This window comes from Pan troglodytes, chromosome 17 (assembly GCF_028858775.2).
Source record: "Pan troglodytes isolate AG18354 chromosome 17, NHGRI_mPanTro3-v2.0_pri, whole genome shotgun sequence".
Lineage (NCBI taxonomy): Eukaryota > Metazoa > Chordata > Mammalia > Primates > Hominidae > Pan > Pan troglodytes.
In genome coordinates this window covers 21,467,745-21,598,863 of record NC_072415.2, presented here as the reverse complement: position 1 = coordinate 21,598,863, position 131,119 = coordinate 21,467,745, and the positions used below count along the sequence as shown (strand labels likewise).

Below are 131,119 nucleotides of genomic sequence, written 5' to 3'. Positions count from 1 at the left end.
AAATAGCATTCAAACATAAATTTAATTTTCTCAGCAAGGCAATTTTTAATTTATAGAAGGGTATGACTCACGAATGGAGTAATGGTGAGGGCACACCTGAACAAGCGAGGGGAAGGGGTTCTTATTCCTGACGCAGGTGGTGCCTACTGCTGTGTCATTCCCCTATTGGCTAGGGTTGGACCGCAAAGTCTAAGCTAATTCCGATTGGCTATTTTAAAGGGAGCAGAGTGGCAGGGTGAGTAATTTGGCAGGAAGGACAGTTAGGAACAGGTAACTAAAGGTGACTTAAGTCAGAGCAGGTGACCAGGGGTGACTCAGGTCAAAGCAGGTGACTGGGATGAGTCAGGATGACGCAGGTGACCAGGGGAACAGATGTGAACTACTGATTAAAACTGATGGAAAAGGCTGTTAACTGAAACTACAAGGAAGTTAAACTCTAAAATAGAGGATAAAGAACTGAATATACTGACATACTGATTCTTTGAAGAGAAATCTAGAATTCACTGTATCCAACAGCTGTGGGACAAAAGCACCAGGTAACTTATAAAGGAAAACCTATCAGATTAACAGCAGATTTCTCAGCAGAAACCCTGCAAGATAGAAGGGATTGGGACTCTATCTTCAGACTCCTCAAACAAAACAATTATCAGCCAAGAATTTTTTATTCAGTGAAACTAAGCATCATATATGAAGGAAAGATACAGTCTTGGCCAGGTGTGGTGGCTCAAGCCTGTAATCCCAGTACTTTGGGAGGCCAAGGCAGGCAGATCACGAGGTCAGGAGTTTGAGACCAGCCTGGCCAACATAGTGAAACCCCGTCTCTACTAAAAATACAAAAAAATTAGCTGGGCGTGGTGGCAGGTGCCTGTAATTCCAGCTACTTGGGAGGCTGAGGCAGGAGAATCGCTTGAACCCAGGAGGTGGAGGTTGCAGTGAGCCAAGATCGCGCCACTGCACTCCAGCCTGGGAGACACTGTGAAACTCTGTCTCAAAAAAAAAACAAAAAAACAAAAACACAAAACAGTATTTTTCAGACAAACAAATGCTGAGAGAATTTGCCACTACCAAGCCACCACTACGAGAACAGCTAAAAGGAATTCTAAATCTTGAAACAAATCCTGGAAATACATCAAAACAGAACCTCTTTAAAGCGTAAATTTCACAGGACCTATAAAACAAAAATACAAGTTAAAAAGCAAAAACAAAAAACAAAAAAAAAACAAAGTACACGGGCAACAAATAGTACGATGAATGGAATGGTACCTCACATCTCAATACTAACATTGAATGTGAATGTTCTAAATGCCCCACTTAAAAAATACAGAATTGCAGAATGGATAAGAATTCACCAACCAACTATCTGCTGCCTTCAGGAGATTCACCTAACACATAAGGACTCACATAAACTTAAAGTAAAGGGGTGGAAAAATGCATTTAATGCAAATGGACACCAGAGGTGAGCAGAGGTAGCTGTTCTTATATCAGACAAAACAAACTTTAAAGCAACAGCAGTTAAAAAAGACAAAGAGGAACATTAAGTAATGGTAAAATACCTTGTCCAACAAGAAAATATTACAATCCTAAACATATATGCACCTGACACTGGAGCTCCCAAATTTATAAAACAGTTACTAACAGACCTAAGAAATGAGATAGACACCAACACAATAATAGTAGGGAACCTGGATACTCCACTGACAGCACTAGACAGGTCACCAAAACAGAAAGTCAACAAAGAAACAATGTACTTTATACCTTGGAACAAATGGACTTAACAGATTTATACAGAACATTCCATCCAGCAACCACAGAATATACATTCTATTCAACAGTGCATGGAACTTTCTCCAAGATAGACCATATTATATGGCACAAAACGAGCCTCAGTAAATTTAAGAAAATTGAAATTATGTCAAGCACTCTGTCAGACCACAGTGTAATAAAGCTTGTAATCAACTCCAAAAGGAACCTTCAAAACCATGCAAATACATGGAAATTAAATAACCTGCTCCTGAATTATCACTGGGTTAAAAACGAAATGAAGATGGAAATTTAAAAATTATTCAAATTGAAAGATAATAGTGACACAACCTATCAAAACCTCTGGGATACAGCAAAGGCAGTGCTAAGAGGAAAGTTCATAGCCCTAAACACCTACATCAAAAAGACTGAAAGAGCACAAACTGACACTCTAAGGTCACACCTCAAAGAACTAGAGGAACAAGAACAAACCAAGCCCAAACCCAGCAGAAGAAAGGAAATAACCAAAATCAGAGCAGAACTAAATGAAATTGAAACAAAAAAAATACAAAAGATAAATGAAACGAAAAGCTGGTTCTTTGAAAAGATAAATAAAATTGATAGACCATTAGCAAGATTAACCAAGAAAAGAAGAGAGAAAATCCAAATAACCCCACCAAGAAACGAAACGAGAGATATTACAACTGACACCACAGAAATACAAAAGATCATTCAAGGCTACTATGAACACCTTTAAGCACATAAACTAGAAGACCTAAAAGAATTGGATAAATTCCTGGAAAAATACAACCCTCCTAGCTTAAATCAGAAAGAATCAGATACCCTGAACAGATCAATAACAAGCAGCAAGATTGAAATGGTAATTTAAAAATTACCGACAAAAGAAAAGCCCAGGACCAGACGGATTCACAACAGAATTCTACCAGACATTCAAAGATGAATTGGTACCAATCCTTTTGACACTATTCCACAAGATAGAGAAAGAGGGAACACTCCTTAATTCATTCTATGAAGCCAGAATCACCCTAATACCACAACCAGGAAAGGACATAACCAAAAAAGAAAACTACAGACCGATATCCTTGATGAACATAGATGCTAAATCCTTTACAAAATACTAGCTAACTGAATCCAACAACATATCAAAAAGATAATCCACCATGATCAAGTGGGTTTCATACGAGGGATGCAGGGATGGTTTTAACATATGCAAGTCGATAAATGTGATACACCACATAAACAGAATTAAAAACAAAAATCACATGATCATCTCAATAGACGCAGAAAAAGCATTAGACAAAATCCAGCATCACTTTATGATTAAAACTCTCAGCAAAATTGGCATACAAGGGACATACCTCAATGTAATTTAAGCCATTTATGACAAACCCACAGCCATCATAATACTGAATGGGGAAAAGTTGAAAGCATTCCCTCCGAGAGCTGGAACAAGACAGGGATGCCCACTCTCACCACTCGTCTTCAACATAGTACTGGAAGTCTAGCCAGAGCAATCAAACAAAAGAAAGAAATAAAGGGCATCCAAATCGGTAATACTGGCTGGAGCACAGTGGTGCGATCTCGGCTCACTGCAACCTCCGCCTCCCGATTCAAGCAGTTCTCCTGCCTCAGCTTCTCAAGTAGTTGGGACTACAGGCATGCGCCACCAGATCCACCTAATTTTTGTATTTTTAGTAGAGAGGGGGTTTCACCATGCTGGCCAGGCTGGTCTCGAACTCCTGACCTCAGGTGACCTACCCACCTCAGCCTCCCTAAGTGCTGGAATTACAGGTGTGAGCCACCGCGCCCAGCCAGATTGGAGACTATTATTCTAAGTGAAGTAACTCAGGAACGGAAAACCAAACATCGTATGTTCTCACTGATATGTGGGAGCTAAGCTGTGAGGACACAAAAACATAAGAATGATACAACGGACTTTGGGGACTTGGAGGGAAGTGTGGGAGGGGGCGAGAGATAAAAGACTACAAATAGGGTGCCGTGTATACTGCTTCGGTGATGGGTGAACCAAAATCTCACTAATCGCCACTAAAGAACTTACTAATGTAACCAAACACCACATGTACCCCAATAACTTATGGAAAAATAAAAAATAAAAAATTGTATGGCTAATAATACAATAATGAAGATTAATGGAATTATTAAAAATAAGGCAGTAAATGAGGAAAAAGGAATAAAGAACAGAGGGAGCACTTAGAAAAGAAATAACAAGATTGTGAATTTAAACGTAACCTTATTGATGATCACATTAAATGTAAATTTATATTTAAAGGCAAAGATTGAGTGTATTAAAAAGCAAGCCCTAACTATAGGGTATTTATAAGAAACCCACTTTAAATGAAAATGCAAAGAGAAGTTAAAAGGATAAAAACAAGGAGATACCTTGCATGCCTATTAGAATGGCCAAAACCCGAAATGCTGACAGTATCAAATGCTGGTGATGACGTGGAGCAACAGAAATTCTCATTCATTGCTGATGTGAATGCAATATGGAACAGCCACTTTGAAAGATACTTTGGCAGTTTCTTACAAAACTAAACATACTCTTATAATATGATCCAGCCACCATACTCCTTGGTATTCGCCCAAATGAATTAAAACTTATGTCCACACAAAAAGCTGCACGTGGATATTTATAACAGCTTTACTCATGGTTGACAAAACTTGGAAGCAACCAAGATGCTTTTCAGTAAGTAAATGGATAAATAAACTGTGGTATACCTAAACAATGGAATATTATTCAACACCAAAAAGAAATTAGTTATCGGCCAGACATGGTAGCTCACACCTGTAATCCCAGCACTTTGGCAGGCCAAGGTGGGCAGATCATAAGGTCAGGAGTTCGAGACCAGCCTGGCCAATATGGTGAAACCTCATCTCTACTAAAAATACAAAAAAATTAGCCAGGCGTGGTGGTGCACACCTGTAATCCCAGCTACTAGGGAGTCTGAGGCAGGAGAAGTGCTTGAAACCGGGAGGCAGAGATTGCAGTGAGCTGAGATCACGCCACTGCACTCCAGCCTGGGCAACAGAGCAAGACTCTGTCTCAAAAAAAAAAAAATTAAATTAGTTATCAAGTCATGAAAAAACTTGGAGATACCTTAAATGCCTATTACTACACGAAAGAAGCCAAACTGAAAAGGCTTCATACTCTGTGATTTCATCTCTGATATTCTGGAAAAGGCAAAACTACTATAGTAAAAGGATCAGTGGTTGCCAGTGGTTAGAGGAAGGAGAGGGATGAGCAGGCATAGGCAGAGCACAAGGGATTTTTAGGGTATAAAATTCTTGTGTATGATACTATAATGATGGACACATGTCATTACTTATTTGTCAAAACCCATAGAATGTACAATATGAAGAGTAAACCCTAATGTAAACTGTGGAATTTGGGTGATAGTGATGTGTGGATGTTGGTTCATTGACAATAACAAATATACTGGTTCAGAATGCTGATAGTTGGGAAGGCTGTGGGGGTGTGTTGGGAAGAGTATATAGTAAGTCTCTGTACTTTCTACTCAATTTTGCTGTAACGTAGAACTGCTCCAAAGAGTCTATTTTTTTTTTCTTTTTTTTTGAGACAGAGCCTTGCTCTATCTCCCAGGCTGGAGTGCAGTGTTGCGATCTTGGCTCACTCCAAGCTCCGCCTCCCGGGTTCATGCCATTCTCCTGCCTCAGCCTTCTGAGTAGCTGGGACTACAGGTGCCCGCCACCACACCCGGCTAATTTTTTTTTTTTTAGTGGAGACGAGGTTTCACTGGGTTAGCCAGGATGGTCTCGATCTCCTGACCTCGTGACTGCCCGTCTCAGCCTCCCAAAGTGCTGGGATTACAGGCATGAGCCACTGCGCCCAAAAAGTCTACATTTTAAAAAGTAAAAGGATGGAAAAATGCATAACATGCTAATATTAATTAACTGAAAGATGCAAATGGCTTTATTCATATCACGAATGTAGATTTCACAGCAAGAAATATTGCCAGTCACTAAAAGGGTAACTTCATAATGACAAAAGAGTCAATTCATTAAGAGGATATAACAATAGTAAATTTTTATGTACCTAATAACAAAGTTTCAAATTATATGAAGCAAAATTGAGCAAACTGAAGGGAGAAATGAATCATTCACAATTGTAGTTCAAGATTTCAACAATTCTATCTCAATTTTTTTTTTTTTTTTTTTTTTTTGAGACGGAGGCTCACTCTGTTGCCCAGGCTGGAGTGCAGTGGTGTGATCTCAGTTCACTGCAACCTCCACCTCCCAGGTTCAAGAGATTCTCATGCCTCAGCCTCCCAAGTAGCTGGGATTACAAACACGTGCCACCATGCCCAGCTAATTGTATTTTTAGTAGAGATAGGGTTTCACCATATTGGCCAGGCTGGTCTTGATCTCCTGGCCTCAAGTTATCTGCCCGCCTTGGCATCCCAAAATGCTGGGATTACAGGTGTGAGCTACCGTGCCTGGCCTCAAAATTGTATGGACTAAATAGAAAGAAAATCAGTAAGGATATAGAACATATGGACAAAGTCAACCCAATTTTCCCAAATTAACATTTATAGAACATGCCCAATAATAGCAAAATATACATGCTTTTCAAGTGCACATAGAATATCTATCAAAATGGACTATATTTGAGGCCATAGGATGTGTTCTTTTTTTTTTTTTTGAGACGGAGTCTTGCTCTGTCGCCCAGGCTGGAGTGCAGTGGTGCAATCTCGGCTCATTGCAAGCTCCACCTCCCAGGTTCACGCCATTCTCCTGCCTCAACCTCCCGAGTAGCTGGGACTACAGGCGCCCGCCACCACGCCCGGCTAATTTTTTGTATTTTTAGTAGAGATGGGGTTTCACTGTGTTAGCCAGGATGGTTTCAATCTCCTGACCTCGTGATCTGCCCGCCTCGGCCTCCCAAAGTGCTGGGATTACAGGCGTGAGCCACCGCGCCCGACCAGGATGTGTTAATGAGAGGATTATACAATGTTTATTCTCTAACCACAATATAATTAAATTAGAAATTAATAACTTTAGAAAGAAATCCACAAAATTCCTAATACTTAGAAATTAAACATCACACTTCTAAATAATCACTGTATCAATGAAGACATTACACAGGGAAATTATAAAGTATTTTGAACAGGCTAAAAATGAAAACATGACATATTAAAACTTATGAGGCAGCTAAGATAGTTTCTTCAAGGAAAATATTAGAAAAGAAAGTACTCAAATCAATTATCTAGGTTCCCATGTTAAGAAACTAGAAAAATAAGAGCTAATTAGACACAAGTAAGCAAAACAAAGGTAATAAAGGTAAGAGCTGAAATCAATAAGGTAGAAAACTGGAAAACAATACAGAAAATCCATGAAACCAAAACCTGGGTCTTTCAAAATGATTAATAAAATTAATAAGCCTCCAGCCAGTGATCAGGTGGAAAAAAAGAGAGAAGATAAAAATGATCAATATTATATGCAGAAGAGTAGACATCACTGCAAATCCTATGGTCATTGAAAGGCTCATAATATTATAAAGAATTTTATAAATTCTGTAATAAATTCTGTAATTTGAGTGAAATGGAGAAATTCTTTGAAAGACACAATCTACCAAATCTTAAGAAGAAATAGATAACCTGAATAGTCCTGTATCTATTTTAAAAAGTGAATTTGCATTTAAAATCCTTTGCACAAAGGAATCTCCAGTCCCAAGTAGTGAATTCTACCAAACATTTTAGGAATAAACAATATCAACTCTATGCTAATTAGAAAATAGAAGAAAAATTCAGAGGAAAAAAAGAAAAGAAATGCTTTCCAGCTCATGTTAACAGGCTAGAAACCCTATACCAAAAACCAGAAAAAAAAAACAAAAAAAACAAAAAAACTAGAAAACATTTCTTGGCTGGGCGCCATGGCTCATGCCTGTAATCCCAGCACTTTGGGAGGCTGAGATGGGTGGATCACAAGCTCAGGAGATTGAGACCATCCTGGGCAACATGGTGAAACCCCGTCTCTACTAAAAATACAAAAATTAGCTGGGTATGGTGGTACATGATTGTAGTCCCGGCTACTTGGGAGGCTGAGGCAGGAGAATTGCTTGAACCTGGAGGCGGAGGTTGCGGTGAGCCGAGATCACACCACTGCACTCCAGCCTGGGCAACAGAGAAAGACTCCGTCTCAAAAAAAAAAAAAAGAAAAGAAAAGAAAACATTTATTATGAACATAGTCACAAAAATTCTTAACAAAAATTTTGCAAACCAAATCCAGTAACATATTAGAATTATAATACATCAATGCAAGGTGGGGTTTGTCCCAGGAATGCAAGATTGGTTTAACATTCGAAAATCAATGTAATTCACCATATTAAAAGACTCAAAAAGTAAAACAATGCAAATGCCACAAGAGGTGAAGGAAAGTGCCTGACAAAATTAAAAAATCACTCATGATAAAAATCACTCAGCAAACTAGAAATACAAGGTAACTTCCTCAACTTGCTAAAGGGCATCTAAAAATGACCTAGAGCTTACATTGTACTTATTAATGAAACACTAATATCTGATGAAACAGTTATTAACACTAATGAAACAGATGAAACACTAATGAAAGAAAGAGTATTCTTTCTCTCTAATATCAGAAACAAGGCAAGCATGTCTGCTCTCACAAGTTGTATTCAGCATTGAACTGGAGGTCCTAATTTGTTCCATAAGGCAATAAGAAGAAAAAGCAAGCATCAGGCCTAAAAGAAGAATAAAATTATCTTTATTCAAAGATGACAGGTCTCTTATATAGAAAATCCCAAGAAATTGGCTGGGCGCAGTGGCTGACACCTGTAATCTGAGCACGTTGGGAGGCCAAAGTGATTCAGCTGAGGTCAGCCTGGTCAACATGGCGAAACCTCATTTCTACTAAAAAAAAATACAAAAATTAGCTGGGGGTGGTGGCATGCACCTGTAGTCCTGGCTACTCGGGAGGCTGATGCAGGAGAATTGCTTGAACCTGGGAGGTGGAAGTTGCAGTGAGCCAAGATCATGCCACTGCACTCAAGCCTGGGTAACAGAGTGAGACTCCATCTCAAAAAAAAAAATCCTAAGAAATCCACCAAAAAAGCTACCAGAACTAATAACTGAGTTTAGCAGAGTTACAGGATACAAAAACCAATATACAAAAATGTCAATATACAAAAATCAATTGTATTTCTATATGATAGGAACTCTTGGAAATTACAAATGAAAACAGCATCAACAATATGAAATAGGAAGTGTCTATTCATGTCCTTTGCCCACTTTTCAATGGTTTTTTTTTTCTTGTAAATTTGCTTAAGTTGTTTGTAGATGCTGGATATTAGACCTTTGTCAGATGGATAGATTGCAAAAATTTTCTCCCATTCTGTAGGTTGTCTGTTCACTCTGATGATAGTTTCTTCTGCTGTACAGAAGCTCTTTAGTTTAATTAGATCCCATTTGTGAATTTTTGCTTTTGTTACAATTGTTTTTGGCAATTTCATCATAAAATCTTTGCCCATGCCTATGTGCTGAATGGTATTGTCTAGATTTTCTTCTAGGGATTTTATAGTTTATAGGTTTTATATTTGAGTCTTTAATCCATCTTGAGTTAATTTTTGTATAAGGTGTAAGGAAGGGGTCCAGTTTCAGTTTTTTGCGTATGGCTAGCCAGTTCTCCCAGCACAATTTATTAAATAGGGAATCCTTTCCCCATTGCTTGTTTTTGTCAGGTTTGTCGAAGATCAGATAATTGTAGATGGCAGTTTTATTTCTGAGTTCTCTATTCTGTTCCATCGGCCAACAAACATGAAAAAAACTCAACATCACTGATCATCAGAGAAATGCAAATCAAAGCCACAATGAGATACCATCTTATGCCAGTCAGAACAGTGATTATTAAAAAGTCAAGAAACAACTGATGCTGGTGAGGTTGCGGAGAAATAGGAATGCTTTTACACTGTTGGTGGGACTGTAAATTAGTTCAACCATTGTAGGATACAGTGTGGTGATTCCTCAGAGATTTATAACTGGAAGTACCATTTGGCCCAGCAATCCCATTACTGGGTATGTATACCCAAAGGAATATAAATCATTCTATTATAAAGATACAAGCACATGTATGTTCATTGCAGCACTGTTCACAATAGCAAAGACATGGAATCAACCCAAATGCCCATCGATGATAGACTGGATAAAGAAAATGTGGTACATATACATCATGGAATACTATGCAGCCATAAAAAGGAACGAGATAATGTCCTTTGCAGGGATGTGGATGAAGCTGGAAGCCATTATCCTCAGCAAACTGTGCAGGAACAGAAAACCAAACACTGCATGTTCTCACTTATAAGTGGGAGCTGAACAATGAGAACACATGGACACAGTGAGGGAAACAAAACACACTGGGGCTTGTTGGGGGAGGGCGGAGATGTGGAGAGCATCAGGAAAAACAGCTAATGCATACTGGGTAAAATACGTAGGTGATGGGTTTATCAGTGCAGCAAACCACCATGGCACATGTTTACCTATGTAACAAACCTGCACATCCTGCACATGTACCCTGGAACTTAAAATAAAATAATAAAAAAGAATATGAAATAAAGATGAACTCAAGAAAACTGTGCAAGTTCTATATCCTGAAACATAAAAAATAGTGCTGAGAGAAATTTGGAAATAAATGGAAAGATACACTATACTCGCCTGTAATTCCAGCACTTTGGGAGACTGAGGTGGGCAGATCACAAGGTCAGGAGTTCAAGACCAGCCTGGCCAAGATGGTGAAACTCCATCTCTACTAAAAATGCAAAACATTAGCCAGGTGTGGCAGTGCACGCCTGTAGTCCTAGCTACCTGGGAAGCCAAGGCAGGAGAATCACTTGAACCTGGTAGGTGGAGGTTGCAGTGAGCTGAGATCACGCCACTGCACTCCAGCCTGGGTGACACAGCGAGACTCTGTTTTAAAAAAAAAAAAAAAAGATATACCGTACTCATGGATTGAAAGACTCAATATTGTTAATGTGTCAATCATAAGTTGTCTGACTGTACAATTCCAATCAATATAGAAAGTTGTCTGTATACAAATCAAATCAATATCCCAGCAGGGTTTTTTTTTTGTAGAATTTGACAAGATGATTCTAAACTTTATATGAAAATGCAAATAATCTAGAATACCCTAAAATTTTTGCAAAAGGGTAAAGTTGGAGTATTTACATTACCTAATTTTGAGACTTCCTATAAAAGCAACAGTAATCAAGAGTATGGTAGTGGCATAAATATAGACACATATATTAGGGGAACTGACTAGAAATGCAGAAATGGACCCACATATATAGAGGCAATTGATTTTCAACAAAAGTGCCAATGAAATTCAATGGGGGGAGGGATAGTGCTTTCAGTAAATGGTCCTGGAACAAGTGAACAGCCATATGCAAAAATATAAACCTTTACCCTTACTTTACACCACATATAAGACATAACCTAAAATGGATCAAGATATCAGTTGTAAGGGTTGAAAGAATAATGCTTCTAAAAGAAAACAGGAAACAGCTGAGAATGGTGGCTCATGCCTGTAATCCCAGCATTTTGGGAGGCCAAGGTGGGTGGATCGCTTGAGCTCAGGAGTTCGAGACCAGCCAGGCCAATGTTGTGAAATCCTGTCCCTACTAAAAATATAAAAATTAGCCAGGCACGGTGGCATACACCTATAATCTCAGCTATTTGGGAGGCTGAGGCACAAGAATCGCTTGAACCTGGGAGGTGGAGGTTGCAGTGAGCTGAGATTGTGGCCACAACACTCCAGCCTGAAACACAGAATGAGATAAAAGAAAGAAAGAAAGAGAGAGAGAGAGAGGGAGGGAGGGGGGAAGGAGGGAGGGAGGTGAGGGAAAAGAAAAGAAAAGAGGAGAAAATTTTGTTTTGTTTTGATTTTTTTTGAGATGGAGTTTCACTCTTGTTGCCCAGACTGGAGTGCAATGGCGCAATCTCGGCTCGCTGCAACCTCTGCCCCCCAGGTTCAAGTGATTCTCCTGCCTCAGCCTCCCGAGTAGCTGGGATTATAGGCTTGCACCACCAAGCCTGGCTAATTTTGTGTTTTTAGTAGAGACGAGGTTTCTCTATGTTGGTCAGGCTGGTCTCGAACTCCTGACCTCAGGTGATCCACCCACTTCAGCCTCCCAAAGTGCTGGGATTACAGGCATGAGCCACTGTGCCTGCTGGAAACAGGAGAAAATCTTAGTGACATTAAGTTAGACAAAGTTTCCTTAAGTAGGATAGAAAAAGCACAAACTGTAAAAGAAAAATTAACAGATTGGGCTTCATTAAAATTAAAAACTTATGTTCTTCAAAGACACTGTTAAGAAAATAAAAAATATAAGCCACATACTGGGAGAAAATATTTATAAAACATGTATCTGATAAAATACTTGATTCCAGAATACATAAATTCTTATAACTACAAAAACCAATAAATGGGCCAAAATTTGAACATACTTTACCTAAAAAGATGTATACATGGCAAACAAGCACATAAAAAGATGCTCAACATCATTGGTCATTAGGGAAATGCAAATTAAAATCATAATGACATACCACTATACACCCACTAGAATGGTTAAAATTAAGAAGACTGAAAATACCAACCATCAGTGAGAGTGTGGAGCAACTGGAACGCTCATACATTGCTGATAAAATGTAAAATGGTGCAGTCACTTTGGAAATTCATTGACAGTTTCTTACAATATTAAACATATACTTACCATATGACCCAGCATTTCTACTCCAGGAAATTTACCCAGAAGAAAGGAAAACTTATGTTAACATAAGGACTTGCATATTGTTTATAGCAACTTTATTTATAATAGTTAAAAATTGGAATGAACCCAAACATCCATCAACTGATGAACAGATAAATAAACTGTATTCATACAATACCACTTAGCAATGAAAATGAATGAATTACTGATACATGCAACAACATGGATAAATCTCAAAGTCAGTATAATTAGTGAAAGAAGTCAGACTCAAAAGACCACATAATAGAAAATTCCACTCATCTAATTTCCTAGAACAGGCAATATTACAGTGACAGAAAGCAGATAATTAGTTGACAGGAAACAGATTGGGAGGAGGAACATAAGGCAACTCTGGAGGGATGGAAATATCATGATTGTGTTTGTGGTTACACCACTGCATACATTTTTCAAAATTCTTCCAATTTTACACCCACCAAATTAATGTATTTCCTGTGGACTTCACTAACATGTATAAAACATAACAATGGTTTTTATTTTTGACAACCACCTTCTTCTTTTGATGTAATTGCTGATATTTGTCAATATTTTTTAGTTTATAATTCATATGGATAGAAAAAAGAATTTGCAGTAACATCTTATATGTCTTTATTAGTCATGGCCTCCCTCCTAGCTCTGTCATTATTATTGGAATGGGAAATAGTCCTTTGAGCAGGCTGGCTGTGGGTGAGGGCACCTGGGGATAATGGTTAAACAACTGCCTACATAGCCTTACCATCATCACTGAGGAGTAGTGTTGAATCCCATAGTTTTTCGCTAAGGGGACCAGGTCATTCTAGAGTTCAAGATGATTTATGTTTAAATCATCTGATTTTGTACATTAACAGCATGGAAGGCTGAGGATGGGGAAAGGAACAGTTTGTCCTAGAGAAAGCATCCAAAACCTCTAATTATCTGAAATAAGTTAGCAAGCATAGCACCAGTAAAGTTTAATGAGTAAAAATTTGGTGAGCAAAAATACTCTCTCCACATAGAGGCACATGTCAAGATCAAAGACAACAATGCCTAATCCAGAGGGGGTTAACAAATAGAAACTGGGAAACAGGTTAAGAATAATAGCCTAGGTGTCTTCTTGTGATTTTGTTGGTGGTGGTGGTTGGGATTGGAGGCTGACTGAAGCACAGGATCCCTGTCAGGGGTCAGGAAGAACTAAGGAGGAGGGGATCCAATTTTAGAAGCCTTTGACAACAAAGCAGAAAAGAGCTGAAGGTTCTTGAACAAACTACCATGGCTTGGATCTGCTAGTAGGTAGGTTCCATGAGAACAGAAGTTTTGGTTTAATGCTAAATCTTCTTTGCCTAGAACAATGCCTGCACACACATGGAAGGTACTCATTTTATTTTTTGTGAATGTTAATGAATGATACAGCAATGCAGCAATGTCAGATATCTGGAATACTTTATTTTGAATAGATTTTCCTTTTCCTTCTTTTTGTATTTTTTCTTTTTAAAGGAAAAGAAGACTATTACAGTACTTACAAAGAAATTGTTAAAAGTCAAGAGTGTTTAAACATGTCTTTATTACCTACTAAAAAATATTTAAGTTTAAGAGCAGTGAACAAATAAATTGGTAATTGAATTTGTGGATCAGAGAAGAATCTTGGTGAAGGGCTTTATTCATCTTTCCCAGTCACTTGTCAGATGGTGACTGCTCAAGGATCCCATCCCTGGTTTGTTTGTCGTCAAGTCCCCACCACTGAGTACAGTTGCTGGCACATCATAGGTGCTCAATGATGAGGTTTTTTGAATTGTTTGTTTTTTTTAAGAGATGAGGTCTTGCACTGTCACCCAGGCTGGAGTGCAGTGGTACAATCACAGCTCGCTGTAGCCTCAAACTCCTGGTCTCAAGCGATATTCCCACCTCAGCCTCCGGGTAACTGGGACTCCAGGCTTGCACCACCAGGTCCAGCTAATCACAAGTTATTGAGTGGTCTTCCAGATGGATTCCAGTGTAGAGATTAACTACTCTCAATGTTACCTCGCCAGGTGCAAAGCCTATGTAATAATATTTGATTTTAATTATAAATACACATACCTGACACATAAACTGTCCACCCTGAAACATAAAGAAACTTATTGTTAGATTATAGTTGAATCCAGCAAAGCATCCAAAAATAATTAGTGGCCAGTGTTGCTGGAACTCTAGTCCTGCAAGTGCTCCACAGATGATCTATAATAAAAGGTTCATTAGTAAATTAAGAGCTCTGAAAAGTTCTATTAAAAAGAAACCTATTCAATCCCTCTTTTTTCTAACTTTTTTCAAGCAACATCTAATCAGGTCTCTTGAAACTATGTTCTACAAAATAGTTTTTGAGACACACTGATTCATTATTGCCATCTTATCTGGCAGACCAGACCCAGAGCAGGCAACTGCAAAGGCAAGTTTTAAGTTATCCCTGAGCTGAGTTAATGAAAACAAAAACAAATAAAAAGGAACCATTACAAGAATTTCGGGTTTTGTGGGATGTGATAGATTGTATTTTCTAAAGTTGGCCATGACAATAAATTCCATTCCACATACTCTTCTTACAATGACACTCCTTTCATCTGGGTGAGGTTGGGACAACAGAAATGGTACTATATGACTTCCAATGTTAGGTCATAAAAGGTAACACAGCTCAGGCTGGGCACAGTGGTTCACACCTGTAATCCCAGCACTTTGGGAGGCCGAAGGGGGCAGATCGCCTGAGGTCAGGGGTTCAAGACCAGCTGGGCAACATGGTGAAACCTCATCTCTGCTAAAAATACAAAAATTAGCCGGGCGTGGTGGTGCATTCCTGTAATCCCAGGTACTCAGGGGGCTGAGACAGGAGAATGGCTTGAACCCAGGAAGCAGAGGTTGCAGTGAGCCAAGATCGTGCCACTGCACTCCAGCCTGGGCGATAGAGTGAGACTCCATCTTAAAAAAAAAAAAAAAAAAAAAAAAAAAGCTCCTAACTGGTTCTTCTGGGACATCCATGAGTCCTGAGCTGCCATATAAGCAGAAAAACCGCCCTGAAGCCACCATATTGGGAGGAAGCCCAAAGAGATGATTCAAGCCACCACCTGAGAGGACCCAAGACTACATGAAGCAAGAAGAATGCCCAGCCTATCCCCAGCTGCTGCAACTGCACACTTGCCCTCCCCCTTCCAGCTCCAGCCTCTGTCCACCAGCACCTGCATGAGAGATGCTGAGAAGAAACCCACCCAGCCAAGCCCTTCCTGAATTCCTGGCCCACAAAACCCATGAGAGAATGAAAATGATTGTTGTTGTTGTTGTAGCCCACTGAGTTTTGGGGTAATTTGTTATGTAGCAATAGTAACTGGAATATGAGACATATGCACAAGGAAATATTCTGAGATGATTTTGAAAGGTAAAGAAAGAGGACTGCATGCCACCTGGGCAGACAGTATTTATATCTAACTTAAGTTGAAATGCTACGAATTTCTGTATCACCAGTTCTATTACCAATGTTTTCTTTTTATGAGCTTAAATTATTTTCCAAGCCTGAGCAGTGTTAATGTATCTATTTGTAGAGATATTAATTAAAATACTTGAGCACCTATTTTGTGCCAGGCACCAGGCTCTATTATCCACGAATTGTCAGGTTCCCAGTATGGGGTATAACATCACCACGTTTTTATTCTGGTCTATACAGTGACTCAGGCTTAGAGATATAAAGAAAACAAGGCCACTACAGGTTTGGGAGCATTAACTATCATTCCGTCTCAGCCCGAAGCACTGATTATAACACGGTATCCTCAATTTGTAGTAAAAAATGGCAACTATCAGTCTGCCTCTGATTTAGATTTAAAAACAAAGTTAGAGCCAGCTGGCCTCTTGGTTCCCATAGCACTGTGTTCACATCTTTGTTGGAAAACTTGGTCACATTCTTTCATTTGTTATTTGTTTATGGCTATTTCTTTACAGCTCTCTCTCTCTTCTTGGTCTTGCTCCTCTTTGTATCTGTGCAATTAATAATTCAAACTTAAAGCCGTTGGAACTTTAGATTATTCTGAGCCTTGAGAGGAATGTGGCCATGTGGCCTGAGTCATGTGGCATGCAGCTGCAACTTCCGCCCTTTTTTCCTGTAAATAATTATGAAGACCAAATGGCGCCAGAGATAAGACCCCCCCTCAGACCATAATCCCTCCTCATGAAATAATAAAGTAATCTTCCTTGGAGTGTAGCAATCTGTAATCAATCAAATAGCTATGATGTATGCACTAGCCTCGTATGGAAAATGTCATAATCCAGCTGAAACTTCTTTGTCTCTGCCTACATAAGTGAAACTTTAACTTCTCCACTTTGGAATGCTGATCCCATTCATTTGGAGTCTGTTTCCCTGGGTGGCTGTTCTCAAGCTTTGTGCTCAAATAAACTATATACTTACTAATGTTTTCTAAATCTCATTATTTAAGTTTGACATATCTTTAGTGCCTAGCCCTGTGCTGGACACGTGACTGTTGCTCCATGAATGTGTCAACACTCGGGGCCTGACCCCCACTGCTGTCTTAGAGTTTTGACTACAAAATACCCCCCACATCCCTGGGCAACCCCCAGCTTCCCTGGCTTCCCCTTCCTCAGCTGCCCCATGAGGAGGTAGGACTGTGTGACCCTACAGGCTCTTACGGTTCTCACATGGTTGGGAACTCTCTGTGAAAGGTCCTGCTGCTATGTTGTTGTTTAGATGATAGTGGGAGTCCCAGCAAGGCTCCGCTGCTGCTTCTGACCCTGCCTTGCCCAACCTGCAGGTCAGCCTGATGTTTGTGCTGTACTTGGAATCTCATCAAAGCCATTCCTTCTCTTCCCTGTTAAATGAATTTCAGTTGAAACTATTGTTAGTTGGCAAACGCCAGCATTTGGATTGGAGCCAGACAATCGTGCCCACTTTTCTTGGTGATAAAATGTCCAACATCACATTGCTGTAATCAGGGACATGACATGTGTGCACTTACCAAGCAAAATACTCAGAAGGGCTCATCATACAGTAACTGCAGATCCTAGAGTCTGCTCCATGCATGGAGAATGAGGGCCACCACATAACACCTGTGACAAAAGCAAAAGGTGAATCCAAGCAGCTGTCTCCATTGCTTTGCACCAGCTTATATTCATTCCATTGCCTTTTTCATTTTTTCCCCCATGTAGACCTGGGCTTCAAAAAAAATAATTAACTTGCAATGAGCTGAGAAACTGACCTTTAGAAAGGGGACAACTCAAGTGCACAGAATTGAGTAAATTGAGCCACATTGTTTTGGTGCCTCATAGAAAAGCTAAATGTCTCTGTATTGTACCCTATCTCTATTCAGGAATGCTTTCCTATTTTAAGCATGGTGCTAAGGATAGTAGATCGTACACCATGTAGGGGACCAAGAGTTGGTTTTCCTCCTACTTCTCTGACCACTTCCAAATCTTTACACGTGAGACTTCCTCAAGGCTTAGTTGTCTTGTCTTCTCTCTTTATATAACTCTTTCACTTGGGGAGCTCACCTATTTCCAGGGCTTTCAGTGTCACTGATATTGTAGGCATCCCTAAATTTAAGTCACCAGCCCAAATCTCTCTGAGTGTCAAACCCCATAAGTGGCAACCTAATCGACACTTCCATGTGGACGCCTAATGAACATCTCAAACTTGCCATGACCCAGTCTCTTGATTTCCTCTCTGAAACCTGCTTTTTTCCCCTTCTTCCCCAATTCACTCAATGGCACCACCAACTATCAACCCAGAAACCTAGAAGTCATCCTCAATCCTTCCTCTTTCTCTCCTTTACACCCTCCTGGTTCTGGTCTGTTACCTAGTCTCACTTCCACTCCAAAATATACATCATATCTGTCCATCTTCACAGCCATAACTCCAGCTGAAACCAGCCTTGTCTCAACAGCCTCACTGGTCTCCTTGCTCCACCCTCACCTACTTCAAATCTAGTTTCCACATCATAGCCAGGGTCAATCTTTTAAGAACATAAATGTACACATGCCACTTCCTGCTTTAAAACCTTCGGCAGCTTCACGTTGCACTTAGAATCCTTCCCAGGGCTTCCAGAGTCTGCACGATCTGGTGCCTCCTGTCTATCTTTTTAACCTCATTTCTTCTTTCTCATCTTAGAGACTTAATCCATGCTGTTCCCTCTGCCTGGAACTCTCCCTGGCTCTTGCTTCCATGTCGTCTCCACACAGATAGCTTCCCTATCACTCTATCTAAGTGAGGCTCTCCCTGTTATTCTCTCTCTTGGCATGCTGTTGACTTCCTTCAAAGAGCTCATCCTATTTTGTAATTATAGGCTTAGTTGTCTATCTGTTTATTACCTGTCTCCCTCCTCCCCCAATACACACTGAAATGTAAGCTCCAAAGTTCGGGTAGCATCTTCTTTATCATCATGACCAATATCATCATTACCATGGCAGCAGCTGACATTTCTTGAGAGCCTACTCTGTGCCAGACACTTGACATTATCTTATTTAATCCTCAAAACAATCATAACAAGTAGATACTATTATTATCTCCATTTTACAAATGAGGACACTGAGGCATGGAGATGCTTAGGTTACTTGTCCAGAATTACACGCTAGCAATAGATAGTGCCTGACACATAGTGCTTGGCATATAATAGATCTTCAACTTATTAATCAAATATATACTTTTGTTGAATCATTCAATGCACTTTTTCATGGGAACCCATGGGATAAATTTCTCTCAAACACCAGTATTAAGAAAAGTAATACTTCTAGTTTTATCCTACAAATACTGTGCATATTATAATATGTTGTGCTTTCTATCTTTGCCTTTACTGCTAGGATACTTAGAACCAATATGTTACACTCATCTGGATGAGTCACTCTGTGCCTCAATCTTATTAAGATCTTATTAAGAGAATCTTAACCTTATGCTCCCTTCTTGCTTGGCCTTTTCTATATTGTATGTGTTTTTGTAAGCCTCTCCAATCATTCATGGAATAAGGCAGGATACAAACATCCACCCACAAGGATGGCTACAATACAAAAAAACAGAAAAATAAGAATTGTTGGCAAGGATGCAGAGAGGAGCCTACATACGATGCCAGTGGGAATGGGAAAATGGTGCAGCTGCTGTGGAAAGCACTTTGGCAGTTCCTCAAAAAGCTGAACGTAGAATTACCATGTGACTCAGGAATCCTACTCCTAGGTATATACCCAAAGAAACTAAAAATAGGTGTTCAAGAAATGCAAAACAAAACCACAATGAGATATTGCCTCACTCCTGTTAGTGTGGAATTTGAGGTTACAGTGAGCCATGATCATGCCTGTGAATAGCCACTACACTCCAGCCTGGGCGGGACCCTCTCTCTAAAAAAATAAAAATAAAAATAAAAATAAAAATGAGGCTTGGTGCAGTGGTTCATGCTGCAATCCCAGTACTTTGGAAGGCCTAGATGGGAGGATTGCATGAGCCCAGGAGTTTTAGACCAGCCCAGGAAACATTTCGAGACCCTGTCTCTACAAAAAATTTTCAAAAATTAGCTGCGCATGGTGGCATGCACCTGTAGTCCCAGCTACTCAGGAGGCTGAGGCAGGCGAATCACTTGAACCTAGGAATTCAAGGCCACTGTGAGCTATGACTGTGTCACTGCACTCCAGTCCGGATGACAGAGTGAGACCCTGTCTCAATTAAAAAAAAAAGAAAGAAAGAAAAGAAAAGAAAGAAAGAAAATGTGACATATATACACCATGGAATACTATTCAGACATAAAAAAGAATTAAATCCTGTCATTTGCAACAACTTGGAGGAACCTGGACGACATTATGTTAAGTGAAATAAACCAGGTCCAGAAGACAAATCCCATATGATCTTTTCATATGTGGAATCTAAAAAGTTTGTTTCATAAAGTAGAGACTAGAGTTGTCGGGGGCAGTGGCTCATGCCTATAAATCCCAGCACTTTGGGAGGCTGAGGCAGGCAGATTACCTGAGGTCTGGAATTCCAGACCAGCCTGGCCAACACGGTGAAACCCCATCTCTACTAAAAATACAAAAATTAGCCAGGCCTGGTGGCATGTGCCTGTAGTCCCAGCTACTCGGAAGGCTGAGGCAGGAGAATCACTTGAACCTGGGAGGCAGAGATTGCAGTGAGCCCAGATCATGCCACTGCACTCCAGCCTGGGTGACAGACCAAGACTCTGTCTCAAAAAAAAAATAATAATAGTAAAAAGTAGAGAACTAGAATTGTGGTCAAAAATGTTGGTCAAAGGATATATAATTACAGTTAGGTAGGAGGAATAAGGGCAAGAAATCCAGTGTGACTATAGTTAATGATAATACATTGTATTCTTGAAAAATGCAAAGATGGTGGATGTTAAGTATTCTCACCACAAAAATGATAGCTGTGTGAGGTAGTTAATGCATTCACTAATTAGCTATATTTAACTACTCCACAATGTATATATACTTCAAAACATCTTGTTGTACATGATAAATACATACACTTAGATCTGTTAAAAAAAAAAAAACCAAATAGGTGTTCAAACAAAAACTTGTAAATGAGCATTCACAGCACACTACTATTCACAATTGCCAAAAGGCAGAAACAACTCAAATCTCCATGAACTGATGAGTGGATAAACAAAATGTAGTATATATAAACATTGGAATATTATTCAGCTATTAAAAGGCATGAAATTTTGATAAATGCTACAACATGGAGGAATCTTGAAAACATTGTGCTAAGTGAAGAAGCCAGACACAAAAAGCCACATATTATATGATTCCATTTACATGAAATGTCCAGAATAGGCAAATCCCTAGAGACAGAGAGCAGATTAGTGGTTGCCAAGGGATGGGGGAGGAGGAATGAATGGGGAGTGCTGTTCAACGGGTACTGAGTTTCCTTTTGGGGTGATAAACACGTCCTGGAATATGATAGTGATGATGGTTGCTTAACATTGTGGCTGTATTAAATTGAACCACTAAATTGCTACTGAGTTGTATACTTTTAAATGGTTAGAATGGTAAATTTTACGATATGTAAACTTTATCATGCACACACAATGAGCATTAAGTCTATTGGGCACTTGGATGATCCCACTTGTGCACAGTAATGTGGCTCTGCCATCATGGACTGTGGTTGCCCTGGTGGCCTGCTGCAGGGAACTCAGGTCTCCTCCTAGCCAAACATCCTTCCATCATTACCCCTCCTTCACCTCCACTCCAATGTTTCCTTCCCCTCTGCCCCTTCCAGTTCAACCTTCCCTTCAGATCAAGCATAAGTCTCGAGGAAGCCTTCCTAATTATTCCAGCTTCACTGATTTCTGTTTTTCCTGATCTTTTAAAGTACCTATTAAGCTCTTGACTCTGCCTATGTAGTCTTCTCTTTTCATGAATTCTTTTACCTCCACCTCTTGACTACTGCTGTCATCTTGGCTAATACAGGGAAGACCACAAGTCCTAGTCTCTGTGGATCCTCTAAGTACCTCAGCAACCCCTGCGCACAGTGACATGACACATGAATGACACAATTCCTGCTCTGAGGAAGCATCTCAAATTAGCTGAAAAAACAAAACATATATACAATAGTAGTGAAAGGCCAGTGCAAATACATGCTTAGGAGCTCAGAGGCTGTTGGAGACTTCAGCTGGGAGGGCCCTTCATTTAATTGATTGATTCAATAACCATGGATTGAGCACTTGCTATGTGCCAGGCACTGTGTCGGCTCATGGAAGATGATATTTGATCTTTGAATTGGGTTTAAAGAGTGAGTAGAATTTGTGTTGCCAGAAAAAAGTAAGAATCTTGTCCCAAGCAAAAAGAAAAATGTGAAGAAATGTAAGAGTGGGAAAGTGTGAAGTGTGAAAATAGACCAGCTTGGCCAATGGAGTGGAATTGTGTAACATCCAAAAGAATGATGCAGAACTACCTAGACTGGTATGGAAAGATGTCTTACATATCTACAGGCATACCTTGTTTTACTGAGCTTTGCTTTATTGTACTTTGCAGATATTATGTTTGTTATAAATTGAAGGTTTGTGGTAACCCTGTGTCAAGAAGTCCATCAGTGCCATTTTTCCAACAGCATGTGCTCACTTTGTGTCTCTAGGTCATATTTTGGTAATTCCTGCAATATTTCAAATTTTTCAGTATTATTTATCTGTAAAGATGACCTATGATCAGTGATCTTTGATGCTGTAATTGTTTTGGGGTGCCACGAACACACCCATATAAGATGGTGAACTTGATTAATGAATATTGTGTGTTTGAGTGCTTCACTGACTGGCATTCCCCATCTCTCTCCCTCTCCTCAGGGCTTGCTATTTCCTGAGACACAACAATATTGAAATTAGGTCTGTTAATAACCCTACAAAGGCCTATAAGTGTTAAAGTAAAAGGAAGAATTGCAAGTATCTCACTTTAAATCAAAAGCTAGAAATGATTAAGCTTAGTGAGAAATATTGTAAGCTGAGATAGTCTGAAAACTTGGCCTCTTGCAACAAACAGCCCAGTTGTGAGTGCAAAGGAAAAGTTCTTGAAGAACATTAAAAGTGCTACTCCCATAAAGACACAAACAATAAGAAAGCAAAGTAGCCTTATTGATAATATCGAAAAAGTTTGAGTGGTCTGGATAGAAGATTAAACCAGCCACAGCATTCCCTTAAGTCAAAGCCTAATCCAGAGCAAAGCCCTAACTCTCTTTAATTCTATGAAGGCTGAGAGAGGTGAGGAAGCTACAGAAGAAAAGTTTGATGCTGGCAGAGTTTGCTTCATTAGGTTTAAGGAAAGAAGCTGTCTCCATAACATAAAAGCGCAAGGTGAAACAGCAAGTGCTGATGCAGAAGCTACAGCAAGTGCTAACGCAGAAGCTGCAGCAAGTTATTCAGAAGACCTAGCTAAGATCATTGATGAAGGCTGCTACTCTAAACAACAGATTTTCAATGTAGACAAAACAGTCTTCTATTGGAAAAAGATGCCATCTAGGAGTAGCTAGGAATAGAAGTCAATGCCTGGCTTCAAATGTCAAAGGACAGGCTGACTCTCTTATTAGGGGATTGCAGCTGGTGACTTTAAGTTGAAGCCAATGCTCACTGACCATTCCAGAAATTCTAGGGTCCTTAAGAATTATGCTAAATTTAGGCTAGGCATAGTGGCTCACACCTGTAATCCTAACATTTTGGGAGGCCAAAGTAGGAGGATCACCTGAGGCCAGGAGTTCAAGACCAGTCTGAGCAATATAGCAGGACCATATCTCTGCAAAAAATTTAAAAATTAACCAGGCATGGTGGCATGTTCCTGTAGTCCAAGCTACTCAGGAGGTTGAGGAGGGAGGATTGCCTGAGACCAGGAATTGGAGGCTGCAGTGAACCAAGATTGTGTACCACTGCGCTCTAGCCTGGGTGACAGAGAGAGAACCTATCTCTAAAAAAATTAAAATAATAATAATAAAATAATTAGACTAAATCTAGTCTGCTGTGCTCTAACAATGGAACAACAACAAAGCCTGGATGACAGCACACATTTGCTTATAGCATAGTTTACTGAATATTTTAAGCCCATTGTTGAGACCTACTGGTAAAAAAAAAGAGTACTTTCAAAATATTACTGATTATTGACAATGCACCCAGTCATCCAAGAGTTCTGGTGGAGATGTACAAGGAAATTAATGTTTTCATGCTTGCTAATATGCTATTTATTCTGAAGCCCATGGATCAAGGAGTCATTTTAACTTTCAAGTCATTATTTCAGAAACACATTTAGTAAGGCTATCACTGTCATGCATAGTGATTCCTCTGATGGGTCTGGACAAAGTAAAATGAAAACCTAGAAAGGATTCACCATTCCAGATGCCATTAAAAACATTCGTGACTCATGGGAGGAGGTTAAAATATCAACATTTACAGGAGTTTGGAAGAAGTTGAGTACAACACTCATGGATGACTGTGAGAGGCTCAAGACTTCAGTACAGATGTGGTAGAAATAGCAAAAGGACAAGAATGATAAGTGAAACCTGAAAAAATGGAGCCTGCAATCTCATGATCAAATTTAAATGGATAACAAGTTGCTTCTTATGGATGAGCAAAGAAAGCAGTTTCTTGAAATGGTATCTACTCCTGGTGAAGATACTTAGAACATTATTGAAATGACAACAAATGATTTAGAATACCAGATAAACTTAGTTAATAAAACAGCAGCAGGGTTTGAGAGGATTGGCTCTCAACGTTTTGGAAGAAGTTCTTTTTGAGTAAAATGCTATAGGATAGCATTGCATGCTACAGAGAAATCTTTCACGAAAGGAAGAGTTGTTCAATATAGTAAACTCCATTGTTGTTTTATTTTAAGAAATTGCCACGGTCACCCCAACCTTCAGCAACCACCACCTGGATCAGTCAGCAGCCGTCAAGATCCAAGCAAGAGCCTTCACCAGCAAAAAAATTACAATCCTCTGAAGGTTCAGATGATCTTTAGCAATTTTTTTAGCAATAAAGTATATTTTAACTAAGGTATGTACATTTTTAACATAATGCTATTGTACACTTAATACATTCTTGTGTAAACATAACTTTTATATGCACTGGGACACAGAAAAATTCATGTGACTCACTTTATTGCAATATTTGCTTTATTGCAGTGGTCTGGAACTGAACCCACAATATCTCCAAGGTATGGAGTGGAAAAAACAAATTTCAGTGCAGTGTGCTTAAGATAATTTCTTTTTGCAAATACATCTTAAGATATGTAACTAAAAAAAGAAAGCAGGGATATACCTGAAACTCTTGCTAGGAGTAATATCTAGGGGATGTGATGGCATGGGGTTCTCATTATGAAGTTCCATGGTTTTTGGATTTTCCCCAGCCAAGCATATATTGCTTCTGTAATGGCGGGGGTGGGGGGGTGGGGGGTGGAGGGGAGCTAAAATGAAAATTACTAAATATTTTAAATATATAAGCTATAGAGTTTGGGCCAAATTTGGTAGGCAACAATGAGCCAGATATAAATATTGGATTTTGTAAAGACTTAGAGGTTTTTAAGAACATTTATAAATATCTCAATAGCTCTTGATAACTGTTTGCAAATACCTTTTGCTGAAAGAGCAGTATGGAGGGGCCTGCATGCTTCCTTTCCCAGGATCTACCTGAGAATCCTACAGCCCCCAAGCCCCTGCACCTTACCTTTGCCTGGTGGATTAACAACTCCTTAATTGTAGAGGGAAGTACAGGGATTTCACAATTCAAAACAAAACAAACCAAAACCTCTGTGATAATTCCTGTATTTCTTCTTGTTTAAAACAGGAAGAGTGAGAGGTCTTTGGAAGTAATTCCTTTTCTTTCCTCATTCTTTTGACCCCTTTGCAGTAATTCCCCTAACAAGGCAGGGAGGGAGGAGGGAGGAGAGCAGAGGAGAGGAGGAGGCTTCTCCTCATATAGCCTTCCACCCCCAGCACATCTTCCCTCCCGCAAGAGCAGGCTCACGGGCTGAGAAAGTGTAGCTCACTTTATTCCAAATCTGTAAAACCAAATCAACTAACTCAGTTGACTCACTCAAGTGGAAAGAGATAAGAATGGGCATATGGATTCTAAACCAGAATCCCAGCCTACCACAGTCAGCTGATCATTCAGGGGAGACAGTGATTTTCCTGCCTCTGCTGGGCTGCAGAGCCTCATGCTGGAAAGCCTCCCTTCCTAGACTCCTCACCCTGACTCATGCAGGTTAGGGCTGGGGCCTGCCCTCCCGCCATATAGAACCAGCAATGTGGAGCTTAGAAGTGGGGAATACAGACCAATGGCAGCACTTAACCTGTCCTTCAACCTCTTTTCATTCCTTGTTCTCTGGGGTGGATTAGCTGGGGCAAAGGAAGGCCTAGAATTGAAAGGGTATAATCCACCAGCCCTGAGAAGTGAGTTCTAGATCAGAAGTTCACAAACTACAATTGTCCTTGTTATAACCCCATGGCAGGCAGAATAATGCATCCCACCAACCCCTAAAGACTTCTGTATCCTAACCTGTGAATATGTTGTCTTATATGGCAAAAGGGCCTTTGGAAATGTGTTTAAGCCAAGCATCTTGAGATAGGGAGATTATCCTGGATTATCCAGGTGGGCTGGACATAATCCCAAGGCATTGTAAAGAGGGGTGGGAAGGTCAGAGTCATAGAGGGAGTGTGACTGTGTTCGAAGAGTTGAGACAAAGAGTGAGAAAAAGAGGAGGGAGGTATTGATTTGAAGATGCTAAAGCTGCTGGACTTGAAATGGAAGGAGGACCACAAACCAAAGACTCCAGGTGGCCTCTAGAAGCTAGAAAGGCAAGACAATGGGTTATCTCCTAGAGCTTACAGAAGGAACATAGCCCTGCTGACACCCTGATTTTAGAATTCCTGGCCTCCAGAACTGTAAAGTAATAAATTTATTTCATTTATTTATTTATTTATTTATTTATTTATTGAGACAGGGTCTCACTCCCATGCTCAAGTTGGAGTGCAATGGTGTGATCACAGCCCACTGCAGCCTCAACCTCCCAGGATCAGGTGATCCTCCCACCTCAGCCTCCCAAGTAGCTGGGACCACTGGTATATGCCACCACACCTGGCTAATTTTTACTTTTTTTTAAGTAGAGTTGGAGTTGTGCCATGTTGCCCTGGCTAGTTTTGAACTCCTGGGCTCAAGGCATCCTCCCAACTTGGCTTCCCAAAGTGCTGGGATTACAGGTGTGAGCCACTTGGCCCTGTCAAATTTGTGTTGTTTTAAGCCACTAAACATGAGGTAATTTGGTAGAGCAGCTGTGGCTGGCTGAGAGACTCCACCCACTGACACATCTGTATCCAATTGAGGATTGGTAGTGAATCCTTTGACCTTTTCATTGAACCCTACTAAGAAGCTCTATCACATTGTTGTCAGACTCTCTCACTTGCAATGATCAGAAAGTCTTCTGGTGAAATAAAATAGCCACTGCAGTGACCCCCGTGGCTCCCAGATTCCCAAATGGCCAACCATTTGAGATCCGGAACCACTTGATATTCACCTGAGGGCTCAACTACCATTTGACCTTCCAGGTCCTGTCAAAGAGGATCTTTAATTTAAATGAAAAATAACTGTGTTACTTTTCTTATTATCAAATTAATACAAGCAAAGACATCAGAAAATGCAGACAAGAAAAAGAAAAAAACATCATTAACAACAGACAACACTCCATCTCACTGAGATAACCACTAATACCATCATTATCTTTCCAGCACTTTAAAAATAACTCTAGTCCAGGCACCATGGCTTGCACCTGTAATCCCAGCACTTTGGGAGGCCGAGGTGGGCAGATCACCAGGTCAGGAGTTCAAGGCCAGCCTGGCCGACATAGTGAAACCCCATCTCTACTAAAAATACAAAAAATTAGCCGGGCGTGGTGGTGTGCACCTGTAATCTCAGCTACTCGGGAGGCTGAGGCAGGAGAATCTCATGAACTCGGGAGGCGGAGGTTGTAGTGAGCCGAGATGGCAGCGTTGCACTCCCGCCCAGGTGACAGTACAAGACTCTGTCTCAAAAACAAACAAACAACAACAAAATTAATTATTCAAAAACTATGCAGTACTTTAAAATTTTTTATGTATCATGAATATCTCTAGTCGCAATATTCATCTGCAACACTAATTGTCATAGTGTGATCTGGGGCTGCTAGGGAGGGATCCCAAGACATTTTCAGGAGGTTGTGAGCTCAAAATTATTTTAATTTTAATTCTAAGGCATTATTTGACTTTTCACCCTCATTCTCTCACAAGCAGAAACTACATAATACATGATACTGCAACAGTTTGAATACAGAAGCAGATATAAAAACAGTGGCTTTCTATTAAGTTTGATATTAAAGGCAATAGCAAAAATCTAAAACCACGCTGTTCTTCCTACTGTTTTAAAATATATACTTATTTTTCATTAAATATTTGTTATCATATAATGGGTTTGTTATTCTTAAATGAAATAATGAATATGTAAAAAATTGTTTTAATTTTGAAAGTATTAACAGATGTAGCACACATACACAAAACCTCTTTGGCATGCTCCATAATTTTCAGGAGTGTAAAGGGATTCCGAGACCAAAAAGTTTGAGAACCTCTGATCTGCGGTATCACTTTTTAATGGCTGAATTAGTGCATTGATCGGAAGTTTCCTAATTCACTTAACTAGTATATAATGCCAAGAATAAGATTCTTATACTTAAATTTGGGTATACCCTTAATTATTTCTCTAGGATAATTTTCAAGGATGATTTTTAAAACCTGTATTTATTGTACAAAAGTGGGCTAACATCAGTAATGCAATCCACCCCCAGCCAATCAGCTGTTTTCATTCTGTTTCCTTCCAATCAACAAAGGTGGGTGGTAGGCATTTACGATTTACCAGCATAAGGGTTTGACACTAGGTCATCATTTCCAAGGGAAGGTGCCCCGCGGATGGTCTGGTCTAGCGGGCTCTAACTTAATCACCCTGGAATCTTCTTTAAAAAGCAAATTCTGGCCGGGCACTATGGTTCACACCTGTCGTCCCAACGATTTAGGAGACCGCGGTGGGAGGATCGCTTGAGCCCCGAAATTTGAAACCAGCTTGGGCAACATAGCAAGACCTCCATATCTACAAAAAAATAAAATATTAGCCGGGTGTGGTGGTGCGCGCCCGTAGCCCCAGCTACTCGGGAGGCTGAGGCGGGAGGATTGCTTGAGCCTAGGAGGTGGAGGCTGCAGCGAGCCTGATGTTGTCACTGCACTCCAGCCTGGTGACAGAGTGAGACCTTGTCTCAAAAGAAAAAAAAAAAAAAAGCAACCCAGAGTTGTGGGAAAGAACTGAGTGTCATTCTCAATGTTTTTAACCTACGTGCTAACCGCGCACCTTCTACCTAGGCTGCGCGACCTCCGCGCCCGGATCCACGGCGCCCCCTCTTCTCGACTCCCGATGCAGAGCTCCGATGCAGAGCTCAGCGCCAGCCACTCACAAGGAGCCTGGCAAGTTTTATCGAATTGGTGAACGAAGTTCGAAAGCTCTACCCTCGGAGATCCTTATTCAGTAGGTCTGAGGTAGACCTAGGAAACGCGCATTTTATATAAATCCTACCTCTGACGGCAAACGACAAGGGGTTCACGTGCCAGCTCTCCTCGGCGACGCGCTAGGCTACTCAGCGCCCCGAGCCTCGGCCTCGCATCGCTAGAACCCGGCCATGGCCGCTTCCTTACAGGGCAGCTGTGAGGAGTCCTGAGGAATTTTAGTACACGGCATATCCTCAGCGTAGTGGCTAGCACATCACAAGGCTTTAATCTTAACACTGTTGATCTTAACACTGCAACTGAGGGGGCCCGGAGAATGGGCCTGACAGGAAGGTCTGTCGGAACCTGAGGGACTGGGGATCCCGGTGCGGAGAAGCGCGAAGGGAAATCGCGCTGAGCAGCTGGGGTGGGTGCGCCTGGGGGCGTGGCCTGTGGGCCGGCGGGCGGGCGGGAGCCTGCGGTGGAGGCGTGGCACGAGGGAGGGGCGAAACCGGGTGGCGCGGAGGGGGCGTGGCGTTGGGATGGGCGGGGGAGTGGGCGGGGCCGAGATGGGGGCGTGCGCGCTGACAGGAGCGCCGGGGGAGTGAGAGACGCCTCCTGGCGGGAGCTGGCGGCTGTGGACCCCAGCGGGGGCGGAGGGGAAGAGGGGAGCAGGGGCGGGGAGCAAGGAGCCGGGAGGAGGGCGGCGGGCGGGCCTGTCTCTTTAAGGTGCCCGAGGCTCGCGGGCGCTGCGCTGAGGGTACTGCGGGAGGCGCGGCCTGGCCTCGCACTCAAAGCCGCCGCAGCGCGCCCCGGGCTCGGCCGACCCGGCGGGGATCTAGGGGTGGGCGACTTCGCGGGACCGTGGCGCATGGTGAGTGGGAGCGGCTGGGGGGTTGTGCAGCCTCTTGGCCGGGAAGGGGCCGGGCGCCGAGCTCGGCCCTCTAGAGGCCCGGGCCGCGGCGAGCTTCGCGGGGGCCGGGAGAAGCCTGGGCCCGGCTGCGCGGAGGACAAAGTGGGGGTGCTGGGCGCGGGCGCACAGGCCGGATGCCGGGAGCCAGCAGCATCTCTGCGCCCCTTTGGTCCAGACCATCTCTAGGCCGGCCCGCGTCCTCCGCAGCCCGCGTCGGCCGAGCCGGGGTGGGGGTGGTTCCGGGTGCCAGGTCCCCCGCGCCGCTACCGGCCTCTGCCTCGCGGGGCGTCCGGCGCCTTCGGGGCCCTGGCACCGCTCTACAGAGGCTCGGCTCTGCCCTGGTCGCTGTCAGTGCCATCTCCCTTAACGAGAAATTGGGCGTGATGTGTGCGAAACAATTTTGATGCATGATGGTTTCTAACTCCTTAGGAAAAGATAAGTCCTTTAATTCTATTACCTGATTTCGACATGGTCGTAGTTACTTGAATACTTTTTCCAGTGAAATTTGGGGAGTAAGATGAATTTGTGGAACATTTCATAAGACAACCGTAAAAGATGGGAAAGGGGGGAAATCCCAGTTTTCATGGTTGTAGGATGAAAACTAGTTCCACGACAATTAGTCTCCAAATAACCTTATTTGGCCTCCGCAAATATGTACTGGTTGCTCCAGAAATCATCCTACTTGGTATGCGGCGTTAGATACATTAGAAAATTAGTTACTAACGGTCTTTAGGGAATGCTTTGTGAGCCTCAGTAACGATCACCAGGGTTTTCTCTTTCAAAATTGACTCATACCAGGTCCAAAGCCCTTTATTCTTTTCACCCTTTTATTATTTTTCCTTTAATGTACTTTGTAACACTTAGAATAAAAGTTTAGAGTAATCATAAATGCCCCCATAAACTCACTATTTATCCCTCTTACGTCAGTAGTCATTTATTTTAATTTATTATGTTTGATAGGGAGGTGTTTTAACCTGAAGAAATGATATCTTCCCGTATTTAAAGTTTAATAACTGTATACTGTTTGGCCCCTGTCAGACTGTGTTTGTGCTAGTCTTTTTTCCTTCTTCTTTTTGAACTGTAGTATCTTCTTAATAACTTTGAAGAATGTATGGTACTAATAGAATTAAAAGAATATCTTGGCCGGGCGCGGTAGCTCACCCCTGTAATCCCACACTTTGGGAGGCCGAGGCGGGTGGATCACCTGAGGTCAGGAGATCGAGACCAGCCTGGCCAATATGGTGAAACCCCGTCTCTACTAAAAATACAAAAATTAGCGGGACATGGTGATAGGCGCCTGTGATCCCAGCTACTCGGGAGGCTGAGACAGGAGAATCGCATGAACCCGGGAGGCGGAGGTTGCAGTGAGCCGAGATTGCGCCACTGCACTCCAGCCTGGGCGACAGAGCGAGACAACGTCTAAAAGAAAAAAAAAAAAAGAATATCTTCACATTCTAATAATTACCTAGAGTTTTTAATGCAATTAGTAATTTACACAGTCTTTTGTTATTTGCTCAATTATTTAAGAAGTGACTCTGTGGACTCTACTTCTTGCTTTGAGCTGCTTTATTCTGTCTAAATAAGCCTGAATAATTTCCATTTAAAATTTTGTTTTGATTCTAAGAATTAAAATTAAATATCTTAAAATTATAATACAATATTAATAATTTTATATGGGCTTAAAGTTGAATAATGGACCTAAAACTAAAGTTGAATAGTAGCAGTGCAGTATTGAAACTAGTTATTTGCCTGATATACTCTCAAGTTACTGAGGGTTTAGATATACTCACTCTACTTTCACAGTCACCATTTCTGGATAGTCTGAGGAACTGTAGTGTTCTAGGTCCTTGAAGATGGCTATGAAGCCATTATTATACAAAATTATTGTTTATTTTTGAATGTTTATATAATCTTTCATTGAGAATGATCTTTAAATGATCACTCAAAAGTTTTTTGAAGGCCAGGCATGGTGGTATTGTCTGTAGTCCCAGATAACTGGGAGGCTGAGGTGGGAGGATCACTTGAACGCAGGAATTGAAGGCTGCAGTGAGCTATGATCACACCACTGCACTTCAGCCTGGGCAACAGAGCAAGACTCTAAAAAAGAAAGAAAAAGTATATTGACACAAACAATGAGTCTTAGTTTATGTTTTGTTTCTCATTTTTATATTTGTTTTTACCCTAGCACTTGCCTTTGAATTAAAGTTGTGTTTGTTTGTTTAGCTTCCTGGGAGTTACTGATCAACTTCTTTGAAGAAACATGAAGTTACACTATGTTGCTGTGCTTACTCTAGCCATCCTGATGTTCCTGACATGGCTTCCAGCATCACTGAGCTGTAACAAAGCACTCTGTGCTAGTGATGTGAGCAAATGCCTCATTCAGGTAGGACTAAGAGTACTTTTATTAATATCGAAATATATTGTAGAGCAGAAACATTATGTTTATATACAGATATAGAGTGCATATATCATATAGAGTAAGACCTGAGTATTGGGTCAGGGCCTGAGGTACTGAATCATGACACACAGGTCTGGATTTTTACCCTCATAGCAATCAATATATATAGGCAAGGTTAGATTCAAGAAGTTCAATACTGAGTATAATATCCTGTTGTATAAACATGTCATTACAAGGTGATGAGCACTCTATTCAGATGATTTAATCTGTGTAATCTAATTAACATAGCAAAGAGGTTCAATGAATGTATTTAGAAAAAAAATTAGCTGGTCAAATAGTAGATAAATTGTTACCCTAAGTATGATGTATTAGTTGTCCATTGCTATGTAACAAATTACCCCAAAACATAGCAACTTAGTGCAATAAACATGTATTATTTCATGCAGTTTCTGAGGGCCTGGAATCTGGGAGCAGTTTAGCCAGGTGGCTGTGGCTTAGGGTCTCCCACAATGTTGCAGGCAAGTTGTTGGCTGGGATTGGACAATCTGCTTTCAAGATACTTCGAAGTTATATCTCTTCCAATCATCAAGGCAGGCCTCTTAATGTAGCCACCGCTCTCATTTTTCTGGGGAGAAAAGTAAGAGAAAGTAATGTGGCTAAGTTAACAGGCTGGTATTGAACTCCTGATTAGCTTCCTTTCTAGTTGCAGGCTGTGCACTCAGAAATTCAGTAACCACACACATTAGCATTCTATGTAAAGTATGAGTCAGCTAACATGACTGTAACCCTCACTTGAGAGTAATTGTGTATATGTGCTAAAGTGACAATTGTTTTTATACATCAGAAGCATTTTGTGCTTATTTCTGACATTTTGGTCCTTTTCGCTAATAGTTGGAATTCTACTTGCCCCCATTTCGTACTCTGATAACCCTAACTTTGCATTTCAAACCAAAACATTTAACTAGAGAAGTGTGTTTGTTGTTCAGTTTTTAACTTTTTCGCTGTGGACATTTTCAGGTATAAAAGGAGAGGAATATAATGAACCATCCATGAGTAGTTACTGCAGTCACTACCTCATGGCTACTCTTATTTTATCTATACCCTCCTACATTATTCACTCGCAGCTCTGTTTTAATTTCAAGCAAATCCCTTGATACTGTTTTGTTGATAATTCTAATATGTATCTCTAAAAGAGAACTCTTTACCAACATAGCTATTAGACCAATTTTACAGTTTAAAAATTAACACTAATTCTTTAATCACCTAATTTTGTATGTAGAAATCTTAATAAGGCACACGTGCTTAGGCTTTTGTTGGCTGGAAACTTTGTGTCTGCAAATGAAGCCCAGTTTTGTGCTATGGTCAGATGAGGAGTCTGTGGTACCTCCCAGATTGTTTCAATGTAGCTTCATTATTCATTATTCAAAATAAAGTCTCATAACATTTGCTGTATTCATGTTTAGATGGAAATTCTCTTAAATTCCGAATTATATTCTTGACTCTTCAACTCTATAACTTGCATTAGTTCAAGTAATTAAAAATTGTACTTTGGCCACACACAGTGGCTCATGCCTCATAATCCCAGCACTTTGAGAGATTGAGGCAGGAGGATCACTTGAGCCCAGGAGTTTCAGACCAGCCTGGGAATCACAGTGAGACCCTGTCTCTACAACAAATAGTTTTTTTAAATTAGCTGGGCATGATCATGTACACCTATAGTCTCAGCTACTTGGGAGGCTGAGGCAGGAGGATCATTTGAGCCCAGGAGGTTGAGGCTGCAGTGAGCTATGATTGTGCCACTGCACTGAAGCCTGGGTGACAGAGCAAGACCCTGTCTCAAAAAAAAAAAAAAAAAAATTGTACTTTATTTAAAATACCTTGCTTTTAAAGGGAGTATTTAAAAGAGAAAGCTTTTGGCTAATATGGGTAGATACTTGTAAAGGTTTTTTTGTTTGTTTGACTCTTTAAAAATTTTTTGGCTCTATTACAGCTTACTACAGCCTTGACTTCCCAGGCTCCAGTGATCCTCCCATCTCAGCCTCTGGTGTAGCTGGGACTACAGACACGTGGCACCATGCCTGGCTAATTTACTTTGTATTTTTGGTAGAGACGGGGTTTTGCCATGTTGCCAAGGCTGGTCTCAAACTTCTGAGCTCAAGCGATCTGCCAAGGCTGGTCTCAACCTTCTGAGCTCAAGTGATCTGCCACCTCGGCCTCCCAAGTGCTGGGATTACAGGTGTGAGTCACCGTGCCTGGCCATTAAAAAAATTTTAAAAATTACAATTACAAAAATTAGCTGAGCATGGAGGTGCATGCTTGTAATCCCAGCTACTTGGGAGGCTGAGGCAGGAGAATCACTTGAACCCAGGAGGCGGAGGTGGCAGTGAGCTGAGATCGTGTCACTGCACTCCCACCTGGGTGACAGAGCAAGACTCTGTCTCAAAAAAAAAATTGTAAAAAAAAAAAAATACTTCAAAATGTAAAGAGTACTATATCAGTGTAAAAAAACTGGAAAAGCAAATTGAGCTTCACCTAACTCAAATGGTGATTCTAGTAAACAAAATCAGCTAGGACGTATTTTCAGTCACAAATTCATGGATGCTGACATTTCTGATATTCCTGTTGTTGCTTCAGAGCCAGGAAACATCAAACTTTTTTCTGGAGTAGTGGACACAACTATCCTGGTGGATGGTAGACTACTTGGGTTTAGAAAAGATCTAGGGCTCGGCCGGGCGCGGTGGCTCAAGCCTGTAATCCCAGCACTTCGGAAGACCGAGGCGGGCGGATCACAAGGTCAGGAGATCAAGACCATCCTGGCTAACATGGTGAAACCCTGTCTCTACTAAAAATACGAAAAATTAGCCGGGCATGGTGATGGGCGCCTGTAGTCCCAGCTACTCGGGAGGCTGAGGCAGGAGAATGGCGTGAACCCAGGAGGCGGAGCTTGCAGTGAGCCGAGATCATGCCACTGCACTCCAGCCTGGGCGACAGAGCAAGACTCCATTTCAAAAAAAAAAAAGAAAAGAAAAGATCTAGGGCTCAGGAAGGACTGTGTGGTAGATAGAGCTCCCTCTCCCCTCTCCCCTCCCCCCTTTCCCCTCTCCCCTCTCCCCTCTTTCCACGGTCTCCCTCTGATGCCGAGCCGAAGCTGGACTGTACTGCTGCCATCTCAGCTCACTGCAACCTCCCTGCCCGATTCTCCTGCCTCAGCCTGCCGAGTGCCTGCGATTGCAGGCGTGCGCCGCCACGCCTGACTGGTTTTCGTATTTTTTTGGTGGAGACGGGGTTTCGATGTGTCGGCTGGGCTGGTCTCCAGCTCCTAACCGCGAGTGATCCGCCAGCCTCGGCCTCCGGAGGTGCCGGGATTGCAGACGGAGTCTCGTTAACTCAGTGCTCAATGGCGCCCAGGCTGGAGTGCAGTGGCGTGATCTCGGCTCGCTACAACCACCTCCCAGCCGCCTGCCTTGGCCTCCCTAAGTGCCGAGATTGCAGCCTCTGCCTGGCAGCCACCCCGTCTGGGAAGTGAGGAGCGTCTCCGCCTGACTGCCCATCGTCTGGGATGTGAGGAGCCCCTCTGCCTGGCTGCCCAGTCTGGAAAGTGAGGAGCGTCTCTGCCCGGCCGCCATCCCATCTAGGAAGTGAGGAGCGCCTCTTCCCGGCCGCCATCACATCTGGGAAGTGAGGAGCGTCTCTGCCCGGCCGCCCATCGTCTGAGATGTGGGGAGCACCTCTGCCCTGCCGCCCCGTCCGGGATGTGAGGAGTGTCTCTGCCCGGCCGCCCTGTCTGAGAAGTGAGGAGACCCTCTGCCTGGCAACCGCCCCATCTGAGAAGTGAGGAGCCCCTCCGCCCGACAGCCACCCCGTCTGAGAAGTGAGGAGTGTCCTCCCTCCTCGTCTGGAAGGGAGGTGGGGGGGTCAGCCCCCCGCCCGGCCAGCCGCCCCGTCCGGGAGGCGAGGGGTGCCTCTGCCCGGCCGCCCCTACCGGGAAGTGAGGAGCCCCTCTGCCCGGCCAGCCGCCCCATCCGGGAGGGAGGTGGGGGGGTCAGCCCCCCGCCCGGCCAGCCGCCCCGTCCGGGAGGGAGGTGGGGGGATCAGCCCCCCGCCTGGCCAGCCGCCCCATCCGGGAGGGAGGTGGGGGGATCAGCCCCCCGCCTGGCCAGCCGCCCCGTCCCGGAGGGAGGTGGGGGGATCAGCCCCCTGCCCGGCCAGCCGCCCTGTCCAGGAGGTGGGGGGGGGCGCCTCTGCCCGGCCGCCCCTACTGGGAAGTGAGGAGCCCCTCTGCCCGGCCAGCTGCTCTGTCTGGGAGGGAGGTGGGGGGGTCAGCCCCCGGCCCGGCCAGCTGCCCCGTCCGGGAGGGAGGTGGGGGGGTTAGCCCCCCGCCTGGCCAGCCGCCCCATCCGGGAGGTGAGGGGCGCCTCTGCCCGGCCGCCCCTTCTGGGAAGTGAGGAGCCCCTCTGCCCGGCCAGCCGCCCCGTCCGGGAGGGAGGTGGGGGGGTCAGCCCCCCGCCCGGCCAGCCGCCCCGTCCGGGAGGGAGGTGGGGGGTCAGCCCCCCGCCCGGCCAGCCGCCCCGTCCGGGAGGGAGGTGGGGGGTCAGCCCCCCGCCCGGCCAGCCGCCCCGTCCGGGAGGGAGGTGGGGGGGTCAGCCCCCCGCCCGGCCAGCCGCCCCGTCCTGGAGGGAGGTGGGGGGGTCAGCCCCCTGCCCGGCCAGCCGCCCTGTCCGGGAGGTGAGGGGCGCCTCTGCCCGGCCGCCCCTACCGGGAAGTGAGGAGCCCCTCTGCCCGGCCAGCCGCCCCCTCCGGGAGGGAGGTGGGGGGGTCAGCCCCCCGCCAGGCCAGCCGCCCCGTCGGGGAAGTGAGGGGCACCTCTGCCCGGCCGCCCCTACTGGGAAGTGAGGAGCCCCTCTGCCCGGCCAGCCGCCCTGTCCGGGAGGGAGGTGGGGGGTCAGCCCCCCGCCCGGCCAGCCGCCCCGTCTGGGAGGGAGGTGGGGGGTCAGCCCCCCGCCCGGCCAGCCGCCCCGTCCGGGAGGGAGGTGGGGGGTCAGCCCCCCGCCCGGCCAGCCGCCCCGTCCGGGAGGGAGGTGGGGGGGTCAGCCCCCCGCCCGGCCAGCCGCCCCGTCCTGGAGGGAGGTGGGGGGGTCAGCCCCCTGCCCGGCCAGCCGCCCTGTCCGGGAGGTGAGGGGCGCCTCTGCCCGGCCGCCCCTACCGGGAAGTGAGGAGCCCCTCTGCCCGGCCAGCCGCCCCCTCCGGGAGGGAGGTGGGGGGGTCAGCCCCCCGCCAGGCCAGCCGCCCCGTCGGGGAAGTGAGGGGCACCTCTGCCCGGCCGCCCCTACTGGGAAGTGAGGAGCCCCTCTGCCCGGCCAGCCGCCCTGTCCGGGAGGGAGGTGGGGGGTCAGCCCCCCGCCCGGCCAGCCGCCCCGTCCGGGAGGGAGGTAGGGGGGGTCAGCCCCCCGCCCGGCCAGCCGCCCCATCCGGGAGGTGAGGGGCGCTTCTGCCCGGCCGCCCCTACTGGGAAGTGAGGAGCTCCTCTGCCCGGCCACCACCCCATCTGGGAGGTGTACTCAACAGCTCATTGAGAACGGGCCATGAAGACAATGGCGGTTTTGTGGAATAGAAAGGGGGGAAAGGTGGGGAAAAGATTGAGAAATCGGATGGTTGCTGTGTCTGTGTAGAAAGAGGTAGACATGGGAGACTTTTCATTTTGTTCTGTACTAAGAAAAATTCTTCTGCCTTGGGATCCTGTTGATCTGTGACCTTACCCCCAACCCTGTGCTCTCTGAAACATGTGCTGTATCCACTCAGGGTTGAATGGATTAAGGGCGGTGCAAGATGTGCTTTGTTAAACAGATGCTTGAAGGCGGCATGCTCGTTAAGAGTCATCACCACTCCTTAATCTCAAGTACCCAGGGACACAAACACTGCGGAAGGCCGCAGGGTCCTCTGCCTAGGAAAACCAGAGAACTTTGTTCACTTGTTTATCTGCTGACCTTCCCTCCACTATTGTCCTGTGACCCTGCCAAATCCCCCTCTGCGAGAAACACCCAAGAATGATCAATAAAAAAGAAAAAAAAAAAGACTAAATAAAAAAAAAAAAAAAGCAAAAAAAAAAAAAAGATCTAGGGCTCAAATATTGAGGATTTTCTTGTTTGTTTATTCACAAACATTTATTGAGTGTTGAAATGAAATGTGATTAGTTCCACTCTTCACCTAGTTTTGTGGACTCCCAAACTCTAGCAGATTATTTCACATTCTGATCTTTAGTTTCCACGTGTTCCTCTTACTATGGCTGTGTGGCAAACCACCCCAAAAACCAGTGGCTGGAAACAGCATTTATTTTGCTCACGAATTTGCATTCTGAGCAGGGCTCTGCGGAAGAGTTCATCTCTGTTCCATGTGGCATTAGCAAGGTGGCTTGAAGGTGGTGGGGGTGGAATTATCTGAAACAGCACTATAGATAGAGCTTTCTGCGATGATGGAAAAGATCTACATCTACCCTGTGCAATACAGTAGAGTCTAGCCATACGTGGCTACCAAGTACTTGAAATGTGACTAGTATGGCTGAAAATCTGATTTTAAATTTAATTCAATTTCAATTTCATTAGCTGCATAGCTGCATATGACTAGTGGCCACTGTATTGGACATTGAAAATCTGAAGGCTCACTGATAAAGTCTAATACCTGGGCTGGGAAGATTCTTCAGGTATACGTCTCTTCCTGACTTCTCCTCCCCTTCCTCCCTTCTCTATCCCCATCTCCCTCCCTCTCTCCCTTTCACTCTCTCTGTGTATATATGTGTGTGTCTCTGTGGTCCTGCTATATGATCTCTCCTGTGGGTCCACCTGGATTTAAGTGGAGAGAACATAGGCCCCACCTCTGTTGGAGGAGTGACAGTGTCATGTTGTAAGCTGAACATGTGGATGGGATATAATGGTGTGGCCATCTGTGGAAAATACACTCTGCCACATATAAACTGTAAAGTGAATTGGCTGGCTAGGTGAGCTCAAAATTTTCTTCTAGTTCTAGGCAGTTTTAAAGAAAGAAACCAACTAGTATGTGTCAAATGTTCTCTTTTTTTCATCAGAGTAATAAATTACTAAATTATTAGAAGGCTGCATAGTGAAAAAATGAATCTCTTGATCTAATTCTCCCTTCTCATTCTATTACCCTGGGAAAACCACTTTTAATCTAACTCTTATATTTATACTTCTGTTAGTAATTTTTAGCCATATGCCTAAATAATATGCCTGTACTACTATTTCTTGATTTATCAGTTTTAGATGTTATATATCTAAAATTGCCTTTCTGCTATAACAGATAAGGTCATAGCTCATCATGTCATCCTTCCCACTCCTGCCCTGCCACACTTGTATCACAGTTTTGAGTTTATCTCTTGGTTATTTTTTCAATTTCTTCAATATATTTAAGGTTTTCTATTCTGTTCTATCAACTGGAGACACCATCTCTTTATTCCTGATGTAAGTGGAGAATATTAATAGTCCTTTCCTTTTAAAGTTTATTTTATTTTATTATTTTTTTTTTAGCAATGAGACAGACTATAAGTGAGTTTTAAGAACAGTGCATTTCTTGAGGGAATTGAAGAGAGGGTTTGTTTGGGTTCCAGTCTTGGGAGATCATGTGAAGCTACCATGTTTAACATCATAGAAAGCAAAGAAATCAGTTTTTTCCCTTGCATTTATGAGTACTGCCCTCGAAATTTTCTACTTTTGGCATTCTGATGGGCTACTTTTGGAATTCTGATGGGCTGCATCAAAATCTGTGGGGAACGGAGTGTTACCTGTACTTTTACTTTTATATTGTCAAGGTTGATAACATCTACATTCTGAGAGGCTGCATAGTATAATGGTTAAGAGTATGAACTCTGGAACCAGGCTATCTGAATTTGGATCCAGTTCTGCCACTTACTGGTTGTATGACCTTGGGCAAGTTAGTTAATCTCTCAATGCCTCAATTTCCTCATCTGTAAAGTAGGGATAATAACCATACTGTGCGAGTATTGTGAGGATTAGGTGTAAAGTATTTAGAGCAATGCCTGGCACGTGAGTGCACTATAGGTAATTACTAACCTTATTTCTCTGTTTTGTAACTCTATTTGAATCTTCTAATGCTTTATTTACAGGTATATTCTAAAACTGGCAATAAACCATGTTTATATTGTAATGATTATATAAATATTGTTGACTGTTGACTGTATAGTCACATAGGTACTATGATTACATTTCCCTTCTTGAATGATTTTGTTTTTCTTGAGTTTCTAATTATCTTTCTTTACCTTGTATCATCAATCATTAGCACCTTATATTGTTTTAAGTACTTAATGTATTTTTCCTCCCAAATGGAGCCTTCAGTCTTGATGTTTCCAGACTTAACTGATTGCAATCTAGGTCTGATGCAAGCTGTCTTATGGTGACTTTCCATCATTACTTTCCCAAGTTGGTTCCACTGTTTCTTGGATTTCGTATCTTGTCGTTTTTAACAGTAACCCTTATTTTGTCCCAACATGCCCTCAAGTAACTTCCTAAGAAAGCCTGTGTGGAAAGTAAGTTTTCTGGGTCCTGCATGTCTTGAAGATGTATTTATTCTCACCTTTCACCTGACTGATGGTTTGCCTGAATACAGAATTCTATGTTAAATTCTTTTCCCTCAGAACTTTGGAGACATTTCTCTATTATCTAATAGCATTCCATATTGCCAATAAGAAGTCTGATGCCAGTCTGTTTCTTATTCTCTATAGGTAACTTTGTTATTCTCTCTAGAAACTTTTAGTATCATCTCATTAGCCTTCCTATTATGGAATTTAAACTGTTGAGTCTAGTGTTGGTCTTTTCATTCATTCTGTTTGGTATCTTGTGAGTCTTTTAGGGATCAGTTTTGAGCCAAAGACTAGGAAATGCCCTGTTTTGTTTTTTGTTATATATATATATCTTGTCCTAACATACATACATATATAATATATACGTTTTATATAACTATATTTTTGTATAATATATAATTATGTATAGTGTCCTCTTTTCTTTCTGGAACTCTTATTAGTATAAATCTAAGATGGATTCTCTGTTAGATCTTTTTTTAAAAAACAGTTTTATTGAGATATATGATTCATATATTATAAAATTTACCCATTTAAGGGTACAATTGAGTGGTTTTAGCATATCGACAGACTTGTGCAACCATCACCACAATCTAATTTCAGAACATTTTCATTACTTTAGAAGGAAACTCCATACCCTTTAGAAGTCATTTCCTATTCTCTCTCCCCACAAACCCTAGGCAGTTTACTTTCTCTCTACATGCTTGTTCTGGATGTTTAATATGAATGGAATCATACCTTGTCTTTTGTGTCTGACTTCTTTCATTGAGCATAATGTTTTCATGGTTCCTGTGTGTTGTAACATATTCAGTATTTCATTCCTTGGTCAAATAATATTCTGCTGAATGGGCATACCACATTTTATTTATCCATTTATTGGTTGGTGGATATTTGAGTTACTTATATTTTTGGCTATGGTAGATAATACTGCTATGAATATTCAAGTTTTAGTGTGTGGATGTATCTTTGTTTGTTTTTTAAGAGATAAACTGTGTTACACAGTTTGTTTACTGCCTGTGCACACAGGCAGTGGTGCAATCATTGTTCACTGTAACCTTGAACTCCTGGGCTCAAACGATCCTCTCACCTTGGCCTCCCAAGTAGCTAGGGCTACAGGTGTGTGCCACCATACCTGGCTAATTAAAAAAATTTTTTGTGTGTGGAGACAGGATCTTATTATGTTGCCCAGGTTGGTCTTGAACTCTTGTCCTCAAGCGATCCTCCTGCCTTGGCCCCACAAAGTTCTGGGGTTACAGGTGTGAGCTGCTACAGACAACCCTGGATGTATCTCTTAATTTTTCTTTTGTATATACCTAGGAGTAGAATTGCTGGGCCATATGGCAACTCTGTTTAACATTTTGAGGAACTGCTGAAGTGTTTATTCTAAAGTGGCTGCACTATTTTACATTCCTACCAGTTGTGTATGAGAGTTCTAATTACCCTATAGCCTCACCAACACTTATCTTTCCTTTTTATTGTAGCACCTTTTGGAGTGGTTATGATTTGCATTTCCCTAATAGCTAATGATGTTGAGCATCTTTTTATGTGCTTAGTGAATGCGTGTGTGTGTGTGTGTGTGTGTGTGTGTGTGTATGTATTTTTTTTTTTTTTTTTTTTTTTTGAGACAGGATCTTGCTCTGTCACCCAGGCTGGAGTGCAGTGGTGCAATCACGGCTAACAGCAACCTCAACCTCCTGGACTCAAGCAATCCTCCCACCTCAGTCTCCCAAGTAGCTGGGACTATAGGCATGCACCACCATGTCTGGTTAGCTTATTGTATATCTTTGGGGAAATACCTATTGAAAACCAGTGCTCTTTTGTGTGTGTGTGTGTTTGTTTTAGACGAGAGTCTCGCTCTGTTGCCCAGACTGGAATGCAGTTGCTCTATCATAGCTCACTGCAGCCTTGAACTCCTGGGCCAACACTATCCTCCTGCCTCAGCCTCCTGAGTAGCTAGGACTACAGGTATGTGCCACCACACTCAGCTAATTTTTAAAATTTTTAAATTCTTTATAGGGATGGGGGGGTCTCACTGTATTGCCCAGGCTGGTCTTGAACTCCTGGTCTCAAGTGATCGTCTTGCCTTGGCCTCTCAAAGCGCTGGAATTACAGGTGTGAGCGACCACGCCCAACCCAGAACCTATGCTCATTTTAAAATTGGCTTGTCTTTTTATTGTTGAGTTGTAAGAATTCTTTATATATTCTGGGCTCAAGACCCTTGTCAGATACATTATTTGCAAATATTTTCTCTCATTCTGTGGGTTGTCTTTTCAACTACTATGTATCATTTGTATCACAAAAGTTTTACATTTTAATGACATCCAATGTTTCTATTTTTTTCTTTTGTTACTTGTGCTTTTGGTGTTGTATCTAAGAAACCATTACCTAAGCCAAAGTCATAAAGATTTACTTGTATGTTTTCCTCTAAGAATTTTAGAGTTTTAGGCCAGGTGTGGTGGCATGTACCTGTAATCCCAGCACTTTGGGAGATGGAGGTGGGAAGATCGCTTTAGCCCAGGAGTTCAAGCCTGCAGTGAAGTAGCGATCCAACTTTATTATTTTGTATATGGATATCCACTTGTCCCAGCAACATTTCTCCCCCACTGAATTATATTGCCACCCTTGTTCAAAACCATTTCACCATAAATGGTTTATTTATGGACTGTCAGTTCTATTCTATTGGTTTATATCTCTATTTTATGCTAGTACCACATTGTCTTGATTATGTAGTTTTGTAGTATGTTTTGAAATCAGGAAGTCTGAGTTCTCCAACTTTGTACTTTTTCAAGATTGCTTAGGCTGTTCTGGGTCCCTTGCATTTTCATATGAATTTTAGAATCAACTTGTCAATTTCTGTAATAAAGCCAGCTGGGATCTTAAAAAAATATATAATAGACTTTATTTTTTGGAAAAGTTTTAGGTTTACAGAAAAATTGAGCAGAGAGTATAAAGGGTTCCCATATACCCATTCCCCCCACATATCCACAGTTTCTTCTATTATTAACATCTTGCATCAGTGTGGTATACTTGTTACTATTGATGAACCAATATTGATATGCTATTATTAACTAAAATCTATGCTTTGCATTAGCATTAACTCTTTGTGTTTTACATTTTTATGGGTTTTGACAAATGCATAATGTCTTGTATCTACCATTACAGTATCATTCAGAATAGTTTCATTGCTCTAAAAATCCCCATAGCCAACCTCTTCATCCCTCCCTACCTCCCCCGAGTCCCCTAGTAACCACTGATGTTTTTTACTGTCTCTATAGTTTTGCCTTTTCCACAATATCATATAGTTGGAATCATACAGAATGTAGCCTTTTAAAAGGGGCTTCTTTGACTTAGCAGTATACATTTAAGTTTCCTTTATGTCTTTTCATGGCTTGATAATGCATTTATTTTTATCACTTATTATTACCTAATAATATCCCATTGTATGAATGTACTTACTGATTAATATTGCACTCACTGATTAGTATGGATGTACTAGAGTTTGTTTATCCATTCACTTATTGAAGGACATCTTGATTGCTTCTAAGATTTAGTAGCTATGAATAAAGCTTAGCCAGGCATGGTGGCTCAGGCCTATAATCCCAGTGCTTTAGGAGGCCATGGCAGGAGGGTCCCTTGAGGCTGAGAATTCAAGATCGTAGTGAGACCCCCATCTCTACCAAAAGAAAAAAAAGTCTGGAGTGGTAGTGTGCACCTGTAGTCCTAGCTACCTGGGAGGCCACAGTAGGAGGATGGCTGAGCCGATGAGTTCAAGGCTACAGTAGGTTATAATCACACAACTGCACTCCAGCCTGGATAACCTAGCGAGACCCTGTCCCTATAAAATAACATAAAGCTGCTATAACCATCCATGTGCAGGTTTTGTGTGGGCATAAGTTTTCACTTCATTTGGCTAAATACTAAGGAGTGTAATTGCTGCGTTGTAGGGTAGGACTATGTTTAGTTTTGTAAGAAATTGCCAAACTGTCTTTCAAAGTGGCTGTACCATTTTGCATTCCTACCAGCAATGAATGAGAGTTGCTATTGCTCCACATCCTCACCAGGATTTGGTGTTTTAAGTGTTTTGGATTTTCACCATCTAAATAGGTATATAGTGGTATCACATTGTTTTAATTTGCAATTCTCTAATGACATATGATGGAGAGCGTCTTATACTTATTTGCCATTTGTATACCTTTTTTGGTGAGGTGTCTGTTAAGAATCTCTGGCCCATTTTTTAATTGGGTTGTTTACTTTTTTTATTGTTGAGGTCTCTGTATGTATGTTTTGTATAGCAGTCCTTTATCAGAAAAGTCTTTTGCAGATATTTTCTCCTAGTCTATGGCTTGTCATCTGATTCTTTGGAGAGTATTTTTTGCAGAGCAGAAGTTTAAAATTTCAATAAAGTCCAGCTTATCATTTATTTCTTTCATGAATTGTAGCTTTGGTATTGCCAGCTAAGATTTAATAGGGATTGCATTGAATCTGTAGATCAATTTGGGGAGTACTGTGTTGCCATCTTAGCAGTATTATGTCTTTGTTTCATGAACATGTGTGCCTTTCCTTTTATTTGGATTTTCTTTCATTTCTTTCAACAATATTTTGTAGTTTTCTGTGTATTACATTTCTTTTGTTAAATTTATTTATAAGTATTTTATTCTTTTTGATGCTATTGTTAGTGGAATTGTTCTCTTAATTTCATTTTTGGATTGTTCATTGCTTCTGTATAGCATATTAGCTCTTTTCTATCCTATCATACCTTCTTACTCTATATTCTGGGAAATTTCCTGACCTTACCTTTGGACTCTTTCTATTGAATTTTTTAATTTTAGCAATAACTTTTACATTTCAAGCGCTCTTATTTATTGCTTGTTAATTTTTCCTATTAATATTATTTACTTGTTTTTGGATGCATTATTTTCCTCAGTGTCTTCGAGGATACTTATTGGAATTTTTTTTGCTGGTGGAGGAGGTGTGTGTCCCCTTCCCCCGACTCTGTTACCTGGATTATCTCTTTCGAGATCTTTTTTTCTTTTATGTCTTTTTTATGTGTCAGGATTTCTTCAAATGTATACATTCTTTGGTTGTCCATATATAATTAAGAATGAGGCAATAAAACCTGGTTGGGAGATCCATGTATTTAGATAGGACTTACAGACTGGACTTAGAGCAGAGAACACTTGGGGATAAGGAAGGCCTTGATGCTGGAATGTGTTCTCTGCTCTGAGGCTAATCATCTTCCTGAAGAGAATTGTTGGTTATTTGTTTATTTTGATTGGCTGATTTTCTTGTTGTGATTGGACATGAGTAGATGGTCAGTAGATGCCTAGTTCTTGTCTTTTTGGTCTATTGTGGGAGTAGCCTAACTGATCTGATAGAAACCTGAACTTGAATATCCTCTTTTTATCCCTGTTCTCTTTAGTTGAAGAATGGTTTGGCTCTTGGTATTTCATGTGCCAGTGATTGTTAACTGGGGCCCTGGACCTCTTAAGGGGTATCCCCCGGATTATATTCAGGAGATCCCCAAGGTTATATTCAAAATTGCCTGTGCACAGTTTTCTGGGGAAAAGGTCCACAGCTGTCAGGAGGTTCTCACAGCAGTTGGTGAACCTGAAAAGGTTAAACATTGTTGTGGCTTTGCTTTCCATTCCAACATACTGAGTTATTAAAATTCCACTTTCATGTTCTGTGAAGTACAGGGCACATTGACATTTTAGATAACGAGAGCTGCTTTTCTCCTTAAACTTGCAGAAGATGTACAGAAATGAATACAATAAGGTGGAAGATAAGTACTTTAAGAAAGACAAAGATGCAATGCTATAAAAGTTTATAAAAAGATATTATTTCCCTTGTAGAGGGAATTTAGGTTTCTTTTTGTTAAATTGGTTTAGTTTGAACAACATTTGTAATGTTGAACTGATGTACTATGAGGATAAATTAGAACATTTGTTTATATTGCATCCTCTACACTTATAACTAAGTATGAAAAATTTTCCCTGGAAGCTCTTATGTAAATATTTTTTACCAGCATGGTTGCAAAGCAGTACAGTCATTCCTGCCACTCCTACAAGTTGCTGTGCCTAAAGGTGGTCCCTATATAAATATTTATTTTGTGCTTCTAACAGGAAAGAAATCTAACTTTAAACATCAAGAAAGTAAAACTCATCTTGGGTGTACTTGCTTGCTCATATAATGAGGGGTTTAGTTATCCTGTTTCAGGAAAAAAAAAATTTGGTAATATGGGATTTTCCTTTAAGAAGATCTTACTACTTTCCCCTGCTGCTTTTGTGAAAATAATTTTTAAAATTTGGATCAAAATATGCTATACCCCAGAAATCTCAAGTCCCATTTTGTATTAAGAGTGGAAAAACTCCTATATTAACTTGTGAGTACTTTGGCTAATATTTATGATAGTTTTTAGGATGACATAAACATTGTATTTCATGAAAATATTCAAAATTGGGTTCAGAGATAATGCATCATTTTAGTACTTTGTTGTCTGAACATTTATTCAGCGCTTTTATGTGCTAAATTGACAGTCTGCTTTTTTATTCTAAAAATTGATTTAGTTATTAAATCTTAAGTTTTCTGAAATAAGTTGGAATTTTAAAATAGTTTACTTCTCATTAATAATTCTAGCTTTTAAAAGTATATTTTGTCTTAAGTTAAAAATAAATAGTTCAGGTAAGTTTAGGGGTTCCTTAATTACAGTAAACTAAAGAATTAACTTTTTCTTCTTTTTTTCTTAATCAGTGCAAATTAGATTCAACTTTAGTCTCTTGCTATAGTTATCTTGATTTGTTAGTACACTAGTAATATTTTGGTTTACAATGTAAAATGTTTTCTCTTTTCTCTCATGAACATTATTTTCCTAAATTGTTTCTTTCCTCTTCATCCCATTTTCCTGCTCTTAAAAGTTGTGGTGCCATGGCTGGGTGCAGTGGCTCACGCCTGTAATCCCAGCACTTTGGGAGGCTGAGGCGGGCAGGTCACAAGGTCAGGAGTTTGAGAACAGCCTGACCAACATGGTGAAACCCCGTCTCTATTAAAAATACAAAAATTAGCCGAGCATGGTGGTGTGCACCTGTAATCCCAGCTACTCAGGAGGCTGAGGCAGGAGAATCGCTTGAACCCAGGAGGTGGAGGTTGCAGTGAGCCGAGATCGTGCCACTGCACTCCAGCCTGGGCAACAGAGCGAGACTCCATCTCAAAAAAAAAAAAGTTGTGGCGCTAACCTATTTTTGTCCTGTTTTGCTTCAGTTAACACCCCATGAAAATCTCTGAAATTAATGTTCAAATGTAATGAGTTAGGCCTGATATAATTTAAAGAAAGAATAAATCATTGTTTCCCTCCAAATGTTTAATGCAGTTATAGTAGCTGCTAATATATAAATGGAGATTAAAATTTATTTTCACTAGTTGTTTCACCTGTTGCATTGTTAAAACAAAATGAGGATTTCACTGGGACACACGGACATTTTCAAACATACATAAAGTAGGAAAAATTGTAAAATAACCCCCCCATTTACCCATTACTCAGCCTCAACAGTGATCAACATGTGGTCAGTCTCATCTGTACCTACTCCCAACTCACTCCAGCTGGATTCTTTTAAAGAAATTCACTGGGTGACTTGTACAGTAAGTAGGATTAGCATCTAAATGTTTGTTACTAGGTTTATGTGAGAAAGAGGCACTGTTTGATATATTTTGGTAATTCATATATATACATGAACTTGTATGCTGACTTATTTAGCCAAAAATAAGTACTCTTTTCAATACTGATTCATTCAAGTGTATGTTATTTTCAGGACAAAAGTTTACCAATCAGTTAGAATTTATAAAGAACAACATGCTAATGAGGTTGGGTTGATATTTCTCTCCTGGGTTTGAAGATTCATGTGATGCCCTCCTTAAAGAGTATTAATATGGCAAAACAGATTTGTTATAACCCAATCTAATTATAATTGTTTATTCTTTTGAATAGGGGCTAATTGAAGATTTTATTTATTTATTATTTTAAAATACTCATTTGACCTAAGTAAAAGTAGTGTCAGCATAGGTATAATATAATGCTTCATTGATTTCTTATGCTTACACAATATGCAAGTAAATACTTAATTAGATTTATTCCTGCATTTCTGTTTTTTAGCTCAAGATATTATAAATACTTAGTTTCCTTAATTTAAGAACCTCAGTTTGTGTTTTTAAATATCTTTTGTAATTGTTCAAACATTAATTAAACTGGATCTTAAGAAGTCATAATATCCAAATAAATTAAATGTTTATTTGCTATTATAAAAATATATTTTCTACCCCCAAATTCAGAAAATACAGAGAAGTAGAAAAAAAGAGTAAAACATTCTTAGTCCTGTTATCCAAACACATACTACTCTTACTATTTTGATATAGCTCCTTCTGGTTTTTATTCTCTGTTTAGATTATTTTTAACAATTTTATGGTATATACAACTTTTGTGTTTTACATTTTCACTAGCATTATTTTATGTTTCTTTGAAAAAAATTATGTTCGGTTAGAAAATTTCAGTTTTAGGTTAAAAGTAAATTAAAGCAATATATTTTCAGAGTTAGAACTGTCTTCTGCATTGCTTTAATACCAACTTAATGCTTTATATTTTTCAATTTAGGTTTATTTCTTTAAAATTTATGAAGAAACCCCAATGTACCATGCTGGGTTTTTTTTTTTTTGTCTTTTTGTTCTTTTGTTTTTTGAGACAGAGTCTCGCTTTGTCACCCAGGCTGGAGTACAGTGGCTCCATCTCAGCTCACTGCAACCTCTGCCTCCTGGGTTCAAGTGATTCTCCTGCCTCAGCCTCCTGAGTAGCTGGGATTACAGGCACGCATCACCACCCCCAGCTAATTTTGTATTTTTTTAGTAGAGACGGGGTTTCGCTGTATTGGCCAGGCTGGTCTCAAACTCCTGAGCTCAAGCAATGCATCCACCTTGGCCTCCCAGAATCCTGGGATTACAGGCATGAGCTACTGCTCCCGGCCTGTTCACTGTTTTTAGATGTACAGTTTTATGATTTTTGACAAACATGTACTCATGTAACTACTACTACAATCAAGATAGAGAATATTTTTCATCACCCTAAAACATTCCCTTGTGCCCCCTTTGTAGTTGGACCTAGCTTTTTCCCTAGCCTCAGCCCCTGGCAACCACTGATTTGATTTTTTTTCTCTATAGTTTTGCCTTTTCCAGAATGTTATATAAAAGGAATCATACAGTATATAGCCTTTTGTTCTGTCTAGCTTCTTTCATTCAGTCTAATGCTTTGAGATTCATCCATATTATTGTGTGTGTTGGGTAGTTCTTTCCTTTTTATTGATGAGTAGGATTCCGTTGTGTGGATGTACTACAATTTGTTTATCCATTCACTGGTTGTTGGACCTTGCATGGTTTCCAGTTTTCAGTAATTATGAATGATGTTGATACTTTCCCATATGGGTCTTTTTATGGACCTATGTTTTAATTTTTCTTGAGTAAATACCCAGGAATGGGATTGCTGGGTCACCGGAGCATTTTGATATTCGTTATCTCAGCATTTTGATATTCGTTATCTCATTGGGATGCCGAAGTTTGTAAGGGAAAATCCAGGAACACCATTCCTTTTTTATGACTGGGAAACCGAGACTCAGGGTTGCAAACAGCTTATGGGCTTAAAACCAGATCTTGTAAGTCCAAGTCATTTGCTATCTTTACTAGAATATAATGTTGTTTTCAATGACGTTTCCTTGTTTTATTATAGCAACAGGGTTAACAAATCTCTCAGATCTTTGCAACAAGAATGGAAATATTTATCAGTAACTGAGAGTCAATATTAATAAGATTCTTCCTCAAGTTGTTAGTTTCCATTTCTGGCCTAGAAATTTGGGAGTTCATACAATAAGTGTTAACTCTTAAAGTCTAATCTTAATCTTGGATAAATATCCTCCCCCTCAATTTATTTCGCATAAATAATTAATATCTCACCAGAGCATCAGTTGTATAGTCATGGCACTGTGTAACAACATTTTGGTCAATGGCAGACAACATATATGATGGTGGTCACATAAGATTATAATACTGTGTTTTTATTGTACCTTTTCTATGTTTAGATATGTGTAGACATGCAAATATTTACCATTGTGTTATAATTGCTTACAGTATTCAGAACAATAACATGCTGTACAGGTTTGTAGCCTAGGAACAATAGGCCATACCATATAGCCTAGGGCTATAGCAGGGTCTACCATGTAGGTTTGTATAAGTATATACTGATATTCATATAACAACAGAATTGCCTAAGGATGCATTTTTCAGAATGTATCCCTATCCTTAAGCGATAAAGCGTGACTGTATATGGAATAAGATTCTTCTCTAAAGATGATCGAATCTGTCTTCTGGCATCTAAAAATTTGAAATTCTCTGTCATATTAAAGGTTTTCCTTAATATAAATGTAGTAAAATACATTTTGAATGATTAGATTTTTCCCTCAAACTTTTCATCCTGCCAGACTTTCATTTCATATAAGCTTTAAAAACAGTTTGCCAAATTCTCTCTAAATACTCATGCTGGTCAATAGAGAGTAGCTCAAATGTATAAATTTCAGTTTTCCATTTAGTGTAAAGTTTTAATTTTTTTCCATCATAAAATTATTGAACAACGTGTCTACCAAACTTTAAGAACATCTAGCATAGTTATTTACACATAGAAGATGTCTTATTCCATATTACCTTGCCTCTAACATGCAAGAGCAGTGGTGGTAGAAAAAGCCTTGAGTCAGAAGACCTTGTTTCAAAGCCGCAGTTGTGTGAACTCACAGAAATCATGAAACCACTCATTCTCAGCCTTCTCTTCTGCACATGAGGAACAACCACACTTTCTCTATGACTTGCACACTAGGAAAGCAGAAGATATAGTCATTAACCAGCTGAAGCGACAACAAAAAAAAATAAGTATTGCATTCCAAGTCACTGGTTTTGCAACTCTTAGCCAATGAGTCCAATTTTACCTTTACAAACAATGACTAAACTTGGGCAATAGCATTTCTAGTTATATTCAGGTACTGAGAGTGAAAGATATAATAATGCCTTTGATTAAACAACCTAAAGAATTATCTAAGTTTAATTATAGGCTTATTCTTTCTAAAAGAGTAATAACTGTAATTATTAAAATGTTAATTTAATGAAAAATAACTTTTATATTTCTCATTTTAATGTTTACAAAACAGGAATACCTAACCATAACTGGGGTCAAATTCTAGCCACTAATTGAATGAAGTTGTATAAATTTCATGACTTCACTTAAAAAATGAGGATAATAACGACATGAATCTTTATGAGATTCAAGACAATGCATATAAAATACTTAGCACAGTGCCTATAAGGGTTAAATAGAACCCATTTAAGGACTTTGGGGGAGGTGGTGGCAGTAAATAATTGGAAGCATTGAGTCAGTCTTTATTTTGGACTTCAGGGAACTTGGTGTTTAGTTTTGATCACATGTTCCATTCAACTGAACAGAACCCAAATTTAGTCATAGTGAGGTTAGTAAAATATATAAATAACCCAGTCCAAAGAGAAAATTCTAAATTTCAACTCTACCATATTTTCTGTTTAAGGAGTGGAGACTTTGAAATAATAGTAAAATAGAAACTGATGAAGTTTATGAAGGTGATAAAAAATGAGAAAGTGGACAAGGTGTGGAAAGGATTAAGAATTTAATCACTTTCTGAATTTTAATTATGTTGACAGATTTTTATGATAGAGAAATGCTATTTTTTTAGATCAAGGTAGTATATAATCATTATTTTGTTAGACATGCATAGGAATTTACCAAAGGGGGAGGAATTTAGGGTTCTTTCTTTCTACTCTAGTAGATATTTTCCAAAGTCTTATATAATTAAAGAAATACTTTTAAAATTTTGGTAAAACCTTTCTTTTTGTCTTGACTTTAGCCTTTCTGGTTATAGAAGACATGTGTTCTTATAAGTGAAACAGCTAGGGGTAAAGTTTTCTTTTTTTTTTTTGAGACAGAGTCTCGCTCTGTTGTCCAGGCTGGAGTGCAGTGGCCCCATCTCGGCTCACTGCATACTCCGCCTCCCAGGTTCACACCATTCTCCTGCCTCAGCCTCCTGAGTAGCTGGGACTACAGGCACCCGCCACCATGCCCAGCTAATTTTTTGTATTTTTTGGTAGAGACGGGGTTTCACCGTGTTAGCCGGGATGGTCTCGATCTCCTGACCTTGTGATCCGCCTGCCTCGGCCTCCCAAAGTGCTGGGATTACAGGCGTGAGCCACCACACCCGGCCTAATGTTTTCTTTTTAAGTATTCTGAAGAACAGATTCTGCTTGATTTAAATGGGGCAGTTTTTATGTTTTTCTGTAATCCTTGTTTCATCACAGAGAGTTGTTCTGAGTTGTTTTTTCTTTTCTATTTTCAATACTTGAGTTCAAAGCACTTTACAAATGTTTATTATATTTAGAAACATTCATCCTAACCGCAGCTTGCTTGCTGTTAAAAATATTATACATTTCTAAATATGTTCACAACCAAACATTATTCAATAATGTGATTTTTAAGGGCATGTAGAATGAATAGAAAAGAATGAATTACTTGATGAGCTTCATAACACTGCTATTTATAATTATTTGCATGTGGAAATTCATTGTTTCAATTTGTTTCTTGACTTAAAAACAGTAGTCATACAGTAGACATATTTTTGCTCTCTTAATTTGCAGTAAGATTTTAAATGCCATCTATTAAATTTGCCTATTATATTTCTCCTGAAAAGTAAGAGGTGTGTTTTTGAAAATGGAAAAGGCACAGATGCTGTTTTCAGGCACAAACTCTGTTTTCAAAAGGTCGGTTTGAGGAGCTTGTTTTTCTTATTTGCCCATCTCCTAAAAAGAATGCTGACATGAGTTATGAAGAATAGAGAGTATTTGATGTATGTGGAGGCTCATTTACCCAAATTATGAACATTTCTTAATTTATGGTGATTAAATTTCTGCTTTATTAAGACAATGGTTTTTTAGTCTTTTCTGTATTAACGTAGAAAGAAAGAAAAATATTAGCCAGGATATTGTTGTTTGGTGTCCAACAAGTTTTAATAGTAGTTTTTACCATTAAAGTCTTAAACTGGATTTTTGTCTCTTTAATTGTACAGTAATGAAAGCTTATCTCTGTCGTTTCCCTCTTGTTTCTCCTTACCATAGCTTTTCACGTTGTATTCTATCACTAAATTATAAAGCAGTAAGCATATGACGACAGCATGTTACTCTCTTACACCAGTATGTAAAAGTGCAGGACAGGCATCTATTAAGAGGGTGTGAAATACATTTAATCTTCAGAGCTAGATAACCTGGGCAAGTTCAAGCAACTTTTAAATAGGCCGTTAGTTTTAACTTTCTGTTTGTTCGCAGTAATCTCATTCTCACCCACCTTTTCATTCTAGTTTAAAACACTTCACAAATACCTGACAGTAAAAGGCATAATGAATGCTTCACAGACTCAGATTTCTCTAATGGGAACTATTAAATTGACATTCATTTAAAAAAATTATTTGGCATAATATACAGTAATTCATTTAGCAAGCTACCATTTGGAAGCTGCAGAAAAAGGAGAGACTATATTCTTTGAATAGATTTGTTACTTTTCTAATTTGTTTCTCCTTAGTTTAGTTAATAATATAAATACAGGTTGAGCATTTCAAATCCAAAAATCTGAAATCCAGAATGCTCCAAAATCGGAAATTTTCTGAGCATTGACATGACATCAAAGGAAATGCTCATTGAAAGAGTTTAGATTTTTGGATACGGGATGCTCAACTGGTATAATGCAAATATTACAAAATCCAAATAAACTCAAAAATCCGAAACACTTTTGGTACCCAGCATTTCAGATAAGGAATACTCAACCTGTATAAGCAACTAAGATAGTGAAAGGATATTTTCTACATATAAAGTAAATTAAAAATTTTTAAAAAGCTTTATTTCTTGTGACTAAGTGCTAACCTTTATCAATCTAAAAAAAAAAAAAAAAAGACTGTTAGTATTCTTATCTGATGGTGTTTCTAAAAAGTGCGTACTCAGAAAATGTTCTTTTACTCCAAAGACAAAGTATAGCTTTGGCAACTCTGTTTTTCTACATTTCCAACTAAGTTTGAGCTTGTCTAAATCACGCATCACCAGTTTTGTGATGAAGCAGCTATACTTCTCATTAAGTCTCTGCCCTTTCAGTCCCTCTCTTTCTAATAGGCCCAGCAAAGTTACCTAATGTCTATGTCACATGAATGCAGCCTGAGTGTACAAAATTCTGCAGTACCAAAATATTACAATGTGCATATATTAGGTCACACATATACACTTATATCAAACTAATGAATTAGTTAGAAAATAGCACAAGTGTTGATTCTTGAAAGTGCTGTATAATTAGCAAGGGGACTTTTGGAGACAAAAAACAATAACAAAACCCAAGGAATTAAAATCGGTGCTGCAAAAAATGTCATATTAGAATACTGGGCTGACTCTAATAGTGTAGAAATATAATAAGATGAATTTAATAGGGATAAATATTATGATCTGTGTTTACATTTTAAAAGCACAGTATTGAGGTACAGAAATGAGAAATAATAGTTACATTGCACTAGTTAATTTTTAAAAACATGCATATCAATAGCATTCCATTAGGTCTCAGATTTTTAAAATCTTACTGAAATGATTTGAAAGTAGCACAGTTGCTGACAGCATATTGCTACCCCAAACAAACAAATTTTAGGCTTCTTTAATTTTAAAAACTAGTGTTCACAATCAAGGAGGTAAGTGGGATTCTCTCCTTCTTGGCTAGTTACATTATGCCATAAGGAGGAGGAGCAGGGAAGGGGGGTGATGGGGATGATGATGATTTAAGATTACCACACTTTCACCTAATGACAAAGCTCATGGCAGGGTTAACATCATGTCATGGGGAACAAGTGAAGAAACCATGGGAGTATTTGATCTAAAATGAGGACATGGGAGAATAAAAATAGAAATCATTTTGTTTTAAACAGGGCTTTTTTGGTTGGAAATAAATAAAGCCTACTCCAATTGATATGAATATCTCAATGAAGAATATCTCCAACTGATAACAGTATCTCTAAGAACAGGAAGTGCAGCTGGTTGCAAAGGACTAGAACCAAGAACTAGAGCATTATTAGGAATCAGAATGGCGTCTTCCCTCCCTTCTCTTCTCCTTGTGACCATGAATGTCATGGTGCTTATCTTTGGAAAGTAGGAATGGGGGGGCCACAGGATAATTTTTTACCTCTTATTTTGAAACGGCCTCCCCAGCACCAGCTTTGTATGATCCCCTAGTTCAAATTCCTAACAGAGATTGACAGTTATCTGTGTCTTACTTCCAGAATCTTGGAAGACAATCTGATTGACCAGCTACAGTCTGTTTTTCACCTGTGTTCCAATTATTTGTAGCCAGAGAGAAGAAAGGTCATATAGTTCAAAACAGAGCTGCAGACAGACAGGGTGGGAATCAAAGGCAGGTGGCAGCCAATCAGGGCAGACATTCCAAACTGTCCAGTGCAGGTGCCATGAAAAATTAGAATGGCTTTGTTGAAGAGAAATTATATTTGGAGGAGGGGGGTCTTAAGGAGCAGGCTTCTGGGAATCAGGCTTCAGTTCAACAAAAGAAAACACTTAAAACTTTATAAGATTAGGACCGGCTACTTTGGATTATTAAGTTCCTTGTCAGCTGTGGGCTGCAATGGCCATATGTTGATGGAACACTATAGAAGCGATTCAGGTGTTACATGGAAGGATGGTTTTGTTGACCTGTGAAGTTCCTTCTAAGCCTGAGAGTAAAATCAGTTTTGTCATAAGTTATTTCCACCAAAATAATAAAATATTAATGTTTTTCTTATAAATATATATGGTATCTTAAACCAGGGAAAGCAAGTAATCAGTGGTGGCTATGGAATTTCCATTTCAGTTGGGTTTGTTCAGGACTGGCAGTCTGGTGGCAAGGGGAGGGCAGGGGTAAGTGCTAAAGGAATTGCTTTAGAACTTCATGTACAGAGCAAGCTATCTTAGCTCTTGTGGAATAACAAACAACCCTAAAGTTTAGTGGGTTAAAACAATAGCCATTTATTTAACTCTTGTTTCTGTGGGTTGACAGTTTGAGCCTGGATCAGCTGGGTGGTTTTCTGGCCTTATTCCCGTGTCTGTTGGCAGCTGCTGGTTGGTTGGAAGCTGGCTGATCTAGGATGGCCCCAGGTGGACTGACTTGTCCACATGGCCATATCCTGGCTTCACATGGCAGCTGGGCAAAGTTCTGAGAGAAAGAGTGGATGCACTCAAGGCTTCTTGAGGTCTAAACTCAGAAGTGACATAATCTCATATCCACCAAACTCTGTTGACCAAAGTGAATCTCAGGATCACCTAAATTCAAGAGGTCTAGAAATTGACCCTGTCCTTTGATCAGAGGAGCTGCGAAGCTACATTGCAAAGAGGGGAGACCTAGAGAGGGGAATAATTGCCACCTTCTTTGTAAATAATCTACCATACCGAGCACACTTTTTGCTGTATCATGGAACAATAAAAATAGAATTTCCAAAGTTCTTTTACTCACATTTTACATATTGAGGAACCCTACAAGTTGGCTATTTGTTTAAATTTGGACAATGAATATAATAGCTGAGAAGCAGGTTTTGTTCTTGTACTGAATTATTCTTTGAGGTGGTGTGGGTAGTCAAGTTATGGATTATAAAATAAAATATTTTCCTTATTTCAAAATAAGGTAAAAGCATTCAAAGTATGTTCACTGAATATATCCAAAAAAAATCTACGTGACATTTTAGATATTTATGTTCTGATGAATAGTTAATAATGTTGAATAAAAAATTATGTGAAGAATACATTACTGTAAATGCAAATATGGCAGGGTTTTTTGCTTAAAAAGTAGCAGTTTTATATATAATTATTTGGAATTTGAAGTTTAACATCTGTCTTGTTTCTAGGAGCTCTGCCAGTGCCGGCCGGGAGAAGGCAATTGCTCCTGCTGTAAGGAGTGCATGCTGTGTCTTGGGGCCCTTTGGGACGAGTGCTGTGACTGTGTTGGTAAGTTGATACCAAGGGAGACTTCTTAATATTTCTTATCACAGAATCCTTGGCTTTAAGAGACTTTAAGGAATATAAATGTAGTTTATGCACATAAACAAGTATGTGTGTGAGATACAGTAAACATACAGAACATTGTATTTTTACATTCAATTGTATTCAGTAGTATTTACCTATACATGTATTTAAAAGTGCTTATCCTTGGGAAGTAAGAGTGGGGGGCCAAGGCAGAATGTTTAACTTTTTATTTTGAAAGTTTTTATACTGTTGAATTTTTTATAAGCAGCAGCATTTTGTTTTGTTTTTAATAAGAAGTAGGTTTTATAAGAAGAAACATTCTCCAAGATGGGTTAAGTAAAAAAAGTCAGGTTCAAAATTATGTTTATAGAATGCTATCATTTGTGTGTTAGAAAGAAAACTTACGTGTGTAGGAAGAAACACCTGTCAGCCCTTCTCTGACCAGTTAACTCATTTTTAACTTTTAAAACCCCAGTTCAAGTATCCCCTTTCCTTGGAAACCTTCCTTATTTGACTGAGATAGAGGATCCTCTATGCTTCTGAGAGATCATTTATTGCATGCTCCTATAATTGTTGTTTTGCATGTTTTTTCAACAGAGTATCAACTCCTTAAGAACAGGAATATCATCATATTGATCTTTTTTACATTATCCTTTATCGAAATAGGCTATATGCATATACTTTTTAAGTCACATAGTACTAAAACAATCCCATCTTACTTCTTTCCAAGCCTTTGATCCTATGCCCAGAGACTACCACTTTCAACTTTTCAGCGTTGCACTGCTTCCATAATTCTGAATAATAACCCTATACTACTCTCTTGATTCTTTGATTTTAGAAACTATCAGTTGACTTCCTCTTATGGTAGACAAGCATTTAGTTCTCTTATCTCTTAATCTTCCCAGTGTGATTTTATCACTCCTTCTAGTGAAATCAGTATTTACCTTAATAATCACTCTAATGAATTAATAATATATACTCATTTGATGCATAATAATGTAAGCACTAATTAATTAAATGAGTTATCCCATTATCTGTCTTTCTGTATTTTGGGTGTATGGTGTACTTCTTGAGAGATTTCCTAATCTTTTCACCCTTGTATTAATTTTTTAAATTTTTACTTCCTTTTTTAATTTCCAAGAGCCCTTCTCTGATTGTCCTTTTTTAAGGAACATACTGTTCTTGTTTTATATGTAACATATTTTTCTTATCTTTCTGGGATTCTTAATTGTACTGTTTTGTGGTTGCTGTTGAGTTTTTTCCTTCTACTCCTTGCATGGTTTCCATTTTCTCAGGTGTCTGGTGACCCTTGGCTGTCTATTCCTTTGTAGAATTTAGGTACTCCAAAGCGGACTGGGAGTACTTAATCCATGGACAGGGCATGGAATGTAGTTTACCTCACGAAAAGGTGGTTGGAAGATGAACTGCCTTTTTCACTGACGAGCCCTCTATTTCATGTCTATAGATCTTTCCCTTTAGGGTTGCACATTTTTTCTAGAGAAAGATCTCCTGGTTTCCTGCTGGGGTTGAGGCTGGGGTATGGGGCAGTATGCCAGGCTGCAAATGTTCTGGGAACCTGAGGGGTGAGGTCACAGTAAGCATACTTTTATTTACGTTCCTTGTTTTTTTCCCATACTCATCTCTACCCTTTGCCATTTTTGGCATTCCCAGTCCAGGGCCTCTTTGGTTTAATTTCTCAAAAGACTAACTCTCTCATCTCCTACAGTTGTGGAAGAAGAGACAGGGATCTGAAGGTGTAACTACCCCCACAGAATAGGCTTGCCTCTGCCACACTGGCGCCTCCAGCTCCTGAGTCTCCTCAGGGTTCTGTGGGGTGTATGGCCTGTGTGAAGACTGCTCAGTCAGGTACCTTTAGCTCTTAGGTTCTCCACAGATAGAGTTAGTGTTTCCATTTCTTGTTTTTCTTTAGTGTTTTGTAGTGAATTCTGAGAGAATGGGGGCAGAAGTATCTTTTCCTCTGTCCTCTTATATTCATCTTGGTATCTCTAACAGCTAGCTTTGAATTATTTTAGGTCATTAACTGTATATTAATTTAATATGTACAATGAAACTAAAAAAGAGGAAATAGTCATCTTAATCTCTGATATACACACATAAGATTTTTTTTGAGACAGGGTCTTGCTATGTTGCCTAGGCTGGAGTGCAGTGGTGTGATCATGGCTCACTGCAGGCTCAACATCCTGGGCTCAAGCAGTCCTCCTGCCTCAGCCTCCCAAGTAGGTGGGACTGCAGGCATGAGCCACAACACCCAGCTGATTTTTATAGTTTTGATGGAGACAGGGTTTCGCCATGTTGCCCAGGCTGGTCTCGAACTCCTGGGCTCAAGTGATCCTCCCGCCTCAGCCTCCCAAAGTGCTGGGATTACAGGCGTGAGCCAATGTGCCCAGCCTCACACATAAGAATTTAATTTAAACATGGATGCCAAAATACACAAATGAACTTTTATTAATAGCATTGCCTAAAATAATGTGTATGTATATGTGTGAGAGTGTTTGTGCGAGTGTATGAATGTGAGTGTATGTGTGTTATATATGTGTGTGTCTTAACCATCACACCATGATGACAGTGCTGTTCAGCGTCTTCTTTTAGGAAGAGAGTTCTGCATTTTTTTCCACTGAGAAAGAATAATTATACATGCTTATATCTCTACAGTTTTAGAAGCAACTGGTATGCTTCCAGGCTAGTTCTCATTTTTTTAAAAAAAGCTTATTTACCTTTAAGGGTTGGATGTCCAGTTTTAAACTTTGAGTAAGTTCATAATGTAACTTTATCTTTCATTTTAAGTTAAGTTAATCTTTCTACTTTCTAGGATAAAACTGAGATATTCCAGTTCTATTTATACAGCAATCCTCCTCCTTGTAGGCAGCTCTCTTCCAAATTAGGCTCTCTTAACATCCTTTGCAAACCTGCGGCTGCTCCTCCTTCCTAAGTTGAAATAGTCCCCATACTTTTCATGGGTGGGGCACAGACCTCTGAGAGAACCCAAATTAGAGTGCAGCCTTCCTTTCCTCTCTCATTCTGTGGACTTCAGCACATACTTTCTCTAGGAAACTTTCCCCTGTGGCTCCCTTGTGTAAGAGCTTCTCTTTTCTGATTTTTTCTTAAGGTAAGAGTAACCACCATAGTTGATTTTAATCTTTGCTGTCCAACATATTCCTGAAATCCTGTGGGTTTTGGATCCTAGATCTCCACCCACAAGCTCTTTTTTCTTTTTTTTACTGTTTTTACTTTTCCAAATGTGCACAAAAATAGAGAGTACAGTGATACGTACTACCTGTTCCAGTAGTCATTAATACATTGCCAGACTTGTTTCATCCATTCATCTGTTTGTTGGTATGTGTCTCTATCTTCCCCCACAACCTTTTTGTTTTGCTTAGGTATTACAAAGTAAATCATTTCACTATTATCCGTGAAGTCCTTTAGTTATACATCTCAAAAAAAGAGTATTTTTACATAACACAATGTCATTACTATGTCTAATGTAATTAACAGCACATCTTTATTTTATTTTTATTTTTATTTTTGAGGCAGAGTTTTGCTCTCTCGCCCAGGCTGGAGTGCACTGGTGCAGTCTTGGCTCACTGCAACCTCCACCTCTTGGGTTCAAGTGATTCTCCTGCCTCAGCCTCCCAGGTAGCTGGGACTACAGACACACGCCACCATATCTAGATAATTTTTTGTATTTTTTTGTACAGATGGGGTTTCACCATGTTGGCCAGGCTGGTCTCGAACTCCTGACCTCAAGTGATCTGCCCTCCTCAGCCTCCCAAAGTGCTGGGATTACACGTGTGAGCCACTGCACCCGGCCATTTAACAGTACTTCTTTAATATCGTCTAATACCACTCAGATCATACTTAGATTTCACTGATTGACTAAATGTTTTTTACAGTTGTTTTACTCAAATCAAGATCCAACAAAGATTACTCACTGTATTTGGTTGTTAGATTTCTTAAGTTTCTTTTATTCTAAAACAGTTTCTCCTCCCCCTCTCTCCCATCCTTTAATATTCCATTGGCTTTTTGAAGAAACTAGTCAGTCATGATTGGTTTCTTCAAAGTAAACCACATTCTGGATTTGGCTGATTGCTTCTTTTGGTTATTTAACTTGTTAGTTGGTCTTTTCTATTTCCTATAGGCTGGAAGTTAGATATGAAGGCTTTATTAGATTGAGGCTCAGTTTTTGGGAGGAGGGAACAGTGGTACAGTGTACACAAAGGCAAACAATATCCAGACGTCCTGCTTTTAGTAATGCTAAAATTGATCCCATGAGTTCCGACGGTGAAAGTCTGATCCCTTTGTGATAAAGGTCCCCATCAGCCTTTCACCCGGTGATTTCACCCCTTCTTGATGACCATTGCCTGAGTCAGCTACTTCATTAGAAGTTGTAAAACAGCCAGGTGTGGTGGCTCACGCGTAAAATCCCAGCACTTTGGGAGGCCAAGAGGGGGCGAATCACCTTAAGTCAGGAATTCAAGACCAGCCTAGCCAACATGACGAAACCCCGTCACTACTAAAAATACAAAAATTAGCCAGGTGTGGTGGTAGGCACTTGTAATCCCAGCTACAAGGGAGGCTGAGGCAGGAGAGTCGCTTGAACCCAGAAGGCAGAAGTTGCAGTGAGCCGAGCTAGTGCCACTGTACTCCAGTCTGGGTGACAGAGCGAGACTCTGTCTCAGAAAAAAAAAAAGAAGAAGAAAAAAAGTTGTAGAACAATGATTTTCTATTTTTATCATTACTTCTGCAGTTATTAGCTGGAATTTTTCTGTATAATGTAAATGGAATCCTACACTACTACATAGTAGCTTAAAATACATTTTAGAACAACATGAAATGATGAATGATTTAATAATAGACTCTTTAATGGCATTAAGACATTGTAACTTTTGATTCATGTTTAATGTGCATTAAAAGTTGGATTCTGCCTAAGCATGATGGCTCATTCCTGTAATTCCAGCACGTTGAGAGGCCACAGAAGGAGGATCACTTGAGCCCAGGAGTTCAAGACCAGCCTAGGCAACATAAGGAGACCCCATCTTTACCAAAAATAAAAATTAATTAGTTGGGTGTGATGGCATGCACATATGGTCCCAGCTACTTGGGAGGTTAAGGCAGGAGGATTACTAAGCTCAGGAGGTCAAGGCTGCAGTGAGCTCTGATTGCACTACAGCACTCCAGCCTGGGCAACAGAGTAAGACCCTGTCTCTAAAAAAATTTTTTTAAATAAATAAATAAATGTTGAATTCTATGGGAAATGTTAAATTAGAAGAAAAAATTGCCTGAGTGCGGTTGCTCGTGCCTATAATCCCAGCACTCTGGGAGGCCAAGGCAGGCGGATCACTTAAGTTTGAGACCAACCTGGGCAACATGGCAAAACCCCGTCTCTACAAAAAAAAAAAATTTAGCTGTGCATGGGTGGCATGTGCCTGTAGTCCCAGCTACTTGGGTGGGAGCGGGGGCTGTGGCAGGAGAATCACTTGAGCCCAGGAGGTTCAGGCTGTACTGAGCCATGTCTGAGTCACTGCAGTCCAGCCTAGGCGGCAGAGTGAGACTTTAACTCAAAAAAAAGAAAAAGAAAAAGAAGGGAAAAGAAAAAAACTAGGCCAGGCGCAGAGGCTCACACCTGTAATCCCAGCACTTTGGGAGGCCTAAGTGGGAGGGTCGCATGAGCACAGGAGTTCAAGATCAGCCTGGGCGACACAGGGAGACTCTGTCTCTACAAAATAAAAAAACAAAAAATTGACTGGGCATAGTGATGCATGCCTGTAGTCCTAGCTACTTGGAGGGCTGAGACAGGAGGATCACTTGAGCCCAGGAGCTTGCGGCTGTAGTGAGCTATAATTGCACCCCTGCACTCCAGCCTGGGTGACAGATCAAGACCCTGTTTCAAAAAAATAAAAGAAAAAATCAATAACTTGTGCCAATAAATAAAACATGGCAAGCATGAACTTTTTCATCTTGAGCCACCTGTTTAGCATGTCGTGGAACACTATAATTCAGTGGTGCACTGTTTGTATAATGTTGATATAGAAATAGCAGATTCTTTATAGTAACAAGATCATTTGCTATACTTAATAAATTGGAAGCATCATAAGCTCCAAGACCAGGCTGGGAAGCCTGCTGAAAACCTGCTTAGCAACCACAGCTTGGCTCATTTTGCCACACTGACTCATAGATCCTAGATGTCGCTGTGGTGAATGGAAGAAAGGGGCACAGGGAAAGAGCCAGAAAAGGTGGGTGGTGTCAGGCAACGGGCACAGTGCCTGCAAAACCCAGGAAAACAGGATCAGACAGCTCTGTGCTGGGAACACAACCCTGGGACAGGCTCTACCACCTAGTGGATCAAATGTTTCTTCCTTAATCCTGCTCTTTGTTAGGCAAATTCCTTGAACTCTGACTTTGAACTCAGGGCTACAGTACAGTACTAACCTTGACGGGTCTTGGCATCTTCCTTTTGGAACATCCAGGTTTTTCGTTATGACTCTCTCTTGTATCTCAGGTCAGATCCAGATAGATCCATTGGTTCCTGCATAGAATGGATTTCTGTCTTGCTTCACTCTAACATGTTACTTTTCTAATATTAAGGAATAAATAGGTGCTAGGAGTTCAAATTTTCTGTTTTTTGTTTTAAGAAAAACTATGCAAATTATTTAGATACATCATTTATTATTATTAATTTTAATTGACAAATAATAATTGTATATATTTACCCAGTGCAACAGGTTATTTTGAAATATGTATACATTGTGGAATGGCTACATAGAGCTAATTAACATACATTACCTCACCTTTTCTGTGTATGGTGAGAACACTTAAAATCTGCTCTCTTAGCAATTTTCTTTTTTATTTTTTCTTGAGATAGGGTCTCTGTCACCCAGGCTGGAGTGCAGTGATGCTATCACACCTCACTGCAGCCGCAACCTCCTGAGCTCAAGTGATCTTCCCACCTCAGCCTCCCGAGTAGCTGGCACTATGCTACCACACCTCGCTAATTTTTAAATTTTTTGTAGCGATGGGGTCTCAATGTGTTATCCAGACTGGTCTTGAATTCCTGGACACAAGTGATCCTCCCGCCTTGGCTTCCCAAAGTGCTGGGATTACAAGTGTGAGCCACTGTGCCCAGCCAGCAATTTTCAACAATATAATATATTGTTATTAGCTATAGTCACCATGTTGTACAATAGAGCTCTTGAATTTATTATTTCCATCTAACTGAAATTTTGCATTATTTGATGGACACCTCCCCTTTCCTCAGCTCCTGGTAACCATTCTGCTCACTGCTTCTATGAGTTCAACTTTTTTAGATTCCACATATAAGTGAAATCATGCAGTATTTGCCTTTCTGTGTCTGGCTTATTTTACTTAACATGATGTCCTCCAGGTTCATCCATGTTGTAAATCAGGGTCCCCAACCCCTGAGCCATGGACCAGTAGCAGTCCGCCGCCTCTTAGGAACCGGGCCACATAGAAGGAGGTGAACACCAGGCAAGCGAGCGTCACCGCCTGAGCTCCGTCTCCTGTCAGGTCAGCGGCAGTACTGGATTCTTACAGGAGCTCGAACCCTATTGTGAACTGCACATACGAGGGGTCTCAGTTGCATGCTCCTTATGAGAATCTAATGCCTGATGATCTGAGGTGGAACAGTTTCATCCCAAAACCAGTCCTGGTGCCAAAAACGTTGGGGGCTACTGATAGGATTTCCTTCTTTTTTTAAGGCTTAATAGTATTCCGTTGTATATAAAGTGGAATTGTATTTTATATTGTATAAATATACCTCATTGTACATATATACCACATTTTCCTTATCCATTTTTGGACAATTAGGTTGATTCTCTGTCTTGACTATTGTGAATAATGCTGCAGGGAACATGAGAGTGCAAACATCTCTTTGACATACTGAGCTAGTTCTATTTTTAATTTTTTTAGGAACCTCCATACTGTTCTCCATAATGGTTGTACTAATTTACATTCCCACCAACAGCATGCAAGGATTCCCTTTTCTCCATGCCCTCCCTCTCCAACACTTGTTGCCTTTCATCTTTTTTATAATGGCCCTTCTAAAAGGTATGAGGTAATATCTTATTGTGGTGTTTTCTTTGTTTTGTTTTGTTTTGTTTTGTTTTGTTTTTTTGAGATGGAACCTCACTCTGTCACCCAAGCTGGAGTGCAGTGGCATGATCTTGGCTCACTGTAACCTCCGCCTCCTGGATTCAAGCAATTCTCTGCCTCAGCCTCCCAAGTAGCTGAGATTACAGGTGCCTGCCACCATGCCTGGATAATTTTTTTGTATTTTTAGGAGAGAGAGGGTTTCGCCATCTTGGCCAGGTTGGTCTTGAACTCTTGACCTCAGGATCCACTTGCCTCAGCCTCCCAGAGTGCTGGGATTACAGGCATGAGCCATCACACCTGGCCATTATCGTGGTTTTAATTTGTATTGCTTTGGGCTGGGTGCAGTGGCTCACGTCTGTAATTCCAGCATTTTGGGAGGCTGAGGCAGGTAGATCATTTGAAGTCAGGAGTTCAAGATCAGGCTGGCCAACATAGTAAAACACCATCTCTATTAAAAATACAAAAATTGGCTGGGCACGGCAGCTCACGCCTGTAATCCCAGCACTTTGGGAGGCCAAGGAGGGCAGATCACCTGAGGTCAGGAGTTTGAGACCAGCCTGGTGAACATGGTGAAACTCCGTCTCTACTAAAAATACAAAAATTAGCTGGGCATGGTGGCACACACCTGTAATCCCAGCTATTCGGGAGGCTAAGGCAGGAGAATCGCTTGAGCCTGGGAGGTGAAGTTTGCAGTGAGCCGAGATCATGCAACTGCACTCCAGCCTGGGCAACAGAGCGAGACTCTGTCTCAAAAAAAAAAAAATTAGCTGAGTGTGGTGGCACACACTTGTAATCCCAGCTACTCAGGAGGCTGAGGCACGAGAATTGCCTGAACCCAGGCAGCGGAGTTTGCAGTGAGCCAAGATAGTGCCATTGCACTCCAGCCTGGGCAACAGAGTAGACTCTGTCTCAAAACAAACAAACAAACAAATAAATAAATAAATAAAATAAAATAAAATAAAATAATTTGTATTGCTTTGATGATTAGTGATTTTGAGAATTTTTACATATACAGCATATATCTGTTAGCCATTTGTATGTCTTCTTTTGATTAATGTCTATTCTGATCCTTTGCCCATTTTTTTTGAGTCAGAGTCTTGCTGTGTCACCCAGGCTAGAGTACAATGGCATGATCTTGGCTCACTGCAGCCTCCACCTCCCAGGTTCAAGCAATTCTCATGCCTCAGCCTCCCAAGTAGTTGGGATTACAGGTGCCCGCCACCACGCCTGGCTAATTTTTGTATTTTTAGCAGAGACGGGGTTTCACCATGTTGGCCAGGCTGGTCTCAAACTCCTGACCTCATGATACACCCACCTCGCCTTCCCAAATGCTGGGATTACAGGCATGAGCCACTGCACCTGGGCCCTTTGCCCATTTTTTAATATTGGATTATTTGTTTTCTCACTGTTAGGTTGTTTGAGTTCCTTTTTTTTGCTTTGAGACAAGGTCTTCTTCTGTTGCTCAGGCTGGAGTGTGCACACCACCATACCCAGCTTACTTTTTAATTTTTGTAGCAATGGGATCTCTCTGTGCTGCCCAGGCTCATCTCAAGCTCCTGACCTCAAGTGATCTTCCCACCTCAGCCTCCCAAAGCACTGGGATTACAGGCGTGAGCCACCATGCCCAGCCCCCTGAGTTCGTTACATATTTTTTATATTAACCGCTTATCAAATGTATGGTTTGCAAATATTTTTTCCCATTCTGTAGATTGTCTCTTCACTATATTGATTGTTTCCTTGACTGTGCAGAAGCTTTTTACTTTGAGTTAATTCCATTTGTCTGTTTTTGCTTTTGTTCCCTGTGCTTTTGGATTCATGTCCCAAAGAATCATTGTCCAGCCAGGCGCAGTGGCTCACACCTGTAATACCAGCATTTTGGGAGGCTGAGGTGGGCGGATCATGAGGTCAAGAGATCAAGACCATCCTGGCCAACATGGTGAAACCCCATCTCTACTAAAAATACAAAAATAAGCTGGGTGTGGTGGTGTGTACCTGTAGTCCCAGCTACTTGGGAGGCTGAGGCAGCAGAATTGCTTGAACCCAGGAGGTGGAGGTTGCAGTGAGCCAAGATCATGCCACTGCACTCCAGCCTGGTAACAGAGTGAGACTCCGTCTAAAAAAAAAAAAAATTATTGTCCAGACCAATGTCGTGGCACTTTCTGTATTTTCCTCTACCTAGTTTTAGATACATAATGATCACTTTCCAATCTCTTCCCAAATTCAACCATCGTCAGTGTTGAATTTCACTGAACACATATACCAGAATTGGTATGCCAAAGGATAATGCCTTATGTACTTTTTTGTTGGGTTTTATTTTGCCAAAGATGTTTGTTTGGTCTAGATGTTTGCAATTGTTACCCAATAAGTACTTAAAGACACCAAAGACTAGAGTCATTTAGGCCTATTCAGAGTTTACTTTTAAAGCTGATGCATTGATTCAGAAAACTGACTAAAAAAGAAAACTGAATGTAATTTATCCATTGGGTCAAATAGCACAGGACCTAATTCCAAAATTAACTCCAGCCACAGATGTTTTCTACTAGTAATAGTAGCTTCTTCCTTAGAGTGAATTTTCTTCAAGAACATTCATTTAAGTATCCTTTTCTGCTTTGAGCCCATCAAAACTTGTGAGTTGTGTAAAATATGAGCCATAGCATAATATTCAGGAACAATTTCAATAAACTTTTTCTTCCAAAAAAAGCTGTGGTAGGTAACTGTTCATTTTTTAAGTTAAGGAGATTTTTCTCTAAGTAGCTAAAATGGAATAATGATCATTTAACTCTAAGGTGTTTCTCTGAGAAACTGAATAGCAGTACCTTTACTCCAGATTAAACTTAAAAAAAAAAAAAACCCTTTTGTGTGATACCTATTGGGCCTATTAGATTTATGTAACTTCCCTCACTTTTAGAAATGACAGATTGACCCTATACTTTAAAATTGCTTATAAAAGTCCCTTAAGTTGCCACAAAAGCAGGTTTGAGATTGCATTATGAATATTTAGAAGTTACTTTTTGTTTTTAGGATTTATATTTGACCTTAAATGTGAGTCTCAGCCAAAGCAAAGAAACTGCATTGATTTAAAGGATTTTAGAAATCACATTTTTTTTTTTTTTTGAGATGGAGTCTCGCCCTGTCGCCCAGGCTGGAGTGCAATGGCGTGATCTTGGCTCACTGCAACCTCTGCCTCCTGGGTTCAAACTATTCTCCTGCCTCATCCTCCCGAGTAGCTAGGACTACAGGCACGTGCCACCATGCCTGGCTAATTTTTGTATTTTTAGTAGAGTCAGGGTTTCACCATGTTGGCCAGGCTGGTCTCAAACTCCTAGCCTCGTGATCAGTCTGCCTTGGCCTCCCAAATGCTGGGATTACAGGCGTGAGCCACTGCGCCCAGCCTATAAATCACTTATATACATAGTTTGCCTTCCTTATCCTAAAAAGAACTTTGAAGTTGCTTGTAGTATATTTCCTATATATTCTCTGCCTTCTTAGAAGACATTTTAAAAAGAAGTCCTTCTCCAATAGCAATGAACACACAAAGAATAAGTGAAGATAAAGTGAAACATTTTTATTCTTTTTTTTTTTTGAGACAGAGTCTCGCACTGTCGCCCGGGCTGGAGTGCAGTGGCTCAGTCTCGGCTCACTGCAACCTCCGCCTCCCCGGTTCACGTGATTCTCCTGCCTCAGCCTCCTGAGTAGCTGGGACTACAGGCGCACATCACCACTCTTGGCTAATGTTTTGTATTTTTAGTAGAGACAGGGATTCACTGTGTTGGCCAGACTGGTCTCGAACTCCTGACCTCATGATCTGCCCTCCTTGGCCTCCCAAAGTGCTGGGATTACAGCCGTGAGCCATCGCGCCTGGCCAACGTTTTTATTCTTAATTGATCTAACAGATGACAGCTTTCAAAATAATAGCAACAATGTATTTAATTATGTGTGCCTATGTATGTATATATATTATATATTTGTATATACAGTAGTTCCCCCTTATCGGTGGGAGATACATTCCAGGGCCCACAGTGAATTCCTGAAACCACAGATAGTACCAAACCTTATAAATACTATACTTTTTCCTATACATACATTCCTATGATACAGTTTAATTTATAAATTAGGCATAGTAAGAGATTAACAATAATAATAACAATTTATAGCAATAATATAGTAATAAAATAAAAATAAAATAAAATAATACGGTAATAAAAGTTATGTGAATGTGATCTCTGTCTCTTTCTCTCAAAATATCTTAATATTTTCAGATGATAGTCAACCACAGGTAATTGAAACTGGAAAGCAAAACTGCAGATAAGGGACAACTACTGTATGTATATATATTTATATATTATATATAATATATACATTATACTATATGCCTATGTTTGCTTATATATAAGTGAAATGAATGAAAACAATGATACATGGACAGGAGGGAGGAATTAGGATTATTTTGTCATTATAAGGTACTCACATTACCCATGAAGTGATATGGTTTATTCAAATGTGAACTTGATTCATTGTAAATGTATACTGCACACTCCAGGACAACCACTAAAAAAAGTAGAAGCTTAAAAAGAAGAGAAAATGGAATCAAATAAAATGCTCAATTAAAACCAAAAAGGCAGAAAAAGAGTAGAAGACAAAAATAGGAACAAAAGACAAGAGCAACAAATAGAAGATAGTAACAAATATGATAGATATTAATCCAGTTATATTAGTAATCATTTTGAACATCAGTGGTCTAAATGCACCAATTAAAAGAGATTGTTAGAGTGGATCAAAAAACAAGACCCTACTGTATGTTACCTACAAGAAACCCACTTTAAATATACAGACATACAGATTAAAAGTGAATGGATGGAGAACGATATACCATGGTAACACTAATCGAATGTAAGTGAGAACAGCTATATTAATTTCTGACAGAGAAGACTTCACTGCAAGGAAAGTTACCAGAGATAAAGAGGGATGTTACATAGTGATAAAGGGGTCAATTCTCCAAAAAGAAATAACAATCTTTAATGTGTATGCACCTAACAACAGCATTAAACTATGTAAGGCAGGGCCAGGTGCAGTGGCTTATGCCACTTTGGGAGGCTGAGGCAGGTGGATCACATGAGGGCAGGAGTTCAAGACCAGCCTGGTCAACATGGCGAAACCCTGTCTCTACAAAAAAAAAAAAAAATACAAAAATTAGCTGGGCATAGTGGTGCATGCCTATAATCCCAGCTACTTGGGAGGCTGAGTCATGAGAATTACTTGAGCCTGAGAGGCAGAGGTTGCAGTGAGCTGAGATTGTGCAACTGCACTGTCCAACCTGAGTGACAGAATGAGACTCTGTCTCAAAATGAAACAAAACAAAAACAAAACTCTGTGAGGCAAAAACTAACAGAACTGCAGTAGAAATCCACTCTTATAGTTGAAGACTTCAACCCCCCTCAACCCAGGAGGCAGAGAATCAATAGGGACATGTTTGAACTCAAAAACACCATTAATCAGCTGAATATAATGGATATCTATTGACTATTTCATTCCACAACAGCAGAATACCCAAGCATGTAAGCTTTTTCTCAAGCTTATGTGAAACATTCACCAAGATAGATCACATTCTGAACCATAAAACACACCTTAGCAAATTTAAAAGAATAGAAATCCTACAATGTCTGCTCTCAGACTACAATGGAATTAAATAAAAAATCAATAACAGAAAGATAATTGGAAAATCCCAAAATATGTGAAGATTAAGCAACACACTTCTAAACACATGGATGAAAGAAGAAATCTCAAGAGGAATTTAAACCTTTTGTACTAAATAAAAAATGAAAACATAACATCAGAATTTGAGGGATGCCATGAAAGCAGTGTTTAAGGGGAATTTATAACATTGGAATGTATATATTCAAAAAGACAAAAGATCTAAAAATCAATAATCCAAACTTCAACTTTAGAAAACTAGAAAAAGAAGAGCAAACTCAATCCAAAGTAAGCAGAAGAAAAGAAGTGATACAAATTAGAGTAGAAATCAATGAAATTGAAAATAAGAAATCAATAATCAATGAAATCAAAAGCTGGTTTTTTCAAACAGTTCAATAAAATTGATGATCTAACTAGGTTAAGAAAAAGAGAGGACACAAATTACTAACAGCAGAAATGAAAAAGAGAACATCACTGTAGATCCTATGGATATTAAAAGGACAATAAAAGAATGCTATGAAAACTCTTTGCCCACGGATTTGATAACCTAGGTGAAATGGACCAATTCCTTGAAGGACACAATCTGCCAAAACTCACACAAGAAGAAACTCACACGAGACTTCAAACCTATATTTTTTAAATAAATTGAATCAATTGCTCATAACCTTCTAAAAGAGAAAGTACCAGACCCAATAGGTTTACTGGTAAATTCTACCAAACATTTAAGGAAAAAATACTAAGACTCTACAGTCTCTTTCAGAAGACAGAAGCAGAGAGAATTCTTCCCAACTCATTCTGTGAGGTTAGCATTGTCCTAATACCCAAATTAGACAAAGATATTACAAGAAAACTACAGACCAATACCTCTCATGAATATAGAGGCAAATTATCAACAAAATATTAGCAAATCAAATCCAACAATGTATAAAAATTACACTATGACCAAGTGGGATATATCCCAAGTATGCCATACTGGTTCAACATTCAAAAATCAAGCAATGCGGGCTGGGTGTGGTGCGGTGGCTCACGCCTGTAATCCCAGCACTTTGGGAGGCCAAGGCGGGCAGATCACGAGGTCAGGAGATTGAGAACATCCTGGCTAACACAGTGAAACCCCATCTCCACTAAAAATACAAAAAATTAGCTGGGCGTGGTGGCGGGCGCCTGTAGTCTCAGTTACTCAGGAGGCTGAGGCAGGAGAATGGTGTGAACCCGGGAGGCAGAGCTTGCGGTGAGCCAAGATTGTGCCACTGCACTCCAGCCTGGGTGACAGAGCGAGACTCTGTCTCAAAAAAAAAAAAAAAAAAAAAAATCAAGCAATGTAATCTATCACATCAACAAGTTAGAAAAAAAAAATCACATGATTATATCAATAGATGCAGAAAAAGCATTTAATAAAATCCAACACCCGTTCATGATAAAAACTCTCAGCAAACTAGGACTAGAGGGAAACTTTCTAAACTTGGTAAAGAATATCTTCAAGAAACTTAGAGCTAACATCCAACTTAATGGTAAGAAACTGGAAGCTTTCCCACTATAGTCAGGAACAAGGCAAGGATGTCCCCTCTTATCACTGCTTTTCAACATCATACTGGAAGTTCTAGCTAACGCAATAATACGAGGAAAGGAAATAAAAGGTGTACAGAGTAGGAAGGAAGAAATAAAACTATCTTTGTTTGAAGATGACATGATTGTCTATGTAGAAAACCTGAAAGAATTGACCAAAAATACTCCTGAAATGAATGAGCAATTACAGTAAAGTTGCAGGATATAAGGTTAATATATAAAAAGCAATTGCTGTTCTACATACCAGCAATGAACAGTAGAATTTGAAATTGGAAACACAATACTATTTATATTAGCACCCCCAAATACTTAGGTATAAATCTAACAAAATATGTGCAAGGTCTGTATGAGGAAAACTACAATAATCTCATGAATGAAATCAAAGAATTAAATAAATGGGGGATATTCTATGTTCATGGATAGGAAGATTCCATACTGTCAAGATGTCAGTTCTTCCCACCTTCATCTATAGACTTTTTTTTTTTCTTAGATGGAGCCTCGCTCTTTCACCCAAGCTGGAGTACAGTGGCCGATCTTGGTTCACTGCAACCTCTGCCTCCCAGGTTCAAGCAATTCTGCTGCCACAGCCTCCCAAGTATCTGGGATTACAGGTGCCTGCCACCATGCCCAGCTAATTTTTTTGTATTTTTATTAGAGACAGGGTTTCACCATGTTTGCTATGCTGGCTTTGAACTCCTGACCTCAAGTGATCCCCCTGCCTCAGCCTCCCAAAGTGCTGGGATTACAGGAGTAAGCCACCACACCCGGCCTTCATCTATAGATTTAATGCAATTGCAATAAAAATCCTAGCAATTTATCTTATGGATATTGACAAACTGATTCTAAAGTTTATATGGAAAGGCAAAAGACACAGAATAGCCAACACAATATTGAAGGAGAGAAGAAGGTTGGAGGACTGATACTACTGGACTTCAAGACTTACTATAAAGCTACAGTAATCAAGACAGTGTGGGAATGGCAAAAAAACAGACAAATAGATGAAAGGAACATAATAGAGAGCCCAGAAACTGACCCGCATAAATATACGGCTGGCCCTTTGTATCTTTGGGTTTTGTATTCTTGGATTTAGCCAACTGCAGATCAAAAATGTAGTTAGGGCTGGACATGGTGGCTCACGCCTGTAATCTCACCCCTTTGAGAGGCTGAGGAGGGTGGATTGCTTGAGCCCAGGAGTTTGTGACCAGCCTAGGTAACGTGATCTCTTCAAAAAATAAAAAAATTAGCCAGGCATGGTGGCACACATCTGTAGTCCCAGCTACTTGGGAGGCTAAGGTGGGAGGATTGCTTGAGCCTAGGAGGTGGAGGTTGCAGTGAGCTGAGATTGTGCCACTGCATTCCAGTCTGGGTGACAGAGCAAGACCCTGTCTCCAAAAAAAAAAAAAAAAAAAAAAAAAAGTATTAGGCCTATGATGGTTATGTCTGTACTGAACATGTACAGAATTTTTTTCTTGTCATCATTCCTTTAACAATAAAGTATAACAGCTGTTTACATGTTACTTAACAGTATGTTTACACTGTATTATTTATCATAAGTAATCTAGAGATTATTTCAAGTATTCACGAGGCTTGTGTAGGCAGGTTATACGCAAAAACTATACCACTTTATATAAGAGACTTGAGCATCTATGGATTTTGGTGTTTCCTGGGGGGTCCTGGAACCAATCCCCCACAGATCTATCAAGGGATGACTGTAGTCAAATGATCTTAACAAAGGAGCAAAGGTAATACAGTGGAGCAAAGATAGTCTGTTTTGTTTTTCTTTTCTTTGAGACAGAGTCTTGCTCTGTTGCCCAGGCTGGCGTGCAGTGGTGCGACCTCAGCTCACTGCAACCTCCGCCTCCCGGGTTCAAGTGATTCTCCTGTCTCAGCCTCCGGAGTAGCTGGGATTACAGGCATGCGCCACCACGCCCAGCTAACTTTTGTATTTTTAGTAGAGACGGGGTTTCACCATGTTGGCCAGGTTGGTCTCGAACTCCTGACCTCAAGTGATCCGCCCGCCTCGGCCTCCCAAAGTGCTGGGATTACGGGCATGAGCCACCGCGCCTGGCCTAAAGATAGTCTTTTTAACAAACAGTGCTGGAACAACTGACCATCCACCTGCAAAATATGAATCTATACACAAACCTGTTTCACAAAAATTAACTCAAAGTAGATCACAGACCTAAATAAATGTAAACACGATACTGTGAAACTCCTAGAAGATAACATAAGAGAAAATCTAAATGACCTTGGATTTGGCAGTGACTTTAATTTTTGGGGTTTTGTTTGAGACAGGATCTCCACTCTGTTGCCCAGGCTGGAGTGCAGTGGCATGATGTCAGCTCACTGTAGCCTTGACCTCCCAGGCTCAAGCCATCTTCCACCTCAGCCTCCCAAGTAGCTGGGACTACAGGCATGTGCCACCACGCCTGGCTAATTCTTGTATTTTTTGTAGAGATGGGGTTTTGCCATGTTGCCCAGGCTGGTCTTGAACTCTTAAGCTCAAGTGATCCACCCACCTCGGCCTCCCAAAGTGCTGGGATTACAGGCGTGAGCCTGGCAGTGACTTTTTAGATACAACACCAAAGGCACAATACATGAAAGAAAGAACTGATAAGCCGAATTTCATTAAAATTAAAAATTTCTACTCTGCAAAAGACACTGTAAAGAAAATGAAAAGATCAGCCACAGACTAGGAGAAAATATTTACAAAAGTTGTATCTAATAAAGGACTGTTACCCAGAATATACAAAAACAAAACAAGGATGCCCTCTCTCACCACTCCTATTTAATATAGTATTGGAAGTCCTGGCCAGAGCAATGAGGCAAGAGAAAGGAATAAAAGGCATCCAAATAGGAAGAGAGGAAGTCAAACTATCCCTGTTTGCAGACAACACGCTTCTATATCTAGAAAACCCCATAGTCTCTGCCCAAAAGCTCCTTGAACTGATAAACAACTTCAGCAAAGTTTTGGGGTACAAAATCAATGTACAAAAATCAGTAGCGTTTTTATACACTAACCAGCACCCATGCTGAGAGCCAAATTAGGAACTCAATCCCATTCACAGTTGTCACAAAAAGAATAAAATACCTAGGAATATACCTAACCAGTGAGATAAAAGATCTCTACAATGAGAATTACAAAACACTTTTCAAAGAAATCAGAGATGACAAAAACAAATGGAAGAACATTCTATGCTCTTGGATAGGAAGAATCAATATCACTTAAATGGTCATACTAGCCAGGTGCAGTGGCTCATGCCTGTAATCCCAGCACCTTGGGAGACCAAGATGGGTGGATCACTGAGTTTAGGAGTTTGAGACCAGCCTGAGCAACTTAACAAAATACCATCTCTACAAAAAATACCAAAAAAAAAAAAATTAGCTGGGCAGTGTGGCTCACACCTGTAGTCCTACCTACTACGGAGGCTGAGGCTGGAGGATCACTAGAGCCTGGGAAATGAAAAAATGCTCAATATCACTAATCATTACGTAAATGCAAATCAAAACCACAATGAGATACTATCTCACACCAGTCAGAGTGGCTATGATATTAAAAAGTCAAAAAATAACAGATGCTGGTGAAGTTGCGGAGAAAAGGGAACACTTACATACTGCTGGTGGGAGTGTAAATTAGTTCAACCATTGTGGAAAGCAGTGTAACGATTCCTCAAAGAACTAAAAATAGAACTACCATTTGACCCAGCAGTCCCACTACTCAGTATATACCCAAAGGAATATAAATCATTCTACCTTAAAGACACATATGTTCATTTCAGCACTGTTCACAATAGCAAAGACATGGAATCAACCTAAATGCCCATCGATGGTAGACTGGATGAAGAAAGAGTGGTACATACACACCATGGAATACTATGCAGCCAGAAAAAAGAATGCGATCATGTCCTTTGCGGGAACATGGATGGAACTGGAAGCCATTATCATTACCCTTAGCAAACTATCGCAGAAACAGAAAACCAAAGACCATTATGTTCTCATTGAGCTAAATAATGAGAACACATGGACAGAAAGAGGGGAACAACAGACACTGAGGCCTACTTGAGGGTGGAGGGTGGGAGGAGGGAGAGGTTCAGAAAAAAAACTACTGGGTACTATGCTTGGTATTCAGGTGATGAAATAATCTGTACACCAAACCCCTGAATCACAAGTTTATCTATATAACAAACCTGCACAAGTACCCCTGAACTTAAAATAAAAGTTAAAGTGTTTTTAAAAAATAGATCCCAGAGGAAAAAACTATAATGGACAATACAATTCCATATAAAAGAAATATATCTATCCATGTATCCTTTTGTAGAATAAAGAGACTTGTTTGAAAAAAACTTCTTAGTATTTTTATTAGAAGTGCATTGAATCTATAGATCAATTTGTAGAGAATTGAAGTTTTAATATTGATTCTTCCTACCCATAAATATGGTATCACTTTGTTTTTAATGAGAAACTCAGATGAGACTGTACTATGGAGTGAATTAGTTGTAAACTTTTAAAACTTGCTGCTTCTTTGATTAAAGATATCTTGAAGAGAAAAAAAGATCCTGATTTCTTAACATCAGGCATTCCCTATATACTGTGTGGCTCATTAGAGAATTTTGTCTAGGAAAACAATTTTTAATTCTTTAAAATGTCAGGGTAGCAATGTCTAAATTGGATTTGATCTAGTCAGTCATGGAATATTTTGTGAAACTTAATAATAGCTAATGCTTTTATAGCATCTTGTATGTGGCAAGCACTCTCCATGTATTACTTCATTCAGTCCTAACAACAAACCTAAAGAGTGTGAGAGTGTTATTTTCCCTCATCTGTTCCACACATGAGGAAACTATGGCCAGAACTCAGTGACCTCCTAAGGTCAAATAACTAGTATGGAGGAAAGCCAGGGTTCCAGCCACGCAGTCTTGCTTCAAGTGTCCATGCTCCGTGATCCATTATGTTACATGGCTTCTAGATGTTATACATTATTCAGCTTCTGGTGAAGGTGGTTATCATTCTAAAATCACATCATATACACAGTAGCTTTCATCTGTAGCCATGATAACTGTTACTCTTGAGCTAGTAATGATGTTGGCTTTAATAAGTAATTGTTTACAACTACTGATTTTTCATGATCTCCAAAAAGGTAACTGGGACTGAGGACAAAGCTGTAGTCTATGAACTTAGATTTTCTCTTTGGATTCAGCCAGATTGCCTGAGAACTGCATACTTAGACTGCATTTTTGTGGCTCTTTATGAAATTGCCTCAGCTGAACTACACTTGGCTTTACACATTGAGTCTTCATTTAGAGGCATCGTATAAATATGACAATTTGAGAGAGGACAGATGGTAGTGAGATTTTTATGTTTATCAAAACAGAGCCCAGGTTTTAAAAGATTAAGGAAAGCTGCCCTAGACAATGCCATGCCCTCATTTTTCAGTTTCAGTCATTATTTTTCTCAGCAGTGTCCTTTTGGCTTCAATGTGTCTTCTAATATCATCAGCCAAATTGTTTCTTTCTTTTGTAATCTGTAGTTTCAAAATAATAGGAGTTGTTTTGCTTTCAGAAAAAGACAATTATAATGTGGATTTGGTTCTTTTAAAAAACTATACACACCCTCTGGAGATTCTGATTTACTCCCTGTATTCATGCTGAGGAAACTAAGTGCCAGCAATGAAAACTTGTGTCTACTCTCAAACCCCTCTCACAATGAGGTCTATTTGATCAGATGCTGTGAATCCCATCAGCTTTTCTGGGTAACTGCCAGCACATTTTGCCATAGCGATATAGCTACTATGGCTAGTCCCCTGCCATCTGTTCTTCTAATGCAACTGTTCTCAAACATTTTTTTTTAATCTCAGGACCCCTCTATACTCTGAAAAATTCAGTCTTTTGTGCTGTGTTGTAATGGTTGAAGTATAGAAAGAAAATACAGCCTCACACAGCTATGTAATTGGAAAAGAAAAGAGCATTTTTAATAGCCTTGTCCAATAATTATGTATCTGGAGTATTGTATTAATATATTCAGCATTTTAAAACTCATGAAGTAATAATTTTGCATATCTAGGCAGATTACTTAAGGTTCAAGTATTATGTTAAGTTTTGCAAAAATATAGAAAAGAAAGCATTTAGCATCTACTACTATTAACATATATGTATTTCTCTTCAAAATATAATTTAAAAACTAAAATTACTACTTGAACATATCCTTGAACATAGTAAATTCAAGCAATGCCAAGAAGGTGCTTATAATGAAATGCCTCCCTTCTTTATACCCCTAGTCGCTCTCCCTCAAGTTGTTTATCATACAACTAGTAAAGAGGTATATATTTTTCAACCTATTTTTGAAATATACATCTAGAAAGTATACCCCACAAGTGTACAGCAAAATAAATTTACCTGAGCTTTACACACCCCTGTTACTAGCATCCATACGGAAAACCAGAACATTGCTAGCACCACCAAAAGCTTCACTGTGCTTATCCGCACGTTTTAAGTACATAGTTGTACTTAAAACTCTATGATACCTTTAGAGTAACTCTAAGATATCTTTATCTTTTAAAACTCTAAGATACCTTTAGAATAACTATATTTATTTACATCAAAAGGTATCTTTCAATAATATTTTTAGTCTTTTTTTTTTTTTTTTTCCATTTACAGAAAGCACTTGCATGAACCATACATCTCAGCTTTGGTTTCTTCTTGTCCTCATCACTGGAAAGTTCTAACTTTTGGGGAAGTTAACCATATTTAGAAAAAACAAAAGGAGGCTGGGCATGGTGGCTGGGAGTAGTGGCTCACACCTGTAATCCCAGCACTTTGGGAGGCCAAGGCAGGCAGATCACTTGAAGCCAGGAGTTCAAGACCAGCTTGGCCAACATGGTGAAACCCTGTCTCTATTAAAAATACAAAAATTAGCTAGGTGTGGTGGCGCATGCCTGTAGTCCCAGCTACTCAAGAGGCTGAGACAGGAGAATCACTTGATCCCAGGAAGCGGAGGTTGCAGTGAACCGATATCGGGCCACTGCACTCCAGCCTAGGTGACAGAGTGAGACGCTGTCTCAAAAAAAAAAGGCTGGGTGCGGTGGCTCACACCTATAATCCCAGCACTTTGGGAGGCTGAGGCGGGCAGATCACCTGAGGTCAGGAGTTCGCCTGGCCAACATGGTGAAAACTTGTCTCTACTAAAAATAAAAAAATTAGCTGGGCGTGGTCGTGGGTGCCTGTAATCCCAGTTACTCCTAGGAGTCCAAGGCAGGAGAATTGCTTGAACCCAGGAGACAGAGATTGCAGTGAGCTGAGATCATGTGACCGCACTCCAGCCTGGGTGACAGAGTAAGACTCTGTCTCAAAAAAAAAAAACAAAAACAAAAACAAAAAAAAAGTCTGTTGGAAAAATAATAAATTAAGAGAGGCTGGGAAAAGAAAAAGAAATAACAAGAGGCTCTCCCCAACAAACTCTCAGCAACTTTAGATAACCAATAACAAAAAGGTTGAGGTGAACCACTTAATATCAAAATATGTCTTACATGCAATGACTAAATATACAAGTTTGAAGAACAGAAAGACCAGTATGGCTAGATGTTTGTAAATAAGGGGAAGGGTAGAGAAAGATGAGTGAGAGAGGTAGGTCAGGACCAGGTCTTGGAGACCATGGAAAGGAGTTTGGATTATATCCTAAGTATAATGGAAACTCATTGGAGAGTGTATGGTGGTGATATCCGAATTACACGTTTTTTGTTTGTTTGTTTGTTTGTTTTTTGAGATGGAGTCTTGCTCTGTCACCCAGGCTGGAGTGCAGAGGTGTGATCTTGGCCACTGCAAACTCCGCCTCCCAGGTTCAAACGATTCTCCTGCCTCAGCCTCCTGAGTGGCTGAAATTACAGGTGTGCACCACCACACCCAGCTAATTTTTGTATTTTTAGTAGAGACAGGTTTTCACCATGTTGGCCAGGCTGGTCTCGAACTCCTGACCTCATGATCCACCCACCTCGGCCTCCCAAAGTGCTGGGATTACAGGCATGAGCCACTGCACCCGGCCTTGAATTACACTTTTAAATGATCATTCTGACTTTTATATGGAGGTAGATTTAAGGATGTAAAGAGAAGAAACAAATTAGGAGACTGTTGCAGTAGTTCAAGTAACAGATTATGGTGGATTTGATTAGGATTACTGATAGCAGTGGAAAAGGTGGAGCTCAGATTCTGAAAATATTTTGGAGGGAAACTGTCAGAGTTTGGTTTGAATTGGATATAAGATCTGAGAAAAGGGAGGAATTAAAGTTGACCTATGAGGTAGCTAAAGTGGGGTGGATTTACAAATCAATATCATTAAGGAATTGAAATTTCAGCCAGAGTGTTGAGTGAATCTTTGATGTGAATATTGAAATTGTCAAGAATGACAGTGGGTCCAGTGGTGGAAATGAGATAGTGATCCAGGTATTGAAGTTACTAGTAAGTAGGGGAGAAATGGCTGAGTATACAAAGATAATAGCCAAAAGGAGGGAAAAGGAATGGTAACATTAAATAATGTGTGTTTTAAAGGAGCTGGAGTTTTCTAAAGAGAATGGAAGACAGTTTAAAATCCATTAAACAATTGTGTTTCCAAATTCAGTCAAAATGTAATGGGGGCTTGGTCTAGGATGATAGCAGAGGAGATGAAGAGAGGTGGCCTCATTAGAAAAATAATTACAAGGTTAAACTCGATTAAATTTGGTGACAGTTTGGAAATGGGAACTGAGGGGTGATGGGAGCCAGGAATAACCTCTAGGCTTCTGTTTATGTGACTGGATAAATTGTGACAGGGAGCCAAGATAAGCTTATCTAAGACCCAGGTATGTTAGGGAAGATGACTGAGACAGTTGAATTTGAGGGGCCTATAAGGTTCTCAAGTGGCGATGTTCTGTAGGAAGTTGGATACAAATATCTGGAAGAAATGGATCAATGGATGAGTAGATTGATATGCAGGTAATGGTTGATCACATTTTCCAACTCCTTCAAGTTAATGTGACTTCTGGTTCAATATGATGGTCTAAATTCACATATTTTCTTCCCTTCCACTTAGGATGCCAGTAAAATGAAATAAAGGGATAAGATTGGAAATAACTCTAAAAACAAAGATAAATAAAAGGAACAATTGTAATTTGAGTCTGCATCAGATATCTAAAAGGAAAGACAAATGTGCTTTCCCTTTTTTTTTTTTTGGAGACAAAGTCTTGCTCTGTCGCCCGGGCTGGAGTGCAGTGGCTCAACCTTGGCTCACTGCAACCTCCGCCTCCTGGGTTCAAGCTATTCTCTTGCCTCAGCCTCCCGAGTAGCTGGGACTACAGGCACATGCCACCATGCCTGGCTAATTTTTGTATTTTTAGTAGAGATGGGGTTTCACCCTGTTGGCCAGGCTGGTCTTGAACTCCTGATCTCAGGTGATCCACCTGCCTCAGCCTCCCAAAGTGCTGGGATTTACAGGCATGAGCCACCACACCCGGCCCAGATGTGCTTGCTCTTTAGTAAACAGATTGGAAGGAACACCAAAACAAATTGCATAAAAGGGGGTTATGGTGAGAGTATGAGTGACCTTCCCGGCTAAACCCCAAAGAGGCTCCAGTTGCAGCTTTATGGAGTGTGGGTGTGAGAAATGAATTTGAAAATAGCAAGATTATTTGAAGATCTGTCTGTAGAACAGCTGTATGATTTGATAACCAATTCCCTCCTCCATTCGTCAGAAAAAGTTCCAAGTAATTAAGAAGTTTCTCTAGGAAAAAGAAATTGGAGAATTTCTTTCTAGAGAAATTGAAGGGAACTAGCTGAAAAGAAGTAGGGCCACTGATGTGTTGTTGGTACCCAGGCAAGGCCTCCTCATTCAGGCATTGTAGGGAGGGAAGGTGTCTCCAGCCTAATGACTAGATGCGAAAGAAAAATAGAATAAGTGTAGCTTAAAAGAAAGAACGAAGTAAAAAGCAGACCAAGGAGGAAATATTTAGGACATAAAAGAAATCTTTTAAAAACTGATTGTTATCTTTTAGAAAAAGTTAACAAAATATCATGTCTGTATTATGAAAAACAATCAGAATAAGAAAGCTTTTGCAAATTTAAAATTCAAATGGGGCCGGGCATGGTGGCTCACACCTGTAATCCCAGCACTTTGGGAGGCCAAGGCGGGTGGATCACCTGAGGTCAGGAGTTCGAGACCAGCCTGGCCAATATGGCGAAACCCCAACTCTACTAAAAATACAAAAATTAGCTAGGTGTGGTGGCGCATGCCTGTAGTCCCAGCTACTCAGGAGGCTAAGACAGGAGAATCGCTTGATCCCGGGAGGCGGAGGTTGCAGTGAGCCGAGATCGTGCCACTGAAGCCTGAGCAACACAGCGAGAATCTGTCTCAAAAAAAAACAAAAAAAAAAAGCCGAGTGTGGTGGCTCACACCTGTAATCCCAACGTTTTGGGAGATCGAGGCGGGCAGATCACCTGAGGTCAGGAGTTCGAGACCAGCCTGGCCAACATGGTGAAACCGCGTCTCTACTAAAAATACAAAAATTAGCCGGGCGTGGTAGTGGTCATCTGTAATCCCAGCTATTCAGGAGGCAGGAGAATTGCTTGAACCCAGGAGGCGGAGCTTGCAGTGAGCCAAGATCACACCACTGCACTGCAGCCTGGGTGACAGAGCAAGACTCCATCTCAAAAAAAAAAAAAAATCAATTGGAAAAATAATAAGAGAGTCTGAAAATATTATTGGAGTGTCATAGAATATAGTGAAAACAGGCAGATAATATAACAGGGAAAGAATAGGCACTCCAGAAGAATTTAAAAAAAAGAAAAAAGGAAGGAGGGAAGAAATTATTGAATAGTAGAAGAAAAATTACCAAAGCTGAGAAAAAAAACAGTGAGTCCTTAGGTTGAAAGAGCCTTCAGAATGCTGAGCAAGATGAGTGAAAAAAGACCTACATGTGGCACATCTTCACAAAATTTTACAACTTCTAGGTTAAAAAATATTCTAAAATATTTCAGAAAGAATAATAGAGTTTGTATACAAGAAGTTAAAAATCACACTGCCATCAGACTTCTCATCAGTATCACTGGGCCAATGACTTAAGTGGTTGGTGGGAAAACTATTTTGACCTGTCAAATTATCAGGAATGTGAATGTAAAATAGAAACATTTTTAGACAAATAAGAACTCAAAGTTTACTTCTCACCTACCGTTTCTAAAAGAATTAGTAGGATCAATCAAACAAAACAGGATAGAAAACCATGAAAGATAACAACATGGGTTGAAGGAAGCAATAGCTTTAACCAGGAGTTCAGTTAAGGATAGCTGCAGAATGATAAGCACACAGGAGGCATGGGATGAAGCATCCTGACTGAAGCAGTAAGTGAAGAGAAGAAAGAAACTGGGTTCAAGCATATCATTGAGAAGCAGAATAAGTTTTCAAGATATGCTGAAACATTTTTGTGTGCTACAGAGAAAGAAAATTCCAAGCATAGAAATGCCAAGAAAAAACAAAACTGAACAAGAAAATAATTCTCCATAAAGGAATTAAATTTGGCGTTAATTTTTTATTATAAAAATATTGAAATATACACAGAAGTGGAGAGAATAGCATAATGAACTATATATCCCTCACGCAGGTTCAGCAGTGGTCCAGAATATGCCACATTCACTTTATCCTTTTTTATTTCTTTGCTAAAGTATTTAAAAGCAAATTGCAGGCCGGGCGCGATGGCTCATGTGTAATCCCAGCACTTTGGGAGTCCGAGGTGGGCAGATCACCTGAGGCCAGGAGTTTGAGACCAGCCTAGTTAAAATGGCAAAACTTCATCTCTACTAAAAATACAAAAAAAAAATTAGCTGGATGTGGTGGCGGGTGCCTGTAGTCCCAGCTACTCGGGAGGCTGAAGCAGGAGAATCACTTGAACCCAGGAGGTGGAGGCTGCAGTGAGCCGAGATCGTGCCATTGTACTCTAGTCTGGGCAACAAGAGTGAAACTCTGTCTCAAAAAAAAAAAAAAAGCAAATTGCAGACAGCAAATACTTTTTACCCCTACTTTCTTTCAGTGTCAATCTCTAAAAAAAGGTGGATATTGACTTTTCTAATCATAATGCTGTTGTAACACCTAACAAAATTAACAATAATTTCTTGGTGAAATCTAAAATTCAGTTCATGATCAGGTTTCTCCAGATGTCTCAGTGTTTTTACAGTTCACTTGTTCAAATTAATTCAAAATTCTTGTATTGAATCTGCTTGTTGTGTTTTTCATCCAGATTGACCCTCCTTTCATTTCTGTCATGCCACTTGACAATGAAGGAACTGTATCAGTTGACCTATAGAATAGCCCACATTCCGGATTTGACTGCTTCCTGTGGTATCCTTTAACTTGTTCCTCTGCCCCTCTGTATTTCTAGTTATTTGAAGTTAACTATAAGAAAATGATTAGATTTAGGTTTAATATTTGTTGGCAAGAACATCTCTCAGGTCATGCCATGTGAAATGTAGCATGGTTTTCACTGTTTTATGAAGTTCAAAGAAAAGTTCACTTTATCTCAAAATCAGAAGTATTGTCCTTTGACAATATGACATTGAACAAGGAAGTCCTACCATACTGCCTCTTCTGTCATAAACAGTTTTCATAGGATTATGTTAAGGTAACTACTTTTACTGGTTTTCAACCTTTAGAATCAATGTATGAGACAAGGCTGCATTGTGAATTTGCTACAGAATATGGTTATCAAGTTTGTCATATAGAATTTGGAGAAGTTGGCTAGGGAAAGTGGAAAAGACCTTAGTATCTTTATCAGCAAATCAGGGACATCAGGTTTACTAGTTTTAGTGCAGTATATTGAGATTTAAATTATGAATGTTTTTGTCCTAAATTTGTTAAATGCACAAAACTGCCCCCAAATTGTTTTGATATAATGAAATATCTGATAATGAGCTTTCATTTATTTATTTGTTTGTTTTTTAGAGACAGGGTCTCACGAGTTACCCAGGCTGGCCTGGAACTTTTGGGCTCTGTCAGTCTTCCTGCCTCAGCCTCCCAAGTGACTGGGACTACAGACGTGTGTCACCATGCCTGGCTGAAATTTCTTTAAAGTCTTCAGTAGATGTTAAATTTAGCTTTTATAACATTTGAACTCAGTTGTTTACCTTCAACTCTATTTACTAATTTTTTTGTGTGTTTGTTTTTTGGCTTTTTGTTTGTTTGTTTGTTTGTTTTTGAGATGGAATTTCACTCTTGTTGCCCAGGCTGGAGTGCAGTGGTGCAATCTTGGCTCACCGCAACCTCCACCTCCCGGGTTCAAGCGATTCTCCTGCCTCAGCCTCCCGAGTAGCTGGGATTACAGGTATGCACCACCATGCCAGGCTAATTTTGTGTTTTTAGTAGAGACAGGGTTTCTCCATGTTGGTCAGGCTGGTCTCGAACTCCTGACCTCAGGTGATGTGCCCGCCTCAGCCTCCCAAAGTGCTGAGATTACAGGTGTGAACCACTGTACCTGGCCACTAATTTTTATTTATAAATTTGGCAGAAGACTATATTATGTATAGTTGTATAATATGAGCATTCTAAGTATTATTTGCTTTTTGATACCACTTAAAGATTACGTATGGATGTAGTTATTAGAAAGAGTAGTAGACATGAAATCAGGAGGCTACATCATGATCTTGGCTCTGATCCTAGATGACATAATATTGGACAAGTCATTTGACTTATCTGCACCTATTTCTTCTTTTTATGAATAAAGGGATCAGATTTGATCATTTAATCCATGATCCTGTCATACAACCTAAGTTATTCAAGTTCAGCTGTATTGAAAAATGTGATGAAGAGCACACACAACTTTGTTCTCCTCAGCTCTTGCCATGATCCTTAAACTAACAAAATGAGGAAATAGATGGCTTTTTTTCTCCTCCCTGAATTTATAAAAACAGGAATTTATAAATTTGGTTTAACTTTTTTAACTTTTAATCTGAGGAAGAAGTGAAACTCCATCTTACACCTAATAGATGCGAAACAAAAATGAAACATAATTTAGCTTTCAAAAGTATAGCCATACCCCATGGAAATATTGCTGATTTGGTTCCAGATCACTGCAGTAAAGTGAAGGTCCCAATAAAGTGAGTCACGCAAATACTTTGGTTTCCCAGTGCATATAAAAGTTATTTTACACTATAGTGTAGTTTATTAAGTGTGCAATTTTATTATGTCTTAAAAAATACATACCTTAAATACAAAATACTTTATTGTTTAAAAAATGCAAAAAATCATCTAAGCCTTCAGGCAGTTGTAATCTTTTTGCTGGTGGAGGCTCTTGCCTAGATCTTGATGGCTGCTAATTGATCAGGCTGGTGGTTGCTGAAGGCTGGAGTGTCTGTGACAGTTTCTTTCTTCTTCTTTTTTTTTTTTTTTGAGATGGAGTCTCGCTCTGTCGCCCAGGCTGGAGTGCAGTGGCGCGATCTCAGTTCACTGCAACCTCCGCCCCCCAGGTTCACGCCATTCTCCTGCCTCAGCCTCCCAAGTAGCTGGGACTACAGGTGCCCACCATCATGCCCGGCTAATTTTTTGTATTTTTAGTAGAGACGGGGTTTCACCACATTAGCCAGGATGGTCTCGATCTCCTGATCTCATGATCCGCCCCCGTCAGCCTCCCAAAGTGCCGGGATTACAGGCGTGAGCCACTGCGCCCAGCCTTCTTTCTTCTTTTTTTAAATAGAGATGGAGTCTCACTATGTTGCCTAGACTGGTCTCAATTTCCTGGCCTCAAGCAATCCTCCAGCCTTAGTCCCCCAAAGTGCTGAGATTACAGGCATGAGCCATCACACTGGCTGGCAGTTTCTTAAAATATGGTAACACTGAAGTTTGCTGCATCAGTTGACTCTTCCTTTCATGAAATAGCTCTCTGTTACATGTCATGCTATTTGATAGTATTTTACCCACAGTAGAACTTCTTTCAAAATTAGGCCGGGTGCAGTGGTTCATGTCTATAAACCCAGAGCTTTGGAAATCTGAGACAGGAGGATAGCTTCAGGCCAGGAGTTTGAGACAAGCCTGGACATCATAGTGAGACCCCATCTCTACAAAAAATGGAAAAAATTAGCTGGGCGTGGTGGTGCACACCTCTAGACCTAGCTACTTGGGAGGCTTAGGTGGGAGGATCCACTTGAATCCAAGAGTTCAATGCTGCAGTGAGTTATGATTGTGCCACTACACTCCAGCTCGGGTGATAGAGTAAGACTCTCTCTCAATAAATAAAAATAAAAAATTGGAGTCAATCCTGAAACCCTGCACTGCTTTAACAACTAGGTTTATGTAATATTCTAAATCCTTTGTGGTCATTTCAACAATGTTTATAGCATTTTCACTAGGAGTAGATTCCATCTCAAGAAACACTTCCTTTGTTCATCCATAAGAAGCAACTCCTCATTTGTTCAAGTTTTAGAATGAGATTGCAATAATTCAGTCACATCCTCAGACTCCGCTTCTAATTCTAGTTGTTTTGCTATTTCCACTACATTTTCAGTAATTTTCTCCACTGAAGTCTTGAACCCCTCAAAGTCATCCATGAATGTTGTACTCAACTTCTCTTCTAAACTCCTGATAATGTTGATAGTTTAACATCCTCCCATGAATCATGAATGTTCCTAATGGCATCTAGAATGGTGAATCCTTTCCAGAAGGCTTTCAATTTAGTTTGCCCAGATCCGTCAGAGGAATCATGTCTATGGCAGCTATAACCTTACAAGATATATTTCTTGTCAGAATACAACCACAACAGTTATCAATTGAGCTTGCATATGGAGGCACTTCCTGCTGCTGCAAGACAATTACGATAGTAACATCAAAGATTAGTAATCACAGATCACCATAACAGTTATAATAATAATGAAATGTTTGAAATATTGCAAGAATTACCAAAATGTGACACAGAGACACAAAGTGAGCACATGCTATTGGGAAAATGGCACTGATAGATATATTTCTGAGATAATATGACTTGCAAGTTGAAATGACTCCCTCAACCTTGGGTTTCAGAACAGCTGCTGTGTTAGCAGGAATGAAAGCAACATTAATCCCCTTGTACGTCTTCATCAGAGCTCTTGAGTAACCAGGTACATTGTCAATGAGCAGTAATATTTGAAAGGAATCATTTTTTCTGAAAAGTAGGTCTCAACAGTAGACTTAAAATATTTAGTAAACCATGCTATAAACAAATGTGCTGTCATCCAGGCTTTGTTGTTCCATTTCTAGGGTACAGGCAGGGTAGATTTAGCATAAATCTTATGGATGCCCTAGGGTTTTTGGAATGGTAAATTAGCATTGGCTTCAACCCAAAGTTACCAGCTGCATTAGCCCCCAACAACATAGCCTGTTCTTTGAAGCTTTTGAAACCAGGCATTGACTTCTTTCTAGCTAGGAAAGTCCTAGATAGCATCATCTTACAATAGAAGGTTGTTTCATCTACATTGAATATCTGTTGTTTGGTGTAGCCACCTTCACCAGTGACTTAGCTGGATCTTCTGAATAACCTGCTGCAGTTTATACATCAGCACTTGCTGCTTCTCGTTGCACTTTTATGTTATAGAGATGGCTTCTTTCCTTAAACCTCATGAACCAATCTCTGCCAGCTTCAGACTTTTATTCTGTAGCTTCTTTACCTCTCTCAGCCTTCACATAATTGAAGAGAGGGCCTTGCTCTGGATTGAACTTTAAGGGAATATTTTGGCTGGTTTGATCTATCCAGACCACTCAAACTTTCTCCATATCAGCAATAAGGCTGTTTCACTTTCTTAGCATCCATGTGCTCAGAGTAACACTTTTCATTTCCTTCAAGAACTTTTCCCTTGCATTCCCAACTAGGCTGTTTGGCACAAGTGGCCTAGCTTTTGGCCTGTGTTAGCTTTCAACATGCCATCTTCACTAAGCTTTCTTCTTCTTTTTCTTTTTTTTGGCTTAAAAAATACTGGGTTATTTGTTTGTTGTTTGTTTACTGTGAAAGAGAGCATACAGACATTTCTAACTTTTTTAATTTAAAGTGAGAGACGTGAACACTTGGAGACCATAGTACGCTTACTAATTGGTCTTATTTCAATATTGCTGTGTCTCAGGGAAAAGGAGGCCAAAAGAGAGGGAGAGATACAGGAGAATGACCAGTTGGTGGAGCAGTCAGAATACAACCACAACAGTTATCAGTTGAGCTTGCATATGGAGGCACTTCCTGCTGCTGCAAGACAATTACAATGGTAACATCAAAGATTAGTAATCACAGATCGCCATAACAGTTATAATAATAATGAAATGTTTGAAATATTGCAAGAATTACCAAAATGTGACACAGAGACACAAAGTGGGCACATGCTATTGGGAAAATGGCACTGATAGACTTGCTCAGAGCAGGGTTGCCACAAACCTTCAATTTATAAAACACATAGCATCTATGAAGTCCAGTAAAATATAGCGCAATAAAATAAGGTATGCTTATATAATGCTCACAAAAAGAAACACAGAGGGTTCTGTTCCAGTAACTATTGCTACTAAACAAGCTACACCAAAACATAGTGGCTTAAAAGAACAAGAATCATTTCCTTAGCTCCCAAATCTGCATTTGGGGCTGAGTTTTGTGGGGATACCTCCTCTCTGATCCGCTTGGTGTCAGCTGGGACAGCTTGAAGGCTGGGGCTGATTAAACACTGTGTCAACTTGCCCCTTTATAGCAAAACTCACTGAAAAAGTTTTCTATACTCTGTCTCTGATTCTCTCCTGCCATTTTTCTCCTTTTAAAATTATTTTTATTTCCATCTATTTATTTTTTTTAGAGACTGGGTCTCACTCTGTCACCCAGGCTGGAGTGCAGTGGCACAGTCATAGTTCACTGCAACCTTGAATTCCAGGGCTCAAGTGATCCTCCCACTTCAGCCTCCTGAGTAGCTGGGACTACAAGCACGCATCATCATGCTCAGCTAATTTTTTTGTTTGTTTTGATAAAGACAGAGTCTCACTATATTGTCCTGGCTGGTCTTGAACTCCTAGCTTGAAGCAATCCTCTCACCTCTGCGTCTCAAAGTGCTGGGATTAAAGGCATGAGCCATGATGTCTGACCTAAAATTATTTTTTAATAATTCATTTTGAAATAATCTCAAATATAGAGAAATTTGCCAGAAGGATAAAAAGATTTATATTTTCCCTCACCCAGATTCCCCAGTTATTAATACAGCCACTATGGAAAACAGTATGGAGCATCCTCAAAAAACCACAAATAGAACTACCATATCCAGCAATCCCATTACTATACATTTATCCTAAGGAAAGGAAATCAGTATATCGAAGAGACATCTGCACCTCTGTGTTTATTGCAGCAGTAGTCACAATTGCCAAAATGTGGAGTCAACCTAGGTGTCCAACAACAGATGAATGCATAAAGAAAATGTGGTATTTATACTCAATGGAATGCTATTCATCCACAAAAAAGCATGAAATTCTGTCATTTATGCCAACATAGATGGAACTGGAGGACATTATGTTAAGTGAAATAAGCCAGGAACAGAAAGTTAAACACCACATGCTCTCGTTCTCACTCATATGTGGAAGTTAGAAAAGAGTTCATTCCATGCGAGTAAAAAGTAGAACGGAGGATGGTAGAGGTTGAGAAGGATAGGAGGGTAGGGGGAACAGGAGGATAGAGAGATATTTGTTAAAGGATATAAGATTACAGCTAGATAGGAGGAATGAGTTCTCTAGTGTTCTGTAGTTCTATAGGATGACTATAGTTAACAATAATGTATTATACATTTCAAATAGCTAGAAGAAGGATATTGAATGTTCCAACACAAAAATGTTTGAGATGGTGGATGTGTTAATTACCCAGATCTGATCATTATTCATGATTGTATTGAATCATCACTGTAACTCATAAGTATAATTATTATGTCAATTTACAAAAACATTTTATCATTGCATTTGCTTCATTGCTCAATACCCTTCCTCTCCCTACAGACACACACACACGCGTGAATGCACACACACGCACGCACACACATGATCATTCATGTTTTTTTGAATCTTTGCAAAGCAAGCTTTACAATGTCCCATTACCACTAAACACTCCAGTCTATATTTTCAAACAACAAAGATATTCTCCTAAAAACTGGCATACAGCCCTCCAAATCAGGAAGCCAATATCAATATAACATTGCTACCCAATCCACAAACCCCATTCAGTGTCACCAGCTGTCCCAATGGTACCTCTTCTTTCTTTCTGGCCCAGTGTCCTATCCACGAACATGTGATGCGTTTAGTAGTTATGTTTCTTCAGACTCATTCAATCTGAAGCAGTCCTTTAGTCTTTCTCTTGACAGTGTTAAAGAGTACAGACCTTGATTATACAGGATTTCCCTCAGCCTTGATGTACCTGATGTTTACTTGTGACCAGACTTATGTCACACATTCTTGGCAACATCACCACCTCCCATCACTGGTGATGTTAACTTTGATCTTCTGATCATATTGGTGCCCGCCAATCTTCTCCACATTAAAGTCATTATTAATGACCTTTTGTAAGTGATTAGTATTTTGTGGAGAACTTTCCAAGAATACATCAGTATGTTCTTATCTAACAGTCACCCATCAGACTTAATATCCATTGACCATTCCCATCCGAATCAAACCCCTGTGATAGTGCCAAATGGTGATTTTCTGTTTCCTTTCTTCTACATTTATCAGTTGGTAAGGAATATCATTCCCTTCTCTTGTATTTATTTATATATAAGAACTCATTGATTCTTGTTTTGTTTACAAGATGGTAATCCATTTTTATTGATTGATTGATTGATTGACATGGGGTTGCCCAGGCTAGAGTCCAGTGGTACAATGATAGCTTACTGCTGCCTTATCTCCTGGGCTCAAGAAATCCTCCCGCCTCAGCCTCCCAAGTAGCTGGGGCTACAGGCATGCACCACCACACCCAGCTAATATTTTTTATTTTTTGTAGAGATGATGTTTTGCTATGTTGCCTAAGCTGGTATCAAACTCCTGGGCTGAAGTGATCCTCCCACCTTGGCCTCCCAAAGTGCTGGGATTATAGGCGTGAGCCACTGCGCTCAGCTTATTATTATTTTAATGCTCAAATTGTCTATTAGCCAGTAGGAGCCCCTTCAGTTGTCCTCCTGTGTCTCTTCAGCATGTCCCATCATTCATGGTGCACTTCCTTACTTTCTGGCACAAATGTGTTCCTGGCTCATTTTGTACTTTCCTGACCCAGCCTTCAAATCAGTCTTTCCTCCAAGGAGCTCTGGTTCCTATTATGTATTTAAAAAACAAGATCTGAGCGTTCAGTATGCTTGAAGCTACTGGGGTAGAATATCATCATTTAGGCTCACCCAGCCAAAAAAAAAAAAAAAAAAAAAAAAAGCTAGGAAAATATCCATGTGTAATCCTAGAAGTTACATAATTTTAATGTGTTATAGCTCTGATTGCAAGGCAGTAACTAACAAAATCTTATGATATTACCCCCAACCCAGGTATGTGTAATCCTCGAAATTATAGTGACACACCTCCAACTTCAAAGAGCACAGTGGAGGAGCTGCATGAACCGATCCCTTCTCTCTTCCGGGCACTCACAGAAGGAGATACTCAGTTGAATTGGAACATCGTTTCTTTCCCTGTTGCAGAAGAACTTTCACATCATGAGAATCTGGTTTCATTTTTAGAAACTGTGAACCAGCCACACCACCAGAATGTGTCTGTCCCCAGCAATAATGTTCACGCGCCTTATTCCAGTGACAAAGGTAACTGCCAACAGTTGACTTTTTCCATTCCGCCCCCTCATGTGGTCTGTCCATGTAATCTATAAAACCTATATAAGACCATCTTTTGGAGCAGCTTTTTGGTTTTGAATTTGTATCATCTCACATAAATTCTAGACTCAATAACCCTGATCCCATCATATCTACAGGCACATGCCAGAAGGATAAGAGAAAAAAAAATATCTCCGATCCTTGAGTAGATAAAGAGGCATGTCAGCTGGGCGTGGTGGCTCATGCCTGTAATCCCAGCACTTTGGGAGGCCGAGGCAGGTGGATCACGAGGTCAAGAGTTCGAGACCAGCCTGACCAACATGGTGAAACCCCGTCTCTACTAAGAATACAAAAATTAGCCGGGTGTGGTGGCGGGCGCCTGTAGTCTAGCTACGAGGGAGTCCGAGGCAGGAGAATTGCTTGAACCTGAGAGTCGGAGGTTGCTGTGAACCAAGATCGCACCACTGCACTCCAGCCTGGGTGGCAGAGCAAGACTCCGTCTCACCAAAAAAAAAAAGATAAAGAGGCATGTCAGCATATTGTCAGAATTCCTCCATACTCCTGGCAGCAGAGGCTGTACTGTATTGGAAAATAGATAATTGCTCCTAATTCTGGTATTTATTTGTGCTAGGCTTTATTCTGTTCATAAGATAGCAACAATGCTGCTTCTCTAATAAAATATTGCTCATTGTCAGGTAACATTCAGAGTATCCCATGAAGTCAGATTTTTATAATAGCACCCGTACCAAAATGATGCCAAAGTCATTAGCTAAATTTCTTTATAAGCAAGTCGGTATTCCAGACATCTCATTTCCAGGCATAAACTAACCCCAGCCAGTTCTCTGCAAATGGGTGCTGTTGGTCAGAAAAGGAATTAAGTGAGAAAATAACTTATACAAATTACAGAAGCATATTTAAGAGCATTTATTAGTGAAGATAGGTCATATCATAATTTTGGAATGTAAAGAGCATGTGACTTTTATAAAATCTTTGATATTTTTTGACAAAAGGCACCATATAATTTTACTGTGGAAGCATAAAGCACTTATGAAAATTGCAATTATTTCTTAAAACATGAGGTGAATTATGTATAAATAGTATAATTTGTACTCTTACTTGACTATTAGTTGTGCCCTCCATTACATTCCTACCTATATAAAACAGTGCGGGCCGGGTGCGGTGGCTCACGCCTGTAATCCCAGCACTTTGAGAGGCTGAGGCGGGCACATCACCTGAGGTCGGGAGTTTGAGACCAGCCTGACCAACATGAGAAACCTCGTCTCTACTAGAAATACAAAATTAGCTGGGCGTGGTAGCACATGCCTGTAATCCCAGCTACTTGGGAGGCCGAAGCAGGAGAATCGCTTGAGCCTGGGAGGTGGAGGTTGTGGTGAGCCGAGATCGCGCCATTGCACTCCAGCCTGGGCAAATAGAGCAAAACTCCATCTCAAAAAAAAAAAAAAAAAAAAAAAAAACCAAGAAAACAAAAAACAGTGTGAGCTTCGAACATTAATAGTAAAAGGCAAAACAGCTTCTGTTAAATGACAGTGTAAGATTTCTTATTCCCTTTTAGGTTAAAGTACTTTGTAAAACAAATGCTAGATTTTGGAAAACATTAGAAACATATGGAATGCAATAATAATATGTTTTGTTATCATTTTCTCCATTATTAAAATGTAAGTAATCAACATAACAGATATTAAATAATAATTCATAAATTTTGCTCAAAGATTATTTAAATTTATGAAGCAATTAGCAAGAAGCTAATTCCTGGAAACTCCAGCTGTCTTCAAGACACAACTAAAGTTTTTTCTCTGTGACATCTTTCCTGGGCACCTATTCCCCCAGATAGAGTCAGTCTCTTTCTACTGCTCCTCCTGCATTTGCAGGTTTTTGTTTGTTTGTTTGTTTGTTTTTTGAAATGGAGTTTCACTCTTCTTGCCCAGGCTGGAGTGCAATGGCGCAATCTCGGCTCACTGCAACCTCTGCCTCCCAGGTTCAAGTGATTCTCCTGCCTCAGCCTCCCAAGTAGCTGGGGTTACAGGCACCCACCACCATGCCCGGTTAATTTTTTTCATTTTTAGTAGAGACAGGGTTTCGCCATGTTAGCCAGGCTGGTTGCAAACTCCTGGCCTCAGGTGATCCACCTGCCTCGGCCTCCCAAAGTGTTGGGATTACAGGCTTGAGCTACCATGCCTGGCCTGCATTTGCAGTTCTATTTGTTGTCTGTTTTTAACTTATGGATCTATCATTTTCTACTTAGTTCTGTGGATTCTCTGATTCCTCTACTAAAAATATAAAAATTAGCCGGCTGTGGTGGTGCATGCTTGTAATCCCAGCTACTCGGGAGGCTGAGGCAGAGAATCACTTGAACCTGGGAGGCGGAGGCTGCAGTGAGCCAAGATCGCACCACTGCACTCCAGCCTGGGTGACAGAGTGAGACTCCATCTCAAAAAAAAGGAAATGCCCAGTTTAAAAGCACAGCTGTATAACATAGCAAATGTTTTTAAGCCCAATAATCCAACTTTTCGATCAAAGCCTGAAATCTAATAAAAGAAGCTAAGGAAGCCCTTTGTCTTCTTCAGATGGAGTGGGAGAATCTGACTTCCTTCTCAACGTAATTAATAAATGAAGATCTTTTTTCCTGTACCTCATCTTTGTCATGTACAGACCAGTAATAAGAGAACTAAGATAAATAACTGTTAATATTCAACTAGGTAATCAAGCATTTTTTTGTTTTTCTTCTTTCTTGCCCTGAAATCTTAAATTTTTGTTTTTCAGAACACATGTGTACTGTGGTTTATTTTGATGACTGCATGTCCATACATCAGTGTAAAATATCCTGTGAGTCCATGGGAGCATCCAAATATCGCTGGTTTCATAATGCCTGCTGCGAGTGCATTGGTCCAGAATGTATTGACTATGGTAGTAAAACTGTCAAATGTATGAACTGCATGTTTTAAAGAAGACAAATGCAAACCAAAGCAACTTAGTAAAATAATAGGTTTAAAAAGTTATTCTGTAAGTCTGTTGGTTGTATCTTGTATCAGAATCCCAGTAAGTTAAGTTGTAAAGACTTTGGAATAAGTTTCTTTTAAAAATATGACATAGCCAGTGATGTGTTTAATTATATAACTGTTCTTACTGATTTTATTGCCCCCTAGCAATAAGCCCTTTCCTTTGAATACATGTACAACTTTGGTCATATGAGAAGCAGGTGCGCAGAGAATTCCTTGAAAGATCTGAGGTTTTTAACATGAAGTCTGATGTGGTTTTCCTCTAGCATTCCAAAAGGTTTTTGCTTTGAAAATGTTAGCAGAAGCATGTTGATGTGAATTATGATTTCTTCATGTGCTACTGTTAGCACACTGAGTTTTTATAGTTGCACATCATTCCTCATTGTGCCTTGTTTTATCCATTTTATAAATAGAGTAGATATTTGATATACCACTCTGATAACTCATATAAAAATATCATCATAAAAAGCTTAATTTCATCCCTTTTATGTTGGTTTTAAAAGGTAAATGCTTACCATATTTTATAATTGAGAACTCTTACATAGTAGAATCCATTCTATAATACATGTGTTGACAAAGCTTTAGAGAAAGTTTCCTATTCTCTTCCATTTCCCCTGCCCAAAGTGCTGACATAGGCAGTGATGAAGAATCTTTACCAAGATTTTCAGGGTGTACCTATGAAATTGCTTTAAATGCACTGCTGGGGTAAATAATTAGCAAGCAAAAGCGTTTCTGTGACTTCAGGTACCAGCTTAAAGAGCACTAGGGATGGGGAACGAATGCCAAATCAGACTCCACCTAGAGCACCAGGAAACAGCTTGTACCCTGGTAGGGAAATGGTGTCGCTGAAAGGGGAGGCTGAGCCAGTGCGAGACTGAACTCGTGCAGCCTTAGCCAAGACAAAGCAGTGTTTTTCAGCAGACGGCTGATGGGACAGGAATTGAAGAAGAGAATTGACTCATATGAACAGGACAGGGTGAAAATGCTGGGAATTATAATGGGAAACAAAACTATCTATGTTCATATTTTGTAATATTTCATTTGTTAAGTTTATATCTGGATATAATGTTCTTTTTAAACAAGTATAATCATATCGTCGGAGGTTAAGATTATGAAATTTTAAAATCTCTATTCAAGATGATGTTCACTCCAAATACACTACAGAATTTAGTCAACATTTTATATAATGTTTCAATAAATGTTTCTTTCAATAAAGATACTATGTGCCCTTCATAGTAATAAAATCTCAATCTTTAAGCATGAATCTAAAACATAAATATTTATATTACAGACTCAATTTTACAAAATTGCTAATTGCTCTAGTGCATATTTGAACTACAAGCAACTTTTTAGGAATACCTCTTTATACGTCTACATATTTTAGTATATAAAAATAGATAATGCTCTTGGACACATTTTGTATTATTCATGATCTGAATAGTAGTTAGTTAAAAGATCATTTGTAATATTATGATCAACTGTTATAAATTAAGGTCTTAATACCTTTTCTGCTCTTTCAAATAACTCTAATGAATATTCAAGATATTTTAGCCTTTTAAAAAGTTGAGATTTAGCTCATGGATATATTTTTTGGTAGGGAAACATTAGGGTCTCCTTTTCTTCCTTTTACCTAGAATGCCTCATTTAAAAGTGCCTTGAAAACATTTAGCTCCCCTTCTTCATGAGCACCTGTAGAGCTGAAAGTATTCTGGAACTTTAGACAGAAAGCTGAAAGGAATCTGCAGTCTCCTGCTGCAGTTCAACTCTGCTGTTTTTCAGTCATTTCCTACTGTGAGTGGCTTGATGTTTGTGTGTGTGTTGGCAACATGCCTAATGTTTTCTTAATGATGACAACAAATATTTTAAAACTGCATTTATCATTTTTTAGGTCTTCATTAAATTTTAAAATGTAATATCTGTTTCCCACCCCCTACATTAGGAGGATAATTTCTTAAACCACATTGTTTTAATTGATTTTTCTTATCTTGATTTCTTTCATTAGAAACTATCCCTAAATGTAAAGATCTTTTGCCTTCAAATTTGGCTTATTTTTTCTGATTTATGAGGGTTTGAAAGAAAGAATTCACCTAAAAGATTCCATTTCCAGTTTTATAATGTATTTCAGGTTCTGAATAACAATATTTTTCCAAATTGAAAGTAAATATTCAAGAAGTTGATAGCCTGGTTAAAAGTTAGATCCTGTATTACCATTCTAAGCACATTCACTTCTATATTGAAGTTTTGGTAAAAATTCTTTTTTCTTTTTTAATAAAAAATTAGGTTATTACTTTTTTTATAACCAGATTTTTAAAGCACTAGGTTTTAAATCAATGGGTATCATAAAAGCCATATATAAAAGATCCTTTCTTATAGTAAGACTTGTGCTTGTTAGCAGGTTTTTCTGTTAGTTTTTCCCCCATAACATTTAATTATTACTAAAATTGTATTTACAATAGTGGTGCCAAATCAAATGGTAATTTAAATAAAATCTATTCTGTGTTTATGTAGGGTGGTATAAAAAAGAGGTCTTCATTTAGACATGTGATTTCTAAAATTCCAGAAAGCAAAATTGATAAGATGTTAGAAATTTGAACCATTATTTATAATCAGGGTAGCATTAAAATGGAGAAAAGAAAGTTTTCTGAAAAAATGCAGTAAATATAAGCCACATTTCTAAAGTTTATTTTTATGAAAGCTTCTTTTAAGATTTTGAAATCTATTCTGCATTCCCAAGAGTTTATGTTTATTGTATTTTATATGATCTACAACATATAAAATTGTGTATTTTTCTTTGGTTGTCCCTATTAACAAAAAAGTATTTTAATAAAAAATTGAAATGAGTGAGTCATATTTTTTGTTAACTTCAGCATAGACATAAATTTGACATTCTGTCTAAAGAAGATAGTGTTTAAGTGATCAGCGGGCCGGGTGCGGTGTCACTTTGGGAGGCTGAGGTGGGCAAATCACTTGATCTCAGGAGTTCAAGACCAGCCTGGGCAACGTGGTGAAACCTCGTCTTTACAAAAATAAAAAAATTATCCGGCCATGTTGATGAGAGGTGAAGCCACCTGGACTTCTTGTTTCGAGTGGGGACTTGGAGAACTTTTCTGTCTTACAAGAGGATTGTAAAATGCACCAATCAGTGCTCTGAAGCTAGCAAGAGCATTGTAAAATGCACCAATCAGTGCTCTGTAAAACACACCAATCAGCGCTCTGTAGCTAGCAAGAGGGTTGTAAAATGCACTAATCAGTGCTCTGTAAAACACACCAATCAGCAGGATCCTAAAAGTAGCCAATCGCAGAGAGGATTGAAAAAAGGGCACTCTGATAGGACAGAAACAGAACATGGTGGGGAGGGGCCAATAAGGGAATAAAAGCTGGCCACCCCAGCCAACAGCGGCAACCAGCTCGGGTCCCCTTCCACCCTGTGGAAGCTTTGTCCTTTTGCTCTTCACAATAAACCCTGCTATTGCTCTCTCTTTGGGTCCGTGCCATCTTTAAGAGCTGTAACACTCACTGAGAAGGTCTGCGGCTCCATTCTTGAAGTCAGCAAGACCACGAACCCACCAGCAGGAGCCAACTCCAGACACAGTAATTATGTGCCTGTAGTCCCACCTATTCTAGAGGCTGAGGTGGGAGGATCACTTGAGCCCAGGGAGGCGGAAGCTGCAGTGAGCCCTGATTGTGCCACTGCACCTCTGCCTGGGTGACAGAGCAAGACCCTGTCTTAAAAAACAAACAAACAAAAAAACAATCAGCAAAGAATGTTCTTTTCTCAGGATGTCTCTACAGATTCTCTCAGAACAGATCTTAGAACATTTTGCTGTCTGCTTTTTCATATGCTTTATTCCAATATGGGGGAACCTTTTAAATGAATACTTTACTATTCTGCTTGCTCTGTGGGCCTTCAGATGCCAACCAGCTTTATAAGAATGATCTAAAGGTTGCAAGGAGTTGCAGAAGGATCAAGGTAGGGAAAAACCTTTCTCAGCTCTCCCACAGGATACTGTTAGAATTGAGAGCCATAAACTGTGCTGCCATGGCAAAATCCACCTTATTTCAGAGTCCATGTTTTGGCAGCCTCGTGCCTGGGGGATCTAGAGAGGGGAAGAACTCAAGAGGACAGCCTGAGTGACCTAAGAAAGGAGCTGGGGCATTCGGAAGGTAGGATGAGTTTCAAGGACAGATACAACGTTTGACCAGGAAAGCTGTACTTTTGCTGAAGGTGTCCACACAGCAGCTAGTCATGTGGACAGTCAGAGAGAGTGAAGCTGAGCTGGAAGGGGAGGCATCCAAGCCCAAGGCTCCGGGAGACATTGCAGACAACATGGCGCATCCGGCCCCATGGGGCTGCTCCAGACCTGGCAGGCACTGAGCTCAGTAAGCCAGGCAGACATGCCATTAGCGCCATTAGCTGGTGGGTGTTAGCCATTACAGCTCTTTGACCTTTGAGCTTTAACTAACCAGTAAAAAGTAAATGTGGGCCAGGCGCAGTGGCTCACGCCTGTAATCCCAACACTTTGGGAGGCGGAGGCGGGCAGATCACCTGAGGTTAGGAGTTCGAGACCAGCCTGGCCAACGTGGTGAAACCCTGCCTCTACTAAAAAATACAAAAATTAGCCAGGTGTGGTGGCACGTGCCTGTAATCCCAGCTACTCAGGAGGCTGAGGCAGGAGACTCGCTTGAAGCCGGGAAGCGGAGGTTGCAGTGAGCCGAGAATGCGCCCCTGCCCTCCAGCCTGGGCGACAAGAGTGAAACTCCGTCTCAATTAAAAAAAAAAAAAAAAAAGTATGTTCTACCTCCTTTTATTTTAAAGCCTGCTTGAAGTGTGGAGTCAGCAACAACTCCAAGGTTTGGCTTTTGAGATGAGAATTCTCCGTGCAGATGCGAAGAGGAAAAGAATTCTGCCCCCTCCCAGTAGTGCTGGGAAACCTGGAGTCCGCGCTGTGACTCACCGAATGACGCCTGGAGAGTGCAGGCACCCCGCCAGTCAGGGAGACAGGACTTCCCTCACTGGGCTGAAGATAGCCCCTGAAGTTAGGCACAGTCACCGGCGAAATATCTTTATGGCAGAAATGTGTTTCCTGCCCGTCTAACTTACGTACTTCCCTCTGCAGCCAGCGTGATCTTTCTAAAACACGTGTACCGGTAATTACTGCTTCCACCCCCAGTTCTAGGCAAAGAGCAAGGCCGTTGCGCTCGTCTGCCTCGGAAAGGTATGAGTTACCCACTAGGAAGTCGAGCAAGGGCAGAGAACCTATCTCTTGTTTTCCTGAAGCCTCCCTGGCTCTGGAGTGTTCTGCTAGAGGAAGGGAGAGAATGAGGCCTTTGAGGGCCTGAGAGAGGGGCCAGGAAGGTAGGTCCCAGAGGCCCAGGTCTCTTGACCGTGGAGACCAGTGCTCTCGGCCCGTGACTCACGGAGAACCCGAGCCTGCAGTTGCTTCTTTCCAGGGGTTTCTACTTAGAAATATTAGCAGCCCAGCCCTCATTGTCCAAAGCCCCCCAGACTTGCCACCAGGGTTCTGTGAGTCCCAAGATGGGTGACCAGAGCCTCTCTCCTGGTCAGTGTTGGATGGGATGAGGCTCAGAGTCGGATTTTACTTGATTCCAAGAAAACAATGAGACAGAATGCGTTGCAGCCCTGGGTTTGTGGACTGCATTTGTGTCCCAAGACTCCTCGTCTCACAGCCTCGGCCGGCATCTCCTCTTCCTGTCTCATGTCTTATCCCCACTCCCATCACTGCTGACTCCCGCCTCAGCAGGTCAAGCTCGTGCTGCCGTCTCTCTCACCCTCAGGCTGTCGCAGGAGTCGTTTCCCCTGCTGGACCTGCTTTCTGTGCAGATTGTGGCTCCTTGCTCTGACCTCCCCCTTTTTTTTTTTTTTTTTTTTTTTTTTTGAGATGGGGTCTCCGTCTGTCACCCAGGCTGGAGTGCAGCGGCACCATTTTGGCTCACTGCAGCCTTCGCCTCCCTGGCTCAGCGATCCTCCTCACCTCAGCCTCACAAGTAGCTGGGATCACAGGTGCACACCACAATGCCTGGCGAATTTTTTGTTATTTTTGACAGAGATGGGGTTTTGCCATGTTGGCCAGGCTGGTCTCAAACTCCTGAGTTCAAGTGATCCACCCGCCTCAACCTCCCAAAATGCTGGGATTACAGGCATGAGCCACGGTGCCTGGCCCTCTGACCACTTCTAAAGGAGCAGCCCCTCCCCACTCCCCCATCCCATTCGTCTGCTTTCTTTAACAGCAGACACCTCTCCAAAAGTATTCATCGGTTACTTGTTTATCATGCATTCTCCTCTTAGACTGTGGGGCCCTTGAGGGGCAGGGACCTTGTTTCTTTGGTTTGTCACTGCCCTAAACACAGCTCCTCAGCACCTAATGTCTCACACTCAGTGGGCACCAGCTCTTCTGTGGATGAGTGATGGCGAGTCTTAACCTACATAGGCCTTAAACAGTGGCTCCTCAGTGCCCTCAGACAAGTAAGTGTCAACTGTGCAGCAGACTTCTCAGATCCAGGCAGCATGTCCCTGCTCACCACTAGGCCCATCTCAGCAGTCCAGGTGGACATCCCCTGGAGCCTCTGTCACTCCCCCTGTAAGTATGGTTTCATCAATCTGAGACACTTGTCCCTCTGCGTCCGTTCCTCACGCCTTTCACTGAGCGGCTCACAATGGTGTAGCCTTTGACCCCAGGACATTCCTCAGCAGCATCCTAACTTCATCATTACCCTACACTTCTGCTTGCCACACTTCAACCTGGTGTCCAGGTTTCTACTGGGCTATTTGCAGTATTGCAGATACACCTTTAGCCACGTGGCTGAGGCCGTTTTTAGACTGCTGACCCATGCAGGCTTTGTGGGAGACTAAGGGACTTCTTTAGCAACCTAGCAAGAAGACCGTGCGTGATGATATGAATTTTTTTGGTGTCCTTGAGGGCAAATTTTATTTGCAGAAGACACTACACAGAAACTAATGTTCATTTTTAAAATTAATGTTTAATGTATTTAATTTACAAAATCAAACTTAGTTCTTCCATAAGTTTTTAAAAACAGTTTACAAATATTTCTTCTAGCAGCCTAACTATATATCTAATAATCGTTTTTACAGGGCCCTCATTCAGTATTTGCTGAGTACTTCAACAGCTAATAAACTCACTATTGAGGTGAGCCTGTTGAAATTTCCAATACTGCACATAAACAGGAAGATTTCAACTCACAATCAACTCTCATTCAATTTCACACTTACCAATTTTAAATTGGAGTTGTGAGGTTGTGTTCTAATTAGCCAAATCCTCTAAAATACTCAAATATGCCCATTCTTAACACAATAGTACTAATGATATAGTTTTGAGTCTTTTATCCCAGATCCTCCAAATCATTCCATTGTTGAAAAACAGGTTCTGGTTAAGCAAAACAGGTCACAGAGGTTTCTATGGCCTCAGTAAAATAGGTGCCAGAGAACTTGGAAACAGAGGAAGACCAGATTAGAGGACAAGACTTAGCCAACATTTAGCCAGACACACCCCAAAACGTAAGTCAAGAAGGGCCTGCCCCTGGACAAGCAGGGCAAAATACGTGCTCTTTACAGATAATTTACTACCAAGACGAAGAGTATGCCCAGTTTTCTTCCCAAATTTGCCAGTCATGTTGTTTCTCTTCTCAGAGGCAGAATGAATATAAAGGCAGAGAAAGACCCATGGTACACTAAATGATTTCCTACCCAGGAAGGAGCATCAGGTTTAGGGAGACGTTGTTCTCCGTTCCAAGTGATACACATTACCTACGTCTGCCCAACTTTTCAGAGAAGTCTGCCCTTTCCACCCAGGTCAATGAGTGGATTGGATTTTGCATATCTTTGATTCTTAAGATATGTTTTTGTCTTTTTCAGCCGGGCACGGTGGCTCACGCCTGTAATCCCAGCACTTTGGGAGGCCGAGGCGGGCAGATCACTTGAGGTCAGGAGTTCAAGACCAGCCTGGCCAACATGGTGAAACCCTATCTCTACAAAAATACAAAAATTAGCCAGGCATGATGGCAGGTGCCTGTAATCCCAGCTACTCGGGAGACTGAGGCAAGAGAATCACTTGAACCCGAGAGGCAGAGGTTGCACTGAGTCGAGACGTGCCACTGCACTCCAGCCTGGGCAATAGAGTGAGACACCGTCTAAAAAAAAAAGATATATTTTTGTCTTTTTCTCTAAGTACCCTTTGGTGAAATTCTCGAATATGGAAATAAGTCTGTTTTGAATATCAGGTTCAAGAACTTTGAATCTAATTGAATTGACCCTTGTATTTTTTTCATGTTCTAAGAATCATACAACTGTTCTAAAATAATACCATGCAGAATTTGAGTTATCTCAGACGGCTTTGCCTAACTAGTGGCCACAACTTTGAGGTCTTTCTATGGAAGCCTGTTTCCATTGAGGATTTCCAGGGGCCTTTATTCTCAGGAGTTTGTCATGGCAGACCACAGGCCCAGCTTTCCTAGTCTCCCCTTCCACCCCTATTTGGTCCCTTCATTTTTTAATGGCTAATAATAGAGACCTGAAGTAATTGTAGCTTGAACAACTAGAGATTGTTTGTTCTCACATAACTTGAATTCTGAAAATACATAGACCAGATCTGGAATGGGGGCTCTACATTGTCACCAGGAAGTAGGCTTTCCTTTTGCTCTGCTGTCCTAAAATTTGTCTCATGGTCTCAAGATGCCTTCTGGAGCCCCAACCATCATATTTGCTTTCCAAGAAGGAAGAAGGAGATTAGTGTAAAAATTATATACCTCCAAGTCAAGTCAGCCTTCAGGAAGCCCATCCAACAATTGTTTATGTCTCATTGACTACCACTGTTTGTAAGAGTGACAAGGAATTAGCAACTGAATAAAATTCAGGATTGTTAGTAAGTAGGGAGAGAATGAAGAAGGGGAGAATGATTGGCCCAAGTCATCTCCACTATGCGTGGGTGCCTATAGCATCCTAAACACTTGCCATTTATGGTGTTTATCACTCTGTGTTGTAATTGCCTGTTTACTTGGCTGTATATACCCACACCAGAATGACATTGTATGTCCAGCTTGAAAGTGCAGAGGCAGTCCCTGGCACAGCTAGAAAAGCACTGATTCTAGACAGAGTGGCAGGTAAAGAAGGATGAGGTTTTGTGATTATCAAAAGGGGCATGACTTAAAATGATCTAGATGAAGTTAGCTAATTGCGATTTCTGAGGTTCTTGGTTTTGAAGATGTATATATGAGTTGGGTAACTTCACATGTTAATAGTGGTCTTTTTATCTGTGTAATAGAATTTCTCATTTAATGCAGTTACATTTTTCTCTTTGGCTGAATTTCTCTAGAAAAGATCAATATTCTCTAGTTTCTCTGTGCTATTTGAAGGTGGAATAAATTATTTCTTTTAAGCCAAAAACCATATACAATCCATAACTGGACCAGTTTGTTGAAACTTCGTTGATTAGTCTGCAGTGACTCTCATCCCTGAACAAGAGGCTCAGCCTTGAGATTTTTCCATATTAAAATCATAGACCACAGACTTCTCTCTGGTTTCTGAAGTAGTCTTGCAGGACAGCAAGATGTGAATCATACATGTAATTTAAAATTTTCTGGTAGCCACATTAAAAAAGTAAAAAGAAACATGTAGAATTAATTTGAATAATATATTTTCTTTAACCCAATATATCCGAATTAGCAGTTTAACATATAACTTATATAAAAATTACCAATGGAACATTTTGCATTCTCTTGTTTTGGTATTATTTGAAATCTAGTGTATGTTTAATAGCACATCCAAATGTGGACTAGCTACATTTCAAGTGCTCAGTAGCCACGTGTGGCTAGTAGACAGCACAGATCTGGTAACTTGGTATAAGAGGACTTATACCATGTTAACACATTTGGTCACTTATTATCTTATTGATCTCCTGTCTAGTCGTTCTACACATTATTGACAATTGGGTATTGCAGTTTCCAACTATTATTGTTGTATTGTCTATTTCTCTCTTCAATTATGTCAGTTTTTGCTTAATATATTCTTGAGCTCTTGTTAGGTGCATATATGTATATAATTCTTAAATCTTCTTGATGAATGACCCTTTTATAATTATAAAATATCTTTGTCTGTAGTAGCAATTAGTACCTTAAAAACTATTTTGTTTGATATTAGTATAACCACTTCAGCTCTCTTTTGTTTACTCTTTGCATGGTATGTCTTTTTATATCTTCTTACTTTTAACCTATTTATATCTTTGACTCTAAAGTGTATCTCTTGTGGGCACCATATGGTTGGATCATGTTTTCTAATCCATGCTACCAATCTCTGCCTTTTAATTACAGAAATTTTAATCCATTACTTTTAATGTAATTATTGATAAGGAAGGATTTATATCTGCTATTTTGCTTTGTGTTTGCTATTTGTCTTTTGTCTTTTTTTTCTATTTCTCCTTTACTGCCCCTTTCTTCTTTACATTAAAGACATTTTGTCATGTACCATTTTAATTCTCTTGTCATTTCTTTTACTATGTGTTCTTATAAGTTATTTTCTGAGCAGTTGCCCTGGGGATTACGATTAACATCTTAAGTTATAACAATCTAGTTTTCATTAATACCATTTAATTTCAGTTGTATGCAAGAACTTTGTTTCTATGTATCTCCATTTCCTTTCTCCTCCTTTGGGATGTTATTGTCTTACAAGTTACATCTTTATGCTTTGTGTTCCCATCACATAGACTTATAATTACTGCTTTATGCAGTTGTCTTTCAAATCAGATAGGTGGGGAAAAAAGAGTTACAAACAAAAAATATATTGATACTGTCTTTTATGTTTATCTCGTTAGCTACCTTTATGAGTGCTCTTTACTTATTCATGTGGATTTGGGTTACCATCTAGTGTCCTTTTATTTCAGCCTAAAGAACTCCCTTTAGTATTCTCATAGGGGAGGTTTGGTTACAAATGACAGAAATCAAATTTAAACTAGCTCAGGTGAAAAAAAAAAAGGAAAATACTGGGGAGAAGGCTCAGATACCTGAAAGCCTTGGGATACCATGGCTTTAGGCAAGTCCAAGTGCAGGAAATGGTCTCTTGCTTGCAGCTCTTTGGTACTTTGCACGGCCACAATCTCAGGGAGCCCTCCACTACACCAGGCTCACATGTCAATCTCAGCAGGAAGAGATCATCACTATTCAGATAGCTGGAAGTCCCAGATAAGACTCCCACTGGCCCAGACTGGAAGTCAATCCTCCCAAGTCACGGGGACAGAGTGGGGGAGCAGTGGATCCCCAAAAGAAATACAGAGATTAGCAGAAAAAGGGATTAGGATAAAGCACAGGTAAAAGCTAAAGGTCTTCACTAGATATGCTTCAGATGAAGTTTCAGCTTTATTAAGTGTTCTCTTTAGAAACCCACTTCTACACAAACTAGAACAACTGGAAATCCACGTGTTAGAAATATTTAAATATTCTTTATTTGAGGCCTCACAATTTTTTTCTGGTCTGACATGTTAAAAATTCTTCCTAATGTAATCTGGTAAATCAGTCAAGATGTAGTCCTGGTCAGGTTTAGTGGCTCATGCTTATAATCCCAGCACTTTGGGAGGTCAAGGCAGGAGGATCACTTGAGCCCAAGAGTTTATGACCAGCCTGGGCAACATAGTGGGACTACGCCTCTACAAAAAGTAAAAGATTAACTGGATGTGGTGGTGCACATCTGTAGTCCCAGTTACTTAGGAGGCTGAGGCAGGAGGATCACTTGAGCCTGGGCAGTTGAGGCTGCAGTGAGCAGTGATCATGTCACTGCACACCAGCCTGGGGGACAGAGTTAGACCATGTCTCAAAAAAAAAAGACAAAAAAAGAAGAAGTATTCTTTTAGCTAAAATATGAAAGGAACATCTATGAAGGCCAGTTCGAATCTCAAGTATGTAACATATTTTCTTAGGATAAAAAATGTATTTTGAGTTTTAATAAAGGGCATGATAAATATCATCCATAAACAATGATTTATTTATTCCTCAATTGCTACATGTTGTACTATTATTCCAAGCTATTCATAATTCATAAATGAGTAATGCAATAATAATTTTCTATAGTTTTGTTTGTTTGTTTGTGACAGAGTTTCACTCTTGTTGCCCAGGCTGGAGTACAAAGGCGCGATCTCGGCTCACCACAACTTCCGACTCCCAGGTTCAAGTGATTCTCGAGCCTCAGCCTCCTGAGTAGCTGGGATTACAGGCATGCGCCACCGTGCCCAGCTAATTTTCTATTTTTAGTAGAGATGGGGTTTTGCCATGTTGGCCAGGCTGGTCTCGATCTCCTGACCTCAGGTGCTCCGCCTGCCTTGGCCTCCCAAAGTGCTGGAATTACAGGCGTGAGCCACCGTGCCTGGCCAGTTTTTTATTTCCTTTATCCAGATACATACTAGGTACTAAAAATGGGCAAGCAAAAAATGTAAGAACTCTATCAGGTACAATACTTGAGATTCAGGGAACCTATGAAAAAGGATTACTGATTTTTAAGTTCTCAGCATAGAATACAAGAAATTGTGTTTAATGTTCCTTCTACTTGATGTGAGTCTAATCATGTATTCACTGCCTTTGGATAGAGTCCAAGATTATGTTCTGTGTTTTCTTAACTATTTTGAATTTGCCCCTTATTTAAGTGGATTTTTCTACTGGATTTTTGCAGAGATTTTCTTCTGGATACTGCTAGTAGATTCTTCCAGTTTGGGTTTTTGTTGTTGTTGTTGTTTTTGAGAGAATCAATTAGGGTGTTGATAATTAAACTTTTAAAATCCATGCCTATCGGTATTTGAGGGGTAAAGCATAAATTGGTAGACTGTGCCTAAATTGGTCGTGGGGTACAGACAATTACTGACAGGAAACTGTGGGCATTTCTAAATGTTTTATCAGTGGGACAATTTTATTCTGAGGCTCTCTCAGCACGATAAATGTGTGTTTATGAGTTGCTGGTCAAATGAAATCGGCAGTCACTAAGGCAGTAATGATACCCAGAGATGATTTTATAGTAGCTAAAGACTTTGGCAGAGTAGCATTCTGATGTCTTTGACTCCAATGGCTAAAGTTTTAATTTCTAGTGTACGTATGGTGGCCTCTTTCCACGTGTTTTATACTTTTGGAGTGTAAGCTTGTGCTCAGTGGGGCTTTGTCTGGGTAATTTCTAGGAGACTTGAGCTGTGGATATATAGTTTTTAGGAGGATTTTTATTTGCTTCTACAGCTGTTTCAGGGGGTTACCAGCCCAGAAACCCTTGATGTTAATTTCTCAGTTTACTGGAGTCAGTATAAATTGGTAGGATACATTTTTGAACTCCAGAATAGCATGAAGGCATGAACTTTCATGATCGTGAACTTTCAGGGAGACATTTGCCCTATCCAGAGCCATACCAACACAGTTGTTTGTCATTTGTTCTACTATTGTCAGAAAGAGAATTTTCTCCAGTCCACTCTTTTATCAAGAATCTCAGCTCCACGGGAGGTGAGAGAAGGCCTCTAAACAACAATCTCTACCTTCTACAGGCCAACGCCTCGTAACAGTGTCATTCTGACTTTCAGCTTCAGCGTCAGACTTCTTTCTTTTCTTAATCTGGGGAATTTCCTTAATTATTTACAAGCCCAACTGCATATTAAAAGAAAAAAAAAAAAGGTTTGGGGCTGGGTGAGATGGCTCATGCCATGCCTGTAGTCCCAGCCCTTTGGGAGAGTGAGGCATGAGAATCAATTGAGTCCATGAGTTTAAGACCAGTCTGGGCAACATAGTGAGACATCATCTCTAGAAAAAATAAAATTAGCCAGGTGTGGTTGCACATGCCTTGTAGTCCTAGCTATTCAGGAGGTTAAGGTGGGAGGATTGCTTGATTCCAGGTATTTGAGGCTGTAGTGAGCTATGATGATGCCACTGCACTCCATCCTGGGCAATAGAGCAAGACCCTATCTCAAAAATATATATATATTTGGTTATATTTTGTCGGCATTTCTTATTATTTTTTTATCTGGAACTTTCCCAGGCAATCTAGTCTGCTGAAATACTAGGGACATCTGAACATTTACTTTTCAATATAAATACATTATATATTAGCAATGTCAGGAATTCAGAGAAGAAGGGTGGCAAGATTCCAAGTGTGTAGTAGACATTAGCTGGAGTAACTTCCTTCTCACTATGACCTCTCAGTGGCCTCTTCTATGCTGTAACAACCCTGCATCCCAGCACAGCTGGGATCAAGACATTCGCTTGACCTAAGCCAAGACAGCTCATCTCTGTCTCGAGAATGTGTAACTTGAAGACAGTTACCCAGGAGGCCAGTCACTTAATGACACCATTCTGGAGAAGAGTTCTACCAACAGATTCTCTGGAGCTGATCTTCTCTTTGTCCTCCCCAGTTTGATTCTTAGACTTCCCACAAAAATCTTCCAATTAAATGTGCTTTCTTGCTTAAGAATCTATTTCTGTTGTTGCATCCAAAAGAACACCAATAATAAATTGCTTACAAAATGCATTTAAAATCAGGTGAGGGATATTAAAACATGTTATAAATGCTATAGTAATTAATATGAACAGATATTTTTATGGTAGAGATAAGTATAGAAATAGTTCCAAATGCATAAAGCATGAGGTATAAGATAAAGTGGTCCTGCACACCAGTGGGAACTGTAATTAAATAAATGTGGGAATGACTGGGTAACCACCTGAAAGAGAATAAAGCTGGAATCATACCTCACACCTTGTACCAACATAAATCTCAATATCAATCAAACATTTCAGTGCAAAAAACTAAACCACAAAATACCCAAAAAAGAGAAAACTTTTTTAGTCTCTATGTGGGAAAGGCCTTTTGAATTACAATTTTAAAAAATCTAAAAGCATTTATTGGCTTTTAGAGAGGATTGATACATTTTACTATAAAACTAAAATTTTAATTTGGGAATGAAAAACACACCCTAAACAATGAAAATGACAAATGAGAAATTGTACAATATATTCTTGATAAGTCAGTAAGATAAAGAACAACCTGATTTATAAAAATAGATAGACTAGTCACAGACCAGGAAATGCCAATGGCCATCAAACACATAAGATTCTCCACCTTTCTCAAAATGTGAGAACTGTAAATTAGAACAGGGACACAGAATAAAAAGATGGAGATGCCATTTTTCATCTATCAAATTGACAGTGATCAACATTTCTCATCTGTCAAATTGACAATCATCAAATAACGCCTAACCTAGGGGAGGTTGTGGGAAGCGGTCCCACTGTTCATGGGAATGTAACTTTCCACAGCCTCTGTGGGGAGAGGGGTGCCTTGGCACATACGCGTTGACCCAGCGGTTTCAAGTCTAGGAGCTGATCCTGTAGAATCATCTTACACTGTGAGAAATGATCCATTGCGGCATCGTCATGGCAAAATTTCATTGTTGTTGTTTCTTTTTTCTTTCTTTCTTTATTTTTGAGACAGAGTTTCACTCTTGTCACTTATGCTAGAGTGCAGTGGCGTGATCTTGGCTCACTGCAACCTCCACCTCCTGGGTTCAAGCGATTCTCCTGCCTCAGCCTCCTGAGTAGCTGGGATTACAAGCATGTGCCACCATGCCTGGCTAAATTTTTTTTGTGTTTTTAGCAGAGATGGGGTTTCACCATGTTGGCCATACTGGTCTCAAATGCCTGACCTCAGGTGATCCACCTGCATTGGCCTCCCGAAGTACTAGGATTACAGGCATGAGGCACCATGTCCGGCCATGGCAAAATTTTGGACCTAAATGTCCAACCATGGTAGCTAATAAAATTATATACGTTCTTATAATGGAATATGATGGATGGATAGAAATTATCTCTTAAGAAATATTGTTAACAGGAAAAAACAAGGTACAGAAGTATGTACACATATAGTCTGGCATTTGTTTAAAACAAGAAAAAGAGAAAAAATTGTGTGCATATTTGCTTGTATGCAAATAAGATACCTGGAAGAATTCACAAGAAAATAAAAACATTGGCTGCCTCCAGGGAGGGAAAACGGGAGCTGAGAAACAGGCATGCGTAGGAGGAGACTTTGCACAGTGCACCCTTTTGTAGCTTTGATTTTTATTTTTTTGAGATGGAGTCTCATTTTGTCACCTAGGCTGGAGTGCAGTGGCGCAATCTTGGCTCACTGCAGCCTCCGCCTCCTGGATTCACGTGATTCTCCTGCCTCAGCCTCCCCGGTAGCTGGGATTACAGGCACATGCCACTACACCCAGCTAATTTTTGTATTTTTAGTAGAGACGGGGTTTCACCATGTTGGCCAAGCTGTTCTCAAACCCCTGACCTAAAGCGATCTTCCCGCCTCGGCCTCCCAAAGTGCTGGGATTACAGGTGTGAGCCACTGCACCAGGACTGTAGCTTTGAGTTTTGAGCCATGAGAATGTACTGCCTTTTCAAAAAGTAAACATTTAAACTAAAAAGACACTTTTATCTTAAAACTTTTTTCCTAAAAATATCAGGTTAAATGGGAGAGAATGACATTAAAAACCAGGACAGCTGTGTGAAGGGCCAGGATAGGGGTTCCATGGGAGCTGGAAGGAGAGGCCCCTAATGCTGCTGGGGAGGCCCTTCAAAGAGGAAGAGACTTCTTGGCCGGGCGCAGTGGCTCACACCTGTAATGCCAGCACTTTGGGAGGCTGAGGCGGATGGATCACTTGAGGCCAGGAGTTTGAGCCCAGCCTGGCCAACATGGCAAAACCCCGTCTTTACTAAAAATACAAAAATTAGTGGGGCGTGGTGGCTCTGGGACCTGTAGTCCCAGCTACTCGGGAGGCTGAGGCTTGAGAATCACTTGAACCTGGGAGGTGGAGGGTGCAGTGAGTCAAGATCACGTCACTGCACTCCAGCCTGGGCAAAAGAGTGAGACTGTCTCAGAAAAAAAAATAGAAAAAAAAAAAAAAAAAAAGAGGAGGAGACTTCTGAAAGAAAGGTCCTCACAATTTTGCAGCACTTTGGTTATCAGTGCCCAGAAAATGGGTTCATATGAAGGTGTAGATACTCAGTTTCTGATGAAAATGTTAGCACGCTGTGGGAACAAAACGCTGTTGCCCTAACTGGAAACTCCCACTGCTGCTGATCTATCACGTTTTGGATGGACAACGACAGATTCTGTTCTCAAACTCTACCAAATAGTTTCCACAGAGGGGCTTAGGTTGGAGCAGGAAAATTTCAGGACAGATAATCCTATAGTTTGTGCCTTCTCCTACCATGGAATTTCCTTCTTTTTCCTTATAGAGGAGTTCAAGAGTGCAAATTCAGTTCATAGCATTCAAACAGCTGCATTCCAGCTCCCTTAAACTAATCAGAACCAATAAGAATACCAGCAAGGAACTCCAAGCCTTGGTTTTTAAATTACATGAGAATAGTTTTGAAGAGTGTATTTTAATCACATAAAACACACTAACAAACGGCTCTCATCTGTTGCCACGTTTCTAATGTGTGAAACGGCTTCTCTGCACGGCTTTCCTCTGTCCCCCATGCCTCCTGCCCCCATCACAGGGCCTCCATTACATTCCCGACTTGGAATTTCCTTGCAGTTGCCAGCTATACAGAGTCCGATAGGTTTGGCAGGGCCAGCACTCCCGGATGAGGAGGAGGGAGCCTTAGCCATGTAATCATCTAAAGGTGACTGTTAATTTATTAAAGCGAACTTGTCTATCAGAGTGTTTACAACTCTCCGTTTTGTGACTATTCTGAACAGACATACCAGATTGCCTCTGAGGACCCGTTCTACACAAGCACAGACTGTAGGACAAAAGAGCTCATTCCAACAGCGCCCAGAGCACCGCCACGCCGGCCACCCCTGGGGCCAGTGGCAGGGTGCCAGGCGTGTTCACGCTCTGAGGCTCCAGAAATTAATCTGACCTCTTGAAAGAACACATTCCTACTGACTAGGAATCTTGAATGAAATTCAAGCAGTGCAGGTGTTCAGCAATTCTGAAGACAAAATTCAGACAGCAGAGCTGCTGCCTTCTCTGGCAGATGGAGGAGTGTCCGTGAAGGAGGCCCCTCGCACCCCATGGAGCTCCTGATGTCCGTGCATTTATCAGAGACTCTCCTCGTCCTCTCTTTGATTGCTCTTTTTTTTTTTCCTTTTTTTCTTTTTTTAAGAGACAGAGTCTCGCTCTGTCGTCCAAGCAGCTGGACTGCCCTGGCCTGATCTCGACTCACTGCAACCTCCGCCTCCCAGGTTCAAGCAATTCAGATGCCTCAACCTCCCAAATAGCTGGGATTACTGGCGTCTGCCACCATGCCTGGCTGATTTTTAAATATTTTTATTAGAGACAGGGTTTGCATTATTGCCTAGGCTGGTCTTGAACTCCTGAGCTCAGGCAATCCACCCGCTTTGGCCTCCCAAAGTGCTAGGATTACAGGCAAGAGCCACTGTACCCGGCCCTCTCTTTGATTTCCAAATAAAAAGAAAAACTTCTACTGAAGGTGGGGAAAGGAAAAAAGTATTTTCATTTAATGCTTGATTCTCCCCATGATAAGGGTCTGTATGATGGACTGAAAAACAACCACCCATGATTTAATCATTTGGCAAATCCAGATATTCCTGCTGGGAACCAGGAGCAGTGAACAGGCAGGCCTGGCAGGCAGGGCAGGCTCTGCTCTGGGCCAGGCACAGACAGCCTCGGGCTGCACAAGGTGGGGCGCCCCTGTTCACCAGCGTGGAACTGCATCCTCTTCTACCATTCAGGTTTTCGTTGTGTTTCTTATCTTTATTACTTATGGTGGGGACACTGCCAGCTCTTTCTTTTAAGGTGCCCCACCCCCATGTCCAGGCCACCGGCACTGCCAGGCTAACACCAAGTAACCCACACTGCCTGGCTAATTGGGCTGGGAGCACAGGTATCCCAAGACAGCCCCATAGCCTGGGCTGTTCATGAGGCTGGGCACAAACACAGGTGGGCCATGGATATTCCCTTGTGGGTGTTGGAACCAGAAGCCCCTGGGAGAATGACGAGACCAGAAGCAGGACCTCAGCTGAAAGATTCCAGTTGTACTAGGAGGGCCAGGGTGGCCCTGCCAGGTCCTGTGCAGGCCAAAATTGTGAAGGGAAGAAAATCTAAGTAGAAGCTGTGAGCAAGAGAAACAATCCAGAAAGGTGAGGAAGCTGGTCAGCCACAGAGCAGAGCAAAGCCATCACACAGGCTCCTTCTGAGGCCTCTAGACCTGCCTTGATACCAGAGTAATCCTCAGTCCTGACTATTCGTGGCTTTTCCTTATCATTCTGCAGGTGTTTCCCCTCAATGAGCTTCTCCACTCTTGAGGAATTTCAGTGAGTCTCTGTTAGTTCATGACAGCCTTAAAACCTAAGTAATATCATGTTTCTCTAGCCTTTTTTTTTTTTTGAGACAGGGTCTCGCTGTCACCCAGGCTGAAATGCAGTGGCACAGTCTTGACTCATTGTAACCTCCACCCCCTGAACTCAAATGATCCTCCCACCTCAGCCTCATGAGCAGCTGCAACTACAGGTGATTTTTTATATTTTTTGTAGAGACAGGATTTGGCTGTGTTGCCCAGGCTGGTCTCGAGCTCCTGGACTCAAGTGATCTGCCCACCTCGGCTTTCCAATGTGCTGGGATTACAGGCGTGAGCCACCACATCTGGCCTTCCTTAGCCTTTTTTTTCTGTATACAAAGGTGACTATATACTCTTTCTTCCAATAGTGGATCTAACTGCAATGCTGTATTGTAACTTACTTTTTTTTTTAACTTGACAATATATTGTGAGCATTCTCATAATATTATTAGAACTTTATAGGATTTCCTTGCAAGGTACCCAAACCTCTGAACAGCTATCATCACCATAGTGAAGTCCAATTTGCTGCCAGCCTTACTGAAAGAATGTCATCCGGCACAGAAACCCACTGCAGAGTCAAATGAAACCTTCAGGTCCACCGCCTTCCCGGGAGCCCACCTGGCCCCTGCCCTGGGTTTTTCTTGCCCGTCCAGCAGGCCCTTGGTGAGTTCCAGCAGTGAGCCAAACACAATTTCTCAATAGAAACATACTGGAACTGTCAACATGAAGTGAGCCACCAAAAAGCATGAAGCATAACACAGTTTTATTTGTTCTGTGGCTTTTTTTTTTTTTGATATGGAGTCTCACTCTGTTGCTCAGGCTGGAGTGCAGTGGCGCAATCTCAGCTCACTGCAACCTCCGCCTCCCGAGTTCAAGCAATACTCCTGCCTCAGCCTCCCCAGTAGCTGGGACTACAGATGTCTGCCACCATGCCCAGCTAATTTTTGTATTTTTAGTAGAGACAGGATTTTGCCATGTTGGCCAGGCTGGTCTTGAACTCCTGACCTTGTGATCTGCCTGCCTTGGCCTCCCAAAGTGCATGGATTACAGGCATGAGCCACTGTGCCCGGCCATTCTGTGGCATTTTTAAAACAGCAAATTTGTCATCAAAATAAAAAAAACAAACAGAAACTCTGAGCACTTTGGTATAACTCAAGTGAAGATGACCCTGCATCTCTACTGAACCATCTCACAGGGCTTTCAAGAAATATGGGCCTTTCAAACCACATTTTTGACACATCATGCCTACAATGGCACAGATCACATTCCTGTGGCTTCAAACATCTGCTCCCAAAGCATGTTTCAGTGGTGGCTGCAGCCGAGAGGTGCATCAGTGTTACCCCAGTCTTGCATCCAAGGACCCTCACTTGGGGAGCCCCAGGCCTCTTGTGGAGGCACCATCTGTCTCTCGACCCTCCCATAGCCCAGTGGTGTTCCTGAGAGAGCTGTGTGCTGGCCTCTCCCTCTGACCTATGTTGACCTCACCAAGCTCCAGCTACAAGGCTGGCCTCTGTCCTGATGGCTGTTCTCATTGGATGTGGCCAATGCTACTTTGTCACTATGTCCAAGATTCTTGCCTGGAGTGAACACATTTGGAATTAGGAGTTTCTAAGAAACGTCCATTGTAGTTTGAGCTCTAGCTGTTCATTCTTGGTGGTCAGTAAGTCACTTTTTTGGCTTTGCCTGACAACACATATGACCTCTGAGGCTCAAGTTCTCCACCCACAAAATGAAGCCATTTGTTCCCATGTCATTGTCTGGCTATGAGGCTGGGAGGTTATGGCCTTGGTACTCATAATCACTGGCGTACAGTTTCACACTGGTGCTCAGTCCATCTTTATTCCTGCCCTTTCTTCTTTCATAATTTCTCCAGGGTCACGCCAGAGATTGGAGAAGATGAAGATATCAGAAGGTGTAATGCTGGCATTGTTGCATAGCAACGGGCCTTAGGTACATGGCAGAAAAAGAGAGAGAAAAAGTTGTTCCCTTCTCATAGTGTCCCTACCTGGAGTTAGCTGTCAGCCAAAAGCACTTTAATGTATCACGTCCTGGTGGCTACACAGGTTACACAATTGTCAAAACCCATTGGGCTGCACACTTAATACCTATGCATTTTGTTGTATGTTCATTATCTCAACATTTTTTTCAATAAAAAAATTAAACTAGAAAGGAATGCTTCATCTGCTAATTAGCACTGTAAGATTAGGTGTAGATGTACATGTACATAAACCTGTCTTTCCCGTGGTCTCTCTGGTAGGCAGGGACCTTGAGCCAGGGTTCCTTCCCTCCCTTCCCTCGAACCCCACTTTCTCCCCATGGCTCCCTGACCCATGCACAGCCACCTAGCGGGTCCTTCTGCCTCTGTGCTTGGCACTTTCCATCCATTGTCCTCACGGCTACCCCAGTGACCTTTGTAAAATGCAGCTATGTCATATTATTCCTTGCTTAAAAGTAATACTCAGTCACCTCTCATCTCCTCCCAAGGGTGTAAAATCCAAGCTCTTCTCAGGATATGTAAACCCTTGGCTACCGCCCACCCTCGGGCTTCCTCTCCCACTCCTGCCTGACTCCCATTTCATGCTCCAGATACGTAAACTGCTTGTAACTCCACACACACCCGGCTTATCCCCTCTGCCTGAAATGCCCTTTCCAAAATTACTAAATTAAAATTGGTATCAGGACAAACACATACTGTGCTTATGAGCTTCCAAAAGAGTGGTCCAATTTTAAATATTCACATTAAATAGGGATATTTACCCGGTTTATACTTGGCCAGTTATTCTGTGAGGAGGAGCTCTGGGCTTGGGGCCAGACCGTCATTTAGTCCTAGCTCTGCTCCTTAATGACTGCAGATCCTTGGGCTGGTCACTTGGGATGCCTGAATCTCATTTATTTTATGCAAAATGAGGGTTATAAATATTCACCCTAAAGGAGGAGGAACAGTGAAATGTTGGATATGAAGGCACCTTATAAACTGCAGAGCTGCACAAATGCCTCCTGAGCAGAAGGCAACCTGCCCCCAGTGAGCAGCTCAGAGCAGAGCCCTGTCACACGCGTCCATGTGAAGAGAGTCCACCAAGAGGCTTTGTAAGAGCAACAAGGCTGTTTATTTCAGTTGGGTGCAAATGGACTGAGTCCGAAAAGAGAGTCAGCAAAGGGAGATAAGGGTGTAGCAGTTTTATGGGATTTGGGTAGGTAACGGAAAATTACAGTTAAAGGTGGTTATCTCTTGCTGGCAGGGGTGGAGGTCACAAGGTACAGAGTGGGGAGATCATGAGACTCATTGGGGCGGGTGGGGGGTGGGGAGGGAAATGTCACAGGGTCGATTGATTAGTTGGGGTCAGGCAGGAACAAATCACAATGGTGGAATGTCATCTTTTGTGGTTCCTCAGTTGCTCCAGGCCATCTGGATGTATACATGCAGGTCATAGGGGTTATGATGGCTTATCTTGGGTTCAGAGGCCTGACATTCCTGTCTTCTTATATTAATAAGAAAAACAAAGCAAAATAGTGGTGAAGTGTTGGGGCAGTGAAAATTTTGGGGGGTGGTATGGAGAGATAATGGGCGATGTTTCTCAGGGCCACTTCGAGCGGGATTAGGGGCGGCGTGGGAACCTAGAGTGGGAAAGATTAAACTGAAGAAAGATTTTGTGGTAAGGAGTGATATTGTGGGGTTATTAGAAGGAGGATTTGTGATATAGAATGATTGGTGATGGCCTGGATGTGGTTTTGAATGAATTGAGAAACTAAATGGAAGACACAAGGTCCAAATAAGAGAATGTTGTATATAAAGTTTTGGTGCCGCAAAAGGAATAGCACTCAAATATAAAATTTTCTTTTTAATTCTCAGCAAGGCAAGTTACTTCTATAGAAGGGTGAGCCCTTACAGATGAAGCGATGGTGAGCACACACTTGGACAAGGGAGGGGAAGGGATTCTTATCCCTGACGCACCTGGCCCCTGCTGCTGTGTTGTTTCCCTATTGGCTGGGGTTAGACTGCACAGGCTAAACTAATTCCGATTGGCTAATTTAAAGAGAGTGATGGGGTGAGTGCTTTGGCGGGAGTCAGGGCAGAGCAGGTAGCAGGTAATCTGAATGAGTCAGGGTGGAGCAGGTGATCGGAATGAGTCAGGGTGGAGTAAGCAATCAAAAAAGGTTGCTTGACAAGGAAGTTAAGTTTAAAAGTAGAAGGCAAAGAATTGAACTTACTGACATATTAATTCTTTGAAAAGAAATTTAGAACTCATATCTAACAAGATGGAGAAAAACAGGTATAAAGGACTAAGAATTGGGAGGGCCCAGGACATCCAATTAGAGAGTGCCCAAGGGAGTTCAGTGTAATTATTTGCTTGGTTGGCGAGCTTTTGGGCTCTATCCTTGAGTTTTTTATGTTGTCATATACCAGGCCAGATTGATTTAGGTAAAAACAACACTCTTCATTTAGAAATATGCAGAGTCCTCCTTTTTCAGCAGTAAGTCAAGGCCTATTCCTGTCTTCTTATATTAACAATAAACAAAACAAAACAAAATAGTAGTGAAGTGTTGGTGACATGAGGGGAACAGGAAGCTGTTCAGTCCCATTTGCAAATTGATTTTTGGGGGTAAGGAAAACTAATGTACGTGTGCCTGTCCAACTAGCAGGTGGACACACATAGGTGGAGGATCCACAGAGGAAGAGACCTTGTGTAAGGCAAAACTGGAAATGTAAAGTGAAAAGATGAGAGGGAGCACCAAAAAAGGTGTCTTGCACCCAGACTCCTAGGGATCCAGTGAGGGCAGCAGCAGTTAGAGGTTGTAATGGGGATTGATGGGGCAACTGGGCAGAGGAGAAGGTTCAATTTTTATAGTATACAGAGAAAGTTATGAGAACATAGTGTCTACAAGCAACCTTCCATTGTTATTCAGGGGTTGGGTATAAGTAAACAAGAAGGGCGGCTGGGAGGAGAGTCCGAAGAACAAGGGGAAGGTAGCCAAGGATGGAGTGAAATGCAGGACAAATGTCTTAAAGGAAATGAGAGGTTCTAAGAGGCGGGCTAGTGGCTTGTAACCCACATGGAACAGGTTATGAAAGGACAATAGAATGGAATGAGCCTGTGAGGCTGGAAGGAGGAATTTTCCTTGGTCCAAGAACTATTTGCCTTGAGTGGGGATGGATTGATAGGTGGAAACTTCAGCGGGAGAGTAAGTAGAAGTGACTGATGAGAAGGAGAAAAACTGGCCGTGAGGACAGAAGTAGGAATAATGGCTGCTTCTTTAGCTGTCTTATCAGCATAATTGTTGCCTTGAGCAGTGGGGTCTGAGGCCCTTTGATGGCCTTTGCAGTGAATGACTCCAGCTTCATTTGAAAGTAAAGCGGCCTAGAGAAGAGTTTTTATTAAAGAGGCATTAATGATGGAGGACATTTGCATAGTGAGGAAACCTCTTTCAGCCCATTTAACAGCATGATGGTGCAGGATATGGAAGGCATATTTAGAGTCAGTATAAATATTGACACGTATTCCTTTTGCAAGAGTGAGGCTCGAGTTAAGGCAATGAGTTTGGCTTGCTGAGAGGTGATGGAGTGGGGCAGAGTGGTAGCCTCAATGATAGATGTGGAAGATACTATAGCATAGCCTGTCTTTGCTGGTGAGTGGCGATTAGGCCTGGTGGAACTGCCATCAATAAACCAAGTGTGATCAGGGTGAGGAACAGGAAAGAAGGAAATATGGGGAAATGGAGTAAATGTCAGGTGGATCAGAGAGATACAGTCATGGGGGTCGGGTGTGGTATCAGGAATAATGTGGGAGGCCAGATTGAAGTCCGGGCCAGGAAAAATGATAATTGTGAGAGACTCAACAAAGAGTGAGTACAGCTGAAGGAGCCGAGGGTGGGGAGAGGGGAGCAGGAAGTATATCCATCAGGCGTGAGGAAGAAAATAGATTTTGAAAGTTATGAGAAAAGTAGAGAGTGAGTTGAGCATAGTTTGTGATTTTGAGGGCCTCTAAAAGTATTAGAGCAGCAGCAGCCACCTCATGCAGACATGAGGGCCAGCCTAAAACGGTAAGGTCAAGTTGGACAAAAAGGCTACAGGGCACAGTCCTGATCCTTGTGTAAGAATTCTGACTGCACAGCCCTGCACTTTGGCTGTGTGTAATGAAAAAGTTGGGATGAGTCAGGGAGAGCTAATATGGGAGCAGTCTCTAGAGCTGCTTTTAAGGAATGGAAAGAGGAGTGCAGAAAGGATTTAGGATCTATGGGGTCAGATAGGTTTTCCTTTGTGAGTTTATATAATGGTTTTGTTAGGATGGCAAAACCAGGTATCCAAAGGCGAAAGTATCCAACCATGCCCAGGGAGGAAAGGAGTTGTTGCTTTGTAGAAGGGGTTGGGGTTTGAGAGATCAGCCAGACACAATCGGCAGGGGGAGTATGTGTGTTTTCATGAAGAGTTATGCCAAGGTAGGTAATGGATGGAGAAGAAATTTAAGCTTTGGAGGGGGATACCTGAAATTCCTTGGAGAATAAATGTTGAAGGAGCAGAAGGGTATCTTGTTGAGAAGATTCAAGGGAGGGGCTACGAAGTAGAAGGCCATCAATATATTGAATAAGGTGAGAAGCAGAGGGGTGGAAAGAAAGTAAATCATAAGAAATAGCTTGGCTGAAGTAATGAGGGCTGTCCCTGAAGCTTTGTGGCAGTACCACCCAGGTAAGCTGCTGGGACTGATGGGTATCAGGGTCAGTCCAGGTAAAAGCAAAGAGAGGCTGGGACGAGGGGTGCAGGGGAATAGTGAAAAAGGCATCTTTAAGATCAAGAATGGAATAGTGAGTTGTGGAGGAAGGTATTGAGGACAAAATAGTGTACGGGTTGGGCACCACAGGGTGGATAGGCAAAACAATTTGGTTGATAAGGTGCAGATCCTGAACTAACCTGTAAGACTTGTCCAGTTTTGGGACAGGTAAAATGGGGGTATTGTAAGGAGAGTTTATAGGCTTTAGAAGCCCGTGCTGTAGCAGGCAACTGATAACAGGTTTCAGTCCCCTTAAAGCCTGCTGTGGGATGGGATACTGGCATTAAGTGGCATAAGGGTGATTAGGTTTTAATGGGATAGTAATGGGTGTGTGATTGGTTGCCAGGGAGGGAGGAGAGGTGTCCCATACTTTTTGGTTAAAGTCGGGGGATACAAGAGGAAGACGCAAAGGAGGCTTTGGGTTGGGGAGAAGGGTGGCAATGAGATGTGGCTGTAGTCCAGGACTATGGAATATGTTTGAAATGTTTCATAATGAAAAATTTAAATAATAAACATTTAATTTGTTTAAAAGTACAGTTAAAATGATTAGTCATAAACTGCAAACATTTGCTTGATTTCACCTTTTGCTTGAAAATTGTGTCACCATAGGCTAGGCACAGTGGCTCATGCCTGTAATCCCAGCACTTTGGGAGGTTGAGGCAGGCGAATCACAAGGTCAGGAGGTAGAGACCATCCTGGCTAACACGATGAAGCCCTGTCTCTTCTAAAAGTACAAAAAATTAGCTGGGCATGGTGGTGGGCGCCTGTAGTCCCAGCTCCTCAGGAGGCTGAGGCAGGAGAATCACTGAACCCAGGAGATGGAGATTGAAGTGAGCCAAGATCATGCCACTGCACTCCAGCCTGGGCGACAGAGCGAGACTCCGTCTCAAAACAAAAAAGAAAGAGAAAGAAAGAAAAAGAAAGAAAGAAAGAAAGAAAGAAAGAAAGAAAGAAAGAAGGAAGGAAGGAAGGAAGGAAGGAAGGAAGGAAGGAAGGAAGGAAGGAAGGAAGGAAGGAAAATTGTGTCACGATAATGAAAATGAAAATTTCCCTAGGATGAATCAGTTAAATTTTTGCAAGAGAAATTAGTGTGAGAAACTGGAGGTGAGACTGGAGTCGGAAGTTGGCCCCTTAACTCCTGCAGAGTGACAAAGCCAGTTAAGGCTGAGAGGGACTTCTGGCAGATGTCACGTGGGGATCTTCTTGCTCTTCCTTGACCAAGTCTGAGCTAAGACAGGCCCTCCGGGCCAGGGCTGCCTGGGTGTATTGACTGGGCAGGGACAATTGTTTATGTACTCTTTTGTTTCATGGACTCCTCCTTTAGAGAAAAAGTGTAAGCTGTCAGGCCATTAACAGGAGAGTCGGCTTCAAACGAGCACCCAGCAATGTGTCCTCTGAAGGAGAAAATGGTCTTGTATACCTGCATGCCCGAACAAAAGCAGCTACCGTTCTGATTTACTTAGCAATGCGTAAAAAAAAATGAATCTATGAACAAGGATTTCTGGCACTGAGAAAAACTACTGAAATAAGCTGGGTTTTTATATCATTTTATATTCATTTCCTGTTTCTGCTGTAGCAAATCAGCACCACAAACGTGATGGCTTAAAAAAACACAAGCTTATAATCTAACAGTCCTGGAGGCCCAGAAGTCTGAAGTCAGTTTCACTGGACTAAGGTCAAGGTGTCAGTAGGGCAGGTTCTTCCTGGAGGTGCTGAAGGGAGAATCCGTTTTCTGCCTTTTCCTGCTTCCAACAGCTGTCACGTTCCTTGGCCCATGGCCCCTTCCTTGGCCTTCAAAGGGCATCACTCCGGTCTCTGCTTCCTTCTCCTCCAACCATGACTCCTCTGTGTCCCTCTTAGAAGGGCCTTGGTGATTACATAGGGTCCATGCAGCTAATCCAGGCTGATCTCCCCATCTCAAGACACTGAATTTAATGACATCTGCCAAGTCCCTTTTCTACACAAGGTCATATTCATAGGAGATTAGGATCTGGACAACTTTGTGGGGCCAGCATTCAACCCAGCACACCTGTCACAGCGTGACACTACGGGAAGCAACTTGCTGATGGCCCACACCCAAGTCATGCCACTTAAACTGAGGCACATGTACCCAGGCTCATGGGGAGAAGCCAGGCAGTTCTCAAAGGCACAAGAAGAATGTAGCGTATTACCTTTATTTCATGGGAAGTGATTTAAGACTATTTTATTTTATTTTATATTTTTGAGACAGGGTCTCACTCTGTCATCCAGGCTGGAGTACAGTGATGTAATCAGAGCTCATTGCAACCTCAGACTCCTGGGTTCAAGTGATCCTCCCACCTTAGACTCCCGAGTAGCTAAGGCTACTAAAAAATTAGTAGACTGTGTGTGCCACCACACTCTACTAATTTTTTAAAACTTTTTGCAGAGCTGAGATCTCACTATGTGCCTCAAGCTGGTCTTGAACTCCTGGACACAAGCGATCCTCCCACTTCAGCCTCCCAAAGTGTTGGGATTACAGGTGTAAGCCACCCCACTTGGCAAGACATTATTTTAATATTTAAATAAACACAGGTATATTACAGAATAGAATGTTAGACTCTCATAAATTCTAAAAATAAAAATGTAAGTCTTGAAAGAAACATTCCCACTATTGGCAAGGTTATTTGGGCCTCATCCCTAGACCCTTGGGTTGGGTGAAACTCACTTCTGCCACTGGAGTTCCTCAGTGTATGAGACTGAGAGGCACTGCTCATCAACTCCTCACTTAACAGACGAGGAGACGGAGGCCCGACAGACAACAACCTCTTAAAATCACAAAGAGGCAGATGAGGGTGGGTGTGTGGCCTCCCCGGCTTGTGGTGGTTTGCTGTGTGTTTACTCCAGAACGCCCTGCTCACATGGTTGAGACAGAGGACAGAAGGCTTGAGAGGGATGGAAAGAGCAACCAGGTGGACTGACTGACGTGTTTCCTCACAGAGGGCTGCGTCACCGGCCTATCTGGTGGTGTCCTAGGCACCGCCTGTATCAGAGGCTTCTCTGATGGTGGGATAAGGGCTCTGAAAGGCATGTTCTCTCAAGGGGAAATGAATATGAATTTTTGGCAATTTGCCCAGCTGCTAAATATTGATTCTGTTTCCCTTGAAGGAAGTTTAGCAGGATTCTAATGAGATATTTATGTGTTTACAGGCATTTATATGGCAAAGCAGTTAGTAATGTTTATTGTAAAACAGTGGGTTTGAACCTAATGATTTTCTGTTGGAAGACCATGTCCGTCAGAATTTGACTCACTTGAGAAAGCAGGAAACTCACATTTGGGGCCTCCTCCTCCTTTCTTCTCTCCTCTTCAGATACTTCTAGATTTTCCCTGTTGCTTCCTAAAGCAGTGATCCTCAGCCAGGGGAGTAAGAGTCTCTTTTTGGAATGGGGTATGTCAGACTTTTTATTTTGAAGAGAAATATGCAAAAATACAGATCGTACCATGACAGCATGAATCACATCGATACAAATCTCAGCCAGTCCTACCACTCCCCATGATGCAAGATTGCCTGGACACATTAATTGTCTGCTAGTTATTTTTGAGTCTAACATCACTAGCACCAGTGTGTTGTGAACACCAGAGAATTGTGTTTGAGGCGATGAACTACGTGCACCAGAGAATGGAGCAGTGGAGAGCTGTTTCCATCTAGGCGGGCAGTCAAAGCTCAGTGTGCGGGGCCAGACTCTTGGCCCATGCACTGTTGCATGGGTTGAAATGCCATGGCTTGAATTCAGTAAGTCTCTGACTGTTAGTGCTCTGGGAATATTTCATTCCCTCAAAAAGAGTACACATGTCTCCAGGCAGGATCTGTACCTTTTCATGTGCCAAATGAAAGACATACACAGAACAATTACTCTGGTTGTCAGAGGTAGCCAAAAATATCCAAAACCTGGTACCAAATATGTAGGGCAAATTATTATTATGCAATGCCAATCTCAAACTGTGTTAGTTTCAGAAGCCCTTGAGTCAAGCATCCTTTCAAGTTGCAAATTTATGGGTTAAGAAATAGAACTCTATTCAACAGCTGGGAAATTACTTGGACATTGGCAAATGCCAAAAAAATAATGCTCAAAGTAGGAGAACAAAATAACAAGCTCCTTTGTTTTAAAGCATTACCCATTTCACAATTCATGAGGTCCTCAGAGCTAGGTTTGTATGATGAACAATCAAGGCATCTGCAAATCAGCAAACACATTGAATTCATGTTTAAAGCAAAACCACATTTGCATGACGAACACTAGAACATTGCTCTAAACAAGGACCAGTCCCTGGGACATCCAAAAACTCAGGAATGCAGAACAATGCGGGTACTTAGAGCAAACGAGGACAAATGGCAAGATGGCAAACAACTCAAAGATAGCAGATTGCTCTTTTTTAGAAGCTTCCACCTCTAAACAGTTGGATTCATTTTACATTCCTAGCCTTGGGAATTTGACTGTTTCTATTGTAATTGCTCATGAGCCACTATTAGAAAGGTCACTTGTATAAAGGTATGAAGCTATAATGACTAGGACATTTTTAAAAAGGCAAACCGAGTCAGATCTCGGTTGTCTTAACTCTGTCCATGTAAGTACCATATAAAACAGATACTCACTTTTTTGGGCAAAGTCTGATACAATAGTGAAAGTGTCCATATTTGCAAATCACAACTTTAGGGACTTTTTTATTTTTTATTTTATTTTATTTTATTTTTTTCAAGGCAGAAGAATTTTTCTTAGTACAGAACAAAATGGAGTCTCCTATGTCTACTTCTTTCTACACAGACACAGTAACAATCTGATCTCTCTTTCTTTTCCCCACATCTCTCCCTTTTCTTTTTGACAAAACCGCCATCGTCATCATGGCCCGTTCTCAAAGGTTGCTGTCTCTTCGGAGCTGTTGGGTACACTTCCCAGATGGGGCGGCCGGGCAGAGGCGCCCCCCACCTCCCAGACGGGGCGGCCGGGCAGAGGCGCTCCCCATTTCCCAGTAGGCACTTTTTTAAAAACTAAACTGGTTTTATTTACAAGGAGGTCAGTTATTTTCTCTGCATTTGATTTCACTAAATTATCAAGTGCAGGGACAATATTTACTTTCTAGATTCATACTCCTTAAGGAACACTTTTTATTATTTTTTTCAAATGCTGCTCTCCAGGTTGAGCCTCCCTAATCTGAAAATCTGAAATTGGAAATGCTCCAAAATCGGAAACTTTTAGAGTGCCAACCTAACGCCACAAATGGAAAACTCCACACCTGACCTCATGCAAAGGGTCTCAATGAAAACACAGGCACACAACGCATGGTTTATCCAGTGGCCCCAAGGGAAAAAAGACCTTCCCAGCCCCTTAGCTGCAATAGATATGTTCCACTCATTCCCAGATTCCCCCAGGCAAGCATGTCCACAAAGGGTAATAAAATAAAATTTCATTTCATGCACAAAATCATTTTAACGTATCATGTAAAATTATCTTCAGTCTATGTGTATAAGCTGTATGTGAAGCATAAATAAGGTTTGTGTTTAGATATTCCATCCCCAAGATATCTCATTATGTACGTGCAAACATTTCAAAATCCAAAAATTTCCAAAATTCCATACACTTCTGGTCTCTAGCATTTTGGATAAGTGATACTCAACCTGTATTAACAAGCAGTAATTAATTTTAAAATGTGCTGTGCAGAATACTTTTACATAGCTAATGGTTTTAGCAGCAAGGGTGATCACCTCTGCTTCATATCCAACATTTCACTAATCACCTATTTTATAAGGTTTCTTTTCCTTAACCCATATCACCCTGTTACAATATAAACTAAGGCACATTAAAATTTTAAAGAGTTTCTTGAGTAGACAGATTCATGAATTGGGCAGCACCAGACCTTAAGTAGCTTGGGGCACCACTGAAGGGACACTGGGGTTTTTACAACGTGAATACAGAAGCAAGGCAAAGAAATGCATCCAGCAAAAGTCCCTAGTTAGAAGTTAGTTCCGACTGGCCTACAATATGACCGTTGACACTGAGGTGGGTTTCGTTTGCTTACTAGGAAGCCAGGGTGCTGAAGCCTCCTCAGTCTAATGGCCTCCCAGTGAATTATTTATTTAGAAAACTGATTCTCTTTCAACATTCCAGTCTTATAGTGAAAGTATTTTTGTTTGCTCTTTTTCCTGATCTTTTCTTTTTTTTTTTTTTTTTCTGAGATGGAGTCTCTCTCTGTCGCCCAGGCTGGAGTGCAATGGCAAAATAGCTCACTGCAACCTCTGCCTCCTGGGTTCAAATGATTCTGTGCCTCAGCCTCCCACGTAGCTGGGATTACAGGTGCCGGCCACCACACCCAGCTATTTTTTTTGTATTTTTAGTAGAGACCAGGTTTCATCATGTTGGCCAGGCTGGCTTTGAACTCCTGACCTCAAGTGATCTGCCTGCCTTGGCCTCCCAAAGTGCTAGGATTACAAGTGTGAGCCACGGCGCCTGGCTTTTTTTTTTTTTTTTTTTTTTTTTTTTTGAGATACGGTCTCATTCTGTCACCTGGGCTGGAGTGCAGTGACACTATCATAGCTCACTTTAGTTTCAAACTCCTGGGCTCAAGTCAGCCTCCTGCCTCAGCCTCCTGAGTAGCTGGGACTACAGGCATGTGCTACCATGCCTGGCTAATTCTTAATTTTCTTGAAGAGATTAGGTCTTGCTGCGTTGCCCAGGCTAATCTCGAATTCCTGGCCTTAAGCAATCCTCCTGCCTCAGCCTCCCACAGTGCTGAGATTACATGCATGAGCCACTGCACTGAGCCTTTTTTTTAAAATTAAAACAAAATTCTGGCCTGGTGCGGTGGTTCACACCTGTAATGCCAGCACTTTGGGAGGCTGAGGTGGGTGGATCACAAGGGCAGTCAGGAGTTTGAGACCAGCCTGGCCAACATAGCGAAACCCCCTCTCTACTAAAAATACAAAAAATTAGCCAGGTGTGGTGAGAGGGCACCTGTAATCCCAGCTACTCGGGAGGCTGAGGCAGGAGAATTGCTTGAACCCGGGAGGCAGAGGTTGCAGTGAGCCAAGATCACGCCATTGCACTCCAGCCTGGCAACAGTGCGAGACTCCGTCTCAAAAAAAAAAAAAAAAAAAAATTCCATATTCTAAAAAGTAAACTTGGTCTACAAAGATGTTGTCATTTGTGATATCAGTAGGTCTCATATCAGTTATAAACTCCTTTGCCTCTGTTAGCCAGATTTCAACTGTGAGCAGATACTTTTTACCACTGTTGAGCTTTATAGAATTTCACAGCCAGTAAGACTAAGTTGATCTGGG

At 40.9% G+C, this 131,119-nt stretch overlaps 2 protein-coding genes across 7 annotated transcripts; one reads left to right on the top strand and one right to left on the bottom strand.

Moving 5' to 3' along the window:
• Positions 1–12,143: 12,143 nt before the first annotated feature.
• On the bottom strand, positions 12,144–30,691 carry LOC104003076 (uncharacterized). Of its 4 annotated transcripts, XR_010152022.1 has the most exons (4): positions 29,602–30,691; positions 17,509–17,599; positions 17,192–17,361; positions 16,168–16,638 (listed from the first exon to the last, which is right to left on the bottom strand). XR_010152022.1 is itself a non-coding variant. In XM_063795933.1 (3 exons), exons 1-2 carry the CDS (start codon positions 30,381–30,383, stop codon positions 17,554–17,556), a joined length of 828 nt encoding a protein of 275 aa, XP_063652003.1. In that variant the 5' UTR covers positions 30,384–30,668; the 3' UTR covers positions 12,144–14,626; positions 17,509–17,553. The 4 variants fall into 4 exon arrangements, 3 of the variants coding, with proteins under 3 accessions (XP_063652003.1, XP_063652004.1, XP_054528007.2); XM_063795933.1 differs by lacking the exons at positions 16,168–16,638; positions 17,192–17,361 and adding an exon at positions 12,144–14,626 and having other exon boundaries at positions 29,602–30,668; XM_063795934.1 differs by lacking the exons at positions 16,168–16,638; positions 17,192–17,361 and adding an exon at positions 12,601–14,565 and having other exon boundaries at positions 29,602–30,668.
• On the top strand, positions 30,177–100,568 carry TWSG1 (twisted gastrulation BMP signaling modulator 1). 3 transcript variants are annotated; one of them, XM_054672033.2, is made up of 6 exons: positions 30,246–30,384; positions 32,647–32,806; positions 58,436–58,535; positions 87,145–87,267; positions 94,436–94,702; positions 97,493–100,568. In XM_054672033.2, exons 2-6 carry the CDS (start codon positions 32,684–32,686, stop codon positions 97,672–97,674), a joined length of 795 nt encoding a protein of 264 aa, XP_054528008.1. In that variant the 5' UTR covers positions 30,246–30,384; positions 32,647–32,683; the 3' UTR covers positions 97,675–100,568. The 3 variants fall into 3 exon arrangements, with proteins under 3 accessions (XP_001138675.1, XP_054528008.1, XP_063652005.1); XM_063795935.1 differs by lacking the exon at positions 97,493–100,568 and adding an exon at positions 94,870–95,303; XM_001138675.6 differs by lacking the exon at positions 87,145–87,267 and having other exon boundaries at positions 30,177–30,384.
• The last annotated feature ends 30,551 nt before the right edge of the window (positions 100,569–131,119 follow it).

What these genes read in the sequence shown, in the direction of transcription:
- LOC104003076 (XM_063795933.1), bottom strand. Translation starts at nt 30,383, where the DNA reads ATGCGCCACGGTCCCGCGAAGTCGCCCACCCCTAGATCCCCGCCGGGT. An exon ending in CTTGTCGTTTGCCGTCAGAG is followed by an intron (nt 17,600 to 29,601) that starts GTAGGATTTATA and finishes CTTTTGTCACAG; the next exon opens with GTGTTATGTGGTGGCCCTCA.
- TWSG1 (XM_054672033.2), top strand. Translation starts at nt 32,684, where the DNA reads ATGAAGTTACACTATGTTGCTGTGCTTACTCTAGCCATCCTGATGTTC. An exon ending in CGAGTGCTGTGACTGTGTTG is followed by an intron (nt 58,536 to 87,144) that starts GTAAGTTGATAC and finishes TTTGTTTTTGAG; the next exon opens with ATGGAATTTCACTCTTGTTG. An exon ending in CCGAGTAGCTGGGATTACAG is followed by an intron (nt 87,268 to 94,435) that starts GTATGCACCACC and finishes CCCCCAACCCAG; the next exon opens with GTATGTGTAATCCTCGAAAT.